Source organism: Halichoerus grypus, chromosome 11 (genome assembly GCF_964656455.1).
Source record: "Halichoerus grypus chromosome 11, mHalGry1.hap1.1, whole genome shotgun sequence".
Taxonomy (NCBI): Eukaryota; Metazoa; Chordata; class Mammalia; order Carnivora; family Phocidae; genus Halichoerus; species Halichoerus grypus.
In genome coordinates, this window is record NC_135722.1 from 36,814,715 (window position 1) to 36,956,081 (window position 141,367).

The 141,367-nt window shown below is 47.0% G+C and overlaps 2 protein-coding genes and 1 pseudogene across 4 annotated transcripts in view; all 3 read right to left on the minus strand.

The window, feature by feature from the left end:
* Positions 1–40,314, minus strand: part of NELL1 (neural EGFL like 1) — a 792,671-nt gene extending 752,357 nt beyond the window's left edge. For 2 of the 3 annotated variants that reach the window (XM_078058301.1, XM_078058300.1), the window contains exons 1-2: positions 40,083–40,314; positions 31,714–31,842 (exon numbers count right to left, since the gene is read on the minus strand). In XM_078058301.1, coding sequence (XP_077914427.1) covers positions 31,714–31,842; positions 40,083–40,137 — 184 coding nt within the window. In that variant the 5' untranslated portion in view covers positions 40,138–40,314. The remainder of the gene's footprint in view (positions 1–31,713; positions 31,843–40,082) is intronic. The other variant, XM_078058302.1, reaches the window with a different exon arrangement.
* A 17,102-nt stretch (positions 40,315–57,416) lies between these two features.
* On the minus strand, positions 57,417–107,570 carry SLC6A5 (solute carrier family 6 member 5). Its single transcript, XM_036077583.2, has 15 exons — positions 107,055–107,570; positions 104,178–104,316; positions 101,396–101,527; positions 100,872–101,045; positions 92,823–92,964; positions 90,546–90,678; positions 82,533–82,667; positions 80,494–80,597; positions 77,560–77,684; positions 72,330–72,442; positions 71,454–71,585; positions 70,423–70,522; positions 64,119–64,219; positions 60,096–60,263; positions 57,417–57,859 (listed from the first exon to the last, which is right to left on the minus strand). Exons 1-15 carry the CDS (start codon positions 107,568–107,570, stop codon positions 57,704–57,706), a joined length of 2,370 nt encoding a protein of 789 aa, XP_035933476.2. The 3' UTR covers positions 57,417–57,703.
* Positions 107,571–127,779: 20,209 nt separating this feature from the next.
* Positions 127,780–128,430, minus strand: LOC118526348 (large ribosomal subunit protein uL11 pseudogene; annotated as a pseudogene).
* Positions 128,431–141,367: the final 12,937 nt, after the last annotated feature.

Genomic DNA, 141,367 nt, shown 5'->3' on the forward strand with positions numbered 1-141,367 from the left:
ATTGGAAAAGTGTACACAGAGCCATTCTAGGCAGAAAAGAACAGAATACAAAGTAAGAGTGCCTTTCCTCCTACATCTCTTCCATCTCCAAAAAGAAGCATTGCTAAAGATTGGTGATAACCACAGGGCAGAGGGTAGTTTTCAGGGTGAGAAGCAAAAGACTAGGCCATCGAGGCCAGGATCCTTGAGTCTAGAGGAAAGGCATTGTGTTTGCACCTGCTTAAAAGGATTTCCAGCAGAACATTCTCCAGCTTGGCAAGATGTGTTCTCCACAGCATCTCACCCTCAAGAAAGCCAAGTAAGAACCAGGCTGATGCCTAGGGAAAGAACAGTCTCCTCTTAGAAAAAGAAGTCCTTTTCCTGCAACCTCCACCTCAATAGAGGAATGCATCAAAATTGGGGCCAAACTCCAGCTAATCATAAAAATACTTTGTTCACTCTTTGTTGTTTTGCTCCTCAAAGTGTGGTCCACGGACCAGCAGCATCAGCACTTCCTGAGAACTTGTTAGAAATGCAGAGTTCCAAGCCCCACCCCTGATCTACTGAACTAGAATCTACATGTTAGCAAGATCTATAGGAGTTTTATATGCACATTAAACTTTGAAAAGCATGATTCCAGCAATATATGTCCCTTGGGGGCCTTGTAGGAAAGGGTGATTGGTTGAGCAGAGAATTATATACACTTCAGTTCCCTGGCCAGATACCCCATCCAACCTCCATGAGCACCAGGTACCAGAATTCCAGGTGTTTAAAAAGGTTTATACAGAGATGCCTGGATGGCTCAGTCAGTTAATTGTCTGCCTTCGGGTCCTAGGATCAATTCCTGCATCGGGCTCCTTGCTCAGCAGGGAGCCTGCTTCTCCCTCTGCCTGCCACTCCCCCTGTTGGTGCTCTCTGACTCTCTCTCTCTGACAAATAAATAAATAAAATCTTAAAAAAAAAGGTTTATACAATACTTGGAGTGTTCTCTGGCAGAATTAACCTTCATGGGTTTGGGTAGCTTCTCTGTATTTTCTCTAAAGTACCCACCACCTCCAGAAGTCACTCTCTAACGAAGCTCCAATCTCTGGGAAGTTCTTAGGGATACCAACAGAGATGAAAAACAAAGAAAGACCCTGACTATCTTGGTGACTTGACAGAGAGGATTCCAAGATGCCTCTGCCCCTATATTCCTAATCGGGGATATTAAATAGGTCCTGATGACGTTCTATGGACTTCAGAGACTGGGGGCGGGGTGAGGGGGCAGTTCAATCACAACGTGAAGGTAGCGGCGTCTATGAACAGTTAGAGAGGAACAGAAGCCCTTCTGCCAGGTGATGCCTTGTAACTCGTTCTTGAGTTGAGAGAGAAAAAAAGCCTAGTGGTGGTAGCACAAAGCCAGGTTCCGGAGGCCAAGGTCAAAAGTCTGTAACTGGAATGCTGGCTCTGAGAATAAGACCTGCACCAAGGCACGGGGAAGAGCACCCCTGGGGGCATGAAGGCTTCGGGGATCAAGGTGTGCACAGAAAGAGCTCCCGTTTGCACTTTGGAATGAGAACATCAGAAAAACCCAGAAAGGACTGGAACAGCTTAAAAACTGGTTTTGGTCTTGAAGTCAAAACAGAAAGGGTGGCAAAGAGAGAGAAGAAAACGAGAGGGAAGAACTCAGTACCAGTAAACCTGTAGGAAGCAGGGAGGAAACACCAGAGACTGGAAAAGGAAATATTAGAAAAAGTAGGGTCAGGTTCCTTTTCTGCAGGCCAAGAGGTGCTAGGAAAAGAATATTCCCGACACCACTGACACAGAAAAGTGACTTAAGTCTGCAGAAATCAAATGCTGAGGAAAGGTAAAGTTGGTCTGTCCTGCAGCCTGGAGCCCCAGCACCAGCACGATGATGTGTGAGGGGCAGCGGAGGAATTCCGGGGCCCGGGGGCAGCCACGGAAGCTGCTGGGCCCTAAAGAGCATCGCCAGGCTAAGCAAGCCTCAGGATCTTGCAGGTTTGGGGGATGACACGAGAAAGAGGAGAAAGAGCCCGTCAGACACGTGGGGCTCCGGCTCCCAGTGGCGGCAGGGGCTGCTCAGGCCTTCTGCATCCACAAACAGCTCTGCTCGCCCCGGTTCGTGGAGCAGCAGTAAAGCTCAGGGTAAGACTGACAGTGTGGACTGGGAAGCCGGCCTGCCAGGACTGGCCCTGCCACTCCCCGGCTGAGTGACCTTGGACAAGTTACCTAACTTCCGAAGAATAGGGGTAATGAGAGTGGGCCTGTGGTAGGGCGGTGAGTGGGGCCACAGAGTGAGCTAGACAAGGTCGGGCATAGAGTTAGCTCTTCTTGCCTCACTGCAACATAAATCCCACGGGGACAGGGGTTGGTGTCCGTGACTGCGGGAAGCTTCGGCACCTGGAACAGTACGTGGCCAGTGGCAGTGGCTCGATACCTATCTGTTGGGTGAGTGAATGGTTCGCTCTCTGAATCTTTCTCATAGCATGAAGGTGGTGCCTGGGGGTGAAGCAGATCAGGGTTACTGGTTGTCCCCTTGTCTGTCTCAAGTGAGTCCTTTAAAAACCACCCCTCCGGACCACTTGAGTCTTCTGGACCATTTCACAGCTTCCTTTCTCACTCCATCCCCCACTGTACAAGAAGCACCCCATTTTGGGGGCCCTGCAGACAGACAGGAGAGGTCCCTGCCTCGCCCCGCACCCAGGGAATGGCTGGGAAGGATGCCCATCGCCGTGACTGCCAGCGACCCAGCTGAAGCCCACCCAAAGCCCACTGCACCTCAGTGCAGCAAAAGGCCCCCGGCCACTTGCCTTTCTGAGGCTTCCGGGAAGGCACGGTCAAGAGAACGACAGAAACGGGAAAGTGCCTTCACCATGCTGAGGCTCCCATGCGCTCTACTTCTCGGCAGAAAATGTAAATACAGGCGCACAGGCAAGCCAGCGGCTGGGGTCCTGTCTGCTGGGATCACTGAAGGAGCTGCAAAGCACAGCAGGAAGCCCAGAGACAGCACTCATTTATGGTGAGCATTTGGCTCCCAAGAAGCCACCTGACAACACGGTATGCGTCCTGCCCATTCCCAAACAGAGCATGGCGGACAGAGTGACACTGATGCTCCATGAGCTCACTCCTCTCCCAAGGGCTCCCTCCTCTGCAGGCCGCAAGAGGCAATGTCAGCAGGCCCTGGGAGGTGCTTTCTGCAGGTCCAGTGCACAGGCAGCCATCCCACAGAGCCTTCTAGAAGGCCAGCTCTGCTGGCCAGTAAGTAGCCAATAATACAGTGTGACTATTGAGCTCCTGCAAGGTGGCTAGTGCAACTGAGAAGCTGCATCTTTCATTCTATTTAATTTGCATTAATTTAAATTTAAATAGCCACACAGGGCTTGTGGCTACTGTACTGGACAGCACAGCTCTAAGTGATAAAAAAGCCCTCGCACCTCTGTCCCCAGTTCTGACACGGCAGCCAGTTCCTCCTCCAGTGGAAACCACACTCTCAAGGAATACACTCATTTAAGCCAAGTCTGGCTGCACTTCCTGGGGTTCAGGGCCAAGTGCACTGCCACCCCCAGGAATAAATAAATAAGTCCCACCCCTCACCTCTCCACAGCTCCTAACTAGTTTACAGAGCCCTTCCCCAGATGTTACCTCAGTGGCAATGCATCATACCCTGAGAAATAGGTATTATTTCCCCCACTTGTAAAGTGGGGAACATGGTCCAAGGTCATGAAGTTAGCCCTGGCCAAGCTGGGACTTGAATCCAGATCCAGGACCGGGGCCCAGGCTATCACTCAACTTTACCAGAGAAGAACGAAGGAAACAAGAAACAACCGCTGTGAAAACATGAAATTTTCTTAGAAGAATACGAGCGGTGAAGTGACCCAGATTTTGATTCCACAACAGCTCAGACCATTCTCCCCCAGGATACTGTGTCGGAGCTGGAGCATTCCTGTTCAAAACCATCAGTAATTCCCCATCATCTGCACTCCCTGGGCACCCCTGCCAGCCCAGCAACCTGACAGCGCCTCAGTGCCTCTCTCTCTCATTCCCTCCTTCCATCTGTCAGGGCTGAGCGCTTCTGTGTGCCAGCTCTCTGCCAGGCACCAGCATCTCTGCCCAGAATGCCTCCTGCCTGCTTTCCCAACCTGATGAAACGTCCCCCACCTGCCAAGGCTCAGAGCATCCTCGTCTGGGATGCTTTCCTGGAAAATACACAGTAGTCCCCCCTTCTTCTTGGTTTCACCCTCCTCGGGTCAGTTACACGTAATCAGCTCCGGGCCAGAAGCAGACAATTTTCCTGACATATCATCAGACGGTCAACAGGACCCTAACACTACGTCACGTGCCTAAAGCATCTTACATCATCTCAACACGTGGGCATTTTATCACCTCACACCATCACAAGAAGGGTGAGCACGGGACAGTAAGCCATTCTGAGAGAGGCCACATTCACATAACTTTTATTGGAGTATACTGTTGTGACTGTTCTATTTTGTTATTAGTTCTCGTTGTTAGGCTCGTACTGTGCCTCATCTATAAATTAAACTTATCATGGGTATATGCGTATAGGAAGAAACAGTACGTATAGGTTTCAGTCCTATCTGTGGTTTCAAGCATCCACTGGGGGTCTTGGAACATATCCCCCCAAATAAGGGGTTACTACTATACCCACATGCATATGTGCGCACGCACACACACCTCCAACCTGCAGTAGAAATATTTGCTATGGTCTTACAGTCCTTTCTACTACATTTTCTCACACTCCTTACAGTTTGTATAAAATACCTCTCTCCGCTATTCAACCGAGTGCTTCTCATTGGTTCATTTATTTAACAAATACTATCCCAATTACTAGGATATGGCAGTTGAACACCACAAAGAACCTAAACTGATGGAGCTTATGTCTAGCGTGGAAGAACAACATCAAATAAATTCACATATAAATATAAATTGTAATTCCTGATGGTTCCAAATCGGAGCATTGCAGAGTGCCTAGAAAGTGGCAGCTCTTAATAAATATCTGATTTTTTCCCACTCTAAATTTTTGCACTTGGAATATTTATCATATAACCTTGTAGAGTATTCCATGGAAATAGTAATACGAATAATAATGTGAATCATGACTGACACTTAACTTGATCTGCCAACTGCTTGCTAATGCCGCTGCAAGAATTATACTCCTTAATCTTTCCAACAGTCCTAAGAGGTGAATACCATTATTACCTCCCCGTCTTACAGATGGAAAAATCAAGGCACGAAGAAGTTAAAGAACCTGCTCAGGGTCATTTTCCTTTTGAGCATTATGTATTCATGGATTTCTCAAAACAACTTATATCAATTGATGGCAATAATTGTTGCTTTTCTATAAGTAAATTATCCCACGTTGGCCATTTTGGGGGGTAACCCAAATATGCCTGAAAGCAGCCACTCCAGGACCATTGTGAAGTTCCCATGCCCCAAATTTTGTAATTAGCTACATCCAGGCAGCTCTGGTTCCTTTCAATGGAGAACGATATTAGAGTCAAAATAGCAAGCTGGAGGGCCAGGACTCAAACCTGGCTCAGACTCAAGAGTGCGCATGAGCTCTGAAGTAGGAGGGTGGGGAAGGGTAGGGGGTAAATAATAAAAGAGTAAGAAAATAAAAAATAATAGTAGAGGAGAAGGCATGCCTGACTGGGGGATGGAGGTGTGGTGGAGGGAGAAAAGGTCTAGAAATTATTAACTTTTGCTTTATACACTTAGGATTATTTTCTTTGTTACAGTGAAAATAAAGTACTCTACAATTTTAAAAATAAATGCAGAATGTTCTATAAAGTAAATAAACTAATGCCACATTTTGAACAATGGTCAATGGAGTGCAGCCCTGAGAACCCCCATGGACTGAGTGGATCACTGTCTTCTATGGAGAAGGAGAAAAGCCAAGAAGGTTCTAGAACTTACTATTTTTTTAAGATTTTATTTATTTATTTGACGGGGCACCTGGGTGGCTCAGCCAGTTAAGCAGCTGCCTTCAGCTCAGGTCATGATCCCAGGGTCCTGGGATCGAGTCCTGCATCAGGCTCCCTGCTCAGCAGGGAGCCTGCTTCTCCCTCTCCCTCTGCCTGCCTCTCTGCCTACTTATTCTCTCTCTCTCTATGTCAAGTAAATAAATAAAATCTTTAAAAAAAAGAAAAAGATTTTATTTATTTATTTGAGAGAGTAAGCATGAGCAGGGGGAAGGGCAGAGAAAGAGGGAGAAGCAGGTTCCCCACGGGGCAGGGAGCTCGATCCCAGGACCCCAGGATCATGACCTTAACCAACTGAGCCACCCAGGCACCCCAAAGGTTCTAGAACTTAAAGACCATCCCAAACCACAGTGAGAGGGCTCAGCTTCAACCCCAGGCTGAGTGCCCAACTTTTTTCCTGACTGGGGGCAGCTTGGAATCTACATTTGTGCCATCCCTGTGTATTACTAGGTGGTCCTCCTCAGTCAGTGAGTTCTTGGGGCTCTTCGGGCAAAGACGGCCCCTGTGCGAGAAACTCTAACCCCTCCCTGCCCTCTCACGTACCCACTGTGAGAGCACAGAGAGCATGTGAAGAGGCATGTTCTATCACATCACATCACCCCATTTTATTTTCTTCTATTTCATACCTTCTTCTCTAGCTTCAAAACTCTACCAACCTCCCCTTGCCCTTAGTTGATGACCCCATTCTTACTTCACTGAGAAAAATTTAAAAACAACTTCATCTATGCACCTGTGAGTCTACCAGCCTCGTGGCCCTATATTCATTATCCTCTGTATGCATCATTCTCTGTATTGGGTATCCCCCGCCTTCCCTCCTGTGGCCAAGGGTCAGCTTGCCCTGCTCCTGACATCAGTCCCTCCACTCACGTATGGGATTACAGCCCCTATCACCTATTCAAGGACCTCCCTCCCACTAACAGCTCCCTTCTGTCCTCCATCATTCTTAATCGTCTCTACAACAGGTTCACTCCCCATTTTCAAGTATGTTATAATATCTCTTACCTTGAAAAAAAAACAAAACAAAACCTCCCTAGACCCCAAATCACCTTCCGGCTGTTCTTTACAACAAAACCTGGTAAGACACTTGCCTCTACTTGCAGTCTCTACTTCCTCACCCTTTCCTTTCTCTCTTCAACTTAACTCCAAACAAGCTTTCCTTCCAGCCACTCCATTGAAACCACTCTAATCAAGGCTAAGAAAAGATGTTTATGTTGCCAAATTCACTGGACAATTGTTGGTCCTCGTTTCCATCAATCCTCAGCAGCATGTGACCCAATTACCTATCAACTTCTTCTTGAACATTCGGTGTCCACCGCAAAGCACGGAGTTTTCCTCTTAGGTTCAAGGCTGGCTCTTCTCAGTACCCCCTTGTTGACTCCTTCTTCTCCTCCTGATTTTAATTGTTGGAGGGACCCAGGGTTCAATCTTTGGACCTTGTCTCCGTCTACACTCACTCCCAAGGCTCAATTTGAGTTTGCACCAGGATTATCTGGAGGGCTTGTTAAAACACACATCACCGGATCCATACCCAGAGTTTCTGATTCAGTCGGTCTAGGAAGGAGCTTGAAAATTTGGATTTCTAACAAGTCCCCAGGTCCTGCTGCCAGTGGTAGCCCAGGGCCACCACTTTGAGAGACTGCCCTGAATGATCTTATTATACTCCCTTCACCCCATCCTGCATTCATGCTGATGACACCCAGAAATATGCCTCCAGCCAAATCTCCGCCCTTAACTCTGGACTTCTAGAACCCAATGCCCTCCTCAACTTCTCCTTGCACACATCCAAGTAGCTCCTCAAACACAACATGACCCAACATGACTGAATGAAGCAGGACCCCCACTAGTCTTCCTAGCAGCAATACTCAATCCATTGCAAATTCACAAATCCTATAGTCTCTACCTGCAAAATATATCCCAAACCTGAATGATATTCTTCCTCCATGATATCCTAGTCAAAGCCACCATCCCCCTATCCTCCTGCTGACAGCCTCCTAGCTGATCTCTCTAGCATGCTCCTGGCCCGCTGCATTCTGTCCTCCATGGCGCAGCAGGTCATATTTCAAAAATGCAAATCATCTATTACTGCCCTGCTCAAAATCCTCCACCTGCTTCTCGCCCATGGAAAATAAAACCCAAACTTCTTTCCATACCCTCCAAGGCCAATTATGATCTAGCTCTTGCTTCCATCTTTGACCTTAATTCCTGTTGCTGTCATTCTCACCCTCCCCACGTCAGCCACCCTGACCTTCTAGACTTTCCTCCAACTCACCAAGCTTGGAGCCTCTGCACCTGCAGTTCCGTCTACCCAGAAAGCTCTTCCCCGATTGTGATATGGCTTCTTCCATCACTTCAGGTGGGTCTCTGCTCTGCTATCACCTTAGTAAAGCCTTTTCTAAGCACTTGATCTAAAAAGCACCCTCTTGTCACCGGTACTCTATCTTCTTTTTTTTTTTTTAATAACACTTACCACTAGCTGAGCCGTATTATATATTTATTTGTCTACTGGTTAATTGACTATGTCTCCACCGGAATGCAAAGTCCATGAGGGTAAAGATTGTCTCCTTGCTTGCTTTCTTCCCAGCACCTAGAATACTAGCTAGCAAATAGTAGACACTCAAAATGCTGTTGAATAAATAAATGAATGAATGAATGAATGGTCCTCATCGCTATTCAACATTTTCTTGTTATATCTTCATTCATGTGCTTATTATATGTCTCTTCTGATTCTCTACAAGCTCCATGAGGTCAGGGGATTCGTTCTCTTGTTCACTGCTATAGCTTCAGCAGCGGGACAGGGGCAGGCAAGCGGTGGGCATTCAGCCAATACTTGCAGGAGTTAAAAATAAACTTCTGCATGGGGCCCACCCACATCCAGGAGAGTCTCCCCCCTAGACCTGGGGCCATTTCTCTCCTCTCATCTCCCATTCTCCCCTCCTCGGACTCCACCTCCCATCTCCATCTGTTCCTGCCCACCCTGGCCGGCACTCCTAACCTGGTTCTCTCTAGGCATGGTCTCACTTCAGCTCAGACCACGCTCTGAACTTGCGGTCAGCCTGGAGAAACTTCAAAGGTGCCTGCAGGTTAATTTCTACTGCTGGTGAACTGTCTTGATCTATGCCAATCTGCAGTCACTTCCAGGAGGCAAGCGCATGAGGCCAAGTGCCTACGGACAGTGCTCAACTGTAAGTGACAGGCCTGGGGGCAGCTGAGAAGGTGGAGCGTCCTTCTCCCAGAGCAGCCAGCACAGAGCAGAGCCACTGGCTCCCCACCGCCTATGGAAAGAAAGGGAGGGAAGGAAAAACGGCAAGGAGGAAGAGCAAGGGATACCAACTGGGCATCACAGATGACGAACTGACAAAGTTTAAGTAACTTGTTTATGTTTACCCAGGTAGTAAATAACAAAGCTAGGACCTGACTCCACTAGAAGGGAAGTTCTGCGGGGGTTCTTCATATTCCCCCCACCGTCTGCTCAGCACTGGGCAACAGCTCCTGGCATTTCAATAAGTGACTTATTGAAAGACTGAATGAACGCACCCAAGTCTCAATAATAACCAAAGCCCATGCTTTCCCCGCGATAAGCTCCTAAGCCTGACATTCAAAGTTTTTCAGAGTCAAGCCCCAACCTGGATTTCCAGACTCTTCTCCCACACGCTCCCACATGAATCCCTTAGGGAAGCCAAGCTGTCCTGTGCAGTGTCCTTGACTGTGCCCCCCTGTACCTTTGCTCAGGCCACCCCCCTGCCCCTGCGTCATCTGCCTCCTCTCAGCCGAACCCAACCCTGCTCCTTCTGCTCCTCCTTTTGCAAGTCCTCCCTGATCCAGTCAGCCCCAAATCAGCTCTGAACCCTCAGCCCTCCCACAGCACTCGCCACGTGGCAGTCCTCCAGGAACATCAGTAACGCCCCGTGTGGCTCACTGTCTTCACACATACCCGCACTGTCTCCCCAACTACATTCCTCTTGTCGTGACCTTAGCCGCAAAGCTCTACTAAGACCCCCACACCATTAATGCAGAATTAGGACAAAAACCATAGTCCAGGGGGGGAACTGAGGCTCGCCAGCCTTGTGGGCTCCTCCAGGGAGGAGCCATGCCTTATCCATACACCCATTCAACCCAGCCTAGGTAGAGCACCCACGATGTGCCAGACACTCTGCTCGGGACCCACGGCCAATCCCTTCTGCCTCACAGTTGCTCCCAATCTGGCTGTGGACACAGTCCTCAAAACAGACCATTGAAATATCAGGTTATGATTACTGAGATGGAGGTCTAAGAAGTCATCCATTCTAAGATGCACAGTGATTTTAACCAAAGCTTTAGGGATAAGAAATGTTACCTTCTTCAGTGGCTACATGTAGACAATAAGATAGATCATGTCAAAAGGTAAATAGGAGTCTCAAAATAGAGAAAATGTGTTAATATCTACCATGAAAAGCTGATGTGAAGTTTCAAGGCAGAACATAACTCACATGTCCTCTTCCACTCATTCAGATCCACAAAGCACAAGAACAATGAGGGAACGGGCAGGAGGAAAGGGCAAATCTGTGTCTAGATCTCAGGTGGCAGCAGGTGGGCCCCATATAAATCAGATCACTCATCCCTCTGGGTCATCTTCTCCCTCCACCAATGACACTGGGAAAGAACTTGGAAAATGATGGCGGGTGGGGAAAAGACTCAAAAAAGTGCAAAAACCATGAACAATCCCAAAGAAAATCAGGGCAAATCCTAGAAAGGATGGGGCCCAGTGGGGACTCACTGTGCAATGCTTCTCTGGAAAAAAAAAAAAAAAAGAAGAAGTCTGGAGAGCACACCAGTGATTTTGCAGGAGGTAAAGCCTTTTAGGCACAGAGAGTCTACTGAGACAGCTGGGGACACAGCGAATATGAGGCACGCACCTATGCACACCCTTAGCATATAGGTTTGCACGAGCCTGTTACCATCACAACACTAACAGCTGCCATGGACTCAACACTTAGCGATGTCAGGCGTGTATCTAGCACTGTTCATGCACGGTTTTTATTGTGATCCTTACAGTCACTCTGTGAGATGAGAAAACTGACATGCAAAGAGGCAAATTAACGAACCCACTTAGCTTGTAAATGGTGGGTCTGGAATTCAAACCCAGGTCTTAATGACTACATATACACAACCCTATTCCAAGGCACACACCCAGGCTCAGCCCCATGGCCACATTCGTACTCCCAGAGCCATAGATGTGCACTCGCTCACATACCTCACATGTCCCACTCAGCGCCTCTGTGAGCCCACTCACAACGATCCCCTTTCCAGCCCTACCAAACCGCTGTTCTCTATTGCAGGATGCCTATTTCGGCCATGAGTTCCAAAGGCTCCAGCTCCCTCCTCCTCTTCCGTTCAACCAGGACCATCAGCCTAGTAAACCCCACAGAATGATTTCCCTGTGTGATCTCAAGTCACATAACACAACCTCAACAGGCCATTTCCCAAGTGCATTAAGCCCATTAAAGCCTTGCAGCTTGTCAAGGTGTGAAGGAACTCACAAAGCAACGGGAGCCTCAGGGGCCTCACAGAGGTACAGACCTCCTCCTCAGGCATGCGCAGAACTGCATTTCTCAAGGTGAACAGCAAAGTTAAGTGTTGTGGGCATCAAATGTCCCTTCTGGGGCTGCAGCTTAAGGAAACCAGAGAACCCAGGCCTGGACACACCAATTAACTCACCACTGACCTTTGGACATCAGGAGAATAAAATGTACTTTGAACCGCAGAGAAAAATGGACCAAAGGAAGCGTTCTGGGACTTAGGTACCCTTCCCCTGATTTTAGACAAAACTATTCCAGACAGATCCAACTCTGATGGATATCACCCCTCCTACAGTTACCCACTTTGAAATCAAGAAGTTCCTCCTTAGGTATAAACTACATTCCTTGTGCAGCCACATGCTGGCCTTAGCCTCTGCAGAGACAGGGACAGGGGCTCACCACCACCCTCCTCGTGGTACCCAAAAGGAGGCACAACACCCTCAGACCGCTGCCTTCCAAGCTGAGTGAGCCAAGTCTCTCATTTGCCCCCGAAGCACTGACCTTCTGTGCAAACCAGCAGTCACACACCATTTCTGGGCACAAATCAGAGCTTGCAGACTGGACCGACCACAGCGTGCCTCACTTTGCCCTTACTAATTCTGTAGGAGTACACCATGTCAAAGAGGGTCAAGCACAGGGTTTGAGATCAAAGAGGCTTGGGTTCAGTTACTGATTCTGCCACTTAACCTCTCCAGGTATTGGTTTTCTCATCTGAAAAATGGGGCTGCTATAAGGATGAAATGCCACAGAGTGTCTACATTGTGAGAGACTGCACACATCCATGGGAATACGATGCAAGCAATAAGCCCTTTCCCAAGAAAAAGATATGCGTGCAACTTAGGAGGTCCACAGGGCTCACTAAGCCTGTCCATGGAGTCTAAGTCCAGGTTGCTGAGATACAATAGGACCCTCCTAGCCAAGCACAATAACTATTAGCTAATTAATATGAATGGTGTAGTGTTATTAATAAGCTTTTACAGACTTGCTTATCTTCCAACCTCACTTTCATTTCCGTTAGCATATGATTTCACTTACACGTGAAATCTAAAAAACAAAACAAGCAAACAAACAAAAAGCAGAATCCTACCTATAAATACAGAGAACAAATTAATGGTTGCCAGAGGGGAGGAAGGGGAGAGATGGGCAAAATGGGGGAAGGGGAGTGGGAGATACAGGCCTCCAGTTATGGAATGAACAAGTCACGGGGATAAAAGGTACAGCACAGGGAACACAGTCTATGTGATAATGTTACATGGCGACAGATGGTAGCTACGCTTGCGGTGAGCCCAGCATAAGGTAGAGATTTGTTGAATCCCTATATTGTACACTTGACTCGTGAATGTAACATTGTGTGTCAACTACACTTCAATTAAAAAAAAAAAAAAGAAAGAAAAAAGAAAAGGATGGGAATCAGAATGTGGACCTGCCTGTAATTCCCAGTTCCTACACAGTGCCTGACAGTTAGGGAGCCACCAGCCCTCTTTTGATGGTTTGGCTCCCCAGGGAGGCCATGTCTAAGATCCTAGGGGATTCACAGAAGCCAGATGTCCTCCTTGGAAATCCATCTTCCCCCTACATTTCAGAGCTACTGCCAATACACTGGAGCTCAAGCCAGAGAGGGAACCACTGTTTTCCCTCCCCTCAGCCCCAGGCCACCTCAGTCATCCTATCCATCAAGCATCTAAGTGCATCCAATTTCCTCCCCGTTGGCTCAGCTCCACAGACAGCTTGCCTTCCCAACCATCATAGCAGAAGAGGCCATAAAGTGAGGAGAAAAAGGCAATCCACAAGCTCCCCTCTCCCAGTGCCCCAGGCTTCTGTGAGACGTGCCCAGCCCAGCACAGCACCAGAGAGAAGGGAGGCCTTCAATAAATGCCAAGCACAGAGATGATGGATGGACGGACAGATGCCTGGATGGGTGGGTGGACGGATGGCTGGATGAAGATGAGCTAGAACTGAATCAGAAATCTAAAGATCAGGAAACCTCAGAACTAACTCTTCATAAAACCTGGATTCTAATTTAGATTCTGTAGCCAACAAGCTGTATCACCCTAAATAAATCCTTCCCCACTCTGGGTATCAATTTCCTCACCTGTAAAGTGAGAAAATGGGGCAAAGATGCTGACTATATTTATAGGACACCCCAGATTCACACACTTGCCCTGCTTTCCAGCCCGAATGCCCTGGCAAGTGCTTCCACTACCCCCGTGGTGACGCGGCCACATTGCTGCTGACCCCCCGCCCCCTCACTACAAACTCCAGCCTGCCCTGGAGACTGCTTCCAGGTCCTTTTGTGGCTCACATCTATGCTGCAACCACTCCTAACCCACGCCACCCCCCTTCATCTCAGGCCCCACCAAGGTAGGAGATGTCTCAGCGCTCACAGCATCCATGCACATGCAGCCCAGTAAGTAGTCTAGGGACATAGAGGCTTCATGGAGGGACCTTGGATCCAAGAGAGTTGGAAGTCAACAGATAAATTCTTCTCTTTTCCCCCCTTACTGCACTGAGCACAGGGAGATGTGGTGACTCTATGACCTCTCTGAGTAATCAGTTTTGTCAGGAAACTGGCCTGCTTGGTAATTAGTCCTTGTCCTTGTCCTCTCTCCTTCTCTGCTTCTGTCCCCATTTCCCTGACTCGGGCTTCTTAGACTTGCACTCCTCCATAAAATGTTAGTGCAGAAAGTGATTACCTTGTATTTATTGTGTGTTCACTGTGTGTCTGGCACTGTGTGTCACCTCAGTGAATACAACTACAAGAACAATTAGCATTTATTGAGCACTTTCTGCAAGCCAGGCATTGGCTTAAATGTTTTACATCATTAAAGTCTTTCAACAACCTCATGAATACATATTATTACTATCTTCATTTTACAGATGAGGAAACCGAAGTATACAGAAGTATAAAGGTTACACAGTTACTACATGGGGGAGAGAAAATACTCAAAACACTTCTGTGAGGTGGATGATACCGCTGTCCCCTTTGACAGATGAGAAACAGACTCAGGTCAAGTCACTTGACAAAAGTCATAGCTACTAAGTGACAGAGTTGCAACTTGAAGGTCTGGGATGGGATACAAACCCTATGATGCCCGCTGCAAGGATTCTTTCAACCCTGGAGTGCTAACTGCAAGGTCTCTGATGAAAGACAGATCCCCCTGGTGCTGACTCCAGTGCCAAGGCCAAAGTCCTCCTCACCCCGGCTCTGGTCTTCCCACCTGCCTAGTCCCAGGGCATCATCTCTCTCAACTTCTCTAAAAATATCAAAATAGCCTAGCGTGCTAGACTGTAACCAGGCTCAGAAATATTTACTGTCCCTCCCCGGAGTAGAACAGTACTCTCCATCTCCTTTGACTTAAAGCAAACTCTATGACTTGCTTTGGCCAATGAAACTAAAGCAGAAGTGACACATATCACTTCCAACCTTTAGCTTTAAGAGCCAGTGAATGTTTCACCATTCTTGTTTTCCCTTTGCCACAGCCATGGCCAGGCTACTGGTAGACATTGCACCCGGTCTCAGAGAGAGGAAACTGTGAAGGAGACAGGTGGTCAATTCACGATGTACCTGTGGCATGAGCAAGAAATAAATTCTTGATATTATAAACCACTAAGAGTTGAAGGTTGTTTACTGTAACATCTAGCCTTCCTATCAATACATACAGTGGTTCAAGAATGGGGGTACTACCATAACATAACAACAACAAACTAGGAATAAGTTGCATTGGCTTCTGGCAGTGGGCAGAAAGTATTAATAGAGGCTTAGAAAGATGTTTATTCATATTATACAGTGATGAAACATTTGGTAAAACTGCCATCTGAAATAAACTAGAAGAGAAAGGTATCCGATGAGCTTGAAAAAACAGAAGATTAGTATGTGTCTTGATTCCTACTGGCTGCATTTGACAAGGACTAGAGGAAAGAGATGTGCTATGCACTGAATTATATCCCCCCAAACCCACATTCAAATGTTGAAGCCCTAACTCCCAGTAACTCAAAACGTGACCATATTTGGAGACAGGGTTTTTACAGAGGTAACAAGTTAATATGAGGTCTGAGGGTGGGCCCCAATCCTATATGACTGGTGTCCTTATAAAAAGGGGAAATAAGGACACAGAGATGCACTGAGAAGAAAAATGAAGAGACACAGAGAGAAAACCATCTATAAGGCAAGGAAGGGGGCTTGGGACGGATCCTCCCCTCAGAGCCCTCAGAAGGAACTAACTCTGCCATCACCTTGATTTTGGACTTCTGGCCTCCATAACCTAGAGACAATACATTTCTGTTGTGTAAGCCACCCAATCTGTGGTACCTTCATATGGTGGCCCTAGCAAACTAATACAAGGTGAAAGAGAAAAGAATTGGCCACCTTGTGGATGGAAATGAAAGGGAACAGAGAGTCAGAAATGCCAGGCTTACAGGGTTGAAAGAGAACTTTTTCTCATCTCCTTACAATGATACATAAAACTGAGAAATACTTGGAGCAGGTCAATCAAAAATCAGCCTTGAGCTGAGGATCAAACGAAGGGTTGGACACCCCACCCATTGTTAAAGCACCTGAACAAATTAAGGTAGTGCCTTTCAGTTGGACAAAATGGCAAAAAGAGTCTGGCTCTTCCATGAAAACCTGATAGGCTTAATGTAATCAGAATCAACTGTGAGTGTGGCCCTTGCTACATACAGCGGACTGGAATTAAATCGATGACAAAAATGACTAAGTTTTATTCTTGTTTTACAGCCAAAGAGCCAAACAATCTTCAACTAAGAAACAGTTTATAACTTTTTAAGAAACAATACAACACTTTGCCCCCAACCTTCTATGGGGAAGAAGTGGATTGACAGTTTTTCAGCCACTAAGGAGGATAATGGAAGAATAGGGACTCCCAAAAAAGTGAAACCAAGAGCCATGGAAAACAATGGACTGGAGATCTACTTCCAGAGAACAAAAGAACATGCCCAATTCCTAAGGTAAGGGACCCTTATAACATCTCCCCCATTAAATCCCAAAATTGATTATAATTGTGTATCTCCCCTTCTTCCCCTTTCCAAAAAAAGTATTTATGTAAATTATTCTAGCCCTCATCTAACATTATATATTGGGTGTATGGGAAGCAAATAATTTGCCTTTTTCGTTCATGCACATCTGAAGCAAGAGGAGGCAAATGAATACCTGATATAAAGACCCATCACAGAATCCTAGGCTTTGACTCTATTGCCATGACTGGATACGATTTCTATATGGGCTCCCTAGAGACAGGCAGGCAGACAAGTGTGTTTGGGAGCCAAAAGGAGGCTGAACCAAATACCCAGGATGAGAAAGGCAGACAGTAATAAACCATATTATCGTTCACAAATATTTACTGCCGTTCCCAGGGGAAGGTCACTTCCTTACTTGGTCATGGAACTTGCTTTGAGCAGAAGTGATATACTTCCAGTCAGAAGCTTTAGAAGTCAGCTCATGCTTTGTCATGCTCTCTTTTCCCTCGGTCACAACAACCAGCAATGTTCTACATAAAGGTTGCTCTGTCAGCCTGTTCCAGAAGCCCCATGTGTTCCGCAATGAACACGGAGAAAGAAACCAGTCCTTGTGTTATTAGCCACAGCAAACCCCTGACTATATTGAGTGATACAACCATAAATTTCCTCCTCCTTAAAGGTTCCAAGCCAACATCCCTTCCACCTCATCAACATTTGGCTCCTCACTCTTCTCAGCCCACTGGGGCTGAGTTCTAGCTCAAGTTCTAGAATTTGAACTGAACAAAACTATAGATGAAAAAAGTACCACACAGAGAAACCCAGTTTGAAGACTAATAATAATAATTTGCAAGAAGATAGAGTTCACAGCTTCAGGATATGTTTGCAGGTTTGTCACCATTACCCAAAAAATAAGTCCATGTAATTGATTTCACGGACCACCATGTTTCAGACAGCTAAAGGCTTTCTTTTTGGGGGAGGGAGGATTGCATCATATCAAGTGGGTATCAAATGGGAGACTTTAAAATATGCAGGAAACCTCCCCATCAAAGTGGAACTTTTTTTTTTTTTTTAAGATTTTATTTATTTATTTGACAGAGAGAGACACAGCGTGAGAGGGAACACAAGCAGGGGGAGTGGGAGATGGAGAAGCAGGCTTCCCGCCGAGCAGGGAGCCCGATGTGGGGCTTGATCCCAGGACCCTGGGATCATGACCTGAGCCGAAGGCAGACGCCCAACGACTGAGCCACCCAGGTGCCCAAAGTGGAACTTTAAACATGACTCTCTTCCCCTATTTATCAAAAAGGGTACTTACTTTCCCCTGGACCAGAGATTCTGAACCCTGACTACCAATTAGGTTCACCAGTAGAGTTTTTATAGGACTATCCAAGTCTAATGTGGGCCCCCCCATTAGATAGATCAAATAAATCATAATCTCTATGTTTTAATTTAAGTATAGGGGACATACAATGTTATATTAGTTTCAGGTATACAACTTAGTGATTCAACAATTCTCTATGTTACGCCATGTTCATCATGATAAGTGGAATTACCATCTGTCACCATACAAAGTTACCATATATTATTGACTGTATTCCCTAGGCTGTACTTTTCATCCCCATGACTTATTTATTTTGTAAGTGTATCATAATCTCTTAAAGGTTGGTCCTCAGCATCAGAATTTTTTAAAGTTCCCCAAGTGGTTCTAATATGAAACCAGGGCTGAGGACCACGGCACCAGATGGAAAGTCCCTTGAGAGCAGGGGCTAAGACTGGCTTCTTCACAGCTGAATCTCTAGCACCTAGTATTGTGCCTAGCACACTGCTGATACTCCGTGAAAAAAGGGGAAAAAAAGAAAAAATCTATCAAATAAATAAAAGACCACTGACTGAGTAAATGAATCCTGAACAGGCCATTCTCTCCCCATGCTGGTTTTCCCATATATGTTCTACACACCTTCTCATCTCTTTAAATTCTGAAAGTTTTTCTCCAGAACTGTGCTGTCCAATATAGTAGCCACTAACCATATATGGTACTTAAATTTAAAATGCTTGAAATCAAATAAGATTTTAAAAATTCCATTTCTCAGTTACAGTAGCCACAACTCAAGTGCTCAACAGCATGTCGCTTGTGGTTACTGCACTGGGCAGTGCAGGCACAGAACTTTTCCATCATCACAAAAAGTTCTATTGGGCAATGCTGCTCTGGAATAACCAATTCCATTTTTAAGAGCTGCAAGTGACCTTGGTGATTTAATCCAGCCCTCTCCCTTTATAGATAGTAATAAAATCTAATGGTAATGAACATAAGGATATAAACATGCATCCAAAAAACCAACTGCATGAGATCAAGAAGGGAGAACTCAGAGGTTAGCAGTAGTAAGTGAGGACAACAAACAAACACACCTCCATGGGGTCCTGGTCCATAATAAGTTTATCATGAAATTAATTCTGGGACAGGGCCCCATGCAAACATATGACTAGGAACATATGTAGTTGAACACGAAAGGGATGCTCTGTTGTATCCTGGTCAGACCACTGGAAGCACCATGTTCAACTTAAGACATCAAACATCATTAGGGACATAGACAAATAGCTAGGTATTCAAACAAGAAAAAGTGATGGGGGAATTCAAAATGCTGTACCACCAGGAACTGCCCAAGTAATCAGAAATGGTTAGCCTGACGGAATTGAGGATGGAAGACCCTAAAAGCTGCCTGCAAATCTCTGAGAGGCTACCTCATGGGAAGGGGATATAAACTTCCTCTATGGTCGCAGGTGCCTGGACCTGAACAAATCTTTCTTGAGTGCCAACTCTAAGTGCCAGGCATTGGCGTCATACTGGGTACTGATTTAGAACAGAAAACAAAGCAAGTGGAGACATGAAGTAATCTATGACAGACTAGGAAACAAAGTTAAAGGAAACAAAAAGAAATATATCATTTCAATTTACAGTAAGAACTCTGAAAGACTAAACACCAGGAAGTGGTGATTGATAACAAAAGAGGGGACCCCACAGGTAGGATGGCAGGAGACGGCCTCGTGAAGGAAGCGACACTGAAGAGTAACAGCCAGGTATAGAAAGTGCAGGGGCAGGGTCTCCCAGGCCTTTTGCAAGGAGAAATGATGGTATGCATCAGGGAAACTCTTGGTGTGTTCATGGAACCAAAAGGTGGCCAATGTGACTGCAGTAAGGGAGCAATAGAAAGGCACTGCATTAAGCCAAAATGTGTCTTCCTTTAAATTATTTCTGACAGAGTAGCCCAAAAATAATATGAGCTGCCTGACGATACAGTGTCATCTCCATCATTGGAGGTAACCAACCACAAAACTGGACGAATGATTTGTTGGACAATTAAGGATTCCCTTAAAGAATCCTCTCTATGGAAAAGTACACAGATTAAGAATTTAATTTAAATTTTAAGGTAAATTTTAATTTACATTCTAATTTTGGAGGTGTGTTCACACAGAATTTAGTCCCAATATGTTAAAATAAATCCCAATTAAGAATCGCAGCATTCATCAAAAGCATTGCAGTCAATGCTCATCTCATTCTCCCACAATGCTCTCTCAAGAAAACCCTGGTCAAAAGGCCACAGAGACTACATTTTAAATAGAGGCATGCACAAAAATACACACTAAAATATTGTTTGTCAGAAATCTGAACCAAGCCAAGGTTCCATCAAAAGGCAAAGGGATGAATGCACTGAGGTGTTCTGCAGCAGGTCAAACTAATGAACTAGATCTATAGGTCCTCAAAAGGATAATGGTGAGTGAAATAGTTTCCAGAAGATCCATACTGTGTGATGCCATTTATATAAGCAGTGGTTAACATTCCTGAATGTTTACCATATGTCTGTTAACGTTCTAACACATTATACGAGTCAACTCACTTAATCCAGAGAAGAATCCTATGAGATAGATACTTTATTATCCCCATATCACACATGGAAAAAAAAATGAGTCAAAGAGAAGTTAAAGAACTTGCCCAACATTACACAGCTAGCAAGAGTCAGAGCTGGAATTTCAATCTAAGCAGTCTGGCTCCCAAGGCTGTACATTTAGCCACTATAATATGCCCTCCCTATTATATTTCTTATATGGACACATATAAATGTGGTAATACACACACACACACACACACACACACACACACACGTTCATTTATACTGCGTTACTCATTGACCATTTAGTGATGGCCTTTAGGGAGGTTGAGAGAAGAAAGGAACTGGGAGGGGAACACAAGAGACTTCAACTTATTCTGCAATTGTTTATGAAGCTCTAAGCAAATATGACAAAATGTTAGTATTTGCTGATTCTGGGGGACAGTGACAGCATTGTTGCTTCTATTATCCTTTGTGTTTGTATGTATTTTTCTTTTTTGTTTTGCAGAATAACTCCTGGTCAAGTTAAAAAATTGTATGACTTGAAAGACCTAAGGCCCAGAGAAGTAACAGACCCAGCAGTCAAGTGAAAGAGCCATTCTAGAACCTCCTTCCCCAGGCACATGGTCCCAGGCCTACTCTGCAACCCCACGCTGCCAGGCAGTTTGTGTGCCGTATTTTTTAACAGAATGTAAGCATGAGGACTGAGCCAGCCTCGCTTATCAGTACATCTTGGCTTCACTTCATGCACTGGCTGCATCCATGAAAAGTTGTATTTAAATAAAATATTTGCATATCAAATCTTATTTTTCCACGGATTTACATTCTAATTTTGGAGCTGTGTTCCCACAGGAAAGAATTTAATCCCAATATGTTAAAATAAATCCCAATTAATTTATTAATTAATAAATAAATTTTGAATCACAGCATTCATCAAAAGCATTGCAGTCAATGCTCATCTCATTCTCCCAAAATGCTCTCTCAAGAAAACCCTGGTCAAAAGGCCACAGAGACTACGTTTTAAATGGGTACATATTAAAGCGTAGCCCCGTGGTTAATTCTGATTTTCTTGCATGTTCTCTTTGGGCTGCCAAACCGATTACCAGGTATTCATCTGCAGGTATTCCGCAGGCCCCTCCAAGTGAAAGACTCATAAAATTCTATTAAATGGAATTCACCAACTGACGAGACAACCATCTGTCCTAGTTGATTTAAAATACCTGCCAAAAGATATTTTGGCAGATGTCCTTTGGTTTCTCTGAAGAGAAGCTGTATCTTTATCACATCACATTTATTTATTCATTCCTGCTCTCATGCATTAGGGAAAAACAAGCAGGAGGTGGAGTGGGGCTGAGACAGACTCTGCAGGTATAGACCCCTGAGTTCAAATCCTATGTCTGTCACTACTGATAATGTGAGTTCCAGGGACTCTCTAGATCTTGTTTCTTCATCTGTATGATACGATATGAAATTAGTACAAAAGTAGGAGCGTTGGTAGAAGGATTAGAGACAAATAAACTTGAGGAGTTGAAATAATCCTCTTTTTAAAAAAAAACATCCAGTTCAGACAACAGCTATCCATCCTCATTAGGAATTTAGTACAGTAGGTAATTGCAAATACTCTTTGGAAGAAAACAAAATAAATTCAGTTGTCTGAATTTAAATGCATAAATCGAGGGCACCTGGGTGGCTTCAGCAGTTAAGTGTCTGCCTTAGGCTCGGTCATGATCTCAGGGTCCAGGGATTGAGCCCCGAGTTGGGCCCTGAGTAGGGCTCCCTGCTCAGTGGGGAGTCTGGTGGTCCCTTTCCCTCTCCCTCTACCCCTCCCCCTGGCTCATGCTCTCCATCTCTCTCTCTCTCTTTCAAATAAATAAATAAAATCTTTAAAAAAAAAACAAATGCATCAATTGTTTAAAGTTATCTGAACTTACTTTATACTTATTTATTTGCAAATTGTCTGTTTCCCCTTAAGAGCCAGACGTTGTCTGATTTGCTGTATTCCTTGCATTTGAAAGTGCCTAGCACATAGTAGTAGGTACCTGCTACATATTTAATGAAAAAATGTATACTTGCTGAACTCTTAATAATAATGATTAACATCTAATTTTTTATTGCTTACAATGAATTTGTATTATCTAAATTAACCCCTAAGAATATCTTGTTTTGTTTTGTTTTGTTTTTTTGTTGTTGTTGTTGTTTTTTTAAAGATTTTACTTATTGGAGCGCCTGGGTGGCTCAGTTGTTAAGCGTCTGCCTTCGGCTCAGGTCATGATCTCAGGGTCCTGGGATCGGGCCCCGCATCGGGCTCCCTGCTCGGCCGGAAGCCTGCTTCTCCCTCTCCCACTCCCCCTACTTGTGTTCCCTCTCTCGCTCTGTCTCTCTCTGCCAAATAAATAAATAAAATCTTAAAAAAAAAAAAAGATTTTATTTATTTATTTGACAGAGAGATAGCGAGAACAGGAACACAAGCAGGGGGAGTGGGAGAGGGAGAAGCAGACTCCCCGCCGAGCAGGGAGCCCGATGCGGGGCTCCATCCCAGGACCCTGGGATCATGACCTGAGCCGAAGGCAGATGCTTAACGACTGAGCCACCCAGGCGCCCCAACCCCTAAGAATATCTTTATCATAGACATTACCATTATTACCCAATGTCCTGAGAGGAAACACATTCCAAGAGGTAAAGTAATTTGCCCAAGGCCAATATGTTAGTATGGAATTGGTACATATGCATAGTAGTTTCTAAAAGAATTACTATCTTTTTACATTCTCTGCTTTCTCTCTCCATCTCTGCTCTCCTTAATGTACTATTTGATGGGAGAAGGAGCATGACCGAGAAAACAGATTTTAGTGCAGATGTTAGAAGTATGCATATTTGGGAAATTATTTATTTTCTCTACGATATACATTTAGTCACATAGCCACTGAATGATTTTCCAGAATATGCCAGTGCAGGTGTTAATTTGACCAGAGAGGAACTTGAAAACCCTCTCCACTCCCACGGCTTGCTTGAGTTTTATTTTGGCAAGAGCAAAAATACCTATATTTGGGAGATGCTGGTATGTGAATTGAATCACTCCACTAATTGATTAAATGCAAAGTTATACTAAATCACTCCACTCAAAGTGAGGTTGACTTGTAAATGTTCCCAGAGGTAATTAGTGACTAGGCGCATCCAATCAACAGAAAAAACAATTCAGACTTGGGCAACAGTGGGTGGCAGGAAATGTGGAAGATCAGCATTAAACAAACCCTTTGGGTAACTCCATCTTATTCAGAGTTTCTAAGCATTAAGAGCTATAACTCAAGCTTCAAGTACCGTTTTGTGAAAATGATTACCCAAGAGCGGTGCTCCTATGACATAGAAACTACATATTTAATTCCTGCCCATTTTTCAAGGTCTGCTTCGGGTGCCACCTCCTCCAAGGAGCTTCCCCAAGTTCTCCAGTGAGAAGTTTCTCTTCAACATACTCAGGACTTTATAATCTACGACAAAGCCAGTTCTCCTCTTCCCCTCTACGTTAGAGTGTCCAAGGGCATTCTGTGTTTGCCCTTCTACACTATAACCTCACTGGGGTCAAGATCTTTGCCTTATTCATCTGTGTCTCCCACAACATCTAGCATAAATCCTAGAATGCAATAGGTGCTAAAAGCCTCAATCTTCCCGAAGTACCCCACATTAGTCTTTGTTCTATCTTGTCACGTAAAACATACTACTTGAAAGATACTATCTATTTTTTTTCTTTAGAAACTCTTCTAAAATAGAACTCCTGAAAGGTAGCATCTTCCTGGCAGGAGAAAAAAAAAGCAACATATTAAAGAATCTGCACTCATGCATATTCTAATTCACTTTTATAAATGAGACACCAATGGACAGACACATCCTCCCAACTACTTAAGAGCAAGGCACTGTCAGTCAGAGAGAAGTACGGTTCCAAACCCTCAGATCTTCTCTGAGTCCCATTCAAGGCAAAGCAGAGATTTTCCAAAATGATTTTTGAAACTCTAAAGCTGGTATTTAGGATGTTTTTCAGCTTAGAGAAGATCTATGCCAGTCTTACACATAGCCATTCATTCTCTCTGCCCCCTTCCCCAATCCCTAGTAAAATATAATTTGTTTCAAGTAAGAAGGGAATAAAAATCTTACTTATTCTATTCTCTGCACTATACAAGGACAGCAGTGACAAAGACAACCCTAAAAGGCTGGCCAGCCCCAAAATAAATCCTATCAGGCTTTGGAGTTGGTATTTTAGGAGTGCTTCCAGTTAAGTAAGCTTTCTACTTAAATTCATCAATATTATTAATAGGCTAGCATTGAAATGAAGGTTTTCACTCCCTTAATATAGATCAAATCAGAGCTGGACTTAGGATGGTGAAATATGAGAAGGAATAAAAATAAATGAAGAACAATGAATTTGTTTTTTACACTTTACACCTTTCAGAGTGCCTTCTCATACACTGTCATTTAATCCTTACACCCAGTCTGTGTATTCTTCCCATTTCCAGATGAGGAATCTGGAATCTTGTATATGAACAGATATACATTGAAAACATTAAGTGACATATCCCTGGCACCCCTAAGTATTCCCCCAAGGTACTTTGATTTACTCATTGATAAAATGGGGCAATAAAAGTACTTACCTTATGTGGTTGTAGTGAGGATGATATAAATTATTACATATAAAGTCCTGAGCCCTAATCTTCTGCCCCCTCCCCAATCCTCTGCTTTTCCCGCTATCCCAATCTACCATTGCAGGTTAAAATCTGACACTAATAACACACAAGATGAATAATACACATAGAAGGCCAAAGTTATACCCTATTATTTAAAAATGTATGAACTCACATCTAAAGAGAGCTCACCATGTACCAAATACAGGTGTAGCACTTTATATGTATTAATTTATTTCATCCTCACTACAACCATATATAGCAGATCCTATTATTACCCCACTTTATCAATGAGTAAATGGAAGTACTCTAGGCAGTGAGCTTAAGGAGCTTGCTAGTTGCCATCATGTATTAATATTGAAAGACAGGATTTTGTAGCTTGCCCATATTAAATGTGGTGTGGTAAAAGAGTAAAATCTCAGAGCCTCTCTAGACTTGCACAGTCCAACAGAGTAACCCCTAACCACATACAGCAACTGAGCACTTGAAATATGGCTAGTGTGGGCAAGGAAATAAATTTTTAATTCGAATTTGAATTAATCTGAATTTAAATTTAAAATGAATATTCAATGAAACAGCAGTTTTCAAGACACTGGATATCAGTTCCTGAAGGGCAGTAATCCTTGAAAATTGGAAAACGATAGAGAAGAGCCCTACAACTACCCAAGCTTATTGCTCCAGGAGAGGTCCCAAGCTGTGTCAGAGGAATAACTCAGGCAGAGCCCAGCAACTTCCCTGAGTTGAGGTGACAAAGCAGAGAGTCAGGGGAGACCAAGGCACTTAGATTTCACAGGACAGGAGACATGAATGGAGACAACAGCAGAGAGAAAAAAGTATGGATCTCTCTCAAGATCAGTATTCAGTGGATTACATGCATATGAGAAAAGTACCCAAAAACACAGAACCAGCACCCAAAAGGTAACAGTGCTCAATATACACACAAGGACAGAGAATACTACCTATTTCCACCACTTAAGCTGAAAATTCTCACAATTCATAGGGAATTGGGTAGAAGGTCTTGCCTCAGTGATGGAAAATAATTAGCTCTACTCTAGATGTTAGCATTAGCACTGCTTTGGGCTATCTAAGAAACCTTAAATGTAGGATCCAAAAAGATCAAATTGTTTCCCAGTAACTTAACTGTGTCCTAGAAAAATACCATGAATATTTATAAGAATTCAAAAATAGCACTAAACAAGGTAAAATCACAATGTCTGGCATTCATTCAAAAATTACCAGGCATGCAAGGAAGTAGTAATCAGGAGAAAAATTAATCAATCAAAATTAACCCAGCACTGATACAATAGAATTAGTGGTCAAGGACATTAAAAGAGTTATAACTGTGTTCCATCTATTCAAAAAGTTAAATGGAGACATGGAATATTTTTTAGAGTCAAAACTAAATTTACAGAGATGAAGCCATAATATATGAGATAAGAAAAAAACACTAAATGATACTAATAGCAGACACTACAGAAGAAAACTTCAGTGACCTTGAAGTATAGCAGTAGAAACTATCAAAAATAATACAGAAAGAAAAATGAACTACAATTTCTGAAATGAACAGAATATCAGTAAACTATGGAACAACTTTAAGCAGCCTAACATACATGTAATTGGAGTCCCTAAAGAAGAGAGATGGGGACAGAAAAAAATATTTAAAGTTATAATGGCCAAATTTTTTCCAAATCTGATGAAGTACAAGAGATCTCACGCAGAAAAAAACATAAAGAACACCACACTGAGGTGCATCATAATCAAATTGTTCAAAATCAGTGACAAAGAGGAAGTCTTAAAATCAGAAGAAAATTACCTACAGAGGAACAAAGATAGGGTGACACAGATTTCTTGTTGGAAACAATGCACATGAGAAGACAACGAATCAACATCTTTAAAGTACTGAAAGGAAAAAAAAAACTGTCAACCAGTATTCCATACCCAGCAAAAATATCTTTCAAAAAATGAAAACAGAATACTTTTTGTAGACATACAAAATCCAAAAGAATTCATCACCAGCAGACTTGCACTACTAAGAAATGTTAAAGGAAGTCCTTCAGACAGGATGAGAACAATACCAGATGGAAATAAGAATCCACACAAGGGACCGAAAAACACAGAAAATCGTAACTACATGGGTAAATACATGATTGATTTTCTTATTATCTAAATCTGTTCAAAAAATAATTGACTGATTAAATAAAAACAACAATGTCGTATGGGAAATAAAATGTGTGATCACAGATCGATGACCAAGAAAAAAGAAATAAACTATTGAAATGTTCTTATAATATACATGAAGTTGCATACTCTTACTTGAAGGTAGATTGTAATAATTTAATGATTTTTACTATAAAGCCTAAAGCAACCACTAAAATAATGAAAGACTTATAGATAATAAGCCAGCAAAGGAAATTAAATGGAATCATTAAAAAAAAAACTTCAATTAATCCAAAAGAAGCCAAAAAGTGGGAAAAATGGAACAAAGAAGACATGGGACAAGTAGAAAACAAATAGCAAAACGATATATTTAAATATAAACATGTTAATAGTGACATTAAATATAAATGGTCTAAATACCTATAAAGACTCCAGAAGGAACAGAGCTCTGCCAACACTTCAATTTTAACCCCCTAAAACTCATTTTGGACTTTTGACCTCCAGAACTATAAGATAATAAATTTGTTTTGTTTCAAGCCACTAAAATCGTGATAATCTGTTACAGCAACAACAGGAAACTAATACAGATTTGGGCACCTAGAAGTGGGATGCTATTGTAACAAGTAACTAAAAATACGGAAGTGGCTCTGGCATTGAATAATGAGCAGAGGCTGAAAAATTTTTGAAGAGCATGAAAGAAAAAACCTAGTCTGCCACTAACAGACCATTAGTGGAAATATGGATATTAAAGACTGCTAGTGAGAACTCAAAATGAAGTAAACAGCATGGTAGAGAAAACCTATATCATCTTAGGGAATACTTTAAATCATTGTGAACAGACCATTAGTAGAAACATGGACATTAAAAATGATGCTTGTAAGGGCTAAAAAGGAAATGGAACCCAGAAGACACAGGATCCTTGTTACATAGTGGCAGAAAGCTTAGCTGAATCATGTCCTGGAGTAATACAGAAAGCAAAACTTGTAAAAGATGAACTTGGACATTTAGCTGAGACTTCCAAGCAAAGTGTTGAAGGTGCAGTCTGGTTTCTTCTTGCTGCTTAGAGTAAAAGATGAGAGGAAAGAGAGAGATGAAGGGATGAGCTGATGAGCAGGAAGAAACTAGGACCTCTCAGCTTATTTGGACTGCAAAAGACAATAAAATGAGAAGATTCACTGTCAGGAAATTCTGCTCTGGGGTGAAAACCACAGGTGTAGCTGAACAACCTTTTGCTAGTGCCTCTGAAGGATCAAAAGTTCAGAAGATTCAATCACACAGAGGGCTCTTTGAAGAGATCAGGTACGTGACTCATGCATCCCCTCGGCCATCTCAGCACAGGTCAAGAATAGAGATGGGGCTATCTAAGAAAGATCTGTAGGGGGCCTCTTGTCCCATGGACAGGAGACCCTAAAGGTTCCTAGAATGTTGTAACAGCAGAAACACTGCCAACTTGTACTGAAGGAAACTGAAAGAGGATGAAATGAGAAAAAGCTGAAGGACTTCGATAACTCTACAGGCAGGGAACAGGCTGATAAAACCACTCAACCACAAACACGTGCTACTCTGCCTGAAAAAGGAAGAGTAACTCAAAGGAATGAGTCATGGGCCCAGAAGGCAGAGCCAAGGACCACACAGGATTACTCCCAAGCCCCGAAACTCAACAGAGTTTGCCTTGCTGGATTTCAAAATTTCTTGGGATTGGTGGCCCCTTTCTTCTTCCCATTTCCTTTCTATTAGCAGGGCTATCTATAACAGGCATCCTACACTTGTCCCACCATTTTATTTGGGAAGCAGATTACCTGTTTCCTACTTTTCACAGATCCATAGATGGAGAGGAGTTTTGCCCCCAAATTTATGATACTCAGAGTCACAGTCATACCTGATTTAGATTATTTAGATAATCAGATTTGGAATTTTTCAGCTGACGAGATTGGATAAGATTTTGGACCTTGAGTTGATGCCACAATGGGCTGAGATTTTGGAGAATACTGGGATGAGGTGAATGTATATTGCATGTGGGACAGACATGAATCCTTGGGGACTAGAGGGTGGATGGTGTGGTAAGCAAAATAATGGCTCCCCAAAGATGTCCAGGTCCTAATTGCCAGAACATGTAACTATGTTACCTTACATTGCAAAAGGGATTTGAGCATATGATTAAATTACAGATCTTGAGGTGGACAGATTATGCTGGATTATCCAGTTAGGCCCAATATAATCACAAGCGTCCTTAAGGGAAAGTCCTCCTCGGTCAACCTCCCATAATGAAGTTACTCTTTCCACCAAAGAAGCTGAAAATCCCTCCCCATGGCTGGAGCCTGCTAGACATCCCAGAGGTAATTGCCAAAGCAAAGAACACACAAAGTAACAGAATTCTTGCCTAAGAAGCCCACATTTGTGGAATAAATAAGTGAATGAGTAGTGAGTAAAGTAGCACATAGGACAGAGGAAATTTTAATTCAGTTAAAAATGTGTATTTGTCACCTACTACGTGCCATGCATGGTACTTGGTTCAAGGGATGTAGGGATGTATCTAAATAGAGATGACTTCTGCCTTAATGAAGCATGACCTCTCAACAGTAACTGAGCAGACCTTGTATAAGGCAAAAAGAAAAGTAATTCCATCTGTATTCTCTTAACCACACCCAGCTTAGGAACTTCACCAATCCCTTAGTAAGAATAAATGGAAATTAGCATATCCATAGTCTTGTTATGTATCATCATATAATATCTGTAGATTTATTATATACCATTAACAAGACCTAAGTGATCTCTACAGTATATATATGTAAATCTCATCTCTTAATACTGGTCCAGCCATTCTAAAATAATCCTTTTGCCGTCTTGACAAAAGGCTGAGTTAAAAGAACCCTGCCAGAAGTTTTCACAGAGGAATGCCCAAACTGCCTGACTATCATATCTAATCAGGTCACTCCCCTGCAGCAACCTCTGCAAAGGCCCCCACTGCTCTGAGAGTGAAGTACGAAACCACTAAGCTGGCACCACAAGCGAGGATAAGAATTACAATCATTCACAAGTATACATGGCCTCCCACCTATCAGAACGGATACCGGCCATAAATCATCAGTGTATCTAAGCCCCTGGATATCAGCTAAATATCAGTTCTGCCTACGGGGTCCAGCGTAACCCAGCCCCTCCCTGCCTCTCCAGACACTTGCCACCCCTTGGCCACACTAGACACCTTGCTATCGGTTTCTGCCTTCAGACCTTCATACACACTGTTTTCCCCGCCCAGAGTGCTCTGAACTCCCACCCCTCCCTACACCAGGCTTGCTATTCATTTTTCAAGTCTCTGCCGACACATCCATTTTCAGGGTAACCTTTACCTGACCACTACTATCTCTCCACCCTGGTTAAATCAGATCTCCCTGTACTACTCGTTTGGGCAGTCTATACATCTCCTTCATAGTAAGGACAGCTATTATAATTCAATAATTCCCCATGCAATGACTGTTTCTTTCACTCTATCTTCGAACGGCCTGCACCCATCTTTACTTACTCTTGCTGGTAATCCTACTACTAGCATGTTGCCTGGGACACAGCACGAGTTCCATATTAACAGCTAGGACTTACTGGGGGTCTACTATAGGTATCAGACACTGTTTTAACCACTTCGTTGGAGTAGCTCCTCTAATCTTATAACAGCCCCATGAGGTAGGTACTAGTATTTTAGATGAGGACACAGGCACAGTAAGGCTAAGGGATTGCCCAAAGTCTCAAAGCCAGTAAGTGGTAGGGTTGGAATTTGATCTCAGACAGTTGGGCTTTTAAGAAGCATACTACAGTCCCTTGATAATTGAGAACCAAGTAAGCTGCACCCCTAAGAGAATACAGCCGTAAAACATCCTCTGTGCTCATGTACCCATTATATAGGAGAGATAAATATATGAATAAGAATAGGTGTAGGGGCGCCTGGGTGGCTCAGTCGTTAAGCGTCTGCCTTCGGCTCAGGTCACGATCCCAGGGTCCTGGGATCGAGCCCCGCATCGGGCTCCCTGCTCCGGGAAGCCTGCTTCTCCCTCTCCCACTCCCCCTTGTGTTCCTGCTCTCGCTGTCTCTCTCTGTCAAATAAATAAATAAAATCTTAAAAAAAAAAAAAAAGAATAGGTGTAGATATAGTACAGATACGGGTAAAGATATAGGTAACATTGCAGACATATCCTGTAAAAGCAATGTGGCTGGCCAATGGTTTCCAAGAGCTTTGCAATTTCACTCAACGTAAGACCCCCACCAAAATACCCAAGGAAACATTTCACTGCCAAACCAAAGAGTTCACACCCATGCCTCTAGTACCCCCAGCCCACCCTCAGAACACCCCTCGGTTATCTGTTATACTCTTGACATTTCTGAACATACCTTATGACAATAACACAAGAGAAATCGCAGAGGTGATCCTCTGGCACACACACCACAAGAACACTCCCCAGACAGATCCTCCTCCCCAAGTTCCGCCTCCATGCAAAGGAGGAGGTGCCTTTACCTTGAAATAAATATGCTTTGCTGGCATTGTGCAGTCCGGACACCTGAGTCACTCCAAGGGTGGTGTTCACGAGGTCGAGCTCGGTGATAATATCCATCTGCAGGTCAGGGTCCGTCCCAAAGCCCACCACTGAAAAGGAACAGAGAGCCGTCTTGGCTTCAAATATAGACTGCTAGCAGCAAAACAGAACAGAAATTATAGAGGCCTGGAGTGGCAGGCAATACAAGGGAGCCAGTGAAGAGCATGTGGAGATGCAACCTTCTGGAGTGGAAAGGGAGAACAACTCTGCTCCACAGCCCCCAAGACACTGGAGTTTCTTTGTCCCTTCCCCCACCCTCACTCCCCGTTCATTACGGATTGAGGATCCCTTATCCAAAACCCTCAGAGCCAAATAGATTCCAGATTCAGAATGTATCATATGTTGGAAAGGTAATATGCCCTAAAAACTACATTTTAGGTAACACCCTAAGCAACGTCTGAATCAGTACCCCATAATCAAACACAGTATTTCTGGACCAAGAAGTGTGATGTTTTCTTCCAGCTGGCAAAACAAAGACTATACGTAGCCTCTTATCAGTTGAGGTCAAGTTTCACCACCAAATGAGTCCAGCTCAGGGTAGCTTTTGCTGTCCCGTGAGTTATGAAGAAACTTCGGGCTTCCAAAGTTTTTCAGATCTGGGGACTGTGGCTACAGGATCGTGGCCCTGATCCACCCGCTTCCCAGACTGATGCAGCAGCAAAACCTGACAGCACCGTCACCAGTAAACACCCCCGCGGGGCGCTCCCTCCGCAGCAGGCACAGCCGTGATACCGTGATGTCCAGGAGGGCCGTGCACCTGTTGGAGCAGGGTGGCGGAGGGACTGGCCCAGAAAGTGAAACAAGAGCCATATGTTCCCTCCAAGGGGAATCCCTGAATGGAAAGTTAAATTCCCAGACAACTCTGTTGGAGAACCTTAGTGCAGAGAAACATGGCCAAGAGCCCCCTAACGCCTGATCTGAGAAAGGCAAAAGCTGAAGGCTTGTCTCTCACCCAGGGGGCGTTCTTTGCAATGACACACTCATGACTGCAAAGTGACTTCCAATGATAGGTATTAATAAGGCTAGAGATCACTGGAAGGGACTGTGGGCAAGCCATTCATAAAGGCAGCATCTATCTACACTTCACATCTCAGGAGTGCGATTCTGATTGCACAGTCGGAAATGTTTTAATCAGCTACAGCTGTCAACTTCTGTCTGATGGCAAAGCAGTTGCCGAGGCAAGATCTGGAAACCCAATTTGTCCCAGAGAGACTGAGTGAATGGATGTTCACCAGGACATCGTGAGCTATTACAACCTCCTCTGTCCTCCCGCCTTCACCCCTCACCCCACAGATTTGGGGAAGGAAATCTGCCCTCTCCTTACTCTTTTCCTATGAGGAAAACAGGAGCTGCTATAGCAACAGAAGGTTGGGCTAGGCAGGCTCGCCAAGGCAGACAAAGGGTTAAACTGAAGGCACAGTGCCTAAACTGCATTCTTGGTTTCTCCTCGTCCTCTGAACTAAAGGTTCAATTTCCCCCTTCCAAATGCAGCCCGTTATAAGACCAGTTTACTCGAGGACAGCTCTTCCTTCTCTCCATTCTGCATCCATTCATCCATGCAGTACCTTTTCAACAGGTATTAGTGAGCGCTTACAATGTAACACACAGTGCTGGGGACTGGAGCTGTCCTCACAGAGCATGCAGTCCTGAGCTAACGAGTGAAGAGGAGGCAAAAAAAAAAATAGATAAGATCATCTGAGATGGCAATAAATGCCATGCAGAAAATAAAACAGAGTCATGGAATACAAAGCAACTTGGGTGGGGCTTTAGAAAGGACATTCAGGAAGGGCTCATTTGAGTGGAAACCTGAATGCCTGCAGGGCTGGCAGTGGCAAGATCTGGGGGGGGAGACAGCTTTCCAGGGATAGAGAATAGCCCACTGCAAACCAGGAACAGACTTGGCACGTTCGGGCCACAGATAAAAGGCCAGTGTCGCTGGAGCAGAATGGGCAGGGAGAGAGTGGTCGAAAATGAGGCCAAAGAGTAGGGCCTGCTTTTTGAGCCACAGCAAGGAGATGGATATTATCCTAACTGCAATTAGGAAATCATTGGAGGGCTTAAGGTGTGTGTTGAAGAGGAGGAGGAGGAGATGCTCCTAGTTTACATCATGATCTCACCTAAGTTTCCATCCTACCTGCTCATCCCTCACACAGACTCCGTTCACAAAGACTGGTCGAATACCTACTCTGTGCAAAGGACTGAACCACTGGGTGTCTATCAGCCCAAGTCATGGTGATGTTTTTCTCCAAGTGAGCTCAGATATCAGCAGTTCTGTGATCACCTTGAAAAGGCAGGAAAAGAACTAATATCTCAGTTTGATCTATAGTGTTGTACACCTATATGGCAAAAATTAAATCAAGAGGGATCTCAGAGGACCTCCAGGCTGGTCTTTCTCTGGCTAGGAATTCGGAAAGTGAGCTGGGGAATGTGCCCTTAGCTGGACACGAGAAGACAGAAGTGTCCCTGGAGCCCCAGTGCCTTGCACAGGGGCTGACAGCTGGTACACCCTGAATTTAGGACCTAAATAATTAACTGATGAGTGTACGCACCATCACTGCTTCGGGTACAATGACCTCTGAGCAATATGCGTATCTAGGGATACCACCAGACAACAGGATGGCATTCAGGCCAAGGAAACAATCTTTGAAAAAAACTGTGGTTGAGGGGCGCCTGGGTGGCTCAGTTGGTTGGGCGTCTGCCTTTGGCTCAGGTCATGATCTCAGGGTCCTGGGATCGAGCCCCGCATCCGGCTCCCTGCTCAGCGGGAAGCCTGCTTCCCCCTCTCCCTCTGCTGTTGCCCCTGCTTGTTCTCTCTCTCTCTGTCAAATAAATAAATAAAATCTTAAAAAAAAAAAAAAAAACTGTAGTTGACTTGATTATTGGATTCAAATCTTTACCCCTCCCAGATCCACACCCTTTGCTGCGGGGCTTTCCAATTCCTTCCACTAGAGTGAAAGTAAACCTCTGCATCCTTTGACTTTGAGCCTCGCCATCTAACTTATTTGGATCATTGGGATGCTTGGGATGTTAGCAATATTACACATGCAGAGGCCTGAACGTGCTTGTGGGGTAGGGCTTGTTCTCTTGCACCTCTGCACCATGATGAAAAGAACATGGCCCCACGGCTCCCCTGGTCCAAGGAGACGGAGACACATGGAGCAGACAACCCACTTGAGTTTGGCACCATGCCCAGCCAAACCTGACCTAGATGAGCCAGGAACAGAACAACCTACAGACATGTGAAACAAAATAAATGTAGGTTTTTTGTTTGTTTGTTTTTTATTTTTTTTTTTTTAAAGATTTTATTTATTTATTTGACAGAGACAGACACAGTGAGAGAGGGAACACAAGCAGTGGGAGTGAGAGAGGGAGAAGCAGGCTTCCTGCGGAGCATGGAGCCCGATGTGAGGCTCAATCCCAGGACCCTGGGATCATGACCTGAGCTGAAGGCAGACGCTTAACGACTGAGCCACCCAGGTGCCCCAAAATAAATGTAGTTTTAAGCCACTGAGTTCTGGGTGGTTTGGTATGCGATATTATTGTGGCAGTAGTTGACCGAAGCAGGGACTAAAGACCCACTATAATCGTCATCCTTAAAATGCTCCCAGACTAGGAGCCCTGCAACTAGACAAGCCTAAAAGGCACCCAAACAGATTCTGTAGAACTAGCAGAACACCCCATTGGTGCCCTTGGATCCCTGTCCCCAAATGAGAATACAGCACACTCCATCCACAAAGTGTTGTGGAAACAACACTAAACCAAGAGCCAGTTTCAGTCCTGTCTCCTCCCCCTACTAACTCTTGGAAAAACAACTTCACTTCTCTGAGCCTCAGTTCCCTCATCTGTAAAATGAGGATGATCATACCTGCCTCCGGCCTCCTAAGGTTTTGGTGATAACTATGTGAACATGCCTAGCATATACGTGGTGCCCAGCTGGGCTTTGCAGCATCTGTCTTTCATAAGACAGCTCCCTGGTCCTCAACTCCACTGGAATTGTACAAAACGTACAGATGTCCCCCTTCCTCCCAAGCCCTCCACGTGCCCAACTGACCTGGAAGGGCTTCTCGCTCTGGCTGCGCTTAGGGGAAATCTAAATATTAAGTCTACACTCATTCCTCCTCCTATAGCCCAAAAGTGAAGGGATCCCCTGGTTTTAAGATAACTGTATTGCTCTTGTTATGAAAACATCCCATAAAAACAGAACAAGAGAAATCAATTAAGCTTCCAGATACACTTTTCTCCCCTCCCTTTAATTGGTCTCCTTCAGGATGAAAATGCCTTGTGCCAATAGCAGGATGTGTAAAAGAGAGTACTTTACACACTGCCTCGGGAATCAGAAAATCTATTAATAAGATAGCATTTACATGGCCTCTCCTGAACCTTATGCAGTATGACAGCGTTGGTTCCATAAAAATAATTTTTTTTTTTTAATGTTTCTGCTTCTTGTCCAAGCCTGGAGCTCCTGCCCTTTCCAAGGAAACTCTATTCAAGTGCTCTACTTTGGCCACTGCTGCTCTACAAATGGCTGAGGCTGGGAACTGGAATTAAGCAGGATAAAAGGCATCTGGGGAAGAAACATTTTTTTAAAACCTGGAAGGCAGCATGTCACCGTGGGAGAAGCACTTGGGGCCTGGCTCTGGGATTCACAACCTCCACCCTAATCTACACCTGCTATTGTTGGCCACTCCACAGTCCTGCCCAGGGAGTGCTCAGGCCCAAAGACCATTCAGTACACCTTCAGGGTCCTGGGCCTAAGCTCCCAAGCAAATCCTCCTGGGCCTGGCTCACTCCAAATCTAATCCGGGCTCACTGTCCTCGATGGCCCCTGTTTTCTCCTGTTCAACACAGAGAAATAGGATGCTGAAGAGATGCTCCAAGACCTCAGTTAACAGCAGGATTTCACAACCAGTTGATCGGATTCGGACCCCTGGACTCCTGCAAAGATCCCCAAAAGCAATATCCTTGAAGAATATGTTCTAGGCCTGTTCCAAGTCAGCCAAATATTGCACGTAATCACTGCAGTCTGGGGGCTCTGTTCACAGCTCTATTATTTCAGAGTTAATGAAGAGCCAGGTAAGTGCTTCAAAAAGGAAAAGCTCTCCTTTCCAGCAGGTGGCAGCAAAAGGCAGCAAAAGGGGCCCCAGGGGCTCCCCGCAGCCCCCACCTCCCAGGCCCCAACCACCACCACCATCCTGGCCAGGTGACCAAAACAAACAGGAAAGGGAATTTTGTATTCATCACACAGCCAAGCCATTGGAGAAAACTCGTGGACTTAATACGTTATTACCACTGATAATGTAGCCTTCTAAATTGTCATTATTTAAGTATGTACCTGGAAATCCCAGAGTGATCTTTCACCCAGAAATAACAAGAACTGGAGAACAGCACCTCCTATCTTGCCTCCATTTTACTCTCTTAAAACAAGTTCCCTGAACAATGAGCAATTTAAGCAGCTTCCTGTGACACCTATCATTAGATCTTTTCATATGTAACTGCTACTGCACTGCAGGGTTCCTTTAATTAAATGTGCCTGATATCATCTATTCATTTCCATTAAAAGGCGATATCTGAGCAGCTCACTAAGTGAACCCCATGTTTATTTCATCCTGGACTGTTAACAGCCCAGACAACAATTGTCCCTCTTGACAAATAAACTTTCCAAGCGACTGTTTGGATCCTGATAAACTAATCACGACCCAGCCTCTGCTACCAAAGAGAGTGGAGGTTTAATGCAGGAATGGTGGTTCCTGGGCAAATCAAAGAGGCTGCCCGCCCCCCCCCCCCGCCGCCGCCGCCCCAGAAAACTGCTGATCAATACCCCTTCAAGAGACAAGACATTGTAAGTGAAGGACTTGAGATATAATTCCAAAACCACCCCCCATACTGATTCTTATGATAATTTTTGTAAAAGAAATATGTGGCCTCTGGTGTTCAAGAAGTGCCAAGGGGCACAGAAAACCCAAGCTCCCTAGCAACTGCCACAACCAATAGGGCAGATCCTCCCATGCTCCCCCGCCTGTGCAGAGGCTCTGCCCTCTGCCTGGGATGCCTTCCCCACTCTGCCCACCTGGAAAACTCCCTGTAAAGCCTTCAAACACAACCCTTAATGTCACCTCCTGATTAAAGCCTTCCTTGAGCATCAACCACCCAAAATTCATTCCTACCATTTCTCCTCTGTATTGCTTTCATTGAAACATCTTATATTCCCTCCTCTCCTACTACCCCCGCCCCCACTCCCTCCCATCAAGCTGTAGGGAAAAAAAAAAAAAAATGTTCTCCAGTTTCTACCTAGATTATCAGCTAAGCTTTAAGTTCCTGGAAGTCAAGGACCAAGTCGTTTTCTCTCTGCATAAGCAATCCTGGCACCCAGCAAGGCGCTCAACTGTTCCTTGAATGAGTGAATAAATACATGAATGAATCTCTCCTACAACAGAATTTTTACAAGATTGAAAGGGGGTTGGTGTGGGGAAGGGAAAAAAACTGTGTTCTTCAAGGTCTCCACTAGCAGTGCACCCCGGAGGCACAGTCCATTCCGGATGGGGGCACTTTTTGCCGACTTTTCAAAGAACTAATGAGAACAAAGGATTTAGGCATACCGGTAACGATCTGCACTTGAGGATGTGAAATGACCAAGAAGCTGCCCCCTCCCCCATCTAGTTTCTCTCTCCTCCGTCCCTCCATTAAGATGCCCACCAGCACCAGATTCTCCGGGCACGGGACTGGTAGCCCAGTTTCTGCACTAGCCTCGCCCTTCCTGATTTTCTGAGGGCGCATTTCTTCAAGTGTGCTCTTGGTTTTAAAAGCCTAGCCCATCCCGATGTGCCCATACCCAAGAAGCAACTATTCTAGACTGGACTGAGCCTTGGTGTCCCTGCAGCCACGGGAAGCTCAGATGAAGACAGGAAAGGAAGGAGGATTCCTTTTGTCCCTGGAGAAGTCCAAACCCGTTGCTCTTCCATTAAGCAACGGGAAAGCTGCTACCCTCTCAGACCTGGGTAAATGGAAAAGACCAGCAGGAAACTCTAGACGCCCAACTTTGTATCCTCAGGCGGGCTAAGTGCCAAAGAGGGGCGCCTGGGGCGCAGGCGGAGGGAACTTTCAGGCTAACCAAGGCACGGCACCCTCCCCAGCCCTTTCCCCATAAACTTGCTGCCTGGCCTGGGATGGAGGCTATGCCTCTAGAAAGGGAAATGCGAGTGGTAAAAGAAGAAAAGATAAAGGGAGGGGTGACTGACTACACGCCGGTTCTGGGGTGCAAGGTCGGCAGCGCGTGCTAAGGCTGGCTAGCACAAGAATAAAAATTCGCCACGCTCCCACCCCCACCCCCAGCATGGGAGAGCTGTATTTTTGTCCATACTGTGCCTACTCCACCCCACCCCACCCCACCTTCCCACCTCTACTATGAGACCCGTGGAGAAGACGACTGAGAAAGGGTCTCCAAACCCCATGAGATATGGGGGCTGCGGGCGAGTGGGAGCGGGTGGAAGGAGGTGCTCTTAGAGTCCTCACAACTGCGTCTCTGAAGGCAGAACGAAGAGGGGACTTCAGAAATTACGCCAATTATCCTCGTCCTCCCTCCACAATCCCCAACCTGCAATTATAGCAAGGGAAAACTGGTTGGGAGCTTGAGAAAATCTCCCTGGATTGTCTCCACGGTTCCAATTCCCCCGAATTATTGTTCGTCCAGCCCTTGGAGACTGGGTGGAGGGGGAGAGAATGCTCCTGGAGTTCCCCTGGGGAGAGTCAGGAGGGGACCAGGCGAGACCACGGAATCCCGCGGTTCGCCCGCAGCCCTCACCCGGTGCCGTGCCCTCCCCGGCCGCAGCCGCGCCTGCCCGCCGGCCGGAAGCGCTCTCTCTGCGGGTGCGACTCCCGCGGCTGCCACTTCCCGGCCCGACCCCGCGCAGGAAGAGCGGTTTCCACCGCACCTTTCAAGTTCGGGGCTGTGGGGCTCACGGGCCGAACCTGCTGTGATTTCGACCCGGAAGCTGGTTAGTAGGAGCAGAAGGGTGCGCCGGCTCGGCCGCGCCCCTCACTCCGGCGTCCTCGAGGCCGCGTCTCCAAGGAAGGGGGCACTCATGGGGGCATCTTCCAGCCCGTGAGTCCCACTTCTCACCCTTTCACCTGGAGCAGGGCAGAGAGATCCGAGGGACCCATCCACGCCGCGCCGCCCTTCCTGGACCAGCGCGGAGCTCGTCTCCAGGTCTCACGACGCCTGTGCGGGCACTGGGCACAGCGGCGCGGCTCCCCCCTTCCCCGGGATACCTACGACCGCCCCAGCCGTGCTTACCTGTCCTGGCGGTGCACACACAGAAGCACACAACTAAAATCACATCCCTCGGCATCGCTCCCGAGGGTCCCCGCCAAACGGGGCGCGCGGAAACCAGGAAGAAACAAATGCGCCTGGATCCCGAGGCGCGCCGGGCACCGAGCCGCCAAACTTGCTAGCGGGCGGCAGGGGAGGAGGCTCGGTAGCGCGGGAGGAGGCTGGGCAGCAACGGGTGCTGCGCTCGGGGATCGCGCCCGGCAAGGCGGCCCCGGCCGCCCCGCCCCCAGCCCGCCCCCCACCGCGGGCGGCGGCGGCGCGGGGCTCGGGCCCCGGCCCCCAGCTGCGGCTGCGCCCGCCTCGGAGCTGGGGCGGGAGCGCGGGGCTCGGCCGCTCCTGCAGGTTGCGCTGGGCGCCGGGATCGGGTTCTCCTGCTTCGTCCGCCGAGCTGCGAGGACCCGGGCGGCAGGCGCGGAAGCCGCTACTACTAGGAGCACCGGACCTGGAGTCCTGGGACGCGCGGCCGAAAGGGAGACGCCGAAGACGCCAGGCGCCTCCTCGGCTTCACGCGCTCCAGCCCAGCCGAGCTGGCCTCGCCACTGTCGCCGGCTCTGCTTCGCCGCCGCGGTGGGGGCTGCCGAAGTTGCCACAGTTCATCCCGGCCGAGACGAAGAACCGCCGAGCCCTCGCGGGTGGGCTTTTTCCCCCCCGCGGGAACCCTGACCCTGGCGGCGCGACGGAGCGCGCCCAGCCCCTCCCCGGAAAACAATTACTCGGGATTTGCTCAGGCAACTGCGCGGGGAGGGGCGGTGCACTGAGGGGGATGGCGGCTGAGTCCGCGCTCACCACCTGTACCTCTGTCTCCTCTCTCGGGTGGACCCCTCTCTGGGTACACGCTTTGGGAGTGCGGGGGGAGGCCGCCGACGCAGGGGGCACCGAAGAAGGGTCCCCGAGCTGGAGTGAGCTACAGTGGGGGCTTGGGGGGAGTCTATCTGCAAAACTTCCGGTTCCGCAGGGCAATTCCTGCCACATAGGGGCAATTCCTAACCATTTTTTTTTCTCGGTGACTTGATGGTTTTGTTAAAAGCCCTACTCTCCTTTCATAGTTACGTTTTGGCCTCTCCCGCAGTTCCTCTGGGACCCTCCTCCCACCCCAACACTATTCCCCGGGGAGAAAAGTTAGACTTTGTTGTGGGCAAGAAGGGGAGTCCTCTTCCTACTCTGTGACCCCCTTCCGGACCCCGGGCCTTCCCTATAAAGATGTCCCAGGTTTTGTCGCACTTCCATCCAGGAATGTTATTTATAACCAGGATGCAGAGTCGTGAGATCAGAGATGACAGAACCTCTGATTTATACCAAATGAGCCCCCACGGGATTTAAAGCTCCTCCACTAGCCCACACTGGACTCCTTCTCTGAGCCCACCCCACCCCTTTAACATTTGCAATCCCAGGGGAGGACAGGGAAACTTCTTTCAACAGCCCTCCCTCATCACCGGGAAAACCAGTTCCAACGTTTCAGAATTCTGTTCACTGATAAGGATCTGCCCTTCTCACTTCTTGCACCCCCTCTCACTCCCCATATTTCTAACCCCTACATAACCAGGACCCCAGGAGACCCCATTGAAGGTCACCAGATTAGCAGCACTGCTTATTAAGAGAGAAGCTACCGCATGCTCTTCTGATCTCGCCCTATTTTTCTGGATATTTCTGTATGCAAGCCACTGTCCCACTTGGCCCTTCACATTGTGGTCCCTTGGCAGATGAAAAAGAACGTGAACGAGCAGGTAAATTGGAGCTCCTGATGGCTGAGGAGGAAGGAGGGAAGTCAACAAAGAAGTGTATTGTGTACTTTAGAAGTTGAGCTGAAAGATTAAGAGGTAAACTGATGTCAAAGCTAAACTGATTCTCCAACTCTTCTGGGATTCAGCTCAAGCCCAGAGGGGATCTGTCTGCCTTGACTCTGTGCTTCGTTACAGAGTCGGGACGTTTTCCTTTGACCTGGAGCATGTTACATTTAAAGCCAGCCTTAAAATCACCCATCTTGCAGAAAATAGGATTCCTCAAGTGTAGCTGGGCTTTGTGAATGAGAATACCCACAAACCATGTTGTGTTGTGAGAGCCACGGCCCCTCCCTCCTCGGCAGTTTTTAAATACACCTTAACAGGAGCAGCCTTTAGTGGTTTTGAACTATTGTTTCAAAGGTCCTTTTATTGACGTCAGAAATCCTAGAACCCCTGGAAGTCACAGTGACCGCAGCAAAGGGAAGAGGTGGTCTGGGTAAGACCTTTAGAACTCTCTTGAAGTCTCTGTAATTAGTTGGTCCTGTGGGACGAGCTTTTAGCGTGTTCCATTAAAAAATAAAGCAAGACATATGTTCTGTCAAAGCTTTGCACCATCACATCCATTAACAGTAACAAGAGTTAATCTCAACAAGGTCATAAATCTTCCTACGTAACTAAGTACGTCAATCTCCTCCTCTAAGTGCATTTCTTGAGTGGGGATTCTGAGTGTGTAGACCTGTTTGGCTAAGGTGACTCACAGAATACGCCCAGCAAATTTCTGTAGTGGCAATGAAGGGACCACGTGGCTGTGCAGGTGCTTGAGGTTGGGATATTGCAATGGGACCTGTGCTCAGTGGAGGAAGCAATGAGACTGGGTTTACCCAATGCCATATCCCGAGTATACCCTGCCCTTCTGAATAGCTTCCTTCCTGACTTCTCCAGGAGCCAGGAGCTTCCTTTGATTATCCCTCTGCCTCTCCTTCCTGACCCTTAAATGTCAGCCCTCTTCTCTTCCTCTTGGAAGAAGAATACACTCACTCTTCCGTGTTCTCATTGAGCCTCATGGCTTTCAATACTATCTATACATGGATGATTCTGCAATGTGTATCCCCAGCCGCAGTCTCTCCTTTGAACCCCAGGTTTATCCACCCAACTACCCATTAGGTATCTTACCTGTAATATGACCACATCATCAAAATCAAAAACATTTGTGCTTCAGAGGACACTATAGGAAGTGAAAAGACAACTCACAGAACAGGGGAAAAATTGCAAGTTATATATCTGATTGAGACTTGTATCTATTAAGAAACTATTACAAGTAGACAATGCAATTTGAAATTGGGCAAAGGATCTGGATAGACATTCCTCCAAAGAAGATATACAAAAAGCCAATAAACACATGAAAAGATGCTCAACATCATTAGCCATCTGGGAAGTGCAGATCAAAACTAGAGTGAGGTATCACTTCACAACCACTAGGATAGCTAAAATCAAAGAGACAGATAATAAATGTTGACAAGGAAGTGGAGAAATTAGAACCCTCATATACTGCTGGTAGGAATGTAAAATGGTTCTTCAAACTGTTAAACATAAAGTTACCATATGATCCAGCAATTGTATTGCTAGGTACACACAAGAGAAATGAAAACATATGTCCACACACTAAGTTGGACAGGAGTGTTCTTGGCAGCATTATTGATAATAGCCAAAAGGTCGAAATAGCCCAATGTCCATCAACTGATGAATGGATAAAATGTGAAATATTTATAGTGTGGAATATTATTCATCAATAAAGAGAAATGAAGTAATCGTGCACACCATAACATAGATGAGTCTTGAAAACCTACTAAGTGGAAGAAGCCAGTAACAGGGGACCACATATCTTATTCCATCTATAGGAAATGTCCAGAATCAGCAAATCTACAGGGACAGAAAGTAGCGTAGTACTTTCCTAAGGCTGAGGGGAAGGGGAAGGAAGGATCAGCAGGTGACAGCTAAAGAGCACAAGGTTTGTTTTGGGGGTAATGAAAATGTTCTAAAGTTGATTGTGGTGGTGGATGAAGAACTCACAGATTAATATACTAAAAGCCATTGAATTGTATACTTTAAATAGGTTCGCTGTGTGGTATGTAAGTTGTATCTCAATAAAGCTGTTTTTTAAAAAAACTTTGTTATGGGAAAAAAATTATAATATGGCCAAATAAGGACTTTTGATTTTTCCCTCCTCCCAAACTTGCTTCCTGCTGCCTTCTAATGAGACATGACCAGTCTTCACCGGGTGCTCCAACCAAATAACCTGGGGTCATCCTTGACTTGCTTTCCCAATACCCCCACATTAAGCCAGCAAGCCCTGTCAGTATACCTTAAAGAAAAACCCCAAATCAACCACCTCTTACCACCCCTCACTACTCCCACCTTGCTCTAGTCCATCACTGTCCCTTTCCTGGTCCACTGCCATCAATTCTCCATTATTCCCTCTGCCTCCTCTCTTGCCTCTTAGAATTCACTCGCCCACCCCCCACCCAGCAAAGTCTGCTTTTTAAACCATGTGTTCAATCCCATTCCCTTGCAAAAAATACCCCTGATCTTTCCCACCATATTTTGAAAACATCCCAACATCTTACCAGACCTCTGCCCACGTTCCCAGCTGTCTCTCTCCCCACCCCCGACCCCTTGCTACCTCCAGATCAGCGTTCTTGCTATTCCTCAAACATTCCAAGTTCATACCCTCCTCATGGACTGCTCCCACTCCCTGGAACATTGTTTCCATAAATCTCTGTGTGCTTCTCTTTTTACATCACTCAAATCTCCACTCAAATGTCAGCTCTTTGGGAGCCTCTACCTAAAGAAGGGGTCTTCTTCTCACTTCCCAGGGGTCTCTCTCTCTGCCTCCTTACCTAGCTTTATTTTTATAGTGCTTATTCTTATCTGAAATAACAATGTAGTCGTTGACTTATTTATTCTGTCCCCCAGTGCAATGCAGTCCCACAGAGTAGGGTTTTTGCCTTTCTTTTTCACCAATATATCTCCCCGCCTAAAACAGTACCTAGCACATTTTAGGAGCTGGATAAATGTTCATTGAATGACTCAGTGGATGCTCTCCCAGGAAGCAGCATGGAGAATGGACATTTCTCACTGGCTATCACCAAGGCAACAGAATGCCTTATCCCCCTGGGGGGACTCCATTGCTGACTCTTTCTGGGGCAGCAGATTCCACAGAGGGCAAAGCAAGAAGGACTCTTTGTAGTATCCAAAGTGGATCCACTAGCCAGAGGCAGATCCCAGGCAGAGAAACTTTGCATCTCATTTACTGCCCCCAGTCCCCCCCCCCCCCAACTGCTTTCCTTTGTCCAAACAGCCTTTCAACGACCTTCACATTTATGGACACATAACAAGCTTCCTTATAAAACTGGAGAAAATCAGAGGATAGTGCTGTTACAAATTGGATTGTGTCCCCCCCAAAGGGTATTTCAGAACCCTCAACCCCGGTACCTCTGCATGTGACCTTGTGTAGAAACTGTGTGTTTGCAGATGTCATTGAGTCAAGATGAGGTCATGACGGCACCTGGGTGGCTCAGTCGTTAAGCGTCTGCCTTCGGCTCAGGTCATGATCCCAGGGTCCTGGGATCGAGCCTCACATCGGGCTCCTTCCTCAGCAGGGAAGCCTGCTTCTCCCTCTCCCACTCCCCCTGCTTGTGTTCCCTCTCTCGCTGTCTCTCTCTCTCTGTCAAAAAATAAATAAAAATCTAGGGCGCCTGGGTGGCTCAGTTGTTAAGCGTCTGCCTTCAGCTCAGGTCATGATCCCAGGGTCCTGGGATCGAGCCCCACATGGGGCTCCCTGCTCCGTGGGAGGCCTGCTTCTCCCTCTCACACTCCCTCTGCTTGTGTTCCCTCTCTCGCTGCCTGTCTCTCTGTCAAATAAATAAATAAAATCTTTAAAAAAATAAATAAATAAATAAATAAATAAAAATCTTAAAAAAAAATGTACACAAATACAAATATTAAAAAAAAAAAGATGAGGTCATGAGTGTGGGCCTTAATTCAATATGGCCTTCTAAGAAGAGGAAATGCCATGGGAAGACAGAGAACACCATGGGACAAAGGAGGCAAACGGTGAAGTGTTGCAGCCACCAGGAGCCGGAGGACACAAGGGAAGATGCTCCCCTAGAGGCTTCGGAGGGAGGATGGCCCTGCCAACACCCTGATTTCAGATTTCTAACCTCCAGAACTATGAGAGTCTAAGTTTCTGCTGTGTTAAGCCTTCCAGTTTGTATTGCTATGATATGGCTGCCCTAGAAATTAATACAAGTGCCAATTTGGTAGCAGAGCCTGGGAAAATGCAAAAACCCAAGTCTCCTTCACAAGCGTGGTGGCCCCAGCACTCCCTGAAACCATGCACCCCTAACCTTTGTGGGTATTCTCATTCCCTGGAGCACGCATGCAATCATAAAGAGTATGTGCATGAGTATATTCATGCGCATACTTCTGTCTCTATATGAATATATGAGTTCTACATGAAAAATGTCTACTTCCAATTATTACCTTCAAACTTAAATGACATCCAAATTAGAGGGACTTATATTTTGCTAAGTTAACGGCTGTCCTTCTGTCTTGCAGCTTCAAACACTTTTTGGACCAAAGCTAGGTATCAACCTGCAGGGAGACGGATAGATGAACCTTGAGAGAGACATATAGATAAAGGCATCTCATAATTCTCCAGATGAAACATTCCTGATCTCTAACATCAATAATCTTGGATGAGTTTCAAGGTTCCGATGACAAGAACCAAGGTGTGCCCATACCCAGGTTTTGTTAACTGTTGTGTAAGAAGCACATGTTGTCCATTCCTATAGACCAGGGAAAAGCAGATACAGTACCCTCCAAAAGGATAGTGTTCCCCCAGAAGCAGGCCTTGCCCCAACCCCAACTGGAATAATAATGGCTCCATTTATTACATGTAACTCTGGCTGGGTTACTGTTCTAAGAGAAGCACTTTCCGTGGATTTAGTCCTCAAGACAACCCAATTAGGTAAGTGGGATTAGTATACCTATTTTGCAGATAGGGAAACCGAGCCATTTGCTAAATGAGCAGCTGGGCCAAGCTTCAAACCCAAGCAGTATGACTCCAGAATTAGTGCGATGAACTGCTAAGCTTCAGAACTGTCTACTGCTTCTTCTGGGATGAAGCCTGTGGAGTCAGTCTCCTGGTTGAGGTCTTGTGGGAGATGAGTAAATAGCAACTCTGTTCCCTGCGTAAGTTTTGACTAGTTGATAAATAAAAGAGTTAGCAGGAGGCCAAACATGACTTTTATGTATATAGACACAATGCTGGAAGAGACTAGCCTAATGTGGAAGCCCAAATGGACTGGCCACCCGCCCTCCCCAAGGCTGGACCTTGGCGCGGCCCTCAGCTCCCATTGGTGTGGATGAAGCAAGAGTGTGAAAGAGAACTCATTGAGAAATGAGGTCTGATGGCTCTCCCCCTCCTCTGTAAGGAATGGGAAGGGAGTGGAATAAAAGGCCAGAAGAGTTTAAGGAAAATTTCTCACCATGGAAACCAAAAGTGTGGGGAAGAGATGACTGACTCCCCCTCATCAACTTTCAAACTTCCTTCTACCAGGCAGTGTCACTGGGCTGCCCCCAAAGCCCTGTACCCAGGCTCCTTCTCTAGGCCTGAAAACGATACTGTATTTCTAGAAGTCCTATGTGCTCAACACTGTCACCATCACTCTGCAGGAAAGTTAGGAGGAAGGCATCCTTTTATGCCTGCTCACACAGTGAGGAGAGATGGAGAAGTCCTCACTGAATTATAGCTTCCATGAGCGGGCCTATGACACAAAGCAATGAATATCCACTGAAGGAATTTCGGGCCACAGGATGGCATAGTGAGAGTTTAGAACCAGGAGAGCCTGCTCTATTTACATTAGGCAACAATCTATCCCAGCAGTTCATGAGACCGGCTCTGCCAGCTACATAAAATGGAAATTGTCCTTTCTGATGCTTTTTAGATGACTTTCCAGAGTCGCAGGGCACAAAGATTCTCTTTGCCAACAAAGTAACATTAAACTTTCCCACATTTCCCAGTGGTTCCCTGGGTCTCCTTCTAGTCCTCCTAGTTTATTTTATGACCTGTATCACTGAGGATTCCATCTGGCTTTGTATAATGGAAAAACTCCCAAACAATAACTTCAATAAGAGATATTTGATACTCTCTCCGGTAAAAGAATTCTAGAGCTGGGCAGTCACGTTTCATCTGGTGGTTCTATGAATACTCAGGGAACCAGGCTCCTTCCAGATCTCTGGTCTATCATCCCTATGATCCAGTATAGCTGCTGATACTCCAGCCATTATATCCACATTCCAGATAGCAAACATGGAATAGAATAAAGAGAAGGAGAAGAGCATACCTTAGAGTCCCGTGTATCACTTCTACTTATGTTCGGGCAGAACTTAGTCATATGGCCATTCTCTATGTATCTGTTAGCTCTTGCCACATAACAGCCAACCATAAAGTTTCAGTGGCATACAACGCTAAGCATTTATTCTCCCATATCTGCAGGCTGGCTAGGAGTCAGTTCATCTGGGCTGGTCTCAGCCGGGCACTTCTGCTTCGGGCCACAGTGGCTGAGCTGATTGATTTCTCATAGCAGGTCTGTGTGTCAGTTGAGTGGCTCTCTCCCACATGCCTTTCATCTGCCTGGACCATGCCAGGACATGTTTTTCTCATGGCACAAGGAGTCACAAATGAGCAAGTGGCAATAGGCCAGGTCTCCTAAGGTCTAGATCAAAACGGGCACACTGTCACTTCTGCTCACATGCTATTAAAGGCAAGGGGCAAGAAATACAATCTGCTCATGATGAGGACATACCCCAGATGTGAATCAGGGTTGGGTAAAGAAGTAAAGCCAGTAGCCAATCTACCATACCTGGTTGCCAGGGGACTGGGAAATGTCACATTTGGCTGGGTGACAACAAGCCTAGTTGAAGTTGAAGATGTAGCTAAAGAATAGAAGAATAGAAATCCAGAGAAATTCAGTCTCCACCACTCTCTCTCACATTGTACCCACTTTGCAAAATACCAGTACTGGCTTCGTCCTACCCCCACCTCAAGACACAGGGTATGTAGGACTGTGAAGCACTTCCAAGAAGGCAAGAAAGGGGAAGGAGTGCACATCAAGACTATCATGGGCTAGTGCTTAGCAGGACTCTCCACTTTTGAGCAGGTGGGGCCGAGTGATTTTTTTTATTATGATCTGTGTCAAAGCTCTCAGCCGAGAAAGATCAAATTCATGCTACCTCAAAAGCTAGGGCCCAAAGCTCTCTCTGTGCATCTGTCCCCCAACACCCACATGGGATGGACATGGTGGGCATATTGTGCCAATGAGCATCCCTCATAAATAACCACAGAATCCCTCAGTCTCCACTGAATGAGAAGAGAAGTCATGAGGAAACAAGTAGTGGGAAAAAACTATCCAGCCTGTCCTGATAGCCCTGAGCCACACCTGCCCCAGCGCCTGCCCTGGACTCTGAGATGGCACCAAGATCCAGAAACTAACATGGCAGCACTCAGCAGGGCAAGAGTCTCCAGGACCATTCTCCAGCCCCACTGCCATGTCTGTTCCTATTGGTTCATCTCATCTCCATGCTGATTGCTCTAACTTTTAAATGTAACCCCTGGTGGCCCCAGTCACATGAGTCAGGAAGGAGATGACCTGCTAAAGCCCCCCTATATTTCTAGATTTATGACCTGGTGGGTGTCTTGGAGTTCACCTCAGACATTTTGAAAGGGCTGCTTTCTTGCATAATCAAACCAGTGCTCTTGCCTCAAGTTCCTCCCCACTCTCATCCATCCATGACACAGAGGCCAGGTCAACATTCCAAATGCACAAATCTGACTCTAATAGTAAATACCCGACATTCATCGGCAGTGTTACATTTTCACATACAAACTTCAGTTGAGTAGTCACAGCACCTATGTGAGATGGGTATAAATGTTCCCGTTTTACAAGTGAGAAAACAGAGACTGTGTAAACAAGGAAAGGAGCTGACCCTCAACCCCAAGACAATGCTTTGTCCCCAGCATCATAGCTGCCTCTGCCAGGAAATCTCTCTCCACTACTCAATAACCTTCCATGGCTCCCAGTGGCCTGTCAGACAGCATCTGGACTCTTTATGTTGGCATTGAAGGAATTTGACTGTCAAGTCCTAAACTACATTTTCAGCCTCAGTTCTCACTTCCCACAAGCATATACTATACCTTCCAGTTTCATCCATCACTCTTTCTTGAAATGGTCTCTCTTACGCTCATGCCATCACTTACTTGCTTTCATCTACCTGGAAAGCTCATCTTAATCCCCTCCTCATGGTCAACATCCTCCCCAGATCCCTATCTCATGAAATCCTGCCTAATCCTCTCAGCCAGAAGAAATCTCTTCCTCTGTACCTCCTTGATATATTCTTATCTTAAATCCTTTTGTGCCCATGGTACTTTCCACTGCATATTACGGCAATGTATGTACCCATCGTAAAGCCCCACTCAGTCTGAGTAACCTGGAGGAAAGGATCTAGCCTTACTCATGGTTTTTTTGCACGTTGTACACTGAGCTCTGTTCCTTGTATAGAGCCAATACTCAATATTTGCTCATTCAGTTAAAAAATGCATTTATTGAGCATCCACTGTGTGTCACAAACTCTTAGGTACTGGAAATATAAATAATGAAGACTGCGTAGAGTATAAAAGTAAATAAATGAGTGACTGGATCAATGAATCGTGAAAATGTGAGTCTGTTTCAATGTGGATCCACACTATATTCTAGTCATTATTTTCTCCTAATCCTACAAGCGTCTGGAGAAGTTTGCTAGAAAAGGGAAGGGGACTAAGTTAAATGACTTAGAATAGCACGATTCTCATAAAATTACAGATTACACTAAAACTCAAGAAAGGAGTGTCCCCAACTGCACATAGTTTCTGTTTTACATAGTTGAATGTGTAAATCAGAGAAGTAAATCCAATCTTTGTAAAGTTGAGGTATTTTAGAAGGCACTGGAGGAGTTTCATGTTATAAAGGGTCCCCATGGTGAGTTTTCTAGACAGTGACTACTCCTCCCACATGGATCTCTTTGCAAATCCACTTCCTGCAAAACAGACTGTTGTACAAGAACCTGTGTATCAGAGATACTGCAGTGAATGGCCTTGGACTTCCATGCAACTGTGAGATTCTGAATCTCTGGTTCCGGGAGAGACATCTAGAGAGGAGGAAGGAAACATGAGCAAAAGCAGAGGACTATTGGGGCGCCTGGGTGGCTCAGTCTGTTAAGCGGCTGCCTTCAGCTCAGGTAATGATCCCAGGGTCCTGGGATCCAGCCCCACATCAGTCTCCTTGCTCAGTAGGGAGCCTGCTTCTCCCTCTGCCTGCCACTCCCCCTGCTTGTGCTCTCTCTCTCTGTCAAATAAATAAAATCTTAAAAAAAAAAAAAAGAGGACTATCAAAGGAATAAGCTCGGTAGGAAAATAGCTGCAAAGTACAGGGGACAAGTAGCTGCCAAACAAATGAAGAGAACAGATTGGACAGAGGAAGAATGGAAAGTTGTAGGAGCAAACACCATACTAGCTCCTCCCAGACAGAGCCCTGTACCCCTCTTTAACAGCCCAGAGAAGACTGGTTCTGCCATGGATGCATGAGCTCTGTGCTTCCCACATTTTGTTATTGTTCCCATTTAGGGAAAGACCATTTTTTAAAATGTTTTAAAGATTTATTTAGTATTCTATAGAGAGAGAGAGCACTTGAGTGCACACGGGGGAGGGGGGCAGAGGGAGAGGAAGAGGGGAGACTCTCAAGCAGACTCCCCATCGAGTACAGAGCCTGACACAGAGCTCGATCCCACAACCCTGAGATCATGACCCGAGCAGAAATCAAGAGTTGAATGCTCAACCAACTGAGCCACCCAAACACCACTGTTTATTTATTTCAAGCTTTTATTTAAATTCTAGTTAGTCAGCATGTATGATAAAATTGGTTTCAGGTATAGAATTTAGTGATTCATCACTTATATATAACACCCACTGCTCATCACAAGTGTAGGGAAAGACTATTTACAAGGGCGTATAAAAACACAACAGAGCATTTCCAAGTAAAATTCTATGGTTTCTGGGATCTTTTGAAATGGTCCAAAGAAATACTGCAAGATTCCAGTTCAGAGTGGAGACAGGGACAAGTGAAATAAACCTGAATATGAGTTGATAATCATTGAAACTGAGTGACGTGGACATGGGAGTTCATTATTCCATACTCCCCACTTTTATATATGCTTGAGAATTTTCAAAATAAAAAGTCAAAAGAAAACACAATTGAGCAATGGGATTTCAGGAAGGAAATCAAGGATGATCAGCCAGCACCAAACTCTGATCCCACCAATTACTCTTCTTCATCTTTCATAGTAAGGTCTTAACACTGAGTTTGGGATTTGCCACTCGGTCTGCATGCTGAAGTACACAGTCACAGACAAGCCTGTGTGTGTGTCAATCCCATGACACAGGATGGGCATGTATGCTCTTGGCAGGTTTTCAGAATCAGCTTGTGAGGGCATTTTTTTTCCCCCTAAAGGTGGCCCAGCTCATCCCCGTAGCCTGCCAACACAGAAGCTGAAGATGGAAGTGCACCGTGATTGCATTATACTCATTTGAGGACAGAGTCAAGCTTCTGGGTTGGCAGGATCAGACAGGGATGCCCAGCCACCAGTCCCTACACGTGGCATAGGAACTCAGGGCCTAGCTCTGGGCAGGGAATGTGGCGGCTCCACCCACTTTAAAGGGGGGGAATGGCCTTTATTGATTTGTTTGTGTAACAGAAGCAGTCTTTCTACTAGGCTCTGAGTTCCTTGAGATCTGGGACTGTTCTATTTTCTATTCTGTTTTGCCTGGGGTCTAAATGCAGAAGCTACATAAATGTTTGCTGAATTGAAATAAAGTTGAAGATTGACAAAATGGTCATTCAAACACACCCAAGGATTCTACTCGCCCAGTCCCTCTGTTCAGATTCACTTAGATTCTCCTGCTCCCTCTCCTCCCCTATGAGGGGTAATTAATAATTCAGCAAACAGTAGTGCATTCTGATGGTTAAGAGTATAACAATTTAATTGGCATTTGTTTCTGCAGCAGCACAATATCTCATTTTCCCAGGAGGGCAGTTTTCCATTTCTGTTCCAGATTCCTCCCAATAAAACAGATCAATCCCGGGGATACCTGAAGGTCATGTGTTAAGAAAGAGAGAATGTGGATAATGGTTTGTAACAGACACGATACTATAATCATCATGTTTTAAACACCGACATTTATTTAGGGTTTTGTCAACTCATACATTATTAAGATAAATTCTAATTTATATCAGTATATAATAGGCAAATATATAATACAATAAATTGCATTTGTAGACATAAATACAAAATTTGAGGTAGGGCCTCAAGAATAATGACTTTTAAATGAATAATGCACAGTATATAATATGTACTCTGTAAGATATATATATGTATGATGCATCATTTGTAACATAATATATTTTCTTCATGTATAGTTAATGAAAAAATATAAGGACCTGATTAGGGAACATATCTTTATTCATAGGCAACAGTACCACATAAGAGGCTGGTATTTAGGACATTAACCAAGTATGCAATTTCCAAATAACCTATCCCATGATAGGTCCATAATAAAGTGCAAAAGAAAGACAAAAAAAAAAAAAAATGAAAGACAAAACAGGTCCTAGTCAATTACTAAGTATCAGCCTAACAATAAAATACACCTGTAAGGCAAGTGGTTACCTGAAGATGTATTTAATCCACAGCAAGCAAACAAACCACTGCTTTCACAGGTGCTGCACGCCCAATCTGAGAAGACTTTTTCTCTTTGGCTGCTCAGAGGTGACCCCAGCCGAGACCACAATTCAAAATTACTTGGCCTTTCTGTACAGTTGAAGAACAATCTGGGAAAGACAGGGAGCTTCGCTTTCACAAATCCTCGGGATGCTTCGTGGAGGAATGACTATCAAGATTAAACCCACCCAAACCTTTGCTCCCGGCCCGGAATTTTTCTGCATGATGCCCACCCGGGGTGAAACAGAGGAAATGCTCATTTGCTGGCCTTGGCCTTTGGTCCCTGCAAGACAGACTGCTATACAATGTGCTCTCACTTGAGTCATCTGCCTCAAAGAAGAGTGTCACAAGCCCAGCTCCAGGGACGGCAGCAGCAGTAGGCCCTTGCCGTCATGCGTACGTTAAGCAATAGTCATTGTGCAAGTCTCTGGGAAGAGGACGGTGACAGATGGCCAAGGGAACAAAGAGGAAAGAAAAATTTGTAATTTTAGGCATGGGAAGACCATGCTGACAGGTGAAGTTTGTCAGGAAGCACTGAGGCACGCGTAGATAGCAGAATAAGAACTTCATTAAGGGAAACTCAACTCTAATGCAACATTAGCATAAAGCAACCCAAGTCTCCATTTAAAGATCATTGTGTTAAGTTCTTTTTAAAGTGCGGCTCACTGAAATACCAGTTGATTACATTTCTTACACATTAAACACACATTGGAAATTTCAAAGACGTTGAGGCCATCGAGATTTTGCATTGACCACAGCTTTCATGCAACGAATAAACATAAAGGAAAAAGAAACAAACAAAGTAAGACCAGATTAGACACACCAGTACATGACAAACACACAGCCCTAAAGAGATTAAAAGTTACTAATATGCAAGACAAACATTTGCCTAAGAAGCCACAACACAAATAGGTAAGAAATATACATTTTTTTTTCTCCTTTAAGGATATTACAAGGTTACTGCTTTTAACATATGGCTTTTTTTTTTCTCTGAATGGGTTTCTGGCATTTGTTGGTGTTGGGAAATAATCTCACACGTGGAAAATACCCCACCATTCTGCACAGTAAACCAATGAAAGCTTTTCCTCAGCAGCTTGGTTTTTAACACAGTTTGAAGGAGAACGTTCCAGCAGCAGTTTGTGACAACGCTGTTCATTTTCTATTTATTCGTTCATATTTTTTTTTTTTCTTCCAACTGACTGTGGAAGAAAGCAGCGTGGAAACGTCCAGCCACGCCTAGGGGAGATGCAGAGGAGGTGGATGCACGATGACGAACCAGCTCAGACGCTAAATACCTCTCTGCCGGGGAAAACCTCAAAGTTGAACATGGCTCGAGAAATGGGTACAACTGAGTTTACAAAGTCACCGTTTCCAGAGAAGTTTGGAACCTTTCACCTTTAGGCAAATTTGACATGAAACTTGGAAATTGTAGGGAAAAGGAAAAACACTCTGGCTGGTCAGGGAACAGCTACTGGGTCTTAACTTGGACAAGTCCCAGTGAACACCGATGTAGCTGCGCCCCCCCTCCCCCGGCCAAACCCACTGCAGAGTGTAGCCAGCAAGGAGGTCCCTGCCCTCACAAGTCAACTTTCAGTTCGTAGAAAACAAACCTGGCAGCAGCCGGCGGGTCCCCCCCCCACCACCACCTTCTTTTAATCACAACAACAATAATTAGCAGAAATTGGGTTGGCACCCAGCATCCGACTCCAGTTTTCGCCAAGAGGCGAGAGAGGGAAGCCAAAAATCATTCGTCCTGACACACACATACCAGTCCCGTGAGAGAATGCTAACTGATTTCAGCTCTTTTCTTCAGCCTTCAAATTGGAAAGGCTGTAGATAATTTCCAAACCTAAGTGATTCTCCCTACCTCTCCCACTCCACCAATTATCAATTGGAGAGGCTAATTTTTTGGTACCATTCTGTGGAATCTGCTACAGTGACAGGGGCTTCTCAACAATATGGCTTTCTTGGGGAAACCAGTGTTCATGGCAGACGGTCACTATGGGAGACACTGGGACACATGAGGCCACAGCTCAGTTTCCTAACGCTACGTCTAGGGGAAGCTCAGTTTAGTTTCTGTGATAGATTCTAGTAAGCTCTAGCTTTAGGAGAGAGGCAGGAAAGAACAAGAACAAACATGCACTGCAGACAAAAGAGATGAAAACTACAGTTCAAAACCCATCTTTGTTTCCTTTTCTAAAGTTTCCACGGGCAATTCTTGAAACCTAGAAATTCACGTCATTGTTGGCAAATGACAATGATATTTGCCCTAGAAAAAAAAAAGAGCTCAGTAAAATGAGTTGAGACATTTTTTCAATAAATGAAGTCATTTAAAAAAAAAGAAAGAAAAGAAAAACACGTTACACTAAGGTCTTCTGTTAGGTTTCACTGCTGTGGAACAGGATGAAAATGTCACATCAATATATAAGATTTAAACTGAAAACTTTGCCTGAGACCCTGTAATATGAAGACAAACAAATGAGAAAGTGATTGAAATGGTCTCCCCTAAAGGAAACAATTTTAGGTTTAGACATTATTACGGTAAGGAAAAAAATCCAGACTACACTATTCTAAACTCACCATCTCTACAGTGATTCATAAGATATTTATAAGGATAGAAAACACCACTACGCGTACACACTACATGAACACATAGCACATCTTAAAAATTTCATATATGCATGTTCAGGATACAAGAAGGTAATAAAGGTCACGGCTTCACCAATCTCTGCAGACATATGATTCACTCTCATTAGAGCACAGTTATGAGTATTGTGAATTGGGAACCCTTAAAATTGAATAGGCTAAATGTAGTCTTAAAAGCTATAGTCTTAATTGGCTCACTTGCTACTTACCTAAGCTGTATTTATCAGAAATTCCTGTAAATACAGTGACCTAAAATGTACTACCAGCACAGTGAATATCATGGTTGCTTTCTATTAAACTCTGCATTTCTTTGATTTCTCTATGACCACAGCTGGCATTTACTGTGAATGAAAAAGAGTAAAAATCGAGAAGGTATCTGTCTTGTAAGAGGTTGTGTCTTATATATGTAAAATACATGGACAGAACCAGGGTGAGTCTTGTTTTCCCAGAGGTTAAGAGACAAGGTATCTACAGCTCACAAGGACATTTGGAAGAGAAGAAAGATGGAATCATGACACTGAACCATGGCGCTAAATGTCATATAGAAAGTAGAATGGACCTCTACTCTGACCATATGTAGGCACAAATTACATGATGGCTTCTTGTGCACAGGTGGAGGAAATGACCAAGAGAACTCACTCATATGGTTACTTAAAAAAAAAAGACAAGTGAAGGACGAGAACTCTTCACTGAGATTCACAGTGTGCAGAGACTGAAGTATCAGTTCTTGGCACACTTGAAATGATTGGCCCAAATGAAGGAAAACAGATCCCCAATTATAAATGGAAATGTGAACTTAACCACCTCAGTGGTGTCCAAATCCACTGACTTGTCTCATTCTGAAACACTTTGCAACCACTGCTGATGCTCCAGATATACTCTCCTCAACTTTCTGCATCTGAATGAAATCACTACATTGCTCAGGAACACTACTGAGTCCAAATACGAGTCTTGCGAGTCTGCCATCCTATATATGTCTCGATGGCACCCCCACCAACAACACACAGTGGATACCTCCGTACTGACCAAGTCTCATATACCTACTTGTGACTTCAGTGGAAAGCGCTCACCTGGCTGATCCACTCCTGCCAGGTAACGCATGTGCTCAGGAGACCAACCCTTCTGGAAACTGACACCATGGACACGGGCAAAGAGTGCCTCAAGCGGCCTGTCTAGCTCTTCACTACAGCATGCGATGCCATGTCTTACTTTTCTGCATAACCACTCTCATGCATGGACATGAACCAAGATGTGGGGAGAGAGAAGAAAATGGGAAGAAAGCTGGGGTAAACATGAGGGGAGGCAGAGAGGAACAACTGGATCAAGTCTGAGCCATCCCATGCCATTAGACTAGCACTGGGTGCCCAGTTCCAAATCCTTCACTGGCAGTTTGAGTCCCAGGGAAGAGGTTCCCAAGGGGTCAATCATGTTCTTGTAACGCTCTCCACGGTGCTGAGCTAAGAATGGGCCCCAGTCCGGCTGTGGCGAGCACACCAACTTGAGCCTCTGCAAAGAAGCCAAAGATACACAGGGTCACAGAAGTAATGCCCCTTCCTCCCCTACGTACCACCCATCTATCCCCGCACTGCTGGCCACCGCTTTTTCCAGAATCCCTCCTTAAGCCAAGAGGTCCCCCACCAGGAGAAGCAGTTGAGAAGATCAGCCTTATCAATTCATTAGGCCAAGGACGTTAAAGAGGAAACTGAGTTTGGTTCACTTGAAATTATTTACATCACCCTGCAAGCAATATTACAATTGCTTGGGGTTTGCTTTGCACAAGATTAATTGAGGACAAAGGGCCCAGATTTTAATTATACATTTTTTTCCCTCCAAATGAAGAGAATCCGCAAGCTTCTCTCTCCACTGCCAAACATAGTCTGAAAAGGACATGCGCTCAATTACTTTTGTTCTGTAGTCTCAACAGTGGATTGTTACACCAAAATAATTGGGTTTTGTTTAGCATATTTCCCCAAAGTATATAAATGGCCGGGGAAGGACACTGCAACCCCAAAGACACATTGCCAAGAGTGAGCAAAGATTTTAATTATCTGTTGACAAAAATAGATGCTTCTGACTTGGTTCAGCAGTGTGGGTTCTTGCAGGCGAGCTAGAAATAATGGGAACGTCTCTAATCCTTCAACTGAACTTTTTACAGAAAACATAATTTGATGGGAACATTTTCTAGAAATAAGAAAGAAAACATATTTCTGACTACATAAGGGGGGAACAATTACATGTTTATTACCTATTAAAGTGAAGCTGCTTCTTATAGCTGTTAGTTTAATCTCCCCTTAATCATCGGTTTGCAACCTTTGTGTCCCAAATCAACCATAATAAATTTATAGAGCCAACTCATCAGTTTAGGGAATTTCGGCCTGAGACGAAAGTAGCAGAAGCTACATTAGCTTTTGTTCAGAGGGAACGAGATTTCTGGGCCAGTTAGTGGGAGGTTCATCTGGGGCAAAAGGGAGAAATCTCTGGGGGTAAAAGGGCCCACAGCAATTTACCTGGAGGGGATAGCAGACAATTTCCTGAGGATGAAAACTGGAATCCCACTTCAGCAAGGAGATGCCTACATTCCCTTTGTCAACTCTGTCTCCATCTTTAGTCCATTGAAGATAAAAAGCCACCTCCCCACCACGTGGGCATTTGTGTTACGCATTTACTCACTCACCTTATTCTCATTTGCTTCTCCCTCCAGAGCCTCCGTGGGATGCTCTCTTCCTTTCCTCTGGCTGACTGACCAAGAGCAAAGCCTGCACAGCTGTTCTTCCCTACCCTCTATTGGCAGGTGTTTCTTGGCCTTGGTCTATTCTAACGCCTCTGACACTTGCGTGTGCCTCAGAATCACCTGGAGGGCTGGTTTAACTACAGACACCTGGGTCCCATTTCCCCCACTCTGGTTCAGTGGAGCCAAGCTGGAGCCTGACCATTTGCATTTCCCCACAAGATCCCAGGGGGTGCTGATGCTGCTGTTCCCTGGGCCAACCCTGAGCAACACTGGTCTGGTTCAAAAGGCCCGCCCTCTGGATTTTCAAGACAGACACAGTGCTGATCTATTCCTAGCACATCTGAGCAAGTGACTTCTCATAAATCACAAGAGCCTGACCACACTTCACTGTGGCTCAACAAGGGGCAGTCCCTTCCCATCTACCCTGGAGACAGGGTGGAGATTCTTTTGCTTTAGAAACGAGGAAAGGGTCCAGCAAGGGATTAACAAAGACAAGTCTCACCTCATACCAGCCACGCCCCGGACCTTTGGTTACATTGTGTGGGGACGGTGACGTGTTCATCAGCTTGGGCCCCTCAGCCATCCCTAATACCAGTATAACAGGGAAGGGCAGTGATTTAAAATTTAATGGTAATAGATGTTTGCAGGAAGACTTGGACAGAGAGGAAGATCAGGAAAGGGAGAATCTGACATGTAGTTAAAAAGCAAACACTGGGTTTAAACTGTGGGTAAGGGGGCGGGGGGAGACTCCAATGGCTTGTTCCCCAGAGCTGTCGCCGGCGCACTGAGAAATAGCATAATAACAGCTTGGCCTGCGGATTGGCTGAGCCTCTCCATTAGAGGAATAATACATAATAAAAATGGGTTTAATAGAAACTGTGGCAACTGTGATCCCTTAATCACCAAGTCTCCCTTGAGAAGTTCACCGAATCTGTTGTTTTTTCATGCACGGAGCTCTCAGAGCTTCTCCCTGGGGAGGGGATGGCAGGAGAAAGGAGCTGATGGAATTACCTCAATAAATCTGCCAGGAGCCAGATGCATTTTTATCACAAACATAATTGGGATCCAGATAACGGAACAGGCGAGCATTAGCCATCCAAGCACCATGGACCAGTTAGGGTAGCGGTAAGAGCCATAGGTCATGGGCTCCCACTGGTAAAAGCTGAAGCAAAGGATAAACTAAGAAGAAAAGAGAAACGCACGTGTTAGGCTGGTGATGTGAAGTATTCATTCCTAACAGTTCTGTATTGAGCCCCTGCCATGAGTTTGGTGCTTTCCTATCTCTGACCTCATTTTACACCCATACCAACCCTGAAAGAGAGGTATTATTCACGATCCATTTTCCAAATGAAGAAACTGAATTTCAGAGAGATGAAGATGACACAGGGCTGACGCTGCACTTGCCATCCCCTGGAACTGAGCAAGGCGTGTGGGTGTGCAAACACGCGCGCCCAGGCTGAGGAAACAGTTTAAAGGATACACATCGAGGTGACTGATGGGTGGCGCTGGGGGCTTTGAAGGGGCCGTCTGTACTTCCCATAACGGATAATCAAGCTTTTGTTATAAGAAAGAAATCCTTTACGTTTATGTATCTTAACTTTCTTAATGAGTAGAATCGACTTTGCCTTCTCCTAGAACGGGGCATGGCCTGCACCCAGGTACTGTCTCTGAAGCCAGCAGGGTGACATCTGAGCGCTCTGCGAAGTGGTGACTGAGCCAGAAGCTGAGTCCCGTAATAAACCACGGGACACAGGAGGGGCGCCATCCCTCTCACAACCGACTCAAGGTGAACAGGCCTTGTCACCAAACGGTGAGCCAAGAGTGTGGCGACCAGCCCAGTGTCGGCCCTGCTGCTAACTAGCTGGGGGATCTTCATGTCTCAGACTTCTCTGCTTTAAATGGATATATTTCACATCGCGTACACAACACAGGGGTTTTCTAGGAACAGCTATTTACTCAAAAGTCCCCCCCTCAATTCTAAGAAAGGTCATGATTTATTCTCCACCCATCATCTCCTATCACTGCACACTCTCACCGCAAGGGCTCGGAGAACCCTCAGAAGACACGGTGCATGTAGCTGGAAAGGAGCGAGGGAACACGCGTGCTGGAAGGAGAGGCACCAGAAGAGACAGAACAGGGCTTCTAACTGCTCTTGCCAAACCTCTGGGGAGCAGCATCGCCCTGAGAAAACGGTGTCCTTGCCTGTGTTCATCCTGCCTATGGCAGCATCAGCCCAGAATAATGTACCTAATAATGATGACCTGTGTCCTGCATTCCCCCACACACACACCTCTCGTTCTATCTTAGGCAGTAAAATAACTGCCCAAAAATGACTGGAGGGAATTATGTCAGGAAAGATGATGTATGGAAGTGTTTTAGGAAAGCGGGAAGCACTATACACATGTAAGGCCTATCTACATTACTGCTGCAAAGCCCAGGCTGCTGGGGCCAGTGATTATCTCAATGCAACAATAATTCAATGTATTGATTCAAAGCAACGTGAGCCTGAAGACAACTGTTGAAAACGCTGCTCCTATGGAAAGAGATGCCTTACTCTAGGCCCCTTTTTAAACATTTGCCCCTAGAGTTATAAGCTTTATTAACCAGTCTATTGGAAGTAGGGCCTAATGTAATTATGGTAAGTTGCTCCATTTCATTTACTATATAAATAGCAATACATCTGCTTATGTGTGTGCATAATTCAGTAACGTGATCTGACTATGTATACAATAATTGCATGGAGAATATTTATAGCTCTGTAAATCCAAGAAGGCACATATAAAAATGATCAATTTTATTTCAGAGGTTTTGAAGTAATTTAAACCCGTAATCTTAGCTCATTCTGGCACACTACAAATATCCATTTTATAGAAGGGCAAATGGCCAAAGACAAGTGTTAGGCTTGGTCCTTTGGTACCCATTTCCAGTTGCACAAATATCACATCAAGCTTATCTGAGCAAATGTGTTCTTGCCATACATTTCCCTCTGCCAAATGAGCTTTGATAAAACCCTGCCCTCAGAAGGGCCTGGCCATGAGTGATGCTAATTCAACCGCTGGGTCAGGCTCACCCTGACTTCTTGCTGGCAGCCAAGGAAGGTCCTGGAGAGAGGTACATCAGTTGACAGTGACAATGGAATTGACCACTTCTACTTGTTCCTAGCTCCCAAACACAGAAGGGGAATCTGGTTCAGGATATTTTCTGGGATCTCCACAGGTTTCTGCTATGAGCTTCATAATGGATATCAAGTAAAGTACAGCAGAGTTGAGAAACTTTCTCAAAAAACACAGAAGTTCCCTAGAATTTCTTTTCCCTGACCTTCGGCTCACAGCAATTAGAATTCTTTTAATCCAAAAACTGGCCAAACTCCGCTTGGAGAAGAAAGCACTGAGTTTTAAGAAATTTACTGAGGCCTAGACAGCTCTGGATTCAAGCCTTAGCTCTGCCACCCACAAGCTTTGTGGCCTTGGTCAAGCTCCTTAGCCTCTGCGGGCCTCAGGGCACACAACTGTAAAATGGGGGGAAGAGTCACCAACCAGAGTGGCCAGAGACTTTAGGGACAATGCTCATAAAGTGCCTGCCTCTAAATAGAACTGCCTCTAAATAGTAGTGCTGGTTGTTATTATTATGTCATCTGTTTCTGCAAAATATAATAAAATTCTCTGAACCTTAATCTCTTTCAAGACAGGAAGGAAGGGCAGGCCTTGATCTCACCCAAGAGTAAATCAGATGTGATAGTAACTGGGGTAAAGCTCAGCAGAGACAGAATGCCCCAGGCAGGAAAGTCTCCCATTTTTTGTTTTGTTTTGTTTTGTTTTGTTTTCCCTCCACCAATTGGGTAAATCCGAGCTCTTCATATACATTTCAGTCCTGAATTCAAGAAGCTGAAAAATCTATTTTAATTCTTTTCATCCCTCATGCCCCAAATGTCGTGGGACTTTTCAGACAAATTACAGCCTCTAAAATGTGAGCGCTGATGTGGGCCTCAGTATGATGTCCATGTCAGTGCAGAGGGAGATAAACCTCAATGGTTTTTCTGTCTAAACTTATGTCTTTTCAGAAAGCAGTTGAGGTGTTTTGATTAAAACTCACCCTCTGACAGTTAAAAAAAAAAAAGGAAATATATATTTTCCTTACAATTTTACTTCCATCCTGTCTCGTTTTCCTTTAGAGAACCTGGCGTTGTGGGGTAAAACAATGGTTTTAATCTGGTTTCTAGTGCCACCTGCTGGCTCCAATGAGAACTACAGCCAGCCTCCTGCAGCCTTGCCAAGATGACACCCATCACAAGCCAGGGAGGAGGAGGAAAGGGTCTCCGTCAATTACTGTGCTTGGAGGGTGGATCAAGGCAAAGCCTGCAGCCTACAGCACAATAAAGGAGGTGATGGATGTGCATGTAAGTCCCTATGCAGATTTACTGATACATGAAGGGCTCTGATCTTTAAGAAGATGAATGTCAGATGATCTCAAAATGTCATCATCACACTTGAGGATGATAAGATAGTTCTCGAAAACAATAAAAGTGAACAATAAAAGTCTCATGTATGCTATATTAGTTGTAGAGCAGCTGAATGGAGTAGTGGTTAAGAGCAAGCTGCCTGGGTTCGAACTCAGGCTGTGATTGCTAGTGACTAGGTGTGCAGGGCTAGGCAAGGCACATAACCTCTGGGTGTCAGTTTCCTCATCTGTAAAATGGAGATGATTGGAACACCAACCCCACAGGCTGTCATGAGGGAAAGAGGAGGTGATACATGTAACGCTCTCTGAACAGAGCTGGGACTGTGGCTGGCACGTGGGAAATGTGATTGTTATCTGCTCTCAGGACATGAGGCAGACTGATATATCAGGGAATGTTCCATCAGAGTGCTCCAGACTGTGGCTGAGTCACAGCTAAGCCCCTTTAGGTGAGTCGCTATACCTCTCCAAACCCCAGCTTCCTCTTCTGAAATACAAGAATAATATACTTTGTTCAAACATAAAGCACCACGTCCACACGCTAGGTCCTATGTACAGGACAAAGCATGCAATCCTTACAGTTAAAATGGTTGGAGTTACAAACGCCCAGCAGACTTTCCAGAAGATGTTTGGCTGGAATCCAATCATCATCTCTATATCTTCACAGAATCTTTGCAAGCCTGCAAATAGACAAGTGGAGACGGAGCATGAGGTGCAGTGGTGGAGGGGGAGGGGGGGGAGGGAGGGAGGGTGCAGGACAGGCTCTGGAGCCCCTCACTCAAGTGCCATTGGTGACAGATGGCCCCAGCCTGGTGTCAACATGACCCCTATTATGCAAGAAACCATCAGACAAATGATTCACTGCCAGAAGATTAGGGCAAACTGAACATTTAAATAAATACTCTCTGCACTGAGGTTCAAGAATGTCATCCGTGGTGACATCTAAAAAGCTCGGCTGCAGCCTGGCCCGGGCATCTCAGCACTGCCACAGCCCGGCATATTCATCGGTGTTTTCAGAGACAGCCTTGCGCGCTTAGCAACCACTCTGGCAACACCAATTACGTTTGCGGTCAATAAGCACAGCGTATTATGAAAGCCTGGGGATTCGGACTGAGAGTCACTGCACGTCGGTTTCGGTCCCCACCCTCCCAAGGATACTCTTCCGTGAGCCGATGTGTCTTCACTCTGTGTGAGGTGATAACAATGGGCAAAAACCGAGGTAAACTCCAAGTGGCCATTGCCCACTTTGCTGGGACTCAAAGCATTGCTGTCTTGGTCACTGATCAACTAAAGTATCAAGCAGAGGAGACAGTCACTCTCATGGCCATGCATAACCACCATCCCCACACACTCTCGGTTTACCAAGATCTTTAAGCCACTCCTTGGAAGAAGGAGCCACTGAGGAAGGTTTGGGAATGGGATCGCTTCTCGCATTGTTTCCTGAGCTCATCAGAAGCATGGCTTTCTCCCAACGGTGGGGTTACCATGCTGACGGGACAGGAAAGGTCCCTGGGTTCAAACTCCGTCACAGTCAGCAGTTCTGACCAGGGACCCAGCCGCCTTGGCTTAAATCTCCCTACTCCTTCATCCTCAGGTCATCTATGTGAGAAATGGGTACGCTACAGGTCAAAGGGGGCAGAGACACTCCTCAAGGAAAGCACCCACTCCACTATTCCTCTTCCTACGAGAATAATCCCCTGCACATCCTGAGACCTTCTTGCTTGAGACGTTGGTCACTTGCTCCTCCTGTCCCTGAGCTCTCCCAGCCCCCTGGGGTTTCTGGGTCCTCTGCCCTTAGCCCCATGAGGAGCAGGGGGATTCCATGTCTGGGGGCTCCCCTCCCTGTCCTTACTTGCCAACTCTACCCTTTGCCATCCCCTCCCTGGGCGTCACCTGTACCAGCTGCCTTCCCTTGGCCGGCATGCCGCTGTCCCCGCCTCAGCCCAGACTTTTCCTCCAGCCTGGCTCCCTCAATACCTGCTCTCGGCTGCATGGCAGTCAGGAAGAATAATGGGACATGAAAAAGCAATCTCTTGCCGGGGTAGAAAGCAGAGACTGGTATTCCTTCAGGGAACAAAGAGTTCATCTCAGTCCCTTTAAAAAAAAAAAGAACGGCCCCGATAATATTCTATATCTTGATCTGGATGCTGGTTATCTGGAGGTAAAAATTCATTCAACGGTACACTCAGTTATGTGTTCCTTCCTTTATATACAGTGTTAGACAGCAATATTAAAGTTTACCCTCAAAAGTCCACTCTAGCCCCCGTCACCAAAATAATGGATCCTGAGACCTTCTGTGGCCCGTAGTTCCTGCCATTTTCTTCTGCTCCGTGCCAAGCCCAGACCCAGCCCGTCAGCTGCCGCCCATGACCGTGAGTCACCAGGCGGCTGACTACAGCCATGACGGGGGACAGCCAAGCCTGAGGTCAGCTGTAGAGCATCACCGGGAACAGTGTGGGATGTTCACCAAAAGCAGCTGCTCTAAAATCCACTCCAAAATCATCGTACTCTAAAATTTCTCAGGAGGCAGCTCAGCTTCCAGTTCTACCTTAAAGAAACCCCAATCAGGGTCAACCACAAATGTGGTGCAGTGGAAAGGATGCTGGGCAGGAAGTTAGGATCGAAAAGCTGAAGCCCTGCTCTGTCTCTCATTCCCTGTGTGACCTTAGGAAAGGTATTTTCTTTCTGAGCTTTTGCTGGTTTACCAGGGGGGGAATGGAGAGATCAATCTGTGACACAAACAGGGTCCAAGTTGCTTCTTTGTATTCACAGGCAAGAACTGCATGCCTTGAGCCGCTGATCTATCTTTGGATGTGTGATTTGTGCTTGTTCTTTAGTGTTATCAAAGGCCTTCAAACGAGTGGTCTCTGGACACTACTCTGAGCATAAGTGAGGAAAAAGACTCAAAGGAATAGAAGTCAAAGCTGAGGCCCCAAAAAATGCACACAAGACACTGAGGGCAGGCCTCAGTTGTTTAAACAACAAAGATTCTAGAAGTTTCTGTTAACATTTTCAATCCTGTTTTATTCCGCTCCAGTAGACCATCCCCAAGAGATGACAGCATGCAGCTTGACCGGGAAAATGATTTGATGGGGCTCAGGGTCAGACCCGCGGACGACATACAGATGGCCTCTTATAGGAGCAGGGAGAAGGCAGTAAAGGTGCTCAGGCTTCCCCAGACGGGCCAAGGAGCCAGACCCAGAGCTGGAGGTAGGGGTGGACGATGGGTACTCAGTTCCAGCAAGAGGCAGGGTGTGCTGCCGAGAGGCGGTGCTGGGACTGAGGGGGGACGCTGGGGTCCCATGGCCAGTTCAGTGTCGGGAAAGTCATCTCCCTCTCAGGGCCTCGCGTGAGGGCTTCAGACAGCTGGCCTCTGCCTCCAACTGGCTCCAGGTTCCCTGACTGCTCTGCCCGTTCTGCCGACCTGTGGGCTGTCCCTGTACATACAGCCCGGGGGCACCAGCTGCGAGCCACCAGGCATCCTCCTGCCTCCCGCTCATTCCCGAGCCGGCCTCTCCAGCCCTTCCAGCCCCTACCGGCTCCAGCTCCTGTCCAGCCACAGCCCTCCCGCGGCCTGACTCACCCAAGTCCCCACCTGAGGCCCTTCCTGAGTCGCTGGCTACCTTCCTCTGAGGCCTTTGTCTATGTGGTTTCCTCTGCCTGTTCTGTCCTTTCCACTGACCCAAATCCCTCTTACCTTCAAGGCCCAACTCTCGATAAAAGAATTGCTCATGGAGCCTGGGACGTGTGCATGGCGACTTGCCTGCTGCCCAACCTTGAGCCTGGAGGGTAAGATAGGCTCCAAAAGGGATCTGAGCAATTGCTCATCACCGAATTAGTAGAAAAACAGCAGGAAAAAAAAAATGGTAAGCTCATGGCTACTATTGTAGACGCAACAAACAGACCTGGGGCTCAGAAATTGGCCCACAACAAGCTCTTCACAACCAACCAATCCTGAACTGAGAAATCAAAAACCTGCTTCAACCAGCCAATCACGTTCACCCGTGCAGCTTCGCGGCTTCTTTCTCTATAAACCACACCCTTGCCCTTGGTCTGAATGTGGGCTTCAGGGGGGTGCTCTCCCTCCCGCCTGGCCACGGCCGCCCTCCGGGCGCGGGAACTGTGCACTCCTACCGAACCCTGCGCCCAGAAGGGTGTGGCCCCCGGAGGAGTGGTCTTTTGCTGCCATCTTGAAATTCTTAGTACATTTTCCACGAGGGGCTCCGCATTTTCACTTTGCACTAGGTCCCACAAATTAGGTCTCTGGTCCCGTGTGTACTTCACACATTATTCATTTATAGTTAACATGGAGGCCCCATCCCTCAGAGTCAAAACCCTGTGTGCTGGCTCAGATTTTCCTCACCTTGGTTAGCAATAAACTCAACACTCCCTAAGTCTCAGTCTTTATTTTCTTGTATATCCTTTTACCTCTGAGATGCTACCTTCTTGAGGTTTTCCAGCTGCTCTGGCCCACCTTTATCTCTGGGCAGCTAAACACTGCTAACCAGGGATGCGCAGTGGAGTCCTGACACCCTCTCAATGTTAAGCATGCCGTGGCTTTGCTCTTCCTAGCAGCTGGCTGGCAAGGTGCCTGAAGGTACCTCCCCACTTCCCTAGGAGTGCACAGGGCATACCGTAAGCACCTAATAAATACCTGTTCATTTACTCACACACATTCACCTGTGTGTGTTATTAATGGACTGAAGTCTGTCATTCCTAATGCTTACTGAGCCCTAGCAAATGCTGCTGGGGGACCCTGCACCCTCAAGGAGAGGTAGACGGTAACATCTCATTCTTCACAAGCCAGTCAGTGTTCAATGGCCTAACACTAACCTTGCATCAGTGTAGGCCTCATCCTCTCAGGAAAGAATGCACCACCCTCTGGAGTATAAATTATATGCAAGTGCAGGCTTTTCCTTTCCTCTCCAGCAATTATATTAGTCTATTTCAAATATGTCTTCTAAGATTCACTTCTAAAAATTCTACCCAGGTCCAAATCAGAGGTTCACACCCACCTCCTGCGCTCATCCTGAGCTCAGCACAGAGTCGGCCTGGTTCTGGAGGCAGGCCAGACACCAGCTCTCTGGGAGTCCAGGCAGCTTCCTGGGCGGTCCCAGGAGAATTAGCTCAGCCCAGGGACTAAAGCACTTGGGATTTATTTTGTCCTTCAGAACCAAGAAATCTACTACCAGATTTATAAGGGGGCTGGGGGGGGGGTGCAACTTCACTTCTAAAAACAAAAAATTTGAAAGGTTTCTATTTTAATGATGCTTGTAACCCACACTGGGTAGCTTGTAACCCACACTGGGTAGCTTGTAACCCACACTGGGTAGCTTGTAACCCACACTGGGTAGCTTGTAACCCACACTGGGTAGCTTGTAACCCACACTGGGTAGCTTGTAACCCACACTGGGTAGCCCTGTTTTAAAGAACAGAATTGTGCAGGTGTGCGGGTCTGCCTCCTGGTGGCAATGAGCAGCGAGGACACAGAGAGCAAGCACAGGCGCCAGGACAGCTAGCTGCACTTGGGCCAGGGCTGCAAATGAAATGCCGTCCTGACTTTACCAACGGACCATCAGGTGACCCCATGAGGGGCTACGTTTCCAAAAGAAACTTTAGATTAAAAGCAAGATGTTCCCACCAAGGAGACCTGGCAGTCCAGTGGGCTTTGCTGGGCCCCCCAGCTCAAAAGGGGGAGCTCCATAGAGCCCTCTGGCTGAGCCCCTCTTCTTCTGTGCATTTGTCCTTTATGAGTACCCTATATTCCAAGGGATATCCTGCATTTCTTCTTAGCTTAGAGCGTGCTGCGATCTCTTTTTGGTTTTACAATGCAAATAGATTGTCTAACCTGGCATTTTTCAGCTTCCTGGGGTTTGCTATGGAGACCCTAACTATCTTAGGAAGGCCTTAGTCTGGGGATGGTTCTGAGACTTCCAGGCACAAAGAAGTCGTTAGCGCCTTGAACTCAGTAGGGCATGCTTGTGTGACTGGCAGTGTGCACACGGGGTCCAGGAGATCACCCAGTGAGACCCCACCAAGCACAAGCACCTCCACACGAAAAGATGGCACCTGCTGACTTACCTTCCTACTGTTCTTTTTTTTTTTTTTTTTTTTAAGATTTTATTCATTTATTTGAGACAGAGAATGAGAGAGAGAGAGCATGAGAGGGGGGAGGGTCAGAGGGAGATGCAGACTCCCTGCCGAGCAGGGAGCCCGATGCAGGACTCGATCCGGGACTCCAGGATCATGACCTGAGCCGAAGGCAGTCGCCTAACCAACTGAGCCACCCAGGCGCCCCTTCCTACTGTTCTTGATAACTGCCCCACTGACTATGGGATGCAGTTTGCTATGGTGATAATAGGACAGACTAAACTGTAAGTTTATCCCGGGAGAAGCTGGGATGGTGCTCTTGCATCACAGACTTCCATGAGGTTAATAAAGTTTCCTAAGAATCTGTGAGCCTGGTGGTATCTTTTCTCATGACAGTATCTGGGGACCAGCCTCGAAGCTACTCCTCGCTCAAGCTACACAGGCGGGGACTGCCACTAGCAAGACCAGGAAATAATTTCACACCTGCGAAGCAGCCTTCCTCCTCCCTCATCTGGCCCCGTCCCCAGATCTTAACTGTTCACATGCCAGACCATACCCAAAGGCCCAGTCCTAGGAGTTTCTGAAACAGTCTGGGACTCACCGTCAGCCACCTTTTGCTTCTCAGATAAATTCAGATCACGGTCCAGAGGCAAGCTTGGAAATAAAGGTACAGCTCTCTTATGTCTCCTAAATCGCTGCCTAATTACCCTTTCATTATCTTAGTAAATCTGGGAAACCTACTCGCCTTATGCCACTCAGCTCTCCCCGGCAGCCGGCGCGGCGGTCCCCTTACCGTACACATAGGAGATCCCCACGAGCTCAAAAATGGCAATGATGACGAGGGCATAGGATGCGGCATATGTGTCCACAAGCTGAAACATGTAAATTCCGCCCTGGTGGGAAAGAGGAATGACATCAGTGGGCCTGGATGTAGGCTCTTCCCGCTGGGAACAGCCAATCCTTCCATGCCGGGGAGAGTCAGGTACAAGCAAGGTGTCAAAGATCTCCCCTCCCCTCCACAAGGGTCCAGAATGTGGGCCAGAGGCCTTGCCATGTGAGCAAAGCACACCCTCAAGAGACTCAGCCAATCAACAGAACAAGCACAGAAAAGTGATCTAACATCTCACTCGTAAAAGGCAAAGGTCAACATCTGAAGATGTATAAGTGAAAACAGGCAGATGGCTTCATTTTTGCCTTAAGCAATAGATATCATTTCTACCCATAAATCTGCATTTGACTGACCTTCATATGACCTTTAGGTGTCATTGGGCATTCCTCACACATCCCCCTGCATCTTTAGCTCACTGTTTACGTCTCTCTACAATAGATGAGGCTTAGAGACCCTCTTATTCCAATTCATCATTTCACAGATGAAGAAACTAAGGCCCAAAGGTGTTCACTTGCTCAGGGTCACAGAGAGAGCAAAAGCAATATATATGCTGAGTGAGCTAACACTCAATTTACCAAGACACTCAGGACTAGAAGGAATCCCATCGCTCCCATGTATACGAGTAACCACCTGGGAACTTCTCTGGTCAGTAAATTTGGATTTTCATGTATTCTATTTTCCCAAAGTAGGACACACCTGCCTTGTTGGCTCAAGAAACCTACATCTCAATTATGAAGATGCTACAAGTACCAGTAGCAGCCAAGGTGACATGTTTCCATCTGCAGGCAGAATCCCTAATGACCCGGTGCTGTCTGCACAGACGTGGCACTGATTGGCTACTGTTACGAGTCTGAGAGCTGAGGGTAAAAGGACAGATCAGCCACCAGGCCCCCCGCGTGCCCTGTCCCCAAGCCGATGGCCAGCAGGCTGCTTACCTGAGTGATCATCGGAAAGCCCATGATGAAGAAACAAATACAACAGCCCAGGGTGAAGACCGGCTTGTGCGTGCGCAGGTACTTGGGGAACTCATCTGAGATGGAGGTCACAATGGTCTCAATGGTGGCAAACTGGAATGGGGCCAGGAAAGGAGCAGCTCAGACAAACCACCCAACCCAAAAGCTTCCCAGAGTCCCTTGTGTTTCCCACCAGGGAAAGCAGTATGTGTATTAGGTTCAGTTCTTAGGACAGCATTCCCCTGATGGGTCTAAAGGGCTTTGTTGGAGTCCAGCCCCCAAGTCCAATCCCCCCAAGGGGGATCCAACATGATGTGAACTTGAGAAACTGCCTTTCCAGCTCCCAGAGATGGCACTCACACTCATCCATCACGATATTTGAAGCTTTACTTTGTATTCATGCGATGTAAATTCCTTTCCTCCAGCTTACCTCAAATTTGGTCTTCTGCTTGAGGAAAAACCCTCTTTGCACCCAACCACTAAACTCGGAGCGCCTGTCAGTAAGATTTGTGGCAGGCTCAGCCCCACGGCAATCTCCCTAAAATCGACTTCATATTATTCTCCCTCACCCAGCCCCACAGAATTTGCATGGGCAAAATGACACCAAAGCAGGAAGGGCACAGGCATGCAGAAAGGAGGGAGGGAGGGAGGATGGTTCCTTTGCACCATCCGTGAGTCACCCACAAACACAGAGCTATCCTGAGCCCTGGACAGGGACCTCACCATCCTATATCGCCCGGGGAAACATGCGGGGACCACCAAGCCCACCCCTGCCACAGGCTGGATGCAGGGCTCAGGAGAGGGGGTCGTCAGGAAGAGCCTCAGGCAGGCGTCCAAGGGGGAAGGGAAAGGGCTCACCATAGTGTCAAGTCCAAGAGTGAGGAGCATCAGGAAAAAGATGATGGCCCAGAACGGAGAAAGGGGCAGCCTCGTTAAGGCTTCTGGGTAAACCACAAATGCAATGCCTGGCCCTGAAAAGAACAAGACAGATGATTGCGAACAGGCCCAGCTCCAGGCCCCCTCTTCCTGGAAGCCCACAGGGGCCTCTCCACAGACATATTATATGCTGCTTCCACTGGTTGTTATTTTCCCTCATCTCCTTCCATTTTCCCAATTAAACCTCAAGTTCCTTGAAGGGAAGGACCAGGGGCAACAGGTCCACACCTCGGGGAACTCAGAAAGGAGGCTAAAAATAGTGCCAAAGCAGACTGAGTCCTAAATCAGACTGTGTTCCACGCATATACCACAAAAAACCCCATCTCTGTGTTGATGAGTTGGGGGAGCATATAAGAATTACCCTGTAGAACAGTAATTCTCATCCAACAGTGAGTTTAGCCCCCACCCCCCCACCCCCGGGGACATTGGGCAATACACAGAGACATTTTTGACTCTCACTACTGGGGTGCGGGGGGGGGGGGGGGAAGATTACTGACATCTAGTGGGCAGAGGCCAGGGATGCAATGCACAGGACAGTCCTCATGACAAAGAATTACCCAACCCAAAGGTCAAGAGTGCTGAGGTTGAGAAACCCAGCTTTATAGGTTAGACCATGACCGAAATGACATCATTTCCTCCCTATTCGCTCCTTCAGGAGAAGCCTTTTGCATATATCATGAATCCATCTGCCGCTTTTATTATCTTTCCCTACAAAGGCTTGGTAAAGATGGGGCTACATCAATCCATGGATAATCAGTTAGGAAGAGGGGGCTGCAAAACACAGCATAAAGGTGAAGAGAGTTTGGGCTCTAACGGTCAGACAGATCCAGGTCCAAATTCAGATTCCATGACTTACTGGTTATGCAACCCTAGACAAGTTATTTCATTTCTATAAGCCTCGATTTTGCCCATCTGTAAAATGGGAATAGTAATAGTCCCCCACAGGGTGGTTATGAGGAACAAATGAGAGAGCACAGGCAGAGCACGGAGACACGTCATGAGCACTCACAGAATATTCACTTTTATTGTGAGTGGACAATGAACTTGGACATCAGCGGTTCTGATTCAGGGTTTTCCACAAATACCGCATGTAGTCTCGGCAGGGGATGTCTGAGCTGCCTTTTCTCTGCCCTCACAAAGCGTGCCAGCCATTCCGACCTGCCTCACAGCCTCATTGGGAAGACTACTGTGACCCATGATGGCTAAGGACCCAGGAGTTACACATTTCCTTGTAAATAGAAAACTAAATGATAATGGGCAGTGACAAGCAAATGCTGGGCTAAGCCGCAACCAGGACACGCCTGGAAACCAGATATTGCAGCACCTGGAGTTTTTATAACTCAAGCATAACAGCACTTTTTTAAACTGGAATTTATCAGGTTGTTAGTTCTTAATGCTGCCGAGGGCCTTGGGGTATTTAAAATATAAAGCCTTGAATGCCTAAGATAGCCCCGCTTTATGCATTTATTGAACAGACGGTACAGCCAGCCTCTGAAGGCTCCCTATGTGAACCATTAAAGTCTGTATTAAACTACAGTGCAAAACAGGTCTCAAATGCAGAACACCGAGGGATCCAGCTCAATGCTCTGGTGACAGCTGGGCCCATAAAGCGGACAAGAAGGTCTTGAAATGGCCACTACTGGAGGACCTCGCTGATTGCTTTAACAGGATTTGGCCCTTTGGGCTTTACTGCTTTTTCAGGGGGCAGGAAATGATTTCAAAACATCCGGCCTATTTCAATTACATCTGCCTCCCTAAAGTACCCAGGGCAAGGCACTGTTTTCAGCAAACTCAGTTTATCTAAGACCGCTGGGGAGCGGATTTTTAAAAGACATTTTTATATTACTTCATACAGTTAGTTTAGTTTAGTTTAGTTTTGTTTTGTTTTTACTGGAAAAATGGATTGGCTGATTCCCAGCAGAGGTTTCCCCTATGTCCCATAGAGGCTGAGTCCCGTTCCTCTCCTCTCCCACTGGGAAGCAGTATAAGTATAGCCCAGTGGCTGGAAGGCAGGCTCCATTCCCCTGTGGACTGCAAAACCAGCTCTGCCTCTTCTAGCCATGGGACTTGTTCTCTCTGGATAAACATCAATACATTTAATTCTGTGAGAAGTAAATGTATTGATACAAATAAAGGGCTCCGAACAATGCCCGGACCTGGTGAGAACTCAGAAAAGAGAAATCATTCCTACTCTTCCCATGAGAGGGGATCAAAGAGATTCTGCATGCCAGCAACTAGGACAGGAGGTTTCTGTCGTCCTTTCTCCTAGACAACCACTCAAGACACAACCAGGTCTCTTGTCAACGCAGGACATCACAATCCCAGCACACTGGGGGAGCCTCTCTGCTGTGGAGCCTATTACACATGGGAGAGTTCTCCGAGAATACACGGCCGGACCCCTATGCTTTTGGAAGGAAGAACTGGCATCCAGGTGATAGACAGACATTGGATGGATGGCCAGTCCCTGTTCGAGAGCGTTCATTTTGATCAGCAGTGTCTCTGAACTGCTAGCAACCTAGACCTGGGAACTCTAAATCCAATGTGCACATTTGTGTTCATCTCCTGTGGTCTAACCCAGGCTTTCTGAGGGTGGATGAGCATTTTTGCTGCCCGTAGAGCTTCTGGTTGGATTCGGATGGTGAGTCTCAGCTCCACAGACAGTAAGCAAGGTGGCTGGCAAGTGACCCTAAAAGTTGACTTCCCAGGGGCATCTGGGTGGCTCAGTCGATTAAGTGTCTGCCTTCAGCTCAGGTCATGATCCTAGAGTCTTGGGATTGAGTCCCGCATCGGGCTCCCTGCTCAGCAGAGAGCCTGCTTCTCCCTCTGCTTGCCGTTCCCCCTGCCCGTGCTCTCTCTCACTCTCTCTCTCTGGCAAATAAATAAATAAAATCTTAAAAAAAAAAAAAAAGTTTGACTTCCCAGAAAGGTGCTTTCCTGGAGTAGATGACTGAGAAGAACAAGCCCCCTTTCCTGTGCTCATTGCAGAAGTACAGGACAGCCTGGTGTCATCACCAATCCTATCCTCGTCCCCCCAAAACCAGCTGAGATTTGTAGAAATGACGTTGACAAAAATGCCTCCCTCAGAAGGGGGTGGCAAACAAGATAGAATAGTGTTAGGTCATTAAAGAGAACCTGTTTTGGACTAAAGACCAAAACACAGTTAGTGACATTGGGTCAGCAAACATGTACCGACTGTCCGCGTGCCCGTGTTGCCCAGCCGGGAGGGAACGGGGCTGGCATGGACCGCAGGCCTGCCCCAAATCCCCGTCCCAGATTCTGCAGAGCCTCCATCGTCCCTGAGAAAACCAGACGTCCTGCAAATCACGTCTAAGAATGTGTGTAAACTCAGATGAACAGGGATACCTGCCTCACGGGGCCTGACAGGAGGCCTCATGAGCCAGCGCCCATTCCCCTGAGGAGAACGAGGCCCCCCGTCCCTGTGCTGGTGATGATGAGAAACTGCCACACGCTAACCTAACAAGGGGTCAGAACCTGTAGGAAGTGTTCTCCTCCCCATTTAAATTAGAGGAAGTGAATAAAATCCGGAAAGGGGACGTTTCAGAAAGGCACCCAGGCAATTGTCTTAGTCTTTCTTTGTATAGGAAAAACGAAATCCTATTTGGGTTTTAGAGACATGTGCCCCCAACTCCCCTTCCTGGGGCAGGAAGGAGCTCAGGAGAGTGAACTAAAGTGGCCCCACATCTCAGGACTCATAACCCCGCCAACACGGCCACTGGCTCACAGTGAGCTCGGCCGTAATGTCACAAAAATCACAAACACCTCAGATCTGCTGGAAAGTGGGGCAGGACCTCCCTGTCCCAGCGACTCTGCTGGGAGGAAATGAGGACAGCTGGGGTGGCACAGGCACCCCTGAAGACAAGGCCTTCTCTCCCCTCCGCTCCCCTCACCCCTGCTCCCCAGGGAGTTGAGCATTCTCAACCAGGGAAGGGCATTCACTCCCAAACTCCAATTTAATGCAGTGCTGCAGAACCAAACATCCCTGGGGCTTTAACACTCTTTCCAGGGAGAGGTAATTACCCCCCTGCCATACGCCAGTTCTTAACTCTTTGAGGCCCGCTGCGCACCAGCAGCAGCTTCAAATCCTGAAGCCATAATTAATTATCCCTGGGGAGCCAGCGGAAAGCCGGCAGCCCACCAAGAAGGTCACATTCCTAGGACTTCGCTCCCTCCTGGGCTGGCATCCGAGCCATTTTCTGAGAACTGCAGTGAGCTCCTCGAACGAAGGTAAAGGCCCAGAGAAGCTGCTCACAGGGACACACGGTGGACTGTCACATCCCCACACGTCCCTGGCCCGGTCCCGGTACCGAGGCATCCCATAAACACCTGATTAGAGCATGATCATAATAACAGGCGACAGCCACAGTGAAATCCGTTCAGCCCAGAAACATAGTAAACACCCAACCCTTCGTGGAGTAAGGCTGGGTGGAAATAAGAAAGAGTTAAACAAAAATATTAAACACCGCCTACAAAATGCTGTGCTAGAAATACAGACGAAGTGAGATAAAAAATGAAAGCTCTCTGTAAACTCGAAAGTACCATATAGATGTCAGCCATTAACACGGGGATCACCTGGATGGAAAGTAACCTTTACGGTACTTCCCTCCCACCGCCATCATCCAACCTTTCCACCCACTGCGGGGAAAAAAATTGCAGGTCTGCTTTGCTAACTAAGCAGAAGGCCCTGAGAGCACGTTTGACCTAACCAACAGAAAACACTTGTCAGGAAAAGGCTGCTCTGGAGTCAGTGTTCCTGGTCAGCATTAGAACTGGGTGGGTCCAGAGCTCTCTGCAAGGAATGCATCCTGTAGCGGGCTGTGCCCACACCAGCTCTAAAGGATCCTAAAGAATCTGTCCCTCACAGGTGCAATAGGTATAGAGCTTACTTATTCGGGGTGGAGCTGACTTAAGAGAAGAAAGGGAAGACAAAGGAGAGGAGAGGGAAGCAGGAATGGGACTTCTAGAGCAATCCCTCTGGTTGAGCACTGGCCAGCTCTAACCCCACCTGAGCTTCCTATGCAAGCTTGTCGGAGTCTCCCCACAAAGGGACCCTGGGTTGTCCCACCATCCCGCCTATTCCAGAAGACCAGCTTCCCAAGATAGCACAGGTCAGGAGCTCAGGAGGTGACCGTACCTTGGTCTGCCACGTTCTCAATGTTGACCTTGCGTTCATTGGCCATGAAGCCAATAACCGAGAAGATGACGAAGCCGGCAAAGATGCTCGTGGCACTGTTGGTGCAGGTTACAATGAGCGTGTCCCTGGGCGGAGGAGACGAGAGTTTGCCATTAGGTGTGCTTTGCAAGTCGGAAGGGACAAGGGGAAAGACATGTAAATGTGTGCCTGTGTGTTCGTATGCACGTGTGTGTGTGTGTACATGTCCATTTCTAAACATGTTTTCACTGTCCTGACCGAAGGCCCCCTTGGGTCGATTTTCTAAGCACCAAAGGGCTCAAAAACATTTCTCGGGACCTCCCTGTTGCCGGGCCTCTGGGTCAGAGCTCTAGCCCCGTGCGCTCTAGAACCAGGGCCCCTCTCATTAAAGTGGCAGAGCAGGACTGCCCATCTGAGCAGAAATGGAGGGGATGGAGCCTTTCAAGGACTCCAGGACGGGAACCATATATGAGAGAAGAGAACGTGCTGGGACCATGAAAGGCCACCAAGGTTTGAGGACAGCCTGGATTTGGAGCCCCCAAAAGCCCCGGGGGTGAGGCAGGGGAGACCAGCCCTCTGCCTTCACCCTGGCCCCTCTACTGGTAATATGGCGGTGGTTTCCCAGTCGGCCTGTCCGGCCACCCTAGACTAGGAAGAGAGGTCAAGCCAGATGGAGCCTCAGAGACCATTCAAATCCTGATCCTCCCACCTGTTGGTATGACCTTGAGCAAGTCAGTTCTTTCCACTGTGATTTTAAGTGGTGGCACTGACCCCACCTTTCTCCCAGGTTGTTGTGAGCACAGCCTGGCACAGAGCGAGTGCTCAGTAAACCACCCACCTTATCTGGCCCCTTAGTTTACGGATGAGGAAACTGAGGCACAGGAGGAGGAAATGGGCTCATTCATGGTGGGTCAGGATTTGAATCCAGACTCCCTGCCACACCACAGAGTCTCCTTTCTACCAAAGTGCAGAGCAATGCGACCCCATTGGACTGCATTCAGACTGGTTCCTGGGTCATAAATTAATGAGCAGCTGTGACCAAAGAAGTTCACACACCTTATCTGGCATTCCAGCTGTTAGAGGCTGGATTGTGTGCCCCCCAAATCCTGTGTTGACATTCTAACCCCCAGTTCCTCAGAATATGACTGTGTTTGGAGATGGCGTCTTTACACAGGGAAGTAAGTTAAAAGGACGTCCTCAGGGTGGGACCTCATCCGACACGACTGGTGTTCTTGCAAGAAGAGATGAGGACACAGATACACACCCAGAGGGAAACCATGTGAAGACGCAGGGAGGAGATGGCCACACAAGCCAAAAAGAGAAGACTGGGAAGAAATCAACCCTGCCAACACCTCGATCTCGGACTTCAGTCTCCAGAACTGTGAGAAACTGAGTGTCCATTGTTCAGGTCCCACGCTCCGTGGTATTTGTTACAACAGCCCTCGCAGGCTCAGACACACGCTCTCTCCAACCTGGCCTCAGCTGAGCTCGGCCAGATTCCTTCCAGCCTCGTACGTGCACTCCCGCTCTGGTCCCCGGCTCTGCTCCCACCCCCCCATCCCCAGCACTTGCCCACTCACGCCCCCTGCTGGCTGTCCCCGCCACGTGTCATACACTCCCACCTCCCTTGCACGTGCTGGGATGTGGCCCCGCGGAGACCTCACCTCTTCTGGAGCCATCCCAGCCGGCTCAGGTCACAGCCTAACTATCTTCTGTTCCTCTTGGTGCACAAAATAGCTCATACATTATTAGAAAATGATAATAATAATAATGATGATGATGATGGCAGCTGCCATTTATTGAGTACCTATGACGTGTGAAATTCTGCTGTGCGAACTTTGCATACATCAGCTCTTACCTCTCCACAAACTATTATCATCGGCAATTTAAAGATGAGAGGAAAGAGGCTCAGAGAAGTGAAGTATCTTGCCCATGTCTCGAGTTTTAGTAAATGGTAAAGTCATAATTCAAATCCAGGTCCATCTGACTCTGGCCTGCCTTCCTTCCTTCCTTCCTTCCTTCCTTCCTTCCTTCCTTCCTTCCTTCCTTCTCTCCCTCCCTCCCTCCCTTCCTATTTTAAATCCACTCACCAGGAGAATGGACCTTATTTTCTTATTGCTTGCCTAGATGTATTTAACTTCCAGATGTCACCTCCTCCAGAAGCTGTCAGGTTCTCCCAGGTGGAGGTCTTTGGGGTTGCAGAGCCCCTGGTCTAATATCACACCATCCAAATGTTCTCACTGTCACCATGTATTAGGATCTCCTGGGGATCCCGTCTGGATATGTAGATTCCCAGGCCCACCCCACCTCCAGACATTCTGATTAACAGATCTGGAAGGGGGCTCAAATTTTGCATTGTTTTCCCAGCTTTGCTGAAGTATAGCAACGAATGCAAACTGTAATATATTTAAAGCATACAGCCTGATGATTCGATACTCATACACATTGTGAGAGGGACCCCACCACATCTACTAACATTTCCATTAGTTAACATATCCATCAACAGAGTTTTCTTTCCCCTGTACCTTGCTGCCTTTCTTATAGGGGTCTCTGGAAAAATATTTGTCAAGTGACAGTGACCATACTTCACCTGGGACTACCATCCGACCATATCCACAGCTCACAAATGACTATCCCAGGACACAGCCAGCAGCATAGCAACCCCTGGAGAGGCTCAGCTCCAGCCCATAAAGAGCCCCTGAGCCCATGTGTCAGAGACAGCACTGCAAGCTGGGGTCCAGGCCACCAGAAGCCAGCAGCTAGGCCCTAGCGGGTGGCTTTCCCTCTGCCAGACGCAGCCCCCTGGCTCTACTTCAGGGTAAGTGTGAGGATGTGGCCTTAGGTGTCCGTGGATCTGTCCCCAGCTCTTATTCCCACTCACCAGCTGCCTCTGGGATATCAAGTGCCTCCACATACCTGTAGCAGTTGTTGTGGAATTTGTTGTAGGAAGAGAGAGTGATCAGGCCTCCCCATGCAGCAGACAAAGAGAAGAAAATCTGAGTGGCAGCATCCTTCCAGACCTGGGAGGCCAAAGGGGAGAAGATCCAAGGTCACTGAAGGAGGCTGGCCCAGGGGAGGGGGGTCTCCCTGCCCAGCACCACATCACCTCCCCAGGGGAAAGGTAGTCAGGAGAAAGATGTGACATTAGCACCAACATACATCATTTGTGCTGGAAGCCAAAAAGGCAGGAAATTACCTGGGAGATGCTAACTCCGTTCTAAGCAAAGGACAGGAACTCAAACTACACACACATTTCCTGCTTCTATGTCCTGCCATGTATAAAGCTGAGCAGAAGGGAGGAGCCCTTCCTTTCGCTGCACACACTCTCAAAAGACCACCGCAACAGCAAAATACAGTCATGGATGCAAGATAAAGATCTGCTTACACTGACATTCTTACAGATGTCAGCTGCTATTAAAAATCTGAAGTCCTACAGCTCCCCCCTTAGCAATACATCCCCTTATAGCCACGTCCTTCTTGAACTTGGCCGACAATGTCTCCTGGTTCTCTCGGTGATTTCTCTGCATTGCCCTCGTAAAACTCCAGAAGGCCACTCAGGAGTTACGCTAGAGATTTATATGATTTGTAAAATAGACCTCCCATCATTTTTATAAATTAGTCCAGTTTTAAAATTGTGCTTATAATATGCAAAGAGAAAGTTCAAGTGCGTGCTGTGTGCTGGCAAGTCTGCACCTACGCCAACACCCATTCTCCCATACTCCTTAGTAACAAAGCCATGGTTTTCTTTAAAGGCAGCCATTCACCCAGCACATAGCATCAAGGGGAAGTGCAGCTAAGAGAGGATAATCACATGATTTAGTTTCTGACCAATGATGTGAAAAAACAAGTGTAATGTGGGATTTCTGGGGTTTCTCCTTTTTTAAAGAGAGGGAGGGTACCTCTATTTCCACCTCTTTCCTCACCCCTTTGTGCTACCTGGAATGCTGCTGTGATGGCAGGAGTTCTGGCAACCATCTGGAAGCGAGTGACTGAGGACGGGAAGCTGGGAGGCTGGGACACTGTGGAGCCTTCACTACGTGGAGTGCTTCACTATGTACCCTGGGGGCCGCTTCAGCGCATACGAGGGAAATAAACTTTTATCTTGTTCCCACTGTCATCATCTGGGGGTTTTCTGTTAGGTGCAGTCAAACCCAATCCAAGCTATGTGTTCTCAGTGTACTCTGTAAAAGTGAGTTTTTCTTTCTTTCTTTCCTTTTTTTTAAAGATTTTACTTATTTATTTGACAGAGAGAGACAGCGAGAGAGGGGGAGTGGGAGAGTGGGAAAGGGAGAAGCAGGCTTCCCGCTGAGCAGGGAGCCCGATGCGGGGCTCAATCCCAGGACCCTGCGATCATGACCTGAGCCGAAGGCAGTCACTTAACCAACTGAGCCCCCCAGGCTCCCCAAAAGTGATTTTCTTTAAGGTGAAAAAATTCACTTCTTAAAGAACCCCCTCATCGGAGGTTTGGGGACTGGGAATTTTAGAGTAAGGTATGCCTGCACCGATAGGCGAAGAGGAGGTACAAGCGTGCGCTGGCTCCGCGTTGGTGAGCCACACGGCTGCAAATGCGTCAGGCCCTTTCAGTGATAATTGCCGTGGTTTGTGCTCTTATTTTCCACCAGCAAAACTCCATTCCCAACACCCTGTAATTAGTACCAGATGAGTGGTGTGAGGGGCCCAATGCTATGAATATGGAGATGGCCTTCTTCATTTCAGCCTGCACGGCAGCCCTGGGGGCAGGACCACGACGGAGGATGACTACTCCAGGAGTCAGAACACCCCCAGCTGCCCACTTCTCATGAAAGATCTCCCGAGGGCACAATGGCCCAAGATTATCAGGACCTTGGATAAGGGAACAACAGCGAGCTAAGCTGCGGGAAGGAGTCTGACCCCTCTTGTTGAGCTGTCCCAGAGCAGGACTCATCCCTGGGTTGTAAATGAAAGCATAAGCCCACCGTGGCATCCGTGAGTTTCTCCCACTTCGGTGTGATGAAGTACCAGATCCCAGCGCCGGCTCCGGGCAGGGTAACTCCGCGGATGAGGAGGATCACGAGCACGACATACGGGAACGTGGCCGTGAAGTACACCACCTGGAAGAACCATCCGAAAGAGTGACTGGGAGGAGCAGACCCACATGACGTGCCCATGCTGCAGGGACACTGACAGAGGCAGAGTGATCTGCCACCTGGACACGAGCACCTGACCGTGAGGACATCAGGGTGGTTTCCCCCAACTCTGCCAGGGCTGGGGACACAGGGCAGGCCCTGGGACCCAAGGGCAGGGAGAACCAGAAATAAAGTCTGTGGGGCGATATCCAAGGCTGTGGGGGAGTTGGCTGCAGTGCGGAAGGTGGGGGTGACCTTACCCCACCCACCCCAGCTGCTGAGGAGACAGCTCCCCAAGGAACTACCCAGGGAAGAAGGCTACATGCCTCCCTCCTCCCCAACTCCGACCCCACCCTCTGCTTGAGGACCCCAAATTCACCATTAGAGATGAACCTTTTAGCTTAAGCTTTCCATCCTTGTGTATACAGACACCCTAAGGGAGGCAGCCTGGTGAGGTGCAAAGAGCAAGATCTTAGAAACATTTAAGTTTAGGGCTGCCTGCGTGGCTCCGTGGTTAAGCGTCTAACTCGTGATTTTTGGCTCAGGCCATGATCTCAGGGTCCGCATCAGGCTCTATGCTCGGCAGGGAGTCTGCTTGAGATTCTCTCTTCCTCTCCCTCTGCCCCTCCCCCCCACTCATGCACGCTCTCTCTCTCTCTAAAATAAATAAAATCTTGAAAATAATAATAATAAAAGAAACATTTAAGTTCAAATGAAATCACACATCTGGCACTGAGTAGCTGTGAGACCTTCGACAAGCTAACAAGCTCTTCAAATCTGCTTCTGCCTCTGGAAACTGGGCACAATGACACCTTTCTTAAAAAAATAATTGTGTGGGTTAATGAGCTACTAACATTGCCTGATTTATAATAGATGGTCATTCAATGCAGGTAAGCTCAACAAGCATTTATTGACGGCCTGCTCTGAGCTGGATGCTGTGCCAGGTGTTAGATGGATAAAGATGAAGGGATTCAGGACCTAGAGGTCCCAGAGATGATGTCTGCTTAATGGGCCACACCATTGCACCCAGGACACTATGAAGTCCAGAGGGGCATTGTACTACTCAACCTGGGAGTTTATGAAAAGATTCACAGAGATGACGCCTGAGCCGGATCTAGAGGCCAAGGACAACTTAAGGGAGGTGGGAGGAGGTGGAAGGTGGAGGAGGAAAGTGGGCAAGGCAGGCATATGAGGGCAAAGGTCTGATGACACACTATTAGGATGACATAGGGTGGAGGCTAAGAGTGATGGGGGGCCCTAGGGGCATGGGCCTTTTCTGTGGGAAATAGGGAGCTACTGAAGCACGTTGGGTACACCATGGGAGGCCTTGAATACTGGTCAAAGTATGCTCCTGGATTCTGGATCCTGGATGCTCCTGGATTCCCTCCTGGGGGAGAGACCAGAGTCGAGACACATTTGGGGAGTAACATCAGCAGAACTTGGGGACTGTGGCTGGATGGGACTTATCTGTCAATCAAACATCTGGGTAAAGGAAGAGCTTGGGATCAGGATCCCATCCTACAAGCCTGAGTTCAAATCCCAGGCCCATGACTTATGAGCTGGGCCACCTGGGAAATGACTTCACTTCTCTGAGTCTCAGTGTCCACACCGGCAAAGTGGTGATAATGACAGTATATTCCTCGTGGAACTCTTGGAGGAGTGCCTGGGACAGTTCACACAGAATGGGACAGGTCTGGGGGCCTGGCGACAGAAGCACCACGTTAGGCTTGCCCGGGATTCGCCACACCTAAATTTGGTAACACTGACAACCCTCTGCTCACCAGCTAGTTGAATCCCCAAAGTGCATCAAAAGACCTTGCAAAGGTGAGGCTCGGCTCTCCCCAAACCCTCTCTGATCCTTGAGGTGGGTGTATACAGCCAGCTGGGCAAGCACTGTGGGCTCAGAGCCACCCGTTCCCACATTCCCCGCTGCAGTCTTCCCTCCTGGGGCACCTGAACACCTGTCCCCTGGGAGGGAGACACGGGTGCCACCCCACACTGGCTCTACAGACCCCAGGGCCTGGCAGGGAGCTCCAGAATGGCTGTGACTGGCAGGCACTGGGTTTTCAGGGGACGAGGACTGATTCTGGGACTTGCAGAGGTGGGTTGAGGGAAGGTCAGGATTGAGACTAAGATAGAACTCTAGGGGTCATTTCATTAAGCATTTGGGTATATCAGTAAACACCACAAAGACGCTTGCCCTCGAATAGCTGCCATTCCAGCTAGGGAGACAGCCAGCCAGTAGTGGTCCCAATCCTATTATCTGTGGCATGTTAGAGGGTAATGAGTGCACTGGGAAACAGAGAAAGTAGAGCAGGGTAAAGGGGGGTGGGGGCGTGCTGGGGAGGGCGGTTGGGAAGATGGTCATGCTGAAATGGGCAGACAGGGAAGAAGGCCTCTTTGAGAAGTTGGCCAAGACTTGAAGGAAGTAAGAGGGCCCCAACTGGATATGTGGGAGAACAGTCTAGACAGAGGGAACTGCTGGAGTAAAGGCCCTAAGGAGGGAGTGTTCCTGACTTGTAGTAACAGCAAGGAGGAGGCCAGCGTGGCTGGAGGGAGCACAGGAAGGAGAGGAAGTCAGAGAGGTGGGGGTGGGGAGTGGGGACAGATCATGCGGAGCCTTGTGGGGCCTTTTCTGTGGGACATGGGGCACCACTGAAGTGATTTGGGCGGAGGGGTAACAGGATCTGACAGTTCAACTGGCATGGGTTGCTTCGCTGGGGGTATACACAGGGGCGCAAAAGGGGGTGCAGGGACAACAGTCAGGAGGCTGGGCTGTACTCCCAGCAAGGGACAGTGACACCTCCAACGGGGACATGCTTCTGCTGGAAGAGCTACAGAATTTCCTGATGATTCCATGTGGAATGAGGGGCAACGGGGCATCAGGGATCGGCCCAACGTGTCTGGCCTCAGCAGCTGAAAGCGTAGAGTTCCCACTGCACCAGGCTGCAGGTTAAGGAAACAGGAGCGGCTGTTTCTTCCTCTAAACCCCACCTACCATCAAGGTCAAGTCTTTCCTTCTGGCTACAGAGCAGGGACCGGCGGGTCTCCTTTCTCTGCACTGCTACCGCCTCTGGTCAGGGGGCCCCTGTGGCCCCCTGCCGCCCTTCCTAGAGAATGTGATTACTTGGGGCTGTGGGGGAGGGCAGCCCCCTCCTCCCCATCCCCCTGAACCTGCCTCTCCTTCCCCTGAAGCGAAACCCTTCCGCACACAGACCTTGGGAAACCCAAAGGCATTTGACATCTCAGGAGAAGATCACCACCCCAGGACAGCCCTGGGCTGGCCTCCTGGCTGTGATAGGAGGGAGAGAACATCCTGACCAGTCTGACCTCCCCACCCCACCAAGACAGTAGGGCAGGTGACAACAGAGGAATATCCTTTTCACCTCCTGACCATGAGGGCTGGTGGGAAGTGAGGATGGGAGGAGGTAAGCGAGAAGAGGTGACCCGGGCAGCAGGGGCCGGCAGAAGAAAACCACCGGAATGGCACCAGTCTACCCGGCTGAGACACCTGTTCTCCTCTGCCTACCGGAACCTGCTAGCACACAACCATTTCTGGAGCTCCCTCTATGGGTCAGCTGTGAGTTGTCCCATTTTGCAGAAGAGGAAACTGAGACTCCAATTACGTATGTCACAAGGGGTTAAACATCTTACTCAAGGTCTCCCAGCTGGAGCCAAGATCCAAACCTAAGGCTTTCTAATTCCAAAGCCTCTGTTCTTTCCAGCAGGGCCACTCTGCAGGCCATGTGATCAGAAATGGGTGGGGTAGAGCTGGGACTAGGGTGAGGCAAGTGAAGCACTAAGGGTACGATATTGAAGGAGGCACTCACTCTCAGGGGCTGACCCCACACTTGCAGGAGCCTGAGAGTGAATGTCTCCTTAAATTTTGCCACCCTAGGCACTTGCCTGCCCCACCCAGGTCCAGGCCCTGGCGTGTGGGACGATGCACTCACTTTGTAGATGGTGATCCTGATGAACTAAAAGCGCCCACGGTTTGGTTTATAAACTCTGGGGATTTATAGTCAAATGTGAGTCAGGTGTACATAGAGGCTTCATGCACAGCTTGTGTTGGGGGGCTGGGGGGCTTTAGAATGCGCTTGTTTCAGGATGTATTATCAGAGGAATTAAGCTCGAACAGTAATGAGTTCTATTTGGCAGGAGTGACAGTGACTAGTTGATCTGAGCCTGCTGGCCTGACACCTGGCAGCATCCTCCTCACAGTGGGAGCTCCGAACAGCTGGGAAGGTAAGGTCCCACCAGCCTGTGCTAGCTGGTTAGGTTAACTCTGTGTTGTTGCCATAACGCCCAGGCAGCGCGGGCCCTGAGCTCAGATGGGTGCATCTGACATTCGGGTGGCCTGCTGGTCGCCCCTGCCCCTGGAATTCTAGCTGCTCAAAGGGAAACTGAGGTCTCATAAGAAGCAACAGGCCATTCTCGTCTCATAGGGTCCCACACGAGAGGAACTGAGCTCATCTTGCTGCAGGAGAAGGTGGACGTCTCTGTTGCCTCGAAATGACAGTCTGACCGTCTTCATGGGCTCTCAGTCACAAAAGGGGCCTGTCGGAATGAGGAGCTTCAGCCGTGCATTCACCTTGGCTTCCAAACAATGCTCCATGACCACTGTCTGCACACCCCAGGGCAAGATAACAAATTGTGATTCATGATTTCTGGTGGCATTCCTCATTAAAAAAAAAAAAATTGATCATTGATCCTTAGTTGGCAACAATTCTCAATGAAGCAGCATGATTAGTTAGCAGAACTAACAGAAAAGCTTACCTGCCCAGGGCTCCTCAAAAGTTCCCATACCAGAAAGCCTGTAAAATCTAGCACCAAGGATTAAATCCTAAATCAATGGAAAGAAGTAGCTGTAACACTGTCCTAAAAAATCACAGACTAATAAAGCTAAAAGGGTCTTAGAGAACATTCATTCTACCTTGAGTCTGTAGATGTGGGAAATGAGGCCCCAATGCCTTCTGTGACTTGCCCACCTGGCAATGACAGCTGGTGGTGTAGAGAGGGGGTAGGAACGCCAGGGTGCTGGCTCCCAGTGGGGGGACTTTTCTCTCCCTCTCCCCCCGCATGCAAACAATGACTCCACAGTTCTGCATTTCTGTCTCTTCCTAACGGGCCCTCCTGGGGAAAGGATGTCAGGTAGAGGAAAGAATCCAGGCTTTAAAGGGAAACAGACCTAGGTTCAAATCCCACTGCTGCCACTTAAAAGCTGTGTGGCCTCAGGCAATTTACTCTGCCTGGATGCACCTCACTTTCTCTATCTACAAAATGGGAACAAATGGCCTTACTTAGCGGGCTGTTGTGCAGGTGGGTGAACTGACGCATGCGTCGCAGTTAGCTCAGCGCCGGGCGCCTGGTGTTCAACAAGGCTCCCTTTCTCTCCCCATCTCCCCACCAGAGTCGCTGCTTTCAAGATGTCAGAGTGGCGCAGTGCCCACCCAATATATCAGTCATTCGTCATCAGAAAAAAGCTAATGCTAGCGAAGAACTGACCATATGCCAGGTATTGTATGTGGCGGATCTCATTTAATCCCTATAATGATCCTATGTGGTATGTACCCCTATCCCCAATTTACAGATGCAGAAACTGAGGCTCTGTGGGTCAAATAGTCTGTCCAGAGTTACACAATGAGAAAGAGATAAAGGCAGGATTTGAACGCGGTTTGATTTAACTCTAGAGCCAGCAGGCCATCCTTCCCCAGGTCACCGATGGGACCACTGTTCTCCCTCCTTAACTACCATCTCCTCTCCTGCAGTCACCCCCCCTTGCCTATCCTGCTAGAGACCTGTCTGCTAGAGACCTATCTGGCCATGTCAATCATGGTCAAGGTTGCCCTGTCTCTATCTCGAGTTGTAAGTGACAGTCCTGCCAGTGAGATTTTGTTTGCGCAAATATTTGGCCACTCTTGCTAAGCAAGCACTTGGCTGGGTTCCAAGCCACAGAAGGCAAGGAGTCCAGGAACCTCAGGACGCACAGGCCATTGTTGTAAGGGTCATCTCAACATTTCCCCCATCTTCTTGCTGCCTTCAAAAAACAATCTAGTCTTGGGGCGCCTGGGTGGCTCAGTCGTTCAGCGTCTGCCTTTGGCTCGGGTCATGATCCCAGGGTCCTGGGATCGAGCCCTGCATCGGGCTCCCTGCTCAGCGGGAAGCCTGCTTCTCCCTCTCCCACTCCCCCTGCTTGTGTTCCCTCTCTCGCTGTGTCTCTCTCTGTCAAATAAATAAATAAAATCTTTAAAAAAAAAACAAAAACAATCTAGTCTTAACCACTCATTCAGAGCCAGCAGGGGATCCTTGGGGGTCATCTGATCCCAGCTCTCATTTTACAGATGAGGAAACTGAGGTCAGAGAGGAAAACTAAGATCAGCTCACCCAGCAAGTGTTCAGACAGAATAACGTTAGAGCTACAGCATCTTAGACATCACCCAGCCTGATTGCCTTTATTTTAGAAATGGGGAAACTAAAGACTTCTGCAATAGTGAGGATAAAGGAAATTTTGCTTTTCATTGTAGCAGAAAAACAAATAAAAGCTAAGAGCAAATCAGAAGCTCAGCCAGGCTTCATGGCCCAGGTAGAGATGTCCCTACTCAGCAAAGCCCAGGGGAAGCCCTGGACTAGAACCCAGCTCCTCACCCCCAGTCTGCTTTTCCCCCAACCTTATGTGATTTGAGGTGTAACCCCTGCCTCTTGTAATGCTGACAATCCTGCTGGAGCCCACAACTCAAGTCCCTGAGGCTCCAGATTACAGGGCAGGCAGCAGAAAGAGCTGTTATCCAAAGGCACCTATGAGCACGGCCATGTGCCCAGGGAGAGGACAGACTCAGCTCTGTGCTGAAGGGTGCCAGGTTTGGGCACCTGGTGGGGGGTATGAGATGCCGGCTGGGACACCTAGACCAAATCAACACCACAACCTCAGGTCTGAGTCCACCACCGTCATACTCACTCCTTGGCCTGAAAGACATCTTGGGTTTCATCCTGAGCCATGCAAATGACTCTTAGGATGATTAAATAATATTGGTTATCATCAACTGACCAGCTAACTATTCAATGGGGTTTTTTGCTAAAGCAGCAGGAAGATGAGGGAAAACAGTGTGACCCTTACAAGAATGTCCAGCATGCCCTGAGCTTTCCCAGACTCCTTGCCTTCTGTGCCTTGGAACTGAGCCTGGGGTGGGAATTCCAACCTCTCCAAAGGGCCCGCCAAGCGACTGCTCAGCAAGAGTGGCCAAGTCTTTGCTCAGCCAAAATCCCACTGGCAGGACCATCACCATGGAGGGCTCTGCGCACATGAAGTGGAAGAGTGTTGGGCTGGGGGTGTTGCAAAAAGGGCATGAAAAGTCCAGAACATGGTGGCGGGAGTAATGAAAAGGAATCCAATTCACAATTTTGGTCTTTTTCCAATTCACAATTTTGGTCTTTTTCCAGCTTCTCGGCAGAAGCAATAACTGACTGGGCAGCCAGGCCAAGAAGCAAAAAGCCAGTAGCTCTAATTCTGGGGCCAGGGAGAGTGACAGAATCATAGGACGTGGGGCCCATCTGCTGAATGAAGCGGCAGTCCCCGACGGGACAGAAAGGAATCTAATCAGGACCCACACCTTCCCTCGGGAGCTCTGTGTGCATTTGTCTCATTTGGTCCTTAAAAGAGCCCCGAAAGAAAGGTGTTATTATCTCATTTTACAGGTGGGAGTGAAGTCACTTGCCCAAGGTCCCAGAGCTACTCAGGGTCAGAGTCAGAATTACTCCCATGTGTCCTGACTCTCTTTCCAAGGCTCTTTTGTGGCTACATGATACAACCATCCCTGGGGGGGGTCCCACAGATTTTTTTTTTTTTAGATAAATAAGAGTTCTTACTTTTCCTGAAGTCTTGATTCCTTTTGCCAGGGACGCATACACAATCACCCAAGCCAGGAAGAGGCAGAAGGCTAGTGGCCACCTGATCTCCCCAGGATATTCAATTCCAGCAGAAATCTTCAGCACAAAGTACCTAAGAATTGGAAAGAGAGAGTAGCGGGGGGAATGAGGAGGGAGGGAGGTGACAGTCTGCAGCCTTTCATCTCCCAGCAGAGCCAGGAGCCTTGAATAAACCCCAGCCCTCCTCACCCCCCCAGTTAGGGACCTTATGAGATCAGGGTGAGGGATGCTCTGATCTGAGTTTGAGCCCACAGTTGTCGGCAAAAAGGCCAGCTGGATTTACCCAGTTCCTAATTACGTGCTGGGAAGCCTCTCGTAGCCCTGGGCAGCCTCTGAACAAGGCTAAGTTAGCTCCATTGGCATCTGGAGGACAAGCGTGACAAGTCCAACAGCATTGGGGGTCCTGGCCCAGCCTGCCAACAGGCACTCCCGAGGCTGGCGTCTTTCTCTAAGGACACACCACTAATAGGGACTCTGAACTGTCAAGGACGATTTTTGTGTTTTTTCTGTAATGTTCTAATCTTTCAAGAGGCTGTATCCCAATTGTATTTGTATACTTTTAAATGTAAAAAACAGAGTCACTGTGCTCAGTGACTAAAACTGCTGCTCTCTGTACTTCAGTTCCAGTTGCGTTGGGCATGTGTCCCGGCTGAGGTTGGCTGAAACGGAAAAGCAGGGCTGCCTGGCCCTTATTCAAGGAATGTAGTCCAAGACCGAGAACATGCAAGCAGAAGGGGGCTGCTGGTCATCTGTGTATCTGCTCGAGAAGCCGTGGCCTGCCTGGCAGCCCCCACACCCCGGAGGGTAGCTTGTAGCCTGGTAGCACGGCAAGCAAGCAGCCGCACTCCTGGGGACAGGAGGTAGTCGTGGGGACACGGAGTCATGACTCAGACAATCCCTTCAGCTCCTCAATGATCAGCTCCCTCATCCTGGATGCAGGCGCCGTGCCCGTAGTTTGGCGTTTTTCTGTGACCTGAACAAAGGGCCGGCCAGAATCCAGACTCCACGGGACTGCAGGAACGTCAGCCCAGAACATTCTGACCTACAGAGGGACGTGAAGGTGGCACCACTCCTGGCCTCGCTGGCCACGGCGCCCTCCAGCCCGCTAGCGAGTGCGTACCTGGGAGGCTGCCCGGCAGTGCACCGCCATGCGTTTTACAACAGCCACGCTCCTTTCTGTCTCAACCCCTGCGGCAACCTGGGCTCAAGAGTTGACTAAAAGTGGGGCGCCTGGGTGGCTGTTGGCGAAGCATCTGTCTTCGGCTCGGGTCATGATCCCAGATCCCCCTGCTCAGCAGGGAGCCTGCTTCTCCCTCTCCCTCTGCCCCTCCCCCTGCTTGTGCTCTCTCTCTCTCTCAAATACATAAAATCTTTAAAAACTAAACTAAACTAAACTAAAATGGAAGCTCTAGCAGCACTGGCCCACCTTCCCACAAGACAGTGACCATTTGGAGCTAAGCAGCAGCAACCTCTCTCCCACGTGGAAGATAGGCTCTCTAGTTTGCCACAGTCCCCACCATTCCCTATTGTCTTGTTCATACTTCAAAACCTCCCTGCCAAGCCCCTAGCACATCTGAGTTTATAACCCCAACATAGGCTTAACTGGAGAACATTCCTTATTTACCCTTCAATGAACTCTGTCTACATTCATCTACCTTAAGAAATCATTCCATACACTTTATTAAATCTTCCTATGATGGCTGAGGATTTCGTTGTACTCCTGAACCTCAATCCTCAAAGACTGGAAAAAATGGATGTAGAAAGTACAAAAGTAAGGCAAAACCGTTAAAAAAAAATTAGTTCTTCTTTAAACTAAATCATTGACTATGACTTGTTTTCTTACTTTTTGCCTCTCTTCCATTCTCAAGTTCAGAGGGAAGAAAAAGAAACACCACCACCTAGTTTATTGAAGGTCTGCTTTGACCACGTTGGCTGAAGGTTTTGCAGTGTTCTGTCACCGACATCAGCGGTGAGAGCAGCACCAATTCTAGTCCCAAAAGCACGCAGTCACCTCCGCTCTCCAGAACCACAAGGACCAATAATTTGCTCTCAGAAGCCCAGCCAGGAAAGAAACCTTCCTTCCGGGTCACTCAAGTAGGTAGGGAGGGTGCAGAGGGAGGCAACCCATCTCTTGGGCCACACACACCCCTAGACAACAACTTGAAGTTTCATTCATTCACTGGGTTTCCCTTAGAAAGTTAAAAAAAAAAATCTTACTTGAAATACTCTTCACTCCCACTGACAAATGTCTTATTGGCCTGGCTGGTGAAGTTAACCATTGTCAAGTTGGGATAGGCAGTCATGCAGAAGGTTGAGTTCTTGATCTGTATTTTGGGATGGTCACTGATGACACAGGAATCTGTTTAAGAGAGGATGGAGCAGAAACATGGTGAGATCTGTACAGAAAATACACGCACGTCTCTCTCTAGCAACTGAAAAACAAGGGACGAAAGTATTTGCCAAATATGGAAGAGTGACTTTAGGAAAGTGTTAACTGAGCAAAGCTAGGTGCAGATGAACCCCAGGATTATGTTTTGTTCATGCCGGAGACCCTGGTACCCACAGCAGTACCTTGTGCTGATACCAAAGGCTCTCATTTTGGGGGCACTCCCTACGTGGCTGGAGGCATGCCAAGCATTTTGCATGTGTTATCTCATTAATGTTCACAACAGCCTAGCGGTAGATGCTATTACCTCCATTTTTTAAATGGGGGTGGGGGTGCACCTGGGTGGCTCAGTCAGTTCAGTGTCTGACTCTTGATTTCGGCTCAGGTCACGATCTCAGGGTTGTGGGATTGAGCCCTGCATCAGGCTCCATGCTCAGCGTGGAGTCCGCTTGAGATTCTTCTCTCCCTCTCCTTTTACCCCGCCCCCCGCTCTCTCTCTCTCTCTAAAGTAAAAATAAGTAAATCTAAAAATAAAAGTCTTTAAAAAAGTGAGGGAAATTTTTCTTTTTTTTTTTTTTTTAAAGATTTTATTTATTTGACAGAGAGACACAGTGAGAGGGGGAACACAAGCAGGGGGAGTGGGAGAGGGAGAAGCAGGCTTCCCGCTGAGCAGGGAGCCTGATGCAGGGCTCGATCCCAGGACCCTGGGATCATGACCTGAGCCGAAGGCAGACACTTGATGACTGAGCCACCCAGGTGCCCGAGGAAAAAGTTTCAATGAGGCCAAGTAACTCTACTCAAATCACACAGCCAATAAGGAAGAGAATCAGGATTCAAATCCAGGTTCTTACAACTCCACAGAAAACAGATGGCTTGCAGAAATGGATCTGCAATTGAAATTTGAAAATTGAAATCTGCAATCTGAAATTTAACCAGACATAAGCAAACCTTCCGAAGGACTACGCCCACAGAAAGCTTACTAAGGAGTTCACCTTGAAGCTGACATACAATAAACGCTTTAAGATACATACTGCATCTGCTTTCCACACACTCACATGGGGTAGCGGAGGCAGTGACCATGCCATGTGCTTGTGAGCCTCCAACAAGACCTAACACAGTGCTTCTCAACTGGGGATGAATCTGTCCCCCAGAGGACACTTGACAATGTCTGGAGACATTTTTAGTTGTCATATCTGGGGAACAGAGAGCTACTGGCCTCTAGTGGGTAGAGGCCACTGATGCTGCTAAATATCTTCCAATGCACAGGACATCCCCCCACCACAGAGAATTATCCGGTCAAAATGTCTGGAGTGTCGAGGTTGAGAAGACCTGATCTAGGCTGGGATGGGGAAAGGAGACTAACCATGTGGGTCTTAGTATGTCAGGCATTGTGCTGGACACTTTAACAATGCTTATCCCATGAAATCCTCATCAAATCTGGGAGGTATATATTATTATGCTCATTTTATTTTATTTTTTTGAGAGAGAGAGAGCAGGGGAGGAGCAGAAGAGGGAGAGAGAGGATCTTCAGCAGAATCTATACCCAGTGCAGAGCCTAATGCGGGGCTCGATCTCACAACCCTGAGATCATGACCTGAGCCAAAACTGAGAGTCAGATGCTCAACTGACTGAGTCACCCAGGCGCCCCTATTATGTTCATTTTAAATAGGAAGAAACTGAAGTCCTTCTGACCATATTACAATGCCTCTCTGACAGCTTTATAAATACGGATCACTTGACAGATAGTTTAAGTAGAGTCCACCAAGATACTATTTTATCCCAAAAGATATTATTTTATAAAGGAGTGAAAAGCAACAGTAACAATGGCTACCACTTACACAAAGCATACCAGATACTGTTGTAAGTGCTTTATATGCACCAACCAATTTAGGCCTCGCATCACCCCATGAGGTAGGTATCGCCACTGTCTATGCTGCAGATAAAGAAACTGAGGCACAGAGAAGAGCATGCTTGTTAAGGTCATGCGGCAAAACCAGGAGGCAAACAAGCATTCTCTTTCTGGGAGCCATGTTCTCAGCTATGAAGCAGAGGGCAGCGATCACAGACTCAAACACCTTCAGAAGCCAGGCTGGTGACATAAATGGTGAAGGCATAAAATAGAGGGTAATAAGGGGAGGTGGGGACTCTGGCAAACCAGAGACTGTTTCAGCCAACCAGCGCCATGCCTTTTCCAGGTGTTCTGGGAAAAGACGTAGAAAATTTGGGTATTTACATGAAACCTCTCCATTTTAAAATATTGGAAATAAGATCAAATTATTTTTAAATATCATGGACCAAACTACAACACAATAAAAGAGCACATGGCCACCCAGGTCTGGTGCATGAACTCCCAGTGCATGCCCTCTGTGGAACAGCAAAGTGGGTAAGACTGTGGGTTCCGAGGCTCCTCTGCCCTGAGAGTTGAGATGAGTTCCTTTTTCTGTCCACGCCTCCACTGTCTGGTAATAGTTGTGTCTAGCTCACAAGATTGTTGCAAAACCCAAAGTAAGTGACATCGAGGATGAAAAAAAAATTCTCACAATGCCTAGAGCACTGCTGGACTCTATCAGTTTTAGCCAATAACTCAGTCATCATTGTTATACCTTTTTATGGGGTGGGCATCTCTAGTCCTTAGCATCCTCTCCCACAGTGCTCCTGGCCAGCCATAAATCACTACTGCCTCCCACCCATTCCCCCAGAATATCTCATTGTATCGGATAAAATGTTAAAAACAACAATTATAAGAATCTCATCTCATCTCTGATGAGTTCTTTAGACCAGGGTTTTCAACGGTGTTGCTATTGACTTTGGCGGCCAGATAATTCTCTGCGGTGGGAGTTGTCCTGCGCATTGCAGGGCATTTGGCAGCATCCCTGACCTCTGCCCACTAGATGGCAGGAGCATCCACCTGCCACCACAACCCCCCCAATCCCCGTTGTGACAACCCCAAATATCTATAAACATTATCAAATATCTCCTGAGAAATCTCCCGGGGTTGAGAACCACTGCTTTTAATGTCCTCAAAGTACCTTCTTGTTCAATATTCTCTTCTTTAGTCTAATTCAAATGACAGAGGGATTCCGGCCTAATAACTATCAAATATTTACAGAGGGATCATTATGGCTTCCCCCAGCAGCGATCTGAATGAAGACCGTAAGGACCATCTCTATCCCTTTCTCTGTAAGTAAGCACAGTAGTTATTTCCTGAACTTCTGCCAAAAAGTACGTCCATCCCCTAAGACTGAAGACATCGCTAACATGCGGGCAAAGGCCACATCGCTTGCTTCCAGAACTGCCACAGTGAATCGCGCGGGGCACCTTCCCTAGAGAGCGGCTCTGGATGTCTCTGGATCCCCGCTCGCCGCGGCAGGGCAAGGTCACACCATTGCGGCGTCACTGCGGCGGGCTCCCCGCAGCCTCAAGCCTCCTGCAGTATCCCTTCCCACCACTGGGCGGCAGGAGCGTGCTTCCCAGCGCCCGGCGCCTTCGGCTGGGCCCGCGGAGGAATGATGGGCCGCGTCAGCAGCGCTCCGCAGCCCAGCAACGCCGAACAAAGAACAACGATCGTGATCGCGCTAAATTGGAAGCTGTTGGAATGGGATTCTCTTTACTAGGGCAATTATTAATAAATGAAAGCACATGAAAGACCAGGGAGAAAAGGGATCATTTAATTAAAGTTCTAATGAAAATGAAGCCATTCCAGAAATAGAAATGGTATTTATGGTGTTCCCAGCCAGTTCCTACATTTCACAGAACAGTCGCTGGTCTCCCTCATCAAGGCATGGGTTAGCCGTTCTCCGTTACAGAGACCTGAAGGATTGACAGTCTCTCTTATAACCTACAACTTAGAAATATGCTGCAAGCCCAGCCTCTACCCAGGGACAGAGCCAAGGCTGGGTGGTGGGAGCAACAGGACCCCAGCCATGCTGAGCCAGCCATGGGACAGACACCTCCCCGCTATGACTGCAGGTCATAACTGCGAGCCATCCAATCCCTCCCTCCTGAGACCAGTGGCCCGCTATCTCATGGTAGGGCAGTTACTGGGAGAGGCTGAGCCTGGAGATTATTAGTGGAACACTGCACTAGGGGAAGGGATTTTTTTTCCGTTTCCTAAACAAGCCTCTCTCAGAATGGCCATTTGGGAAAGAGTCTGGAATATCCACTGTCTGAACTCCTGACTTGTCCATCAGGGGCCATAAAGCTGCCAGTGTCTCTGCAAGTCAGACCATCACCACCTTTTTGAAGTCAGCCCAGGACCCCGAAGGACCAGCACTTCCACAAGGGCTAGCCTGGCCCCAGTAACGGAACACAGCCATGTGCAGACAGCACAGAGAAGAAGAGATGGAGGGGCTGCACAAAGAAAGAGTGGGGATTGACACGTTGCTTTAAAAAAAAAAAAAAAGGAAAAATGTAAAGCACTTGCTAAGGATGAGATAAAAATCTGTCCAGCCTGTCCCTGTGCTCCCAGGGAATAACCGGAGTGAAAAACATCCATTGTTTCTCTCTGCTCAGAGCTTGCATAGTTTTTGTGGTTTTTACCAGTCGACTAGGAGCTTAGCTGTGTAATGCCCTTACTCTGCCTTTAAGGTGTCCTGGGTTATTGTGAGCCATACTGGAAACTCCACAAAACCAGGGGCACCCCCTCCCACATACCTGGCCTAGTCAACATGCTCAGCTTGCTTCCAAAAGGTATGTATGTACACATGCATGCCTGTGTATGTGTATACATACACGTGTGTGTGCATGTGTATACATATACCCATATCTATACATACACATACTCTGACTATAAAATAAATAGGTATTTACCATAGAAAATGTAGAAAAGAAAATATGGTCCCAAATCGGTAACACATTTTGTGGATTTGGGTGAGGATTTCCCCATGTTTTATGAAATATTCGTGTTTAATGACTATAGAGTACTTCATCCTATGGATGTACTATAAATTAATTTGAACCATGGGATTATTCAGTTATTACTTGAATTTGGTTAAGTGTTTCTAGTGTTTTCCAAGACTGTGGATGTGGCTGCCATGAACAATCATGTATAATCTTTATCTGTATCTCTGATTTTCCCTTTTAAGATGGATCCCCAGAAATGGAACTTGGAAGTCAAACTACAGTTGGCACAGGCTTTCTTTTTACCCCACAGAATCCCAGCTACAAACGGGGAACATATGGACTCATGTCACTCTGCCCCGACTGGTGGAGCAGAACCTGCTGGAACACGGCCTCTTCAGGAACCCTGGATAAGCAGAGAATCAGGGGTCCTGACACCTAGATCTCGGTGCTGGTTCTACCTTTCGATCTACAGCCTGTCACTTCACTCTCTGAGCCTTCGAGTTTACTTTCTCATCTGCAAAATAGTAACCATGTCTCCAGCCCCTTGGAACTCATAGGGCTCTTATTAGGAAGAGCAGAGACATCAGTTATGAAGCCGCCTTGTAGACTGGGGAGCATTTAGCATGGTGCTTTAGGACCATGACCTTTGGAGGCAGGCAAACTTGGGTTCAAATCCCAGGTCTATCAGAGAGCTACCTCTATGACCTTGAGCTCCAGTTTTTTCATCTATAAAATGGAAATAATAACAGAAGCCATATGTTGGCTTGTTGTACATTGGTAACATGAGTAAAAGGATTACCATGGTGCCTAGTTGTAGGAAGTGATGCTAGCTATTATCATTAAGTGTTAAGGTGCCACAGAAATATTAGTGGATATTGTTAGCGGAAGGGAATATTGTTTCTGAACTACTCTCCCTCCTGGAGGACAGCTGCAGGACACTGATCACGTTGTCCCACGTGGTTCCTGATGGAAGTCTCGACCGAAACTTCCCACGGAGCCTGAATCAAGCCAGCAGCCCTTCCCCTCCCAGGCACAATCTGGGAAGGACAAGCAAGGCTCCGGGACGACCTTGAGGTATTTCTGCACTCTAGATCCTCCGTCCTGGAAAATGTTCTAGCAAATCATTCCAGCAGCTAACTGTTAGTTGTGATTCTGTGAACGGCTACTGAGTGGCATTCTCTCAAAGAGCAGCTTTGCAGAGGTGACCACTGGGCGGGCACAAACTGCAGGACAAGAAGGTGGGGCACGTTCCAAAAATGGTTAAGGGCATCCTAATGAAGGGGTGTGGGGCAAACTCCAACCTAGTGGTTCTTTGGTTCCTGGAGAACTTTAAAACTCCATCCCCAAATTGTCTGATTTAATTGGTCTGCAGAGGCCCCTAAGTGATGTTTGGATTCATCAGTTGCCCAGGTGATTGTGATGCACAGCAGCTTGGGCTGAGAACCGCTGTCCTCACCCAAGAACCCATCGACGTGGGGACTGTCCAGATGAGAACACTGAGGCCCAGAGAGTCGAAGGGACACTTGCTCTTGGTCATACCATCAGTGAGCCACACATCTGGGAACCTCCACAAACCCCCACCCCCCACTCCTGAGCACTTCCAGGTGCACAAGGTTTGAATTTAATGGGCACATGTCTTTAGTTTTAGCTCTTCCTCAGTCTTATTCAAAACCTCTCTAGGTAGAGGTTGGTCATGGCGTGCATGTGCATACACACGTGTGTAAATATGCTCCAGTGTGCATTACTGCCTTTAGTATGTGCATCTCTCTGGGGGTGTGGGAGGGAAGACTTCATCTTTCTCTCTTGACACACTCAGAGGATTGAATAATGCCCTAGCTCTGCAATGTGCGGGCCATGAGGGCAAAGGTGCCAATTTGGAGGCCAACACTAAGAGCCAATCATGTAGAGATCGCGGGATTCTGACCTCAGCACAGAGTGAGCTTAAGGGGAATAACAGATCTGCTGGGAAAACAAGAAACTACTTGCTTACTGACACCCATTGAAATGACCAGAGACCAAAGGTGACTGAGGCACCTCGATTTCCGGAGGGCTCCTTTATCCTTTGTTTCTTGCTGCCCTTACAGCAACAAGAATATTATTATTTCTACTTGAGAAATGATGAAAATGCAGATCCAGAGAGAAAAGTTACCCGACCCATACCCACGTACTTTTAGGGGCAGAGATGTCATTTAGACCAGAGGGTCTTGCCCCCAAGCCTGCCCTGCTCGTCCTCACTTTCACCCACTTGCCTTCGACCCAGCAAGCTCCCCGCAAGCCCTCAAGTCCCAGGGGATTTCAGGTCTGACCGGGACCTTCAGGAACTCTCCCTGACGACCTGGGCAGACGGATGTCCCCATTTCTAGGTACTGCATTATGCACATTTCTATCAGAGATTTTCTGGTCAAGCATCTGTTCTCATAAATACCTCATGCACTGAGCAGGATTTTGTTAAGTGTGAACCCAGGATCCCATGCATTACTCTCCTAGGTTCTAAGACCCCATTGCTTTCAACTTGTACCCTGCAAACAAATGAAATGAATCGCCTGGAGACCTTGCTAAAATGCAAATTTCCCAACCCCACCCAAATCTAATATATCGGACGATCTGGTGGGCCTGTTAATCTGCATTTTTTCATATCCCCCCTCTTTTTATTATGTTAATCTACATTTTTAACAAACACTCCAGTTAGTCCTGAGCAAACAAAGTTTGATTACTCCTCCTCTGAGCCATGATTTCTTCAAATGTTAGAATTAGGGGCATCTGGGTGGCTCAGTTGGTTAAGCATCTGCCTTCCGCTCAGGTCAGGATCCCAGGGTCCTGGGATCAGTCCCGCATTGGGGGGGGGGGTCCCTGCTCAGCGGGTGGTCTGCTTCTCCCTCTCTCTCTATCCCTCCCCCCTGCTTGTGCTCTCTCTCACACACTCTCTCTCAAGTAAATAAATAAAATATTTTAAAAAAAGAAATGTTAGAAGTAAGTATATGTGGTTGTTTGTTTTAATCTCTGTGCCCACCACTTAAGGTAGGTATATCCAAACTTACCTAATAAAAGTTTGGTTTTATCTTTGCATTCTGGTGTGTTCCAAGGGTTGTTGCAGGAGCCCCAGGGCAGGACAGACACAAAGGAGGCAAACAGGTAGAAAAGTGTGTAGCAAATAATCACATTGTAGTATATGGCTATTAGGACGGAGATGATCAGCATTGCGATGCCACAACCTGCAGAAGCAAAATTTCCAGGGATTTATTCCACCCCAGATCCTCGGGAATTCTTACAGTTGGGCACAGGGTGGGGAGCTAGGTCTTGGCTCTCTTACAGATGGATACACAAACAGCGGAGTGGACTCTCTCTATCAGGGACATTGAGGCATTCTGCTGGGCACAGAACAATGCCAGAGGCAATCTTGGGCCATTATTCAGAGGGTCCCAGAGGTGGAATTGATCAAATAAAGGAAACCGTGAATTCTACTGTTCACAAAAGCAAATCGCTCTCCTGGAGGCCGCGTGGTGCCAGAGAGAGCAGGATAGGGCTGAGGAGGCTGGAAGGCAGGGTGCACTCATGGACTCACCTTGCAGAGCCGGGATGGCCTTCCACACAGACACTGGCCCCTGGCTGGCAAACTGGCCCAGAGACACTTCTAGGAAGAAGATGGGTAACCCGGCCAGAGCCAGCATCATCAGGTAGGGGATAAGGAAAGCACCTTGGGAAGAGAGAGTGGGAAGTGAGAGCCCTGGGAAACCAAGGCTGGCTTGGACCACATTCGCCCTCTGGGGTGGGAGCTGGCTCCCCCTCATTTTCCAGGAAACCTTTGATATTCCAGCTCAACCACAGGCACCCGGGAACATTTAACAGCCCTCCTCTACAAAATGTGAGAGTACCCCACAAACACACTCCTCTTTCCAATTCCCCACTGGACGGGTCACTAGCGGTTGTGTGCTGGTTGGTTTTTATTCTTTTCTCTTCTTTTCTTTTTCTTACTATAGCATTTCAATGTCCCCAAATTAAGCTCTTCCAGCATGCAACAAATCCACACCTTTGACTCTCTACTGGAGTCAGATTTGGTGAAATCTTCTGGGCATCTCTACCCTCCAAGGACCTAACATCTACTAAGGTAGGTTCCAAGAGCCCTTCTGTGCAATAACCCGAGTTACCAGCACACCTCCTGGCAATAGGTCCTGGGTCTGCTCTGCCAGACAAGTGCCTAGAATATTCCTCTCCCCACCACCGGAGCCACCAGGCACTTCTCAACTTCCTTCCCCACATAAAAGTCCCTTCCACCCTTCAAGGTCAACTCAAATGCTGCTTCCTCCTCCAAGAAGCCTCCCCTCTCTGTCTTCCCATAGTCACTTCCCCAGGCACTGAGCACTTGACAATATTTACTTGGTGTCTTATCAAGACTGGGAGCTCCCTGAGGTTGTCACCTCTTCATCTCTTTATTCCCTGGAATACCGCCCACCCCCAACCAGGACAGTAATAGTGGGGAGGCCGCCACAGACTGCCGGAGGTTCTCTGGGGTTTTTTCCCTTCAACGATTCTTTTAGATTGTTTGGGAAGGCTGTGGGAAACAGCCATGATCTTTGAAAAGATGGGACCAGGAAGACTGTTGCATGGGTCAGAGCCAATTTGGGCATCAGGGAGGCCAGAGCCCAGAACCCTGTGCTCCACAGAAGAAAAGCTGACTTTTCTCTGGTCCACTCTTTCCAACTTCCTGTCTGGCAGAAGGACCTTTCCCGCTTGGGCCTTTCCAGGCAGGGAAGGCCCCGCAGAGGCCTCAAACTGACGGGGAGTAAAACCAGGGATCCTGCTCTGGCCTCTCCTGACGGGGGTTTTTGAGAAAGATGTGGATTATGCAGTCCTTCTCTTCCGCTCCTGAAGAGGAGGCGGGGCTTTCCACCCAGTGCTGAGGGCTGCAGGGGCCAGAGACGCAGTGCGGAAAAGTCTGCCTCCCCCTCCCTGGCTCCACAAGGAGCTCCTGGAACCGCTGGGCCAGACGCAGAAACACACTTTGCAGATCCCTGGGGGGAGGGGGGAGCAAAACGTGGGTAGTCTCACCGGCTGAGTTCCCCTGGCTGAAACTCCCTGCCTAGCCCCATCTTGTGTACCCAGCCGCTCCCTGTCACTGGAAGCCTTTTTATAGCATCTCGGGCCCACTTCCTGCACCCTGGGCTGGGACTCTTGCAGAAAACCAAGGGGAAACCCAGCTGGGATGCCTACATTTGTGTGGCCCGCACACGTTCTTCTGTTTCCAGGGCATCTCTGATTGCAAAGGATCTGCAGCCCTCATAAGTACTTGTCAATGTGTCCTAATTTGGAATTGGAGGGGAGAAGGCATATTTTTCTGTTTTAAGCATCCCATGGTGCAGCACGTGTCTACTGTCTGGAGCCCACCCAACAGAAAACAGAAACCAAAAACCCTAACCTGATGGGGTGAGGGTCTCTTTGGTCCTAGGAGGGAGTCCTGGTTGTAAATTCCTATTCCTAGAGGGGAACTTGTCAGTTTGGGCAATGTGTGGGGGCCGGCAAGCCACTGGGTAAGACGCTTCAGGGTGGAGAGGGCAAGCGAAGAGGACCTTGAATGTGCTGGGTCCCTCCTCCTTGGTGGGTACAGAAGAGGTACAGAGGATTCTAGAGGACTGGCAGCTGTTGTGTGCCTGACATCCTCACCATTTCAGAAGTGGTTTTCCTTCAAAAGCAGCTTCTTCCACCCAGTGAAGACCGATGAAACGAAAACCGTTTTTTGCCAAACAATTCGGCTAAAGTCAAAATCTGTCCCACTTATGCCCAAGAGGATGTACGTGTGTGGGAACTTCTGAGAGGTTTTCGAGAATACAACCCTCAGCTTCTCTCCACTCACACCGTGTGGTTCTCCTGCATTCTGCATGACTCAAATACCCATTCTCAAAGTCTCCTAGGTAGGCTCAGATTTCCAGGTTATAATCTTAAACCGTCCTTAATTTAGTGTCTAGGACCACACAGCTACTGCTGTTTAGGTATATAGAGTGTGCTGCTACCAGAATATTAGTCAGCTAAATTAGAGTTTGAACTCCCCTCTGTCAATGCCCACTTGGCTCAGGATCCTGTCTCCCAAGCTGGTTTGGTGGGGGATCACGGAGGCCCACCTCTCCCCTGAGCTCCATCTCCTGATAAAAGCCTCCTGGATCTAGTGCCAACCAGTTACAGTGGCTCCTGCCCTCTCGGTCAGCACTGATGCCTACTGGGGGTGGGGCTGGAGTGTGAGGAGGCTGCTCTGAGCCTCCCCTCCCAGCCCAGTCCCGTGGCTCTGGGCACCTCCCCAACCCACAAGTGCCCGCCCCGCCATGCCGCAGGCTGAAAGACCGGAAAAGCCATACCTCCCCCGTTCTGGAAGGCCAGGTAGGGAAACCTCCAGACATTGCCCAGCCCCACTGCGTACCCCACCATGGACAGGATGAAGTCCAGTTTGCTGGACCAGTTCCCTCGGGCCTTATTCTCATCCCCTTGCTCGTCCTCCTGGGGGCGGAAAAGCACATTGTCGGATAACAGCCCCGTCGATCGGCAAGCAGGCCCCATTCCACCCCTCCCCCCTGCTGAGGGTCTTTCCCAGCAAGCAGGCCCCCATTTTCCAACCGAGGATGCATTGGCAAGCAGGACCCCAATTTGGAAGAGAAGATGCATCTACAAGCAGGGCCCTCACCCCTCAACCCTGCCCTGAGACTCTTTCAGCAAGCAGGTCCCAATTCTGATCTGAAGATTCCTCTTCAACAGACCCCTAAAGCCCTCCTTCCCAAATCCTGCAGTCAGGGCACACCAGCAAGCAGCCTTCCCCAAACCTTGAACCTGTTGGTTGATTGCAAGCAGGTCCCTCCAACCCCAACCCCTGACCAAGAGTTCAGTTGGCAAGCAGCCCCCCAATATCATGCCTAGAATCCCCAGCAAGCAGATCTCTAACCAACCCCACCCTCCCCCAAACCCTCAACACACCCCTTCCTCAGCCCTTTCTCCCTCTGGAGTCTGCTAGGCGAGAAATAGAGCTGCAATCCCCGAAGCCAGCCAGAGCCCCTGCCTCACGTTCTCTGCCAAAGCCTACAGGCAGAACCTGCCTGGTCGGCTAATTTAAGGGGGGCACCTCTCAACAGCAGGGAAAGGGAAACAGGAAGGAGGGAGATGTGGGTGTGAAACAAGAGGAAGAACAGAGAAGGTAGATATGGTAAGAGACAGGATATCTAATGCCTTGAGTTCTGGTCTAAACTTTACCACTGGATCATCCCAGGCAAGCCACTTGCTCTCTCCGAGGCTCTGTGCCCCAAGCTGTAAAACGAGGGGCTCAGAATAACTATCCCCTGAGGCACCTTCCAGCTCCAGCCATCTATGGACCTTTGAGGCTCACCTCTCCATGTTCACCCTAAGATGCTCTCTTAGGGGCAGTGCCTCGTTCTGGAATGCCTCACTACTAAGCAGGAAAGGATGGGGGTGAAGCCACCTCAAATAAATTCAAAATGTTCAGGGCACCTGGACACCACACAAAGGTTCCAGGGACCCAAATCACTGCCCAGCTTCTGCCTCCTCAGTCATACTTCATTTCCTATTCTAGCAACCTGGTATGCCTCACACTGTTGCACAGGCTGTGGGCGGTAAAGGAGCTATCAGGAGAGGAGGAAGTCTCTGGAACAGAGGAGGGCCGAGGCAGGTGTCAGAAAGGCAAGAACAGAAAAATGGGCAGAGCTGAAGATAGGCAAACGCTGAACTTCATCTACTCTGAACATTTGCAACATTCCCCTCTCCGCTCCTCTCCCGTGCACACCACCTCCAGCCCCACCCACCCTCCGGTTCTTCCCGAGCTGAACGGGTGGGAGTTTCGCTGCTGGTGCCGCAGTGCGGAGGTTAAGCAAGGCATCTGGAACAATCTTCTGCCTCCACCTGGGTCACACTGTTGGGCACATGCTGTCACAGGCAGTTAATATATACCAACAAACGCCCCAGAAGTGGACTCCAAAAACAGGGGCAGAGTGGGAAAGCCTACGTGTATGTTCATTTCCAGTTATTATTCTAGCAGCTGGGCTCCTGTGGTGTGAGCCTGAGGATGAGTGTGTGTGTGTGTGTGTGTGTGTGTACACAAACAATAGAATGACTATGAACACAAGGGCTGTATAAACCTGAAATCTCACGCCCACAGGTGTTTTGATTCCAGCACCCAGTACTAGATGCATGCCTAGCCCCCAAGCCCAGGGAAGGGGAGGAGACTGCAGAAAGACAAGGGGTAGGAAGGGAAGAACTGAAGTAGGTGACACAGGACAGAGGAAGGAGGGGGACTGGAGGGAAAAGGAAGAAGACAAGAGCCCACATGAGAGAGGGTAATAGTAACCAGTATTAGTTGCCTTATCCTTAACCCAGGATTGGGATTTGCTCTGTGTGGTTTTCATGCCTCCGGTTGAACATAAAGGATCAAATCCAGAGGAGGTTCAGGTTTGTGGGGCATGGAGCTTATTCAATTGAGATAAGTCCCCTTAAAAAAAAAACCACACAGCAAAATATACAAAGTTATGATAACAAAATTAGTTACTGGGTTTTGGAAGAGTCCCGAAGCTTAAGCTTCAGAAGTACCTTCATGTGAACCCACCTCTCATCAATGAATTCTCATGTGATAGCAGGTAACTCTAAGTGAAAAGGCTATAGGACTTAAACTGTTATTCCCCGCGGTGCAGGGGTGGGGGTGTTCCTCGGTATTTATTTTTTAATTTTTATTTTTTAAGTAGGGTCCGCCCAGCGTGGAGCCCAAGGCGGGTGGGCTTGAACTCAGGACCCTGAGATGAGGACCTGAGCTGAGATCGATTGGAGGCTCAACTGACTGAGCCACCCGGGTGCCCCCTTTTAAATTTTTTTAATTAAGGGAAAACATTTTAAAGACTCAGTCATAGACAAAAGGGGGAGTCCTGTTTTCATAAACCTATCTGCCTCAACTGCTTAATGAGGCTGCACCCCAATGTCCGAGACTACCGAGGCTGGGGAGGGACAGGTAGCGGCAGCTCCTGAGTTCTCGATCTCTCTGGCAGGGTCACTACAGCCCTCGCGCCCTGAACTGGGGACCCCAGAGCAGTGCGAGCTTCCGAAGCCCCAAAGCTGCCTCCCGCATCCATTACCTGGCACTGCCAACCGGTCTCCCCATCAGCACACGTGCACCCGCCACAGCCCGGCTCGCCTCGCACGCCTAGGGAGCAGGAGGCGGCGCGGGCTGAGCGCGACCTGCTTACCTGGGCGGCAGCGGTGGCCACGCTGCCCGGGAGCACGGACGTGATTCCATCCGTGCCCAGCACCACGGTGCTCTGGCTCATATTCACCCAGCCCACAGCCGGGGTGTTGTTCCGCTCCAGGGTGCCCTTGCCCACACTCACGTTAGCATCCCCCTCGGGGCCGCGCAGGGCCGGAATCTTACAATGAAGAGCGTTGCCGGGCCCGGCGGCCCCAGAAAGAGCGGCGGCCTGCGCGCTGCGCGCCTCGCTCAAGTCCCTCAGCGCTGCCGAGGCCGCCGGCGCCCGCGGGCTACTGAGTTTGCAAGCCCCCACTCCCGGCCGCTCGGCCTCGCAGGCTCGCGCGTCGGGGAACTGGAAAGTTTGGGCGCCGGTGGAAGCGGACCTGGGCACACGCGGCGTCGGCGCGGCGGCGGCAACGGGAAGCTCCTGCTCCGGGCTCGTCCTGGGCGCGCACCGGCCGTCGTGGTGGCCCAGAGCCATCGCCGCCCCCAGGCTGTTGGCTGGTTGTGTATTCATTTCTTTGGGAGCACCGCAATCCTGCAAATGCAATGTGAAGTTTGTGCACAAAAAAAAAAAAAAAAAAAAAAGTCACGGCTGCTTTAAAAATACTTGTATCTACATATAAAGACGTTCACCACTCAGGTCCAGACACAATATCTAGGGAATAAACTGGAATCTGGATTTTTTTTTTCCCTCTCCAAAAAAAAACTGTATTTCTCAATTTGCCTGTCTTGTCAATAACCAGATGGCATAAAGCAGTTAATAGTCCTCTCCTTGATGGTGGGAAAACTAAGAAAACAGTAATGTTTGTTGTTTTTATTTTTTATTTTTTTTTGTTTTGGAGGGGGGGGAGAAGAGGAGGGTGGAAATAGCCCTACAGCCATGAGCTCCCTACCCTCTTTGGATTTCACATCACGGCTGTAGGGTGCCCACCTCCCCATCACCATTGTAGAAAGATTCTTTAATTTTCCGCCCCATTTCCTTTGTCATTCAATAATGCACATTGCTTTTTTTTTTCTTCTTTTTTTAATAAGCTATAGGCAAGCTGTGGCCACAAAGCTGATGCCCCGGCACCTTGGAGTATTTCAGGCTAAATCGGTTGTGTGAATCCCAGCGCACCAAACCCATCCCCGCCCTCCAGGTAGCAAAGGCAGGGGTAAGGATCACGACCAACACAACAAGAACAACAACAACCCCATAACAACCATAATAAACCAGATGTAAAACACAAGATAGTAACCAGGTTTGTTATCTTACACAACCTACACACTTCCAGACTCCCAGATATGTAAAACAACATGCAAAGTTTTTGGATTCTCCTTCTCCCTCCAGTATTCACAAGAGTCTAACGTCCTTCATGCCCCTACACCTGCTTGGGGGCCAAAACTCAGGACGAATTTTCATTTGTTTTTTCTCAACTGAGTTTCAAGTGAAGAGAAATACCAGCGGTGGTTTTTCTGTCTGCTTTCTCTCCTCGTGTTATCTTTCAGGGCTCCCTTATTATTAGCACCAATATTTACTATTATACTGTAAGAATGATCATATAACCTTCACCTCAACCACGTGCATCTCATCTAACCGTCTTTCATAAAGCACAGATCAGAACTCATTAATTTGCACTAGATCTAAATACCTTGGCTCCGGCAAGCATTCTTATCTCAATAGCCTCTAGGACTCTGAGCGACTAGCCTCAGTACCGGCACCTGGCTTTCAGCACCGAGGACAGTGCCCGGGATCGCGATTAGGAGATCCCTCCAACCTCCACAGCCTCAGAAACCTCTTTCCGACCTCAGGTGATGCTCAGAACAAAATACCTATGGCTTCAAGAATTGCCCTCCCTTCCTCTTCCAAAATGCACAGAACATTTCAAAAAGACCTATTCTAAACGAATCTGCCCTCCCTCCACCCACAGCTTCCTCTCTTAAAAGAACAAAAGCAAACACTCACCATGTCTGACACGGGCAACAGATTGAACGGGTAGAGAGTGAAACCAGCTATTGACAAGACTGGGTTTGACTCCAGCAAGAGAGGCGCTTTCTATATCTCCTTGGGAAAGGCCAGGTTTGCGTCAGTGCAAAGCAAGGTGCCCTTCGTTTGACATTTTCTTGATAATACAAGTTTGATAAATCATACCCCCTTGGATTCGAGTTTTAAAGGGACAACAACCGAGAGTACGCTGGCCAGTTATCCCTCCGGCGGGAGGGGGCTGCGTGTTCGGCGTGACTCATGTGGGTCTGATTACTAAACCGAAGCTGGCGGGAGGGGATGACAGAAGTTTGCCTCCTCCTAATTAAGGGAAACATGGGAGGGACACGTCCCACTGCACCCAAGGCAAGGCGCAGCCGCCAACAGAGCGGATTGGGCTACAAGGTGGGAGAGGGGGACGGAATTAAATCACTGTCATGTTTCTGTCTTTCTCTCCCTCTAGATCCCCACTGCTGCCTCTCGGATCTGCAGGCAGCGGATTCCACAATATTACCCCGAGATCGAGGGTCTGCACGTAGCGCCACAGCTCTGGGATGGCTGGTGCTCACGTGTCCTTCATTTATAAGGGTGTACCTGCCTTCGTGTATGCGGACTTCAGATCCTCACAGCCCTACCCTCGCAGACAACCAGTGTTAAGAGGGTTGTTAGACAGCCCTCCCAGAAAACTAGGGGTTTCGCTTACAAATTGAGGTCTAATATTTGCCTTCCTCTTTTATCTCTATTAACACAAAAGAAATTCTGAGTAAAATTATGACTGTTCTTATTGTGTTTAGGCTCCTCTGAAAATACCTTCGAGAAATAAAGAGGAAATTATTTCCAACAGTAACCTCCTTCTTAGGTCACTTTCAAAGTCAAAGGACAACCATTCTTTCTTCATAGCCCTCTCAATAAAAATCCACCACGGCAAGGCCTGATGTGGAAGCGAAAGGTCTGGGAGGTCCTCCAAATCAAGATCTCCAACAACCAGGCAGCAGGGCTGGGCAACCGGGAAGCCACAGGATAGGATGTTCTACTGTACTGCAGCGGGAGTGAGGGGTGGCCCCAAAGATGGACTTTGCTGTTAGTACAAAGCAATGGCTATAATCAGAAGAAAGGGAAGACACCTTTACAAAGAAGACTAAAAGGGGATTCGTAATGAAACGCTTCCCCTTTCTCCTTTCTGGCCAGCCTCGCTGGGGGAACCCTTGGCCTCGGGGGGTTGGGAGCCGAGGAAAGCACTTTGTCCCTTCCCCGCCATCCGCAGCCCGCCCCACCGCCTCGGGGTCGGCTCCGTCGCACTCGGCTGGGCAGTCCCCACGCGGCAGGAGGACAATGCCATGGAGGCCGCAGGCGGAGGCTGCGGCGGCAGATTGCGGTGAGCGCCCGGGGCACTGCGGAGACCCCTCCCGCCTCCTTCCGAGCTGCTCTAGAGCGCCCGGGTACCGCGGCTCACTGGGTTGCCCGCCTGGCCCTTCCGAGGGCAACCAGCTGCGACCCGCGGTCTGCAATAGGATGGAACGAGCATAGGTTCCCTGATAAAGCCTTCCTTGAGAGTCGCCTTGCGGGTTTCACGCCGCTTTTTATTGTAGTTTCGCGTTAACATTTATTAAGCTCTCAACACTGAACCATTGTGTAAGGGCTTTCCACGAATTATCTACATTTAGTTTTGGCAACAACCTTTGAGAAGCCCGGGAAACTGAGGTTTAGAAAGTCGCGTTCAAACCCCGGAAAATCTCCCCCCACCCCTTCTACAGGGACGCCGCGGGGGCCCAGTCGCGCTCTCTTCCGAGGCCCGCTCCTCGGGGAGCCAGGCGAGGTCCAGGAGAAGGAGTAAGGAAGACCAGGGTGGGAATGTGCTGGTCTCTGGCAGTAGGAGGGCAACAGACGAGGCGGGGCCCAAAAGCCCGCAGGGGCGCGTGTTTCTGCCTCGCTGGGCGCTGGGAAGCACCCTAGACTCTGGGAGCCACGGGGAAAGCCGAGGGAGCCTGCTTGGCGCTTCTTCAGAAACAGACCCCCGTTTCCAAGGATGCGAGAAGGGTAAGGGGCAGGCCTGACAGTTCCCACTTCCGAACCACGTGGCGCGCCCCTGGGTCGGGTAGCCACCCCCCCCGCGGGCCCTGGTCAGACTTCCACCGTGGACAGTCACGAATTGGAAAAGCTCTGGCCTTTCTTCGTGCATCTGAGCCGCCCCCGCTATGTGGGAGCGGGTGGAGCGTCCACTAGCACCCCGACGTTCCTGGGCGCACTGACGTCCCAGGCTGGGGCGGGAGCCGGGAGTACTGCGGCCCTGGGCACAAGTGACGCTCCCGTCCCCGCTCAACCCCCCTAGTGCGCACTTGGGTTCCCGCCTGGCGCCCGTCACGCGTCAGGCCCTTCCGAGGCGGTTGACGCGCAGGGAAGGCTGCGGGGTGGGGGCGCTGCTTGAGCTCCCCGCCGCACCCCACTTCCAGCCGCAAGATTCTAGAAAGGAGGGGCTGCGTTCCGCGTGGAGGGAGGGTCTGGGGCGGGGAGAGCAAGAGGGGTCGCTGTGATGCCAGCGCGGAGGCGGGGTGGCGGGCCCGGCGGGCAGCAGGGTGGGGGTGCGAGGGCGGGAGGGAGCGAGCGTGGCGAGGCTGGAGGCCCGGGGCAGCTCGTCGGGCGTGCGGCTGTGTGTCAGCGCTCGGGCAGCGCCGGGATGGAGCCGCAGTATTAAAAAAGAATTAGAATAAAAGATGCAAGTCCTGCGGACTCGGGCCTCCGCCCCCCGCCCTCCGCGGCGCCTGTTTGGAGTGATAATCCGGCCCGCGCGCGGTCGCCGAAGAGGCCGTAAATCCGCATCCATCACCGCGTAGCCATTCGGTCGGAATTAACCAGTCACTCTGGCCTTAATTACTTTGTCAAAGATGAAAAATAGTAATTGATTTCGCCTTCGATCACTTTGCCCCCCGCTCCTTGCTGATAAGCAAATAAATAGCTATTTTTTGAAAATCCATGTCTATCCGGCATTTGCGGGGGGAGAGGGTGGCGTCTACTGAAGAAGAGGCCGTCCCGACCCGGTGTTTGTGCCACGACACGGGGGACAAACTGGAACCCAGGCAGGAGAGGGCCTGGAGAGTGGCCCAGCGCTTTCAAGGTGCTGCCCTCCGTGGCACCAGGGAAGGAGACAGGAGGGAGAGAAGCCTGCCTTTTACTAGCGCCCGCTCCGGGGTTAGCTGGCGCTGGCGGTACTAGCCTCCTCTCCTCCTCGGGACAGCAGGTGAGAAAGAGCCGAGGGGCTAGTTTGAGAGAAAGGGGAAGAAACTTGCCGAAGGCCAGCAGGCAGAGCCAGATCTTGAGCCCAGATCTGTGTTGACTCCGGTCCACCCCACCATTCAGGATATAATAATGTGAGCACAGGGCGTTGGGATGATTTCGAGCCCTAAACCTGTATAGAAGGTGGATGCGAGGGCTCAGTGTGGGTTTCAGGTGGCATTAACAAGAGAGTTGAGAAGCCCTGCAGTGTTTTTGTCCCACTTGCCCACTGCTGCCCAGTTCTACTACAGTGTTGTTTTGTGCTAAGAATATGGACTCTGCAGACAGACTACACCACCTCCTAGCCTCTGTGACCTTGGGGGTAAATTCTCCATCTGTAAAATGAGGATGATGAGAATATTAACCTACCTCAAGGGTTGTTTGAGGGTTAAATGAAAATAGGCATGTGAAGTGCCTAGACAGGTCAGCTGCCTGGTTTGCTATCAATAAGCAACTGCTATTATTCAGGCTGGAAAAATTATCTGTTCGAAGTCCATCTGATTTAGCAAATAAGACAGGTGCTTCTCCCTGGTCCAGAAGGTTTAAAATGGGTAGACATGCACAGAGTAGAAAGCCTTACAAAGTAATCATTTTGCAACATTTTCTCTTCTTATTCAGTGGTTTGGTCACGCAATAATCAAGTATTTATCTTCATTAAAAGAAAACTGGGAGCATCCTGGAAAAGTGCCCAAACACAGAGGCTGCTATGAACGTGTCCTGAGACACCTTTTTTTGGATCAAGGTAAATCTCAAGAAAAATGACAATGACCTTTGCTGTCCAGTTCTCATTTGGACCTCGGGTGTCAGGGAGAACCGAACTAATCAAGTACAGCTTCCTTCACCAAGGCATTTCAGTAGAGTCCGAAGTTGGAAATCAGTGGCTCAGCTAAATGACCAGTCTGTGTGCAAAATGTAGGTTCCAAATCCTGAGACTCAGACAGGCAGGACGCTTGTTCCTGAGTCAGCAGTAGGGATGATTCTCACTTCACTGCAGCAAAACACAGGGCAGTGGGCGCAGACGCAGATAAGTTTAGAACAAGCTGCAAAGGACATTCAAGGTCATCTATAGTCCCACATGTCTCCCTTACCAGTGAGAAAACAGAGGTTGAGGGAGGAAAAGTGAGTGCTCAACGTCACTTGCAAATTAGAAACAAAGTCTATTAGCATCTATTCTTCTAAAGGGAGAGAAAAAAGAAGGGACTGTGTTCTCCTTTGATCCAGCAATCTCACTCTTAGGAATCTACCCGAAAAAACAATGGCTCAGTGCAGGAATGTTGATTATAGTGTGGTTGACAAATGAAAGCCCAGGGAAAAAATATCTACATTAGATGAATAGTAGCTAAAATATGGAATGATTTGCAGCTGTTAAAAAGAATGATTTAGAGTCACACAGTTGGCTCAGATTTTCCTGAGGTATTGTGTGAGAAAAGCAAGATGCTTTAAAAGGTGTATAATATGATCCCATTGTGTGTCAGAGACAGAAAGACAGAGAGAGAGAGAGAGAGAGAGAGAGATCCAGTACAATGTGAAAACACAAATACTGGTGACCAGTGTGCTTTGGGGTGAGTGGAGTGGAGAGGAGAGAGGGGGGGAAGAGGTAAAAAAGCAAAAAGCAAAACAAAAAAAACAGGAAAAAGAGGGGAAAGACCATACTTAAAAAATGGTTGTAATTAGCATATTTATCAATTTATGTAAAAAAAATGTATAAAAAATGTTTTTAAAATTCAGCCCTATCACCCTCAACTTTAATTAATGAGGATATTCACCAAACAGCCTACTTCTATTAGAAAGTATTCAGCCTCCATCTATTTTACTGTCTTCCTCTGAGGAGCAGAGCTCAGAAAAATGAATTCAGTTAATTAAGAACCCGAGCCACTAATATTTGGCTAGTCTTCCTTCTAAAGTCCTGGCATTTTTATCTCCTAGCTCTGCTGAGCTGGAACCATTAGAAGACATGGTCTTGGAAAACATGAAGATGATCTGAGCCTCCCACCCCCACCCTTGTAATGTACATTCAACTATGAAATAAACTAAAATTACACTAAACTGAAAATTTCCAGTTTCTAATTCTTCCATAATGACAACATCAATGATTCCTGGTAAACAACACTTCTTTCCTCTGCTCCTTTTTCTTATCATTCTTCCGGTAGTCCTGCTTTACTAGTTGCATATGTTTGGTTAACTAATTAGTATTCTCCTCCCAAGTTCAAGTCTTCCCTGTTTATCCATTTGCTAAAATTTCCCAAACCCCAAAATGGGAGATACCAGCCTTGTAACAGAGGTCAAGTCTCAAATATATTCATTATTGGAAATAAGAAATTTCTAACATATGAAGTACAAGAAAATTGCTGTTTTATGTCTACAGGGTTAGTAAAGAAGATTCTCTGTTTTCTCTTTTTTTTTTCTGTTTTCTCTCGAACGTTCCTTTTTCCCCTGGCCTTCTGTTGCTGTCCTAGTTAGTGAGATTTTAAAAAAAAAAAAAATTGAGTTCAAAGTCATGCAAACCTAGCAGGAATTCCCGCAAGTAGAGCGGAACAGATGTTGGGAAGAATCACTATAAAAGCAGTTGATGGAGTTAACCAAGGCTATTGAGTCGAATCTGAACGAGGTTCAGAAAGGCACAGTGGTGAAGACAATGGTCCAGGACATGGGACTTTGAAAATTCAAGACTCTTTATACCAGTAAGTAACACAGATAAGTTTCAGGACCCTATGGTTTTGTCACTTGGTGGTACCCTTGTGAATTGGGCCTAAGGGGCCTTGGACATTGGCACCAAATTTGGTACTGTTGGCTCCAGTAATCTGCAGCACTCAGTACAGGACAAGACCGTATCAAACAATGGCCAGCTCAGTCTATGATCTTTGAAAGACAGCCCAGAGTTAATTTATCATGATGGAAGTTGTCTCCTGGGATACCACCATTAGAGCTGAGAAATGATCCATGAAATCTTTTAACATAACCTCTTAGGGTCTGCATTCTATTTCAGAGTGTTTCTATTTTCAGTCTCATGGTCTTCCTGGGTGGGGGTAACGGGATATATTTGTATATGTTGATCTTTTTATGGTAATTTAAAATTAGACCTAAATCAAGAATTTGAATCCAAGGTCAGCCACTTACTACCTGAATGTTCTTCGGTGGTTACTTATCTTGTGAGCCCTGCTTTCCTTTTCAGTAAAATGGGGTTTCTGTGGTGATTAAATGAGATAAAGTATATGAAAACTTCTAGAATAGTGTTTGGCTCAGACAAAGAGCTCCTTCTACTTGAGATATCAGGTTTTAGTGGGCTTGAAAGTTACTACCTGAATTGTGACAGTATTCCCCTAGACAAGTAACAAAATGATTCCTTTCTGTAGATCTGATATTACTGGATTGTTGTCTAGGTATTATTCTCCCTATCTTTCTTTCTTTTTTTTTTTAAGATTTATGTATTTGAGAGAGCAGGAGCGGGGGGCAGGGCAGAGGGAGAGTGAGAAGCAGGTTCCCTGCTGAGCAGGGAGCCCAAAGAAGAAGTACCCGGGATCATGATCTGAGCCAAAGGCAGATGCCTGAGCCACCCCAGTGCCCCCCTCCCTACCTTTCTTGATGGGACATGATCTTTGCCTGATGACTTTGTTTTGTTTTTTGGTTTTTTCTTTCTTAAAAGTTCCAGGCCCAGGGGCACCTGGGTGGCTCAGTCAGTTAAGCTTCTGCCTTCAGCTCAGGTCATGATCCCAGGGTCCTGGGATAGCGCCCCGTATCGGGCTCCCTGCTCAGCGGGAAGCCTGCTTCTCCCTCTCCCACTCCCCCTGCTTGTGTTCCCTCTCTCGAGGTCTCTCTGTCAAATAAATAAATAAAATCTTAAAAAAATAAAAAGTTCCAGGCCAGTCATGTCTATGCCTCTGCATCTGCAGTATCCTTTGCCCAAAATGTTCTCCCTCCAGAGTGAATTCCTAACTATAACTTTAGACCCATTGTCCGAAATGTATCTCCTTTCAGAGGCTTTTAATGAGCAGAGTTAGTATCTCCATCCTGTGTGTTTCTCTAGCATTTAGTGCATTCTAATTATTTCCATGTGTGTCTTTTCTTCTACAGAAAAGACACTAGCCACCTGTGGCTACTTATGTTTAGATTTTTTTTTTTTTTAATTTAACAGAGATAGAGAGAGAGCACAAGTGGGCAGAGCGGCAGACAGAGGGAGAGGGAGAAGCAGGCTCTCCGCCGAGCAGGGAGCCCGATGCGGGGCTCGATCCCAGTACCCTGGGATCATGACCTGAGCCGAAGGCAGCTGCTTAACCGACTGAGCCACCCAGGCGCCCCCCCCCCTTTTTTTTTACTTATGTTTAAATTAAGTGAAAATAAAGTGTAAAATTCCATTCTTCAGTCACACTAACTACGTTCTTAGTACCCAATAGCTGCTTGCACTGGACAGTGCAGAGGACATTTCCATCATTGCAGAAAATTCTATTAGACAGTGCTGTTCTAAATTGTGAACACTTCAAAGGCAGAAGAGCTTGACTTTTTCAAAGCCCTGTATTTCTACTTGTACTGACACCCTGTAGGTACTTAGTGTTTTTGAATGAGTGCCTTAAAAATCATAGAATAGCCTCCTGATTTCTTTTTTTTTTTTTTTAAAGATCTTATTTATTTGACAGAGAGAGACACAGCGAGAGAGGGAACACAAGCAGGGGGAGTGGGAGAGGGAGAAGCAGGCTTCCCGCAGAGCAGGGAGCCCAATGTGGGGCTCGATCCCAGGACCCCGGGATCATGACCTGAACTGAAAGCAGACGCTTAACGACTGAGCCACCCAGGCGCCCCGCCTCCTGATTTCTTATATGTCACCTTACTGCCTTCTCTAAAACATTATTTTGTATTTTAATTAGGTTTTGTTCTTATTTTGTTTTTCTCATTATAAAATCAATACATGTTCATTATAGAAAATTTGGAAAAGCTTGAAGAACATAAAAATATATATTCCCACCACCCCAAAATATATCCTATTAACATTCTGCTGTAAGACTTTCTAGACGTTCATGTATAGAAAGATGGTTTTTATTTTTACAAATTTGAGATAATGCTGTTCATGGTCTTTTGTGATCTGCTTTTTTTTTCACTTATAATATATAGTTGATATACCTCTGCCCCATTGCTATAAAATCTACATTATCATTTTTAATTGCCACACAGATTTCATAGGATGAGTACACCACAATTTAACTAATAAACAATTATTTCACATTTGGATTGTTTCTAAATATATATATGTATTTAGAGAGGAAGGGGGAAGGAACAGAGGGAGAAGAGGGAGAGAAAGAATCTTAAGCAGGCTTCATGCCCAGTGAGGAGCCTGATGTGGGGCTCGATCCCACAATCTGAGATCGTGACCTGAGCCGAAATCCAGTCAGACCCTTAACTGACTGAACCACCCAGGCACCCCTCCAATATTTATTATAGATTATATATAAGTTACTACTTAAAGAAATTGCATATTTTTGAAAATTGGATCTATCTTACCTGGACTGGTTTTTTTGAGGTCTGCCTCAAGACACGGACATGGAGCTGTATATGGAGGTGCACCCAAGCTCTGAGCAGGGGGTGACTGCGCTCCGTGTTTTTTTCCATCCCTCTTCCCAGTGATGCCCAGCAATCTGTGAATACCTCTGGCTATAAAAAAGCCATGGGAACAAAAAGCCATAGTATGTTTCCATAAAGACTAAATCAGCTTTCTCTGTAGCATAAAGGAATTTTTTAAGTGGAAAGAATATTACTTGGTAACTGCCAATATTTGTAATTGTCAGGATGCACACTATCCGAATTTTACAACTATTAGGACCAAAGACATAAGCCCATCTGTTTACACAGGGTCTAATTAAACAGTTGTGAGAAATAATGCAAACATTATTGAAACGTGCAGGATTTGTGAATGCTTCCTCTGCAGTGGAAATGCCTGATTCAGGGCTCTCTCTGGTTTTTACAGATTATATGGATGATAGCATGTTTTTCCAAGTCATTAACTTGGGCACAGCTTTGGGGCCAAATGAGAAGCTACATCCAAACCATTCTAAGAGTCTGGGTGATTGGTGGAGCTGACAGAGGAAAGACCCTCAGTCATTCACGTCTGTGGGAGCATTTGGGGAGTGTGATTGCCTGTGACCACTCACGGTTCAGTGATTCTGTTGTTTCATGAAGGCCTGGTTTCACTGATACTAAGAGAAAAAGGTGGGTTGTGCCCTCACATGGGTTATTCAAGGGGACACTGGTCAAAGACATTTCCAATACTTTTTTTTTTCCCCTTTAGAACTTTATTCTGTCATTTTGGGCATTAAAATATTTTTTATTATATTATAGAAAAATATAAGCAGAAAGAAGAAAATTAACATCATCCCACCACAACTCTTTTGTTTGCAAGGGACAGAAACCAACTCAAAACTATCTGAAGCTCAAGGTACCAAGGAATGGCTAGGTCAAGGTCAAAATGCAGCCGACTTCAAGGTGGGCTGGATCCCAAGCTGCCCACAGCATCAGGATCCTCTCTCTGAGTTCTGGACCCTGTTCGTCCCTCTATCACATGTTTTCAGACTCACCCAGAATTCCATGTACCCATGTTTATAGACTATCATCCAAGGAGAAAGAGATAGCTACATCTCAACTTCAGTTTGGGAAGCTTTAGGAAAGGACTCTAAGAGGCCAGACGCTGAGACAAGGCCTTTGATGTCGGTGGATTATTTGGGAGGGGGTTCCAGCTGAGGGAGCAAGGAAAGTAAGACAGGGATGGGAGAAGAGTCAGTAAAGGGAGCGTTAGTGAGTGAGTTACCACTGTGGGCAATTGTAGTTTAGGTACCATGTGGGATACATGTCAGAATTCTCCCACCAGGGGACAAGGAAGGTAGGAGGCGATTTGTCACAGACTCTCATCCCTTACTGGCTGAGGATTGTTCCTGAGGGTGTTAATCCCCAGCTCTTGTGTGCACGCTGCACTTGAGCTGGGCAAGTTGCCATAGCACTGGAAAACTACCTACATTTCTAAAATGGAGATAATAAGTCTTGCCTAACTCTCAAAGCTGAGGTGAAGATCAAATAAGATAACAGAATGGTGAGAACTAAGTAAACTGCAAAATACCGTGCAATCATAAGAACTTGAATCTCTACTATTCCACTGTTCATGGACTTGAGGCCCATAGATATGTTCTCAATCATACAGGTGTCCATGTATGTGTGTATGTTGCAGAACGAGGGTGTTTCCTGAAGAGGAGCATGATGAAGAAGGTCACTTATCTAAGGACAGGGCCACTGATGAACCTCAAATAAGGAAAGGATCCCATGAGCTAGATGTGGCAATCTGCTAGCTTAACCGCCCCCCCCCCCCCACTATTTGTTCTCTTCTTCTTCCATAGTAATTGAGTTTAGCTGGGCACCTGGCAATCCAGTTAGAGATGACATATCCAAATATTCCTTATAGCTCAGTGAGCCCTTGTCACCAAGTTCTGGCCAATGGGGTATGAGCAAATGCTGTGTGCCCTCAGGGTCTTGCCTTAAAAACCTTGAGCATATACTCCCCCTTCCTGTTGGCTGAGAGATGATGAGAGCTGCAATCACCACTCTGGACCCACAAGTAAGAGCCACGTGGTAAGAATGGCTTAGCTATGACATAAAACACAAATATATTTATCTCATTTAAGCTGCTGCCCTCTGGAGTTTCTTTGTTACAGAAACTTAGACTTTACCCTAACTAACACATTGCATGTTCCATACAACGTGAAACTGAGCCTGCCCCAAGTGGGGGCAAGAGTCTTCTATCAAATTGCAACTCTAGGATTACCTGCCACTCTGGTTGATTGGAAGACCAATGGGCCATTTTTCTTGAGCGCCATTTTCTGTCAGCTGGGCCTGCCAAGCTCACTTACAAGAGGCAAGCAGCATCCGACTGAGGGCAGAGCGTGAGTCACCACCACTACTCCAGTATTCTGTGCTGCTGTGGAGCTGGCTCCCATCCATTAGCTATACCCCACTCATAATGAGAATAGGTCTTTGCATGCCTGCTAGGATCAGGACACTGAGTTTGGTACCTCATATCCATAGCCTTAAGGTAGGCGGTATTTTTCAGGCCAAGAAACAATCTTAGAAGTTGAGTCAGTTATGTGAGGCCATACAGAGCCGAGGTGTCGAAGGAGATTGGTGTCTATCTATGGCCTGTGCTTCTTCCATTGCATGCATGGCCTTCAAATTAACTGCCTACTTCCAAGTATGGGTTAAGGTTGCTCAACCACGTAAAGCTGACATCTGCCTATTGAGATGAGAATCCTAGCGCTTTGAAGTCCCTCCCCAAAACCATTCATTACCTGCTGCTCTCCTGCTAGGCTTTTATCCTTTGAGAGGATTTTTATTCTCTGTAAGCAAGTTTGATTATGCATGTATGAGCATGCGTACTGGATACTTCTGAGATCTGATGAAAGCCATGGAAACATCCACACTGTTATGGGTTGAATTGTGTCCTTCCCCCAAAATATTTTGTAGTCCTAAGTCCCAAGACCTCAGAAGGTGACCTTATTGGGAGGTAAGTCTTTACAGAGGTAATCAAGTTAAAATGAGGTCATTAGGGTAGGTCTTAATCCAGTATGACTGGTATCCATATGAAAAGGGAAAATTCGGACATGGAGACAGATACACCTAGAGGGAAGATCTTGTGAAGGGATATAGAGAAGATGGTCACAGAGGGAGGCTTAGATTCCTCCTTCAGAGCCCTCAAAGAAACCAGTCCTGTCAAATGATACCTTGATCTCAGGTGTCTAGGCTCCAGAACTAGGGGAAAATGAATTTCTGTTGTTGATGCCAGCCAATCTGTGGTCCTGGCAAACTGATATACAACTACACATATGCACATACACCTCGAGTTCTATACACAAATTCTAGGAATTCATAGTTCACTCCAGAATATCCATGGACCCCTGGTGAAGGACCCCACAGAGTTCTATTTCCCAAAAACATTCCAATGCCCGTAACAATGACAGTACTAACAAAAACAAAGGACACCTGTTTTAAAGCACTGTTCTAAGGGCTTTCTATGTATGCAATCATTTAATTTTTCCAATAACCCTAGCAGCCACAAGAAGCGAATAAAGATTCCGGTACCTGGAAGTGGGATGCTTTTGTAACAAATGCCCAATAAATTTGCTGGTTTAAAACAACAGATACTTATTTTCTCCCAGTTCTGGATGCCAGAAGACTGCAGTCCGTATCCCTGAGCTACAGTGAGGGTGTTTGTATGGCTGTTCTCCCTCCACAGGCTCTGGGGAGAATCTATTCCTGCCTCTTCCAGCTTCTAGAGGCCGCCAGCATTCCTTAGCTTAGGGCCGAGTCTGTCTCCACATTACCTTCTCTGTGTGTGAAAAATTTCACTCTGCCCTCCTTTTATAAGGATACATGTGATTGCATTTAGGACCCTTCTGGATAACTCAGGATAATCTCACCATCTCACATTCTTAACCTCATCACATCTGCAAAGACTTTTTTTTTTTTTTTCCCATATAGGGTAACATTCATAGGTTCTGGGGATTAGGACATGGATATCTTTTTTGGTGGGGGGGCATTTTTCAGCCTCCTGTTATTTGCCCTCTGGCCCCCAAAGATTCACATCTGTCTCACATGTATAATAAAGTCACCCCACCCCAACATTCCCCCAAATTTCAACCCATGAAAGCATCAACTCAAATCCAAAATCTCATCTAAATATCACCCAGTCAGAAGTCCCAAATCTCACCATTTAAATCATCTACATCAAGTATGGGTGAGACTCTGTATGATCCATCCTAGAGCAAAATTCCTCTCCATCTGGGAACCTGGGAAATTAGAAAACAAGTTATTTACTTCCAAAATACAATGGTGGGGCAGGCAGTTATAGACATCCCCATTCCTCAAGGGAGAAAATGGAAAGAAGAAAGAAGAATTGCAAAATTTTAAAACCCATCAGTGAAAATTCCACCAGGTTTCAAGGCCTGGGAATAATCCTCTGTGGCTGAAGGCTCTGCCCTCTGGGCCCATGCCTTGAGGGACGTGCTATTATTATGTTCACTTCACAGACAAGAAAAAGGAGGCACAAAGAGGCGGAGCCCCTGCACAAGATCATATAGCTAGCAAGAGGCTGACGAGGGTGATGGGCAGGGACTCCCTCCGCAGATGTTCTCTGGGTTTAGGAAGGGTCCTAGAAAGGGATGGGGATTTTTGTTGTTGCAAATTAAAAATACCTGCCTAATAACACTGTCTTTAAAAATACTTTTTAAAAAAAGATTTATTTGAGAGAGAGCGTGAGCACAGAAGGGGCAGAGGGAGAGGGAGAGAATCTCCAGCAGACTCCCCGCTGAGCATGGAGCCCAACTTGGGGTTTGATCCCATGGACCCTGGGATCGTGACCTGAGCTGAAATCAAAGAGCTGGACGCTTAACTGACTGAGCCACCCAAGCGTCCCTAAAAATACTTCCAGAACAAGCAAAGCACACGTGCCAACTGTACTTTGCATCTCCTGCCTTCCCTCTTTGTGTGTGGCGATCTCTTTGATGAAAACCTTGCACTTGGAAGGGAGAAGCTCTGAGAAGACCAGAGGGAGTTTTACAACAGCTCCAGATAACTGTCCCATGCTGGTGACCCATATTATATAGGTTCCCACATTGGTGGGGAGGGTGCACTTTCCAGTCAGACTTCTTTGGGGTCTTAGCTCCTTTACTACTAGCTCCGTGACCTCAGGCAAGTGATTTTTAGCCTCGCTATGCTTTCATTTCCTTTTGGTAAGTGAGATCATAATCGAACCTATCTCATGGATTTGTTGGGAGTGAATGAAATAATATATATAAAGTGCTTAGCACAGTCCTTGATACATGCGAGCTGTTGCTATTATTATTTTTGTTGTTATTTCTCTTTGTTATGGAGTGATCTCTGGAGCTAACACCCTCTGGCAAAGGTGGTTTCAAGTCTGATCAATGCAGAGGCTACAAATCTTTTTAAAATATATTTTTAAAAGGGGGCACCTGGCTGGCTTAGTCGGTAGAGCATGCAACTCTTGATTCTGGGGTCATGAGTTCAAGCCCCACTTTGGACTTAGAGCTTACTCATAAAACAAAAAAAATATACATTTTTAAAAAAGATTTTATTTATTTATTTGACAGAGAGAGACAGCTAGAGAGGGAACACAAGCAGGGGGAGTGGAAGAGAGAAGCAGGCTCCCCACTGAGCAGAGAGCACAACACGGGCTCGATCCCAGGACCCTGGGATCATGACCTGAGCCAAAGATAGACGTTCAACAACTGAGCCACCCAGGTGCCCCCCAAAATATACATTTTTAAAAGAAAATGCCTCATGTACCTTCAGCCTTGTTGTTATCCAAAGGTTCAAATTCTTGTGCCCAGGGGCGCCTGGGTGGCTCAGTCGTTAAGCGTCTGCCTTCGGCTCAGGTCATGATCCCAGGGTCCTGGGATCGAGCACCACATCGCGCTCCCTGCTCCGCGGGAAGCCTGCTTCTCCCTCTCCCACTCCCCCTGCTTGTGTTCCCTCTCTCGCTGTGTCTCTGTCAAATAAATAAATAAAATCTTTAAAAAAAAAAAAAGACAAATTCTTGTGCCCCTTTTTCAAGTTCTTCTTGAAAAGTAACTAGTGGGAATATTAAATAAGTTCAATTTTCATCCTTCTAGATCTCACAAAATACATACTTTTTTTTTCCCCTTTCTCTTCTCTTTCCCTTAGCTTTCTGTATGATGGGGAAAAAAACCTTTAGGGAAGAAAAGGTTAGCAGATTCATAAACCAGTTTTCCAATTACTGAGCTTTTGCAAAGAAAGATGCTATAATTGCTCAAGGTGAAGGGGAAAGCAAGAGATAAGAAAGTGATTTATCAGGAGGATGGATGGTAGAAACTTTCTGAAGGCCCAGGGAGTATTTTTCCCTGTCTTACCTATCAGCAGACATGAGGGGGAAAAAACTGCATACTAACCAGAAAATCCTAGTTACTTGTGCTAGATTTTTCTTCTCTATTTACACACACACACACACACACACACACACACACTGTAAAGGATAACTTTGTCATGACATTCCAGCTCAAGTGAGGGATAAGGATGAGTTGAAAGCCCAGAGAGGGGCACCTGGGTGGCTCAGTCGGGTAAGCATCTGCCTTTGGCTCAGGTCATGATCCCAGGGTCCTGGGATCGAGCCCTGCAACGGGCTCCCTGCTTGGTGGGGAGCCTGCTTCTCCCTCTCCCACTCCCCCTGCTTGTGTTCCCTCTCTCGCTGTGTCTCTCTCTGTCAAATCAATCAATAAATAATCCAAAATAAATAAATTAATTAAATAAAAAAATGAAAGCCCAGAGAGTGGGAGTTCCTCTGCTACTGGTTTGAATGGCAAGGAAAAGCATGATAAATCAAAATAAACCAAAAAAGATACTGGAGGCACAGTTACCTGGAATTGGTGTGCTTTGATTTATTGTTATTTCCCACATCCTATCTTTGATAGTCTCCATCTTCAGAAGGCCACATGTGGACAAGGCCAAGGCAACTGCTTACAGACATCTGGCTCAACACTGGCTGTTGAGTATCTTTTGGCTGATCTTATGGTTTCTTCCTTGATGGAATGAAGCCTGCTCACTGGGGGTCTGATGAGCACATGGGTGTTTAGTCTTTTGAAGCAATGATGGGACTTTTTCCTGCAGTAGCCTTCTAGAACTCACAAACCTACGAATTTATAACTCCTTTCACTGACTTCAGGTGAACAAAGCCTTTCCAATTGGGTTAATGTTTGACTTGGTTTACTTTTTGTATACTGTTTATGTTGTATGATCTATGTTTATTTATTCAGTAAATATTTACTGGGCAGTATGTCTAGACAAAGTATCCCTGAGAATATAATAAACTAGACAGATGTATCCCTGCTTTCATTAACTTTACAACCTATCAGGAAAAAGGATTATTAGGCTATTGTGATTGAGTATGATGAAGCTAATATATTGCTATTTAATAACAGCAAAAGTTAAGGGAATGATTAGCAGGAGCCAGGTACAAAGTACATTACATCTATTAACTCGTTTACTCCCTATGATAATTAGATATAGCTAATAATTTCTTATCCCCATTTAATAGACGAGGAACCTGAGGCACAGAGAGGAGAAATAACTTGTGCAAGGTTACCAACTAGTAGGCAGTAAAGCTGGGTGAAGAACCGGGGCAGTCTGGCTTCCGAGCTGGTGCTGTTAGCTATTATGCTATAATTAAAGCAGCTCTAGGTGCACAGGGTCAGGGACAGAGCTCTTTAATGAGCAGGCTTGAGGCTGGGAAGTGTAGGTATATCCATTACAAACACTTTCAGCTTCAAGTATTGCCCTAGTCAGCAGTGGCATAAACGAAGAGTTATTTTTCTACAGCAAAATGTCAGGTGGTGTTTCTATCATTGGTGCAGAGACTGTAGGAAGCCTGAGTTCCAGGAGGCACCCCCTTTCTTCCTCCCACTGCTCTACAGCAGGTCCAGGTCTCTAGCCCATCTCCATGGGGTTGGGAGTTTTTGCTTGCATACCTTCCTCTTATCACGAAGGGAAAACCTTTCCTGATGTTCCATAGCCAGAACTCTTCCAAATAATTAGCCAGAACTGGGTTATATGCCCACCTCCAGACTAAGACTAGGGCCTTTCCCTGAGACGGAGGGATTTCTAGGAATCTGTAGGTAAAAAGAGAAGGAAGAGTGAATTTTGAGTTGGTAACCAATAGGGTCTGCCAGAAGGAATCCCATGTGCAAAAACTAAGGAGAAAACCAGAACATGACAAAAACAAGGGGTGGGAATAGGCTATGTGGCTGGAGACAAGCTTGACAGGTGGCAAGAGATGAGGCTGGAAAGGTGAGAGCCCAGACCATGAAGGACCAAGCATGCCATTTTAGTGAGTAGATGAAGGAGAATTTTAGACAGGGCCATGACCTGAGATGACTTGCTTAGAAAGATCATTTCTGGTAGCTCAGTGAAGAATATTTGAAGGGAACAAGAAAGATGAGAGATGGGGAAACTGGCTGGGAAGATGTCCTGAGCTCTTGTACACACATGATGGTGAGATAGGTGGGCCGCCGTATTTGGAAGGGAGAACCAAATATGGTGATTAGATTTGGAAGCAAGGGCCCATGGGACACAAGAGAACTTTAAGGAATATTATCTGCATTTCCACTAGTAAAAACACAGAAAGACAGAACTGCTGAAACCAAGCCTTGGGAATCAAGTTCACAATAGTGAGTTGGCAATTACTGCAGAAGGAAAACCACAAAGGCCATTCATTTTAGTAAATTTGAATTTTATTATATACATATATATATACACACACACACACACACACACACATATATATATTTATTTATTACACACACACAGTCATATCAAATAGTTCCACAAAGCTTACAATAAGTCCCAACTCACCCCACTAACACTGTGACTCCACAGAGCCATCTACTTAATTTAGTTGTTTCTTCTGAAATCTATCTCTATGCTTCCAACATATTCATTCTGCTATTTCTTGACTTCTAATCATGGAAGATAGGATTTAGATTTCTCCCCGTTTTACCTCTTCATCTTCCATCACACATGTGCATGAGTCACACCCACCCCCAGCCTCCCAATATCATTATACCATAATTTAAGGTTAAAACAATATTCAGTGTTTGCTTTATTATGGTTGTGTGAATATTATTCATAGGTGAGACCTATCAAACATTATGATGCATTGTCTTTCTTGTACAATTTTTTTGATTATAAATTGCCTAGCTTTCTTTGAATGAATCTAAAAGCAAATCATTACTTAACTCTCCCCTAGAAATGTAAATATTCTTTCAACATATTCAAACACATTAAGCTTATCTAAGGATATCATTTTGTTTCCTGAATACATCCATTGGTGAGCCTTGAGGCCTCCTGCTCCAATATGGACTGGTTGCTCTCTAACTAAGCCTGTGAATCAATTAGCTATTTCTGCACAACAAATCACTCTAAAATGTAGTGGTTAAAAACAACAATCACTTAATTCAGCTCACAGTCCCGCAGGTTGGCAGTTTGGGCTGAGCTCTTCGCGCTGGTCCTCCCAGGCTCAGCTGGACTCCCTCAGGCATCTGCAGTTAACTACAGCCCTGCTTGGGAGGGTAGGGGCAGCTGGCTGCAGGATGGCATGCCCCATGATTTCTTTTCCTCCAGCGGGTTAGCTCAGATTGCATGGTGGAGACGAGGACTCCAAAGAGAGAGAAAGGAAATACCCAAGACCTCCTGAGGCTAGGATTGGAACTGGTTCACCATGACTTCCATCTCATTCTCCCAGCCAAACAAGTCACAGTGGCAGTCCAGAATCAAGGTGTAGAGAAACAGATTCCATGTTTCAATGAAAGATTCTGGAAGTCAGTCTGCAAAGAGCATAGATACAGGAAGGTCACCAACTGGGGCTATCCATTCAAGCAACCCACCAGTCTGATGCATAGCCCGCTGGGCTGGGGTCTCCTCTCACTACTATCAGGTTTCAGAAACCGTACCAGTAATTTTTTTTTTTGGTTGTCAAATGATCCTTTATTGAAACATTTTCCTTTGTAGTTAGCTAGCGGGGCATTCCACCGCACCCTGTTGATGTGCTCTATGATGTCGTGAGGGTGGCAGCCATCAACATTGCAGCCCACAGACTGGGCAGTCCCCAGGATTTCTTTAATGGTTCCAGAGAGTTCTCTGGCTAAAGATCGGTGTCGCATCTGTCGGGCAACATTGACAATCTCATCAAAAGTGATATTTCCACTGTGCTTAATGTTTTTCTGCTTCTGTCTCTTGGTGGTTCCTTGAGGGCTTTGATCATCAGGGCAGAGGCAGAAGGTACCACTTCAATGTGGGCCTGTCTGTTCTGAATGGTCAGTTTCACTCTAATCCTTAGACCCTTCCAGTCACCGGTTGCCTTGGCCATGTCATCACCAACCTTTTTGGGAGACAGACCCAGCGGGCCGATCTTCGGGGCCAGGGCAGACGTGGCACCGACTTCGCCACCGGTGCACCTCAGGTACATGGCTTTGATCTCGTTGGGGTCAAACTTAGGCGGCATGGTGGAGGTGGCCGGTGTCGGATGAACCCGGATTCGGGACGACCGAAGAAAGTTGCACCTTTGCCTCCCCGAGCCGAAAGCCAAAAGCCATACCAGTAATTTTAACTGCATGTGCGGGGAGGCGGAGGTGGGGCAGTGAAGGCGGTGGTTGGGCTGGTGCCGGTGCTGGTATCGTGATCTAGGGCACAGTAAAGTAGATTCTGCAAGTGTTGGGAAAACTGCAAACTGGCTTCAGCTGTTGCTTCAAGAAGAAGGTTTTTCTGCCAGGGCGAAGAGGTGGCCAGCGTGATCCTCTCAGGAATTGCAGATAGGAAGCAAACAGGAGGGAGCACGTCCCTTCCTCCTTCTCCAGCCCTCCCGTCCCCCTCTGGCAAACCCCTTCCCTATGAGCACAAGTTAACAGGGAGCCAGCTGGCCGAGGCGGAAGGCATTTTCAGAGTCTCGGTCCGGCATCACGTAGCAGAGTATTACAAGTGTGGGTTTACAGTTCTGAGACAAGAGACAATATGCTAGTAACGGGCAGGTCCTGTTTTCTGTGACTTCTTATTTCTTGTAACTTCCTAAGAAAAGATGCGTGTAAGGTAAATTTCTTCAGGTCTTTAATGTCTAAAATATCATTAGCCTACCACCACAATCACAGCTTGGCTGAGTATGGCATTCTAGTATGAAAATCATTTGCCCTCAGTATTTTGAAAGCACGTCTCCACTATCTTCTAGCACCTGCTGTGGCCACTAAGTCTGATGCCATGTGGATTTCTGAGCCTCTGTGGGTCTTGTTTTCATTGTTGATTGTTTGATCTTTTCTCTGTGGAAGCTGTTAGGATTTTCTCTTTGTTCCCGCTATTCTGAACTTTCACAGTGATTTCCCTTAGTTCTGTTTTTTCTTTTTCTTTACATTTTTTTTTTCTTTTAAAATTAATTCTGCAAAGTGCTCAGTGGGCCTTTTCAATTCGGAAACTCATTTCCTTAAACTGTGAAATTGTACTGAAATGTATTGAAGTCTTTGATAACTTCTTCACTTATTTTTTCTCTCTCTGGAATTTCTATTAATCTACCTGTGGCATCATCTAATTTTCTTATTATTGTTATTTTACTGTTAGCTGAGTAACCCCCCAGTTTTTAGTACGCTGCCCCCACCTTCAGCAGTGCCTGGTCTCCCAAGATAAGAATCCTGGTTTCACCTTGCCCAGGGTCCATCTTAACTCTGGGCTATGGACGGGTATTCACTGGATTGTGCGGGGCAGGACCAAAGATGCAGAGGGGCAGGACGGTGCCTCTTACGCAGGCGTTCAGCCCATTCCTCTGTTTGCAGCCCCACCTGTGCTCTGAATTTCAGATGTACTTGGTGCCTTCAATTTCTGACTCTCTGGGGATCCATAGCATGTACCAGTTTCCCTCTTGGTGTCGCCCCACTTCACACTTTGGTTTCCATTTTCTCTGGTTGGCTAAGTCAATCTCACTTGTGCACCTGCTTTTATCCCTTTCGATCTACCTCTGGCTCTGTCAGTACCCCTGAACAGCATCTCTATCAATAGGCAACGGAGACATGATCCTCTTAACTGAGAAAGATGGTGAATGTGCGTCAGAAGTTGTGCAATAATGTTGCAGAATGTTCCCTCATGAATCAAGGCATCCTGACTCTCGGCAACCTCTCCCACACTGAATCTGTGACTTGCCAATGGGACATTAGCAAATGCCAGTCAAGCAGAAGCTTGTGCACTGGGGGGTACCCGCTGGCTGCTAGGAACTCTGAGACCACTGGGTGAAGAAGCAAAAGCCCCCGCCTGCAGAGTGAGAGACCACAGGGAGGGAGAAGCCAACCCACCCAGCAGAGCCCAGCCTGCAGTCACCCCAGCTCCCTGCTGATTGCAAAGGGGTGAATTCGGTTAATAACAGCAGAAGCACCCCCACCCGAGCCCAGCCCAAACCACCGACTCGCACAGTTGTGAGCAAATGATTGTGGTTCTTGGCCATCATGTTTGGAGTGGTTCGTGACGCAAGGACTAACTGATAGGCAGGTGTCACACGGACGGTTTCTTTTTTGTTTCCTGTGCCTAGGGGTCACAGATCAAGGTTATGCTGCTTTTGTTCTTTGCGTCCCTGTAAGTTTACACTTCTATTTAACTCTTTATTTCCATTTTAGTATGGTTAGGGGAAGAAAAAAAAAAGTAAACATACAAAGCAATTCCATCCCATTTAACTGCAAGTCTCCGTTTACTGCTTCATCATCCAATAGATAGTTATTGAGCACTAGTGGGTATCAGCACTTGTCATGCAGCTCTCGTTTTATCTGTACAGTAATATACTGCATTGGGCATTGTCTTCCCCTTCCACACATGAGACAACCGAGACTCAGAGAGGTGAAGTGACTTGCTGGAGGTCCCACAATGAATAAGGAGGATTGTTGGGATGTGTTCTTTCAGCTGAGTGCCGACAAAGCCCCCAATAGTTCCAGTACATTTTGTTGAACTAGAAAACAGACCATAGAGAAGCAAAAGTTGGGATGGATGTAAGACCCGTCCTTGAGTAGACTCGACCAGCTAGCTGGCTGGACACAGGTGGTGAACAAGAAACAATGACTAGGAATCCCACCTCCTACTCGTCTGCCTTTGATCTGGAGACGGCCATGGGACAGCACCATGAACAAAAAGGGACAACAGAGACATGGACATCTTAATTGGGGAAGGTGGAGCATTTGCTTCTAGGGGCTGTCTTGGCTCTTTCTCCTTCTCCCCTGCATCTTCTGCTGAGCATGGTTGTCAGCACCACTTGTGGTCTGCTTGTATTGGGGAAGATTGGTTGGTGCCACTTACAGGACGCTTTCCCAGGGTAAATGGTAGTTTCTGATCGTGCTCCTGGGTGGTGGGTGGGGAGCTAAGCCCCGTGAGGCTCAATATGGTTTACGGCTGTCAAATGGTTAAAACTCCAGGCGTTGCTTGGGAAGTATTCCCAGAAGGCCCCCAAATGACTTTTGTGCTCGGTGTAAGGGAAATTAAGTGCCGAGAAAAGTGTGTTCAATTTAGATCCATCTGGTCTGTTGCTTCTTTCCTTTCTTTTTCTCCAGGAAAGAGAACTATTCAGATACTTTGGGATTGCTTTAACCTGCTAGGGAGCAAGGGTGTTGTCAGCCTAGCATGCTGAAGAGCAGAGGGAAAAAGTGCTCTGATTCTAATTGGTAGTAAGCTCAGCTCGGAGCAGAGGTGGCCATCCAGGCTGCTGGCTCCCCAGGACACAGAACTTGGGAGGAAAGAAAGGGTGTGTAGTTCGAGAACACATCTAGAAGAATGCAGAGGTGACCCTTGCTAGAAAATGGTCTCTTGCGGGATCTGCTAGCCAGCATGTGAACACCTGAAGCTGGGATGAACAATGTCACTGGATTCCAAATAGGAAAACCAAAACCACAGATCCTGGGTCTCCCAAGGGGCCCCAACTTCAAATACTCATTCTCAGTATCGGATCACGATTCTGGAGTAACTGGTCAGTGAACCTATGAACCACATGAGCTCATAATAAAAGGCATCAAACTATGGAACCTGTATGACTGTTACTAAAAATGAGGTAGGTAACAATTTCCACTTATTAAGCATTTAACCATATGCCGCTCGCTGTTCTAAGTGTTTTCCTGCCTTTCTTATTTTTAGTTCCTCCACCCCCATCCCAGGCAACCTCAAGAGTAGGTCCTGTTATGTGTAAAACTCAAATATGAGTTTTACTCAAATGTTTGGATGTACCAGTTTCCCTCTTGGTGTCGCCCCACTTCACACTTTGGTTTCCATTTTCTCTGGTTGGCTAAGTCAATCTCACTTGTGCACCTGCTTTTATCCCTTTACACATAAGTATACCAAGGCTCAGGGAGGTTAGCTATGTTGTTCAATATCTACAGCTAACAAGTGTAGAGTGGGATTTGAATCCAGGGGACCTGCCTCTCGAACCCAGAACTACCTGCGGTCAGAGCTACACAGCCAGCTGGCAGCACAGTTGTCTCGGAGAGGGACTGAGGGAAAACAGACGGAAGGCTTTAACGTTCTACTTTATCAAATGCTATAACGTGAGTCCCCCCCCCCCTTAAATATGTGTTACTTGTTTGCTTTCAGCATATATGACAAAAGGAAAAGCAAGGCTGGGGAAAATGGGACAGCAATGCAGCATTTTCCCCTTTTTTTGCAATGTAGCTTTTGAGTCAGGACAAGGCACTGTCCCCATTATGTTAAAGGTCGGAATTTATTTAGGCACAAGGCAAGTCTAGGCCGGGGGCCAGGAGCTACAAAAGAAGTCAGGAATCTCCGCATAATGGAATTATCTTCAGAACCCCTACAAGCCACCTGTGGGCAAGTGGGGCTATGGGCAGGTTTAAAGCGAGCCCTTGAGACAGCGCAGTGAGCTGGAAGGCACAGGTAAAGGTGAACTGAAAGAGTCCACAGCCTGGAGGGCAGGGCAAGGTCACGGCTGGAAGAATGAGCAGCTGGAAGCCAGGAGCCCCAGAGTGACTAAGCAAGCAGGGGAGGGAAATGGATGTGAGGTCCCACGAGGAGGACGGTGAGCATCTGCCTCAGCCAGGAAGCATCTTAGAGAGCTTCTGGTGATGTCTTGAAGGCAGATGAAGGCGCAGGGGGAGAGGAAGGTGAGGAGGGTCTACCTGGCAGAGCTGGAGTATGGGGAGGCAGGAAGGAAGGAGTGAGTCCTGCTGACGCCACACTAAAAACCGCTTGCTTGGCTGCCACGCAGAGCTTCCACATGCCTTATCATTTTGCAAGGTTTTCCTTTCAGGGATGTACACACTTGGGAGCATGCAGCTCACCCTTTCAGCTCTGTAGGAAGGAGACCCCTCAGAGGGGTGGCGATGGAGTGAGGCTCTCGGGCCAGTGGGTCTGGGCAATTGGCAGTACCGAATCTGTCTGGCTCTCCACCATAGCGGCTCACCTAGCACCAGGCCGGTCACGTGGTAGGAACTCAATCATTACTTGTTGGATTAATTTGTTTGATAAAGGTGTGAAATAGGGGCGCCTGGGTGGCTCAGTTGGTTAAGCATCTGCCTTCAGCTCAGGTCATGATCCTGGAGTCCCGGGATCGAGTCCCACATCAGGCTCCCTGCTCAGCGGGGGGGGTCTGCTTCTCCCTCTGATCCTCTTCCCTCTCATGCTCTCTCTATCTCATTCTCTCTCTCTCAAATAAATAAATAAAATCTTTTTAAAAAAAAAAAAGGTGTGAAATAGCTGAATGCCATTGGAAAAATTGTGCTGTATCTTGGGATGAAAATGTCAAACCCTTTTTTGGTCTTCAGTTAGTAATCCTCTTGATCAAAATACTAATAGTTCTGATTGCTAGCATTTATTGAGCGCTTACAAGTGCTAACCCTTTACGTTTTAAGTAACAGGAAGCCCAATCCATTTTTTGAGTTAAAAGTCCAGGGACAGATCATCCTGGGTCAGGTAAAGTTTGATCAGGGGTCTGGCTTGGTTTCTCTGTGATCTAGTTCTGACTTAGTCCATGTGTTGCATTTCTGCAGGCCAGATTTTATTCATGGATACAAAAGAGCTTCTGGCAGAAGCTGAGGCCACATAATGCCTCATTCATATCTAGGAGGAGAAAGAGAGAAAGAGAAAGAGAGACAGAGAAAAAAAGAGAGAGAGATCGAGTCAGTCCTCCTCCTACCACCCAAACAACATTTCTGAATTTTACTGACTGAACCAAACTGAATTAACCAGGAGAAAAACCACACGTTGATTGGCACAGCCCAGGTAACTCATCCCCAAACCAATCAGTGTAGCAACAGGGCTGGGATTATCCGAAGTGATTAGATCAGTTGTGACCTATCCTTGAAGCTTGGGATGCAGGCCATCCTCACTAAATTTCATGGCTACTTTCAAATGGGCAAAGAGATATTTGAATGTCCATTCATTTAACCCTCACAACACTCTGTGAATTAGAACCCATGGAGAGATGAGAAAAATGACTTCTGAGAAGTTAAGCAACTTGCTCAAGATCACAAAGCTAGTAATTGGCCATGTTGGGATCTCAACCCACGTCTGTCTGACTCCAAAGCTCATGCCCTTGGCCACTAGACTCTATTCCCCAAATCTTAGACATTGCATGAGTCTCTCTGGTTCCCTCTAAGAGAAACCTGTTCTTGTGATCACATCCATCTGTGCTGGAGAACTCGTTGGATCCAGGATGAGTCTCCTCTAACATAAAACAAGGACTCTCCAGAGAGCTTAGGCTATGAGATCAGCTTCAGAGACCTTTGGATTCCAGCCTCACTTCGGGGAGCAACATACACCTACCTACTTGGGCTCCGACCAAGATGTTGCTATAAAACCAGGACAGACAGTCCCTGTTCTTCTCCCAGTGGTCATTCATCAAGCAGTTACTGAGCATCTGCTCTCTGAGGACCCATCTGTCTGAACCAAAGGCTGAAATGTTGTTTCCCGTGTCCTTGTCTGGTCTTTCATTTTGGTCTGCTCCTTTGTTTATTACACCCAGAAGCCTTCTCCTCCTCCTGGACTAATGGTGGCTCTTTGTCTCATACCTGTACCCAGCCCATTTCCTTTCTCTGGACCCAGCACCTCTAGGACAGTAACTATTTGTCTCTTCTGAAAATTTCAATAACAATGGCTGTCTTGAGAAAGAGGCGGAATCTGCATCCAGTCTCAGAAGGGAGGCATGCCATAATCCTTCAGTAATGTTTGACCCAGGAGGAGATGTTGGAACTGCAGCCTGCGTGGAGGGTACCTGACATTCCTGGACCCATACACTCACTGAAGCTTCATGTTTGGGACTCACAGAACCAGCTGCCCCCATGGCTTGAGCTCCCTGATGATGAATTTCCTGGGCTAGCATAATACTGACAATCTCTAGATCCCTGCCTGCCTCCTCTCTTATATAACTTTGAATGAGCCTGAGCTGTTTACATGTTAGGTACCAGAAGGATGGAGTAGTCCGGAGAGAAAGAAATATAAGAGTGATGATATAGGTCTGATACAGGCCAGAGAATCTGAGGTGTGGTTTAGAATGTCAGGGTCAGGGCACCTGGGTGGCTCAGTCGTTAAGCGTCTGCCTTCGGCTCAGGCCATGGTCCCAGGGTCCTGGGATCAAGTCCCACATCGGGCTCCCTGCTTGGCAGGAAGCCTTCTTCTCCCTCTCCCACTCCCCCTTGCTTGTGTTCCCTCTCTCGCTGTGTCTCTCTCTGTCAAATAAATAAATAAAATCTTAAAAAAAAAAAGAATGTCAGGGTTAGGGGCGCCTGGGTGGCTCAGTTGTTAAGCATCTGCCTTCAGCTCAGGTCATGATCCCCGGGTCCTGGGATTGAGCCCCACATCGGGCTCCCTGCTCTGCAGGGAGTCTGCTTCTCCCTCCCCCTCTGCCTGCCTCTTTGCCTACTTGTGATCTCTCTCTCTCTGTCAAATAAATAAATAAAATATTTAAAAAAAAAGAATGTCTGGGTCAAATGCCGCTAAGCACTAACTCATTCTGGGACCCTGGGCAAGTTTTTGCCCCTCACCTGGCCTCAGTCTCCCCATGTGACATTGGACTACATCAGGAATTGTCAGTGGGGATGAAACTACTTCTTAGGGAGGGATTTGGACTTCTATAGGGACATTGTCAATGTCACAGTGATTAAAGGCTGCTTCTGGAATTCACTGGGCAGGGGATAGGAATAGTAGGTAACCTACAATATGTAAGACAGTCCCTCACAGCGAACTGTCCCTCACAACTGTCCCATGTCCTACTGGACACGCATGGACAGGAAAAACTTGTTCATAATTATCTGATGCTAAAATCTGGCTCTGCTTTAAATATGAATACAATTCATTTTTGGCACAATTGGGGTACATCGAATTTTTGAAAAAATGGAATTACCATGTAAATCAAGGGTAGAGTACATCTTAAAAATAGTTGTATTGAGTTGTGATTTACATACTATAAAATTCACTCATTTCTAAAGCATTATTAATCCAGGGAAGTATTTAACCGCTTCAGTGATGTCAGTGGCCTGGATAAGCCAGGCCACCATCACCACGGTGCAGACTCAGAACATTTCCATTCCTGGTACCTGTTTGTAGTCAACTCCTGCTCCACCCCCAGGCAGCTATTGATCTGTTCTCTGTCTCAATAGATTTTTTTTTTTCTAGAAATTTCACATAAACAGAATCATACAACACGTAGCCTTTTGAGTTTCTCTTTTTTTACTTAGCATAACGTTTTTTGAGGTTCAGCTGCGTTGTGCCATGGGTGATTAGTTTGCTTGCTTCTTATGACTGCTGAATAGTATTTCACTGAAGTGCACCACCCTTTGCTTTTCAACCCATCGCCAGTGGACAGACATTTGGAAGGTCTCCCTGTTCTGGCTGCTATGAATAATGCAACTGTGAACTTTCCTGTACAAGTCTTTGCATGGACGTGTGTTTCTGTTTCTCTTGAACATATACTTAGGAGTAGAATTTGTTGGGTTACCTTATTAGTAGTACTACTTTAATCGAGAGTTGTTTAAATTCTTTTGGAATTCATTTTGGCCAGCGCAAAATGAACCACTGAACCACCAATGCTGGAACTCATTTTGGAAAACTGACAAGACTCATGATGTCTGAGGCACCAATACAACACCCCTGCATCCCTGTGCATTTGGAGCTCAAACAGACATATACATTGAATCGTATACATGATTTTGTGCGTAGGAGGAGGCTCTGACTTCATTATGTCTCTAGTTGGGTTGTACCCAAACACGTCCATATTGAAGTATATATTCCTAATAAATTACTTTAACTTCTTCTATTTAATATAGTAAGAATATTAGGATGATTTTTTAAAAATCATATATACAGGTTGCTTATATTATTTCTGAGTTTCATTTCAGGATAGTAAAGAGGGTACATAAAATATTTTTTAGAGTAAGGAGGCCTTGGGACAGATTGGGAAGGACTGATAACTTCAAGGGCCCTGATACCTGTGAGTTTTAAAATCCTGTGCTCAGAGTGGCTTCATTAGAAAGGCTACTGCGAGTAACGCAGAGTTGAAGCAAACAGCAAATCAAAGCAATTGTCTTGCACCAGTTGCTTTGATCATCTGACTATGGCCTAGCTCTTTCAGGCCAGAAGCAGAGAGACTGAGAGGAATAAAAAACCCAAGAGAACCATCTTGAAAATGTACAGGAAGAGCTTCAGATTCTATTACTCAGCCTGGGTTTCACAGTGAGTCAGAGTCGCAGGCTGACCCAGCAGGTCTCACCCCACATGCTACAGAGGCAGAAAGGGAGGTCTGCACAAGGCGCACCCCCACCCGCACCCCCCCTAGCTCTGGGGGATCTTGAAAGCCTCCTGACTAGATGTCTCTTCAATCAGACGTTCTGTAGTCCTATAGAGACTGAGCCTGGGGAGGGAAAGGGATGAACACAGAGCAGACCTCAGGCTCCTTTCTGCTTGCCCAAGCAGCTCTGGCTCAGGCTTGCCTCCTCTCCAATTAACCTGACCTACCGTCCAGGTAAGAAGGCAGCACTCGCCTGTTGTGACTCAGGCAAGGGAGTTGGGGAGGTCTCACCACCTCCACCCGTTTCAGGTGGTTCACGGAAGTATGTGCCTGTGCTACTTTACCTCCCTGAAGTCCCGGAAAATAAAACGATCTCCACTGCGTTATGTTCCTCGGTGCTTTCTTGCCCCTCGGTGCAGGGACTGGAGACCACCGTTGGTTTGCTCCATGATCTGGCTCGGCCGGTGTCAGGTTCTTCCCACTCTCAGGGCTGCCTCGCCAGTTAAAGAGACATTCATTAGAGCAGTGAATCTGACGCTGGGAGATCAGGCCATGCAGGAAGGGGGCACAAGCATGGCCTTGGGACCCTCTGGACCCGCCTGTAAATGGGCTGTAGACAGGGAATCCCAAGGTTGGGCTCAGCAAGCCCCCAACACCGCCCCCGCCTCCCGCACCAGGAAGCCCTTCTTGGAAGTGGGGGTATGGAGGAGGAGGGAATCCAGTGTTCTGGGGCTGTTTTGTCACCCCGGGTCATGTCATCATACAATTCTGGATTTCTAGGGCTTGGGTGTTTGTTTTGTTTTTAAAACACAGACCTTGACAATTCGTTCGCAAAAGCGCCAGATATCTGCAAAGGAAGCGTCGTCCCAAAGGAGCCTCTGGTGCCCACAGCGGTCCACTGGGCCTTGGCGACTGGGGCACACACCTAGGACGCGGCTGCCTGGCCCACCGGCGCCGGGGGACCGCGTGCGCGGGGCAAGGACGCGGGCAGGGGCCGGGCAGGACGCCTGGCCCACCGGGCCGCCCACACGCTGGAGGCCCAGCTGTCCATGTGGAGCCCTGCAGCTCATGCCCAGCGTGGGCACCAACCTTCCTTTTATCTATGCTAAGCTCCAGAGCTGCACCGGGCTTTCTCAGGTACAAGCCCGCGGCGAGCGAACATTCTAGGCTACCGCAGACTGCTGCAGCCCGAGGCCCAGCCGCCAGCGTGCGCAGGAAGAGGAGGGCCGGTAGGGGCACGAGCTAACCGCCCCCGCTCCCGCCCCCGCTCCCGGGGCAGGACCGCCGCCGCCTCCAGCTCGCTACCTTCCCAGAAGCGTTTTCCGGTGTTTATGATGGAGAACTGCGGACTGTGGGACAGGGCGCTTTGAAATCTGGCTTCTTTAGGGCTTCTGGAGCAAACTACCCAGCTGTGGAGTAATCCGGAGCTCCAGGAGCCCTCTGGGAAGCTGCTCCATTACAGACATTTACAAAGGAAAAATTAAAAAGAACAGTCAGCCTGGTTTTGATAAGAGGCGCCTATCTAGCCCTGGGAAGCCGGGAGTGTGTGCCTTGCAAGCAAATCGCAGTGCCTGCCTGAGCATCCAGGGAAGCCGAATTCACGGCTTTAAAAAACAGTGATCATACCACCCACCTGCTTTTAAGAACTAAACCTAGAAATGTTAAGGTTATTTTTAACTCCGTTATTTGCTCACTGCTGATTAAGCACACACTTTCCTCTTCCTCGCACCCAGGTAGATGTATAGAGGAAGCCAGCAGGCTTGGAGTCAAGCTGTTTGCATTTGCATCTAACCCTTCAACTTCCTATCTTTGTAACCCTCCGATCCTCAGTTTCTCATTTGAACCCTCCTAGGGCTGCTGTGAGGATTAAATGAGACCCATGGAAAGTGCGTAGAATAGGAGCAGGCATAGGATGAGCATCCCAACAAACGTCAGTGGTTATAAAGTGCCTGACCACCAGTTTGCATATGCAGCAGCTAACCCGTGAATTAGCTAATTTTTATAGTAGGATGGTGGGCTTTGTCGCTGTACACAGGCTGGTGCACACACATGAATTCTTTTCCTGTAGGGCCCAGCACCATTTCAAGATCCGCTTCTATTCTATAAAATGTTAAATTGGACAAGGTCCAAATAAATCATCATGTCCCAGACCACTGAATTTCTTAAATGTAAACTCAATGGTTTTTTAGCATATATGCAGAGTTGACCAACTATCACCGTAATCTAATTTTAAATAATTTTCATGACTGGCTCACCCGGCAGTCAGTTAGGTGTCAGACTCTTGGCTTTGGCTCAGGTCCTGGTCTCAGTTTAGTGGAATCAAGCCCCCTGTTGGGCTCCATGCTCAGTGGGGAGTTTGGTTGGGTTTCTTTCTCCCACTCTCTCTGCCCCTCCCCTGCCCTCTCTAAAATAAATAAATCTTTTAAAAAAATTCATTTTCGTCACCCCCCCAAAAGAAACTGTACCCACCAGCAGTCATTTCCTACGTTCTCCCAACCCCCCTCCTCCCAGCCTTTTGGAGTCTGTCTACAGATTTGCCTACGCTGAACATTTTATAAAAATGGAATCATATACTATGTAGTCTTTGGTGACTGGCTTTGCTTTCATTTAGCCTAATGATTTCAAGGTTCATCGTAAGTCAGTAGGCCTTTGGGTTGTTTCCACTTCGGTGCTATTATGAATAATGCTGCTGTGAATATTCTGTACAAGATTTCATGTGGACAGATGTTTTCATTTCTCCTGGCTAGCAGGAGTGCAGCTCCTGGGTCATTAAGTAACTCTATGTTTATCCTTTGAGGAACTGTCAGTCTGTTTTCCAAAAGTGGCTGCACCTTTTCACATTTTAATTATTTTTTTATTTTTTTGCTCCATTATTTTTTATTGTTATGTTAATCACCATACATTACATCATTAGTTTTTGATGTAGTGTTCCATGATTCATTGTTTGCATATAACACCCAGTGCTCCATGCAGAACGTGCCCTCTTTAATACCCATCACCAGGCTGACCCATCCTCCCACCCCCTCCCCTACCTTTTCACATTTTTATACTGGCAATGTACGAGGGTTCCAACTTCCCCACAGCTTCACTAGTACTTGTTACTGTCTGTCCTTTTTACAGTCGTTCTGGTAGGTGTAAAGCACGATCTCATATGGACTTCCTTGCTGGCCAAGGATGTTGGGCATCTTCTCATAGCTTATTGGCCATTTGCCTGTCTTCTTTGGAGAGATGTCTATTCAAATCTTTTGCCCACTCAAAAATCGTTTCATTTGTCTTTTTGTTGTTGAGTTGTAAGTGTTCTTTATGGATTCTGGATTCCCATGTCTAATCCAATATATATGATTTGCAAATATTTTCTACCGTCCTGTGGGTTGTCTTTTCACTTTCTTGATGGTGTCCTTGGAAGCACAAAAGGTTTCAGTTCTGATATAGTCCAACTTGTGAATCTTCTCTTTTACCACTTGTCCATTTTTTGTCATATCTAAGAGCTCATTGTCTAATCCAAGGTCATGAAAGTTTACTCCTATGTTTTCTTCTAAGAGTCTTATAATTTCATCTCTCTTATAATTTTATCTTCTGAGAGTCTTATAATTCTATCTTTGTTCAATTTCAGTTGAACAAAAAAGGAAACTAAGATCCCGTGAAGGTAGGATTTGCTCCAAATTACGTTGCTAATAAGTGTCAGGTAGGTAATTCTTAAAAGAACAGCTTAATTTTATACAAGCTGATATCAATAGAACTTCAAGACCTAAGGCAGCTTCAAGTCACGTTAAAAATCAGAGTC

Bases quoted from the DNA above. Each gene is read 5' to 3' on its own strand.
- SLC6A5 (XM_036077583.2), bottom strand. From the start codon at position 107,570: ATGAATACACAACCAGCCAACAGCCTGGGGGCGGCGATGGCTCTGGGC. The intron at 92,965-100,871 runs GTAAGTTTGGAT...TCTCTTAAACAG, and splicing joins TAAAACCAAACTTTTATTAG to ATTCCTGTGTCATCAGTGAC. The intron at 90,679-92,822 runs GTAAGATTTTTT...TCCAATTCTTAG, and splicing joins GGGAGTGAAGAGTATTTCAA to GTACTTTGTGCTGAAGATTT.